Genomic DNA, 144,179 nt, shown 5'->3' with positions numbered 1-144,179 from the left:
CCTAAAAAAAACATGTTTGGTTTACAAACATTCTGCAGAACAGGTTATGTAATGACAGAACAGGGAAGGAGAAAAGAAAACAAATAATTCTGAAACGTTGAATTTTCCGCAGAATCTCAAAATCATTTATTAGAGGATAGCACCAGGCAGAGAGAAAATTCTGGTTCGGGTGCAATTTAAGAAGGAAAAAAAAACAGCAGGCCCGCTTAAACCTGCGGCATGTCAGTGATTCTCTTCTCCCATCGGGACGCAGAGTTTTGCATTGTATGTACAGTAAGATTGATCAAATGGCCCGATTTAGACCCATTCGCTAGGCTGCGTTCACACGTAGCCTGTCAATGTTTGAAATGCGTGCATGCGTACGCATCGCAGTGCATGTGCACGAAACTAGTCCATGCGATCGCGAAGCGATCGCCCCTTGTACACAGACGCCTGGCTAGTTTGAGTGACAGGATGAGCCGTTTGTGGGTGGTGACAGGGGTGGTCCATGGAAACAGGGGTGTGGTGGTGCGAATGCAGGTGTGTCTGAGCATCTTAACGCCGTTTTAGAGGTGTGCATAATTAAGACACAGCGTCATAGTACATGTCACATGGTTGATTTACACACTGAAGCACTCGCAGTGCTTGCGGTAGGGTACGGTCAGCCAGAAGTGCTGCGTACTCTTCCGATGGCACTCAATGTTACCGATTGTTGCATATACTTCCTGGAGACATACTTGCCTACTTTTTTTTTTCTCCTCCCGGGAAAAGCCCGGGTAAGAGAAGCAGGAGGGTGGCGTTGCGAATCGTCAGGCCCCGCCCCCTCATGGTAAATTGTCGCGATTGGCTCAAATTTAAATAAGGGGGTGGGGCCAAATTAGGTGATTCATGAATAATCAAGCAGACATCGGCCACAGGATCGGACTTCTGTGCAACTCTGTGGTTGTATTGTGTCCCAAGTAGTGCCCAGATAAAGGTCTACATGTACCTGGAGCTGAAATTTATGAAGGGCCTATTGTGTGCCATCAGAGGGGATGTTACCAGTGCCGTGCGTGTATGACTAGTGATGTAGGGAGTGTAGTGTGAGAATCTACAAATGAACAAAGGGAAACATGACCGTAAAATGTAAAAAAAAAAAAAAAAGGGCACTTAATGATAACATAATTGTGAATCCCCACTACTAAAGAGGCTACGGGTCACTAAGTGATGTCATGAATGTGAAATCTTTCCATATATAAAATATATATATATATATATATATATATATATATATATACGGTATACTGTATATGCCAGGGATCCAGTACTTTACAAATGTGGGGTCCTACAACACTATTTTTGGTCCCATTGGAATGTATGCTTCAGTGTAATATCTAAAATGGTTTGAGCCCTTAATGCACCTCAGACTGCCCCACATGGAATGAAACCTTCCCACCAAGCCCTTTAGTGCACCTCAGACTGCCCCACAAGGCATGAGACCTCTCCACCAAGACCATAATGCACCTCAGACTGCCCCACAAGGCATGAGACCTCTCCACCAAGACCATAAAGCACCTCAGACTGCCCCACAAGGCATGAGACCTCTCCACAAAGCCCTTAATGCACCTCAGACTGCCCCACATGGCATGAGACTTCCCCGCAAAGCCCTTAATGCACTTCAGAACACCCCACATGGCATGAGACCTCCCCACAAAGCCCTTAATGCACTTCAGAACTCCCCACATGACATGAGAACTCCCCGCAAAGAACTTAAATGCACCACCGAACGCCCCACATCCATGGCATCAGACCTCACATGGAATATGTACAGAAAACTGCTGGTAAGGCATACTTATATGGCTACAATGTCATAGTTAAAATTGAGATGTATAAAGAGCCTGATTCTGAGTCGGAAGCTATACCGATATATTCGCGCAAACGTCCATTGTTTTTAAACTGCGCATGTGTCTAAGTAGCTAAAAAGTTCCTTGTGTCCCACGTTGCTTGCATCCAGAGTCGTACGACCAATTCAGATGCATGCTCCCAGAAATGTATTGGGGTTTCCTGGGCAGTCACTGGGAGGTGGCAATTCGGACATACGGATGCATACTTTATGGGCGTGTTATGGAACTGTTGCTGAAGTGGTTGCGATTTTAGATTCTTAATCAATAATATTGGAGACCATAGTCTGTTGGAGATTATCCACCTATCATGATGCTGGTTTTGATGATTGCGTCTAAAGACATACAAAGTGGGATTAAAGTCTAAAGAATCTCAAAGTGAGCATCTCTGGCACATTCAGAAGCATAAGGGGGGCAGGGTACACGTGACAAAAATCTACTGCGCGGCATACAGCAGTATACTAGTATAAGCAGCAGTGCGTCATGGGAAGATGGTGATTGCCACCGCAGGTATCAATAGACTGTAGAGCGTGCCACCCGGGACCCACTCATTTTATAAAGGTGAGTCCTCAATACACACACACAAATATAAATATAAATATAAATATATATATATATATATATATATATATATATATATATATATATTAGGGGTGTGCACCGGCCACTTTTCGTGTTTTGTGTTTTGGTTTTGGATCTGGATCTTTCTTCGTGTTTTGGATCTGGAGTGGTTTTGCCAAAACCACCATTCCGTGTTTTGGGTTCTGGGTTTTGTGTTTTGGATCTGTATTTTTTTTTTAAAAAAAGCATAAAAACAGCTAAAATCACAGAATTTGTGGGTTTTTCTGCTCCTATGCTATTATTAACCTCAATAACCTTAATTTCCACTCATTTTCAGCCTATTCTGAACACCTCACACCTCACAATAGTGTTTTTATGTCCAAAATGTTGCACAGAGGTAGCTGGATGACTATGCTAAGCGATACGAGTGGGCGGCACAAACACGTGGCCCATCTAGGAGTGGCAATGCAGTGGCAGACAGGATAGCAGTTTGAAAAACTAGGCCCCAAACTGTACATAATGCAAATGCAAAGAAAAAAAAGAGGTGCAAGATGGAATTGTCCTTCGGCCCTCCCACCCTTATGTTGTATAAACAGGACATGCACACTTTAACAAACCAATCATTTCAGCGCCAGGGTCTGCCACACGACTGTGGCTGAAATGATTGGTTCGTTTGGGCCCCCACAAAACAAGCTGGCAATTAAGCTGTCCCTGCACAAACTGGCTCTACGGAGGCAAGTTGTCGTCCTCATCCTCCTCATCCACCGATACCTCACCCTCTTCAGTGTTGTGTACATCCTCATCCTCACAGAGTATTAACTCGTCCCCGCTGGAATCCACCACCACAGGTCTCTCTGTACGTTCTGGAGGCTGCTCTCCCTGGAAGAGTTGATCATTCATTTTTATGAACATCATCTTCTCCACATTTTGTGGAAGCAACCTCCTACGCCTTTCGCTGACAAGGTTCCCGGCTGCACTAAACACTCTTATGGAGTACACACTGGAGGGGGGGCAACTCAGGTAAAATAGAGCCAGTTTGTACAGGGGCCTCCAAATTGCCTCTTTTTCCTGCCAGTACAGGTACGGACTGTCTGACATGCCTACTTGGATGCTGTCACCGATGTAATCCTCCACCATTCTGTCAATGGTGACAGTATCATATGCAGTGACAGTAGACATGTCAGAAATTGTTGTCAAGTCCTTCAGTCCGGACCAGATGTCCAAACTTGGTCCTGCCTGCCCTGCATCACCGCCAGTGGGTTGCTTAGGATACCTAAGTTTTTCCCTGGCAGCCCCAGTTGCGGGAGAAAATGAAGAAGGAGCTGTTGACGTGTCACGTTCCAATTCAGCTGACAGTGTGTTCACCAGCAGGTCTTTGAACCTCTGCAGGCTTGTGTCGGCCGGAAAGAGAGACACCACATAGGCTTTAAACCTAGGATCGAGCACGGTGGCCAAAATGTAGTGGTCTGATTTCAACAGATTGACCACCCTGGAATCCTGGCAAAGCGAATGAAGGGCTTCACCCACAAGTCCCACATGCCGAGCGGAATTGCTCCGTTTTAGCTCCTCCTTCACTTTCTCCAGCTGCATCTGCAAAAGCCTGATGAGGGGAATGACCTGACTCAAGCTGGCACTGTCTGAACTGACTTCACGTGTGGCAAGTTCGAAGGGCTAGAGAACCGTGCACAACACGGAAATCATTCTCCACTGCCATTGAGTCAGGTGCATACCCCCTCCTTTGCCTATGTCATAGGTGGATGTATAGGCTTGAATGGCCTTTTGCTGCTCCTCCATCCTCTGAAGCATATAGAGGGTTGAGTTCCACCGCGTCACAACCTCTTGCTTCAGGTGATGGCGGGGCAGGTTCAAGAGTGTTTGCTGGCACTCCAGTCTTCGGCACGCAGTCGCTGAATGGCAAAAGTGGCCTGAAATTTTTCGGGCCACCCAAAGCGTCTCCTGCACGCCCCTGTCGCTTTTCAGAAAATTCTGCACCACCAAGTTTATTGTGTGAGCAAAACATGGGACGTGCTGGAATTTGCCCAGATGTAATGCCCGCACAATATTGGTGGCGTTGTCAGATATCACAAATCCCCAGCAGAGTCTAAGTGGGGTAAGCCACTGGGCGATGATTTCCCTCAGTTTCTCTAAGAGGTTGTCGGTGGTGTGCCTCTTACTGAAACCGGTGATACACAGCGTAGCCTGCCTTGGAACGAGCTGGCATTTCTGTGATGCTGCTACTGGTGACGCTGCTGCTATTGCTGCGTAAGGTGATACATCTACGCAGTGGGCTGTCACAGTCATATAGTCCTTAGTCTGCCCTGTTCCACTTGTCCACATGTCCGTGGTTAAGTGGACATTGGGTACAACGGCATTTTTCAGGACACTGAGGACACTTTTTCTGACGTTTCTGTACAGTCTCGGTATCGCCTGCTTAGTGAAGTGAAATCTAGATGGGATTTGGAACCAGGGACACACTACCTCTATCAATTGTCTATATCCCACTGCACTAATGGCGGATACTGGATGCACGTCTAACACCAACATAGCAGTCAAGGCCTCAGTTATACGTTTAGCTTCAGGATAACTGCTGTCGTACTTCATCCTCCTCGCTAAGGACTGTTGGAGGGTCAATTGTTTAGTAAAAGTAGTGGTGTTCCTACTTCCTCTCTGGGATGATGAACGACTCCCAGCCGAAGCAACAGCAGCAGCGGCAGCAGTAGGCGTAGCAATGCAGGATCCTCCGGAGGAATCCTGGATAGGAGAGTCAGTCATGCCAGTGACATGGCCTGCAGGACTACTTCCGATCCTGACTAAGGAGGAAATTGACGAGGAGGGAGTTGACAGTGTGGTTTGCAGGCGCTTGGATAGAACAGGACAATGGGATTTAGGTGTCCCTGGACTGCTTACGGTCTTAGCCAAAGTTTCTGAACTTGACAGTAACTTTTATTGAATTCGCTGTAGATGCCATATAAGGGAGGATGTTCCTAGGTGGTTAACGTCCCTACCCCTACTTATTTCACCTTTGCATATGGTACATATGGCAAGACAGTTGTTGTCCGAATTTGGATAGAAATATTGCCAGACCAAAGAGGTGGAATGTTTGGTCTTCTGCCCAGGCATGACCGTGATGGGCTTTTTCATCCCATGGACAACAACTGTCTCCCCCGGAGCCTGATTTAAACAAACCACATCACCATCAGAATCCTCCTCGCCAACTTCCTCCTCAGCGCCAGCTACACCAGTATCCTCATTCTGTTGTACTTCAACAGTGACATCTTCAAATTGCATATCAGCAAGTGGACTGTGGGTGCTCCTTTCAGCACTTGCAGGGGGCGTGCAAATGGTGGAAAGAGCCACTTCTTCCCGTCCAGTGCTGGGAAGGTCAGGCATCGCAACCACCACCACACTTGGACTCTCCTTGGGGATTTGTGATATCTTCTTAGAACGCACAGTTCTTAGCTGTGCCTTTGCCAGCTTAACTCGTTTGATTTTTTTAGTGGGAGGAGGGCTTCCATCGTCATGTGAAGCTGAACCACTAGTCATGAACATAGGGAAAGACCTTAGCCATTCCTTCCCACTCCGTGTCGTAAATGGCATTTTGGCAAGTTTACGTTTCTCTTCAGATGATTTAAATGTTTTTTTCAAGGTCATTTTCCTGAACTTTGTCATTTGGGATTGTATGTGCCCTCTACTATGACATTGGGCATCGGCCTTGACAGATGACGTTGATGGCATGTTATCGTCTATGTCATGACTAGTGACAGCAGCTTCAGCACTAGGAGGAAGTGGTTCTTGATCTTTCCCTATTTTATTTTTATCTGAGAAAGTTTGGTCCTCCATTTATGTTATATTGATATATACGTGCGGCTAAGGCGCACACAAACACAGAAAATATTTTTTTATTTTTGTTGGAGACTAGTGCACTTTGTGGGTTACACCACCCTTTAAGAAATGAGCCAGCCGGCCCTTTACTTTTGGGACACAGGCGCACGCTAGGCGCTGCTCCTTTGTTGATGCACGTGCAGCTACACCCACACAATCCACAAACACAGAAAATATTTTTTTATTTTGTTTGGAGTGCCCTTTGGGGGCTACAGCACCCTTTAGCAGTCAATCCAGCCGGCACTTTATTTATGGGACACAGGCGCACGCTTGGCACCACTTTGTTGATGTACGTGCAGCTACTGCGCACACAATTCACAAACACAAAAAAATATATATTTTTTATTTTATTAGGAGTGCCCTTTGGGGGTCACAGCACCCTTTAGCGGTCAATCCAGCTGGCCCTTTATTTATGGGACACAGGCGCACGCTTGGCACTACTTTGTTGATGCATGTGCGGCTACTGCGCACACAATTCACAAACACAAAAAAATATATTTTTTTATTTTGTTTGGAGTGCCCTTTGGGGGTTACAGCACCCTTTATTGGTCAATCCAGCTGGCCCTTTATTTATGGGACACAGGCGCACGCTTGGCACTACTTTGTTGATGCACGTGCGGTTACTGCGCACACAATTCACAAACACAAAAAAAATATTTTTTTATTTTGTTTGGAGTGCCCTTTGGGGGTTACAGCACCCTTTATTGGTCAATCCAGCCGGCCCTTTATTTATGGGACACAGGCGCACGCTTGGCACTACTTTGCTGATGCACGTGCGGCTACTGCGCACACAATTCACAAACACAAAAAAATATATATTTTTATTTTGTTTGGAGTGCCCTTTTGGGGTTACAGCACCCTTTATTGGTCAATCCAGCTGGCCCTTTATTTATGGGACACAGGCGCACGCTTGGCACTACTTTGTTGATGCACGTGCGGTTACTGCGCACACAATTCACAAACACAAAAAAAATATTTTTTTATTTTGTTTGGAGTGCCCTTTGGGGGTTACAGCACCCTTTATTGGTCAATCCAGCCGGCCCTTTATTTATGGGACACAGGCGCACGCTTGGCACTACTTTGTTGATGCACGTGCGGCTACTGCGCACACAATTCACAAACACAAAAAAATATATATTTTTATTTTGTTTGGAGTGCCCTTTTGGGGTTACAGCACCCTTTAGTGGTCAATCCAGCCGACCCTTTACTTATGGGACACAGGCGCACGCTTGGCGCTGCTCCTTTGTTGATGCACATGCAGCCACAGTGTACACAATTCACAAACACAGAAAAACTATTTTTTTTGTTTGCACTTGGGGGGAGCACCCTGATGGACAGAGCACCCCCTGGACAACACTACAGCACCCCTTTTGGACTGGGACACTGCACAGGACTTTGGAGTGGACACAGCCCCTATGGACAACTGACTGCACAACACAGTCCAGCCAGCCCCTATGGACTTTGTAGTAGTGGACACAGCCCCTATGGACAACAGCAGCACAGCGCAGCACAGCACAGCACAACACTACTCTACACTACACTACACTACACAGCCCAGCCAGCCCTAATTCCCACCCTCCATCTTCACTGTCCACAACCGAGTGAGAAAATGGTGCCGACGCGGGTACCTTATATAGGATCCAAAACCCGCAAGACCCGGAAGGTGGGATGATGACATTTTGCCTCGATTTCAGATCCGAGTCAGGCGGGAAAAGTCGAGCCTGACTCGGATCGGCCTCGGATCGGGTGGCTCGGGGGGGTTCGGATTTCAGAAATCCGATCCCGCTCACCCCTAATATATATATATATATATATATGGGCCACTGCTGGCAGGCTGGAAAACTGATTTTCCTGTATCCAGGAGCACGCAGCAGGATCTGTAGGTGGTGAACCTATTTTCATAGGAGGCCTGGAGCTGCAGCTCCACCCACCCCATTGTTAATCTGGCCCTGGTCCCAGGGGAGGGAATTACCCAAAGCACAGGAAGGATTAATGTAGGAGGGGGTAGGTCTTATCCAAAATGTATAAAAATTAGCACCTGATGCAGGTAAGATAATTCAATATTGGAGGTGCACCCATGATAGTTAAATAGTATGTAGAAAGAAGAGTACTCTGTTAGTTGGGGCAACTCTATGGTTGCTCAGAATGTCCAATGGTATTTGGCTGCATATGTGAATGGAGCTGCTTCTTCTGACACAGTCCCTGATATCTACATACCCCCAACACTCCCCCTGCCGTCATCCACTCCCCCTGCCACCACACACACAGTCCCTGACATATACATGCCCCCAACACACCCCCTGCATTGAGCCACTCCCCCTGCCACCATCCATGCAGTCCCTGACACATACACACCCCCACACACCCCTTGCCTTTAGCCACTTCCTCTGCCACCACCTAGTAACTCCTATCGGAATTGCTTGCCTTTCCGATCTGCGTCCAACGCAGTGTACCTTGGACACATGCACATACTGTAAGTAAAATATTGGGTGCTTTTGCCTGGGTCTAAACAAGGCCCTTTATCTCCACGCAAGCATCTTCAAATCAACGTACCACAGATTTTCTACCATCTCTGCCGTAACCTTAGAGTCTGTATCAAACAAGATCCTTCCATCACCAACTTCTCTCTGGCACACATGGAATGGAAAAACATCGAGGCCACAGACTGACAGTGGACCTCATTTAGACCCGGTCGCAAGCACTGCGCGCTTGTAACCGGGTTGATGTCTTGGTCTTGCGCACTCGCTTCTGCCGCACTCCGGAGCTCAGTACAAAAGGGCCAGCTGTTGATGTTGACCGCCTCTGAATGAGAGCCATGCATCATGGGAAGATGGTGATTGCCATGGCAGGTAGCAATTGACTGTAGAATGCGCCACCTGGTACCCACTCATTTTATAAAGGTGATTCCTCAATACACACACACAAATATATATATAGGCCGCTGCTGACAGGCTGGAAAACTAATTTTCCTGTCTCCAGCAGCACGCAGCAGGATCTGTAGGTGGTGAACCTATTTTCATAGGAGGCTTGGAGCTGCAGCTTCACCCACCCCATTGTTAATCTGGCCCTGATCCCAGGGGAGGGAATTACCCAAAGCACAGGAAGGATTAATGTAGGAGGGGGTAGGTCTTATCCAAAATGTATAAAAATTAGCACCTGATGCAGGTAAGATAATTCAATATTGGAGGTGCACCCATGATAGTTAAATAGTATGTAGAAATAAGAGTACTCTGTTAGTTGGGGTAACTCTATGGTTGCTCAGAATGTCCAACGGTATTTGGCTGCATGTGTGGGTGGAGCTGCTTCTTCTGACACAGTCCCTGATGCCTACATCCCCCAACACTCCCCCTGCCTTCATCCACTCCCCCCTGCCACCACCCACACAGTCCCTGACATATACATGCCCCCAACACACCCCCTGCCTTGAGCAACTCCCCCTGCCACCACCCACACAGTCCCTGACATATACATGCCCCCAACACACCCCCTGCCTTGAGCAACTCCCCCTGCCACCACCCACACAGTCCCTGACATATACACGCCCCCAACACACCCCCTGCCTTGAGCAACTCCCCCTGCCACCACCCACACATTCCCTGACACATACATGCCCCCAACACACCCCCTTGCCTTGAGCCACTCCCCGTGCCACCATCCATGCCAGTCCCTGACACATACACGCCCCCAACACACTCCCTTGCCTTGAGCCACTCCCCCTGCCACCATCCATGCCAGTCCCTGACACATATATGCCCCTAACATACCCCCTTGCCTTGAGCCACTCCCCCTGCCACCATCCATGCCAGTCCCTGACACTATACGCCCCGAACACACTCCTTTGCCTTGAGCCACTCCTCCTGCCACCACTCACGCAGTCCCTGACACATACACACCCCTAACACACCCCTTGCCTTTAGCCACTTCCTCTGTCACCACCTAGGAACTTCTATCGGAATTGCATGCTGTTCCAATCTGCGTCCAAAGTAGTGTACCTTGGACACATGCACATACTGTAAGTAAAATATTGGGCGCTTGTGCCTGGGTCTAAACCAGGCCCCTTTATCTCCACGCATGCATCTTCAAATCAACGTACCACAGATTTACTTCCATCTCTGCAGTAACATTAGAGTCTGTATTAACCAAGATCCTTCCATCACCAACTTCTCTCTGGGACACGTGGAATGGAAAAACATCGAGGCTACAGACAGACAGTGGACCTCATTTAGACCCGGTCGCAAGCGCTGCGCGTTTGTAACTGGGTTGATGTTTTGGTCTTGCGCACTCGCATCTGCCGCACTCCGGAGCTCAGTACAAAAGGGCCAGCTGTTGATGTTGACCGCTTCTGAATGAGGGCCAGAATTCGCTGCCAGGTGCATGAAAAAAAGATGTGCTTCTATTCATAGGCGCAAATATTTTTTTAAACTTAAAAACAGTAAAATATGTTATGTTTGCAATCAGATTTTTAAACTGTACAGTGTCGTCACAATCAGATTGCAATAAAAGAAAAATGCCAAAAAATGGTTCTCCCCTGGTTTTGGATCTAGATTGGTTTTGCCAAAACTTCACCGCCGTGTTTTTTTTTCGGGTTTTGGTTTTGGATCTGGATTTTTACATTAAAAAAAATAAAAAAACAGCTAAAATCACATAAAATTGTCCTTTTTGGTTCCTACAGTATTAATAACCCCATTAACATTTAATTCCACTCAATTGCAGTCAATTTTGACCACCTCACAGCTCACAACATTGATTTTTTCATCTAGTTAAAGGGCCAAAAGGTTGCATCATGCTTTCTGGCTCAAAACTGATTGATATAATTATTAATATATTTGAGGACTATGCAAATATGATGGTTGGGATACTCTTGAGGATTGAAGAATTGATAGTTGATAGTTGGTGTAGCCCCTGGCTGTAAAATTGATAATAAATTAATTAAAAAACAATTCATGGTGCAGCCTCTGGCTATAAAATTGACAGTAACTTAATTAAAAAAAACAATTCATTGGGTGCAGCCCATGGCTGAATAATTAATAAAAATAAATTAATTGGTGCTGCCCCTGCCTGTAAAATTGAAAATAAATTAATTTAAAAACAATTCATTGGTGCAGCCCCAGGTTGAATAATTAATAATAAAAAGAAATTCATTGGTGCAGCCCCTGGCTGTAAAATTGATAATTAATTAATTTATAAACAAATAATTGGTTCCTAAACCAACCATAACATTAATTTAAAATGTCAGGCAGTAATGCCCCAACCAGCACATAATAGAAAGGAAAAATGTGCAAGATGGAATTGTCCTTGGGACCTCCCACCCACCCTTATGTTATATACGAAACAGGACATTCACAGTTTAACAAACCAATCATTTCAGCAACAAGGACTGCCAATTGTGGCTGAAATGATTGGTTTGTTTGGAACCCCATAAAACAGGCTGCCAATGTGCATTGGATATGGAAATTAAAATAATCCCATACACAAACTGGCTTTACATTACAAGTTGTCGTCACCCTCATCCTCATCATCCCCATCAGTGTGTACATCCTTTTCTTCACACAATATTAATTCGTCCCCGCTGGAATTCACCATAGGTGCCTCTGTAATTTTTTGATGTAATTGTTGGTAGATGTCTTCCTCTTTGAATTTGTAATTCATTTTAATGAACATAATCTTTTCCACATTTTGAGGAAGTAACCTCCTATGCTGATCACTGACAAGGTTGCCAGCTACACTGAAAATTCTTTTGGAGTACACACTGGAGGGTGGGCAACTTAAGTAGTGCAAAGCCAGTTTGTGTATGTGACTCCAAATTGCATCTTTAGTCTGCCAGTACTGAAAGGGACTGCCTGATATGCCTATAAGGTTGTTATCTCTGAAATAGTCCTCCACCATTCTGTGAATGGAGACTGTGTCACACAAAGTCATGGTAGAAGACATGTCACTAGTAGACAGTTCTCTCAGGCCCGACCAGAAGTCATTTTTTGGTAAACGATCTGCATGACCAGCAGGCATTCTGTAAGGAAAATTGAGTTTTTCCTGGCAGCTGCAGAAACTGAAGGAGGAGATGATGGCGATTCACATGCGGCTGCAGCTGACAAATTTTTTACCAACAGCTCTTTGCATAGTTTTAGATTTCGGTCTGTTGGAGAAAAACTCACAAAGTAGGACTTAAACCTAGGATCTAGAATGGTCGCGAAAATTTCAGATTTCAATAGATTGACAGGTCTTGGATCCTGGTGAAGTGAATCAAGGGATTGATAGACCAATCTGATGTACCTTGCACAATCGCTCCATTTCACCTCCTCCTTCAGTTTCTCCAACTGTTTTTGCAATAGTCTGATGAGGGGAATGACCTGACTCAAGCTGGCAGTGTCTGAGCTAACTTCATGTGGGTAAGTTAAAAGGGTTTGAGAACCTTGCACAACATGGAAATTATTCTCCACTGCACTTGAGTAAGGTGCATTCCCCCTCCACGGCCCATGTCATCGGCTGTTGTATAGCCCTGGATGGCCTTTTGCTGTTCTTCCATCCACTGAAGCATATAGAGGGTAGAATTCCAACGAGTTACTACCTCTTGCTTCAGCTGATGGCAGGGCAAATTTAACAGTACCTGCTGGTCATGCAATTTTCAACAAACATTTGCCAAATGTCTAAAATGTGCAGATATTTTGCGGGCCACCGAGAGCATCTCCTGCATGCCGCCAAATTAATAATGTGAGCAAAACATGGGATGTGTTGGAATTTACCCACTTGTAATGCTCTTACAATATTGGTGGGATTGTCCAAAATCACAAATCCTGAGGAGAATCCAAGTGGGGTAAGCCATTTAGCAATGATTTCCTTAAGGTTTTCTAAGAGGTTCTCAGCAGTATGCCTCTTAGTGAAACCAGTTATACTAAGAGTAACCTGCCTCTGTATCAGCTGTCTTTTGGTAGATGTTGCTGCTTCTGTTGCTTCTGTAGGCAATACACCCAGCCAGTGGGCTGTCACAGTCATGTAATCCTTAGTTTGCCCTGCCCACTTGTCCACATATCAGTGGTCAAGTGGACAGTGGGTACAACGGCATTTCTGAGGACATTAATAATGTTTTTTTAATGTCCTTGTACAGATTTGGAATTGCTGTTCTAACGAAGTGGAATCTAGAAGGGATCTGGTAGCGAGGACACAGGACCTCAATTAACTTTTGAAAACCCACTGCAGTAATGGCAGATACTGGACACACATCTAATACCAGCATAGCTGTTATGGTGTCAGTAATTTGCTGTACAACTGGGTGATTGCTGTCATACTTGTTGCCCTTGCAAATTATTGTTTGACAGTTAATTTTTTTTGGAAGATATACTGCAAGCAGTCTTCCTTCTGGTCCCCTTCTGGGATGAAGATCCACTGACAGCAACAGTAGCAGCAACAGGCGTAATCATGAAGGATCCTTCTAAGGAATCACGGATAGGAGTCAATCATGCTTTAAATAACAACATTGGATGCAGCAGGACTACTCCCAATGATGAATGAGGATGTTGATGATACAGGTGTTGGTGGTGGAGATCGACAGCACTTGGATTCCACAGAGAGGGAGCAGGTAGGTGACACTGGACTTGTTACATTTTGAGTTTTGGTACTTGGCAACATATACTTTGATATTTGATGAATGCGCTCCAAGTGATGTAACAAGGAGGAGGTTCCTAGGTGGTTTAGGTCCCTCCCTCTACTCACTCTTGCTTGGCAATGCTTACATATGGCTTGACAACTGTTGTCCAAATTGGGGTGGAAATAATTCCACACATGAGAAGTGGATTTTTTTGTCTTTTGCCCTGGCATGACAACAATTGGCTTTGGCTTTTTCAATCCATGGGCAACAGCTGTTGCCTTACTTACACAAAGGACATCCTTAGCTTCAACATCCTCATCACCAACATCTTCAGCATCCACATCCTCATCATCCTTAGTGCCTTCAACTACCAAAATATCCTCCTCCTCCATGTGCAATTCCACAGAAGCATCCTCACTGACTACGTCTGCAAGATGTTGACTGCCCTTCCCAACATTTACAAAGGGCACACAAATGTTGGAACTTGGAGGATCCTCCAGTACACTAGTATTTAGGTCTGGCTCACACATGGCAACCATGGACACACTTGCACTCTCCTCGGAGAATTGTGATTTTGATTTCTCAGTGCACACAGTTGGTTTTTCTGGAGCTGTCTAAAGGTGCATACACACGTAACGATTTTTTTTAACAATTTAACTATAATGACGTCGTTATCATTCAATCGTTGAAAAAATCATTCAGTTTCTGAGTTATAATGATGAACGATTTTCGTTCATGCGCGTTCCCATTTGTACGAGGGTTGTTCAAAAAGTAATGCCTTAATGCTCATAATTCTGAAATAATACACAACATTTATTTGAAACTTTGTCAGTTTGTACTTTAATATGTTTGCTTACTATATATGTAGTTTTGTTTAGGTAGTCCAAGAAATACCATAGAATCCAAGATGAAACAAAGAGCCATCATTGAATTTCTGGAAAAAGAAAGCTGCAGTGCTACATAAATCCACAGAAGACTGAAAAAAGTGTATGGTGAGCGTACAATTAACTATAGCAATGTCAGAAGGTGGATGAAGCGTTTTCAGTTGGGAGAATCATCCGTGTGCAACAAAGCTCGTGGTGGCAAACCATCAACTGCAGTGACAGCAGAGAACCAACACAAAGTTGATGCCCTGATTCAGAAAGACCATTTTGTGACCATCAGAGATATCAGTGATGAACTGGAATGTAGCCATGGCAATGTAGAAACAATAGTCAATGATTTGGGATATTGTAAAGTGTGTGCTAAATGGGTTCCAAAGCAATTAACCAGGGATCATAAGGCCCAGAGGGTGGAAGTGTGCAATGACCTTTTGACCAACTTTGAAGCTAACCCTGAGATGTTTTTGGAAAATGTCATTACAGGAGATGAGACCTGGGTAATCCTTTATGACCCAGAAACAAAGGCCCAATTAAAGCAAAGGAAACACCCAAGTTCACCTAGGCCAAAAAAGTTTAAATCACAGCGATCCGTAAACAAAGTCATAGCCACATTCTTCTGGGATTGCCGAGGTGTTATTCTCATCGATTACTTGGAACCAAACCAATCAATTAACAGTGATTGATACATTATTACACTTAAGAAGCTGAAAGAAGCCATCTGAAAATAAAGGTCAACAATTCGACTGTCAAATGTCATCTTACACCAGGACAATGTCAGACATCACACTTCGATGGCAACATCTGCGGCCATTGCCAAAATGGGGTGGACAAAAATGCCACATCCACCATACAGTCCTGATTTGGCCCCTTCTGACTTTCATCTGTTTGGCCCTCTCAAATACTGTGTCCGTGGTCAACATTTTGAAGACATAAAGGTTGATAAAAACGTCATACGTTCCTGTGTCAAACACCAACCACTGTAATTTTTCCAAAGTGGATTCACAGCTTGGGTTGAGAGGTGGAGAAAATGTTTGAGGGTAGATGGTGAAGTTTTTGAGTAGAGTTATTCTGTTACTAAGACTTCAAAGTATTTTACTGCAAATTTTCAAATCTGTATCTATAATAAAATGTGAGTTGGGAGCATTTAGGCATTACTTTTTGAACAACCCTCGTAGTTTGTAGTTCACTCTGACTGACCAACTGAACAATTTTCATTAAGGAAAGTTACAAAAATCATTTGTAGCTCAAAAAATCATTCATTACAGAAAATCATTCAGAAAATCGTTGGTAACAAAATCGTTATGTGTGTATGCACCTTTACTCTTCTTAACAACTTAAATTTTTTTAATGGTACCATCACCACTACTTCTACAAGCAGAAGGGCTATCAGAACCAGCAGTCATCATAAATAAAGGCCAAAGCCTTATCCTTTCCTTGCCACTTTGTGTAGTGAATGGCATATTGGCAATTTATGTTTATCTAAATGCAACTTGCCGTTCGATTTTTTTTCTTTACTACAGTAAAAGTAGCTTTACCATATCCATGGCGTGACTTAAGCCCTGGGGCATGGGCCTTCATAGAGGACAAGGAAGTTGACAGCCTTGCATTATCATGATGACTGCTGGCAGCAGCTACAACATGTGGTTCTTGGCCTTGCTCTCCTGTCATGTGACAGCCCTCCATATTTTCTTGAAGCAGTGTCACAAGCACCAATAGTGTAACCAAGGTGCGGTTACAATATTCATACAGGTGCAGCCGTGCGCACACAGAAAAAAAATATACAAAAGACACTATTTATTTTTTCGGGTCCAGAACTTGTGCCCAGAGCACAGATTGATGACGACTGAGGTTGGGCAGCACTAGGTTTCAACTTACATTGCTGGCTGTATCTTGTTCTTGTGTGGCTAAGGCTAACACGCACACACACACACACAAAAAAAAATTAGACTAAAAAAGACAGCATTTGTTTTATTTTTTTTTTGGCCCAGAGCACAGATTGATAACGACTGGAGTCGGGCAGCACTAGGTTGCAACTTGCATTGCCGGCTGTATCTTGTACTTGTGCGGCTAAGCCTAACACGCACACACACAGAAAATAAATAGAAAAAAGACACTATTTTTTGGGGGGGTCCAAAACTTGGGCTCACAGCCAAGATTGATGATGACTGGAGTCAGACAGCACTAGGTTGCGTTTCTTTATCTTGTGCGGCTAAGCCTAACACACACACACACACACAGAAAATAAATAGGCAAAATACACTTTCTTTTTTTTGGGGGGGGGGAACAGAACTTGGGCCCAGAGCACAGACTGATGATGACTGGAGTCGGGCAGCACTAGGTTGCATTGTATCTGGTGCGGCTAAGCCTAACACGCACACACAGAAAAAAAATACTAAGACAATATTTTTTTTTTCTTCGGGTCCAGAACTTGGGTCCAGATGGATGCAGCAGATAGCACAGCACCAGCCCAGATGGATCAGCACCAGCCCAGATGGACGCAGCAGACAGCACAGCACCAACCCAGATGGAATGGTAAAAGAATTATATACATTATTATCTGGTCCCTCTAAGTGTGACAAAATATATTATACTACAGTACTGCACATCACAATCCAAAGCTACAGTATGTTGTGTATTGTATTTCTCACATCACAAACCTAATAAAAAACAGCTATTAAAACAGAGCAGCACATGAAATAACACTACTGGATTCAATGGCCCTTACAGTTACAGTACACTGACCATTGCAGTTACAGTACAAACCAAATGCCATAGCAGTAAAAAGGCCTTTGCAGTTACAGTACAATGGTCGTTGTAGTTACAATACAATAGCCACTGCAGTTACAGCACAATGACCATTGCAGTTACAGTACAATGACCATTACAGTTACAGTACAATGACCATTACAGTTACAGTACAATGACAATTGCAGTTACAGCACAATGACCATTACAGTTACAGTACAATGACCATTACAGTTACAGCACAATGACCATTCCAGTTACAGCACAATGACCATTACAGTTACAGTGCAATGACCATTGCAGTTACAGCACAATGACCATTACAGTTACAGTACAATGACCATTACAGTTACAGCACAATGACCATTACAGTTACAGCACAATGACCATTACAGTTACAGTACAATGACCATTACAGTTACAGCACAATGTCCATTACAGTTACAGTACAATGACCATTACAGTTACAGCACAATGTCCATTACAGTTACAGTACAATGACCATTACAGTTACAGTACAATGACCATTACAGTTACAGCACAATGACCATTACAGTTACAGTACAATGACCATTACAGTTACAGCACAATGTCCATTACAGTTACAGTACAATGACCATTACAGTTACAGCACAATGTCCATTACAGTTACAGTACAATGACCATTACAGTTACAGCACAATGACCATTGCCATTACAGTACAGTGACCATTGCAGTCCATTAAAGCAACAACTTACTGGTTTGGGACAAAAAATATTTTTTTGCCGACCCAAATCTCATCAATCTACATAGCTGCTTGTAATACTGAGAGCTGAAATAGAGGTTATGAGCCCCTATAAGCATGCTGCACCCTATAAACACAGCTTTCCTGTGAAATAACCCAGCTCACAAGAGACTCCAAGGGATAGATTTACTAAAGTGTCTAAAACAGACAAGTGGTGATGTTACCCATAGCAACCAATCAGATAATGTCTATTATTTTCTAAGATGCAATTGAGAAATGATAGCTAGAATTTATGACAACCCCAGTTTTCATTGTTAGAAGCTTTAGTAAATCTACCCTCAAGGACAGGTAGAGAAGAGCAGCACGAGCCTTTCCTGTGGAACAGTCCTGACCTTGACCTTACTGCAAGCCAGCTGGAATCTGTGTCTTCTTTCACTGTGTTAAAATAACAGGGCTGAACAAATTTCCTCTTCATGGTGTAGATGATTTCTGCATATGAAGCAGCAGTAGGAGCTGCTGTGTAGAAAACTATGGCTCTCGTCCATCAGAAACTGTAGCAGGTATGAATCTGTGTGTTGGGGATGGACAATGATGGTGCTATGGGTGCTTTGCATTCACAGCACAAAACGATCAATGGGTATTCCTACTGTGGGTGACGTGCGCAATTAGGGAAGATGAAGGGGTTAAATGGGCGTGGATCTAACTGACAGGCCAATAACAGAAAGCGGTGGAGCTAAGCTCTGTTCCCCTGTGCCTGAGAAAAATAAAAACAATTGCCAGCTTTTCTGCCATGATAATGGAGAACCATCACATATCCCATCAATGGCAAAACCATTGACCATTAGTAGCAAACTGTCAATAATTGTTAACCATTGATGGTCAACGGCGATCTCTAGTGTGTGTGAGTGTGTATCTGTGTGTGTGCACGTGTGAGCAATGCTGGTGGTAGTGGTAAGTAGGTCATACTGTATGTTACAATGGTAGAAGGGTGGGGGGCCATATATGACAATATATCCATCCACTCTTCCCCTGTCACTTACGCTGTCCTACCTCTCTCCTATTATAGCAAATGACCCAAATCCTCCCTATCACTCTTACATAGAGATGGAGCGATGGGAGGGAGAGTGTTAGTGATATGAAACAATTGTAGAAAGGGCTGGATCATCGGATGGTTGGGAGATAAATGTCTCACAGGAGAAGGGGGACATAATGTGACCCTGGACCGTGTGAGCCTTGATTACATGTCAAATAAAAATATATATTACTGTATATAATATGTAGTGTGTGGCATACTCAATAATGTATGTTTGAATGTGCTGTAGCTGCGTAAGGGCTCACATTGTATGTACAACCCAGGGCCACAGAACATATTAATGAATGGTGCAGGTCACAGCTGGGGATTGTCGGATGCTGGTCACAGCTGGGGATTGGTGGGTGCTGGTCACAGCTGGGGATTGGTTGGTGGTGGTCACAGTTGGGGATTGGCGGGTGCTGGTCACAGTTTGGGATTGGCCGATGCTGGTCACAGCTGGGATTAGTTGGTGCTGGTCACAGCTGGGGATTGGCGGGTGCTGGTCACAGCTGGGGATTGGTTGGTGCAGGTTATATCTGAAGATTGGTGGGTGCTGGTCACAGCTGGGGATTGGCGGGTGCTGGTCACAGCTGGGGATTGGTGAGTGCTGGTCACAGTTGGGGATTGGCAGGTGCTGGTCACAGCCAGGGATTTGTTGGTGCTGGTCACAGCTGGGAATTGGTGGGTGCTGGTCACAGCTGGGAAATGGTGGATGCTGGTCACAGCTGGGGATTGGAGGGTGATGGTCACATCTGGGGATTGGCCGGTGATGTTCACATCTATGGATTGGCGGGTGATGGTCACAACAGGGGATTGGCGGGTGCTGGTCACAGCTGGGGATTGTCGGTTGCTGGTCACAGCTGGGGATTGGTGGATACTGGTCACAGCTGGGGATTGGTTGGTGCTGGTCACAGCTGTGAATTGGTGGGTGTTGGTCACAGCTGGGGATTTGTTGGTGCTGGTCACAACGGGGAATTGGTGGGTGCTGGTCACAGCTGGGAATTGGTGGGTGCTGGTGACAGCTGGGGATTGTTGGGTGCTGGTCACAGCTGGGGATTGGCAGGAGATGGTCACATCTGGGGATTGGCGGGTGATGGTCACATCTGGGGTTTGGCGGGTGCTGGTCAAAGCTGGGGATTGTTGGGTGCTGGTCACAGCTGGGGATTGGCGGGTGATGGTCATATCACAGCTGGGGATTGGCATGTGCTGGTCACAGCTGGGGATTGGCTGGTGCTGGTCACAGCTGGGGGACTGGTGTCCTTCAGTATGGGTTCAGCACTGTATAAATAGTCTTGTGATCGATTGCAGCTAAAGAAGCCACAATGAACCACATATTATTAAATACAGTCGTATATGGTTCATTATTCATTTTAACTTAGGCCATGTGATAGCATCCCTGGGCAGTGACAAATATTGTACTTTTAAAGACTGGCAAACACTCCATATAAAATACAAAAATGAAATCCAGTGACTTATTAGACAACATATAGACTTTTATTAATATTAATCTATTACTAATCCGCAGTATTCTTTAAATTATCTTTTTTTTTTAGACAGTTATTTATATCCACACAACAGCAAAAACTCATCGGATCAAAGAGGCAGCTGGTCCATCCTCCAATCCAGGTTTGTCACATTCAACACCCTTTAAAAAACCCTTCACCACTCATTACCATAACACATTGCTGCTGTAAAAACGGACATTCTCCATCTGTACTGCAAAGTTCATTGTCGCAAGCCAACACAGAGAGGCCAAGTCTTCATTAGCAGATCAATTCTGTCACAAAAATGACATTGAAATATATTTCAAACAAGAAATGATGGCGAGTAAGATATGCGATGAATTAAGGTAGAAGATTGAAGCAATTAAAATAAAACTGTTAGCGTTAAATTGAAAATAAGATCCAAGCAATGTGCACTGTCATTTTTTTTTAATGTATAATTAAATATTATTGCATTTCTCAAACCATGTATCTAACAGACCCGCTACGTGTAGTCTGTATACAAATGTAGCATCTAGCTTATTATGTTCGAATGAGTGTTAGAAGTTAGGTCCCTATTTAAATGTCCAACAGTCGTTTTTACCACATAGATAGATAGACAAGGGGCAACATTTACTAAGCGGCGGGTTCTAAACCCCGGCAGTTTGGTGGTGGTTTGACAGCGGGTTTTAACCCCCGGGGTTTAGTGGTGGTTTGTCTGTGGTTTCTAAATGACGGCCCTGTTCTATTCTATTTTAAAATTTGTTTTGCAGCGGTTTTGGCCTTAGTAAATCTGCGGATAGCTAAACTAACGCCAAACCGCCACCATTTTGCCCAAGGTATTTTATATATATATATATATATATATATATATGTGTGTGTGTGTGTGTGTGTTTTGCAACAGTTGATCTTTTCAGTTTAACCTGCTGGTATTTATTTGTGATAGGTGTGAGGACTAATTAAAACCTGGTAAAGTATCAGTTTTTAATTCTCCCTGTTGCCCCTATTTACTACGAGCTTCTGTCCCTGCAAGTCTCCTCTGCACACATCTATCTGTATTTTTTTCCAAAAATACAGTGAGAAGGTGTCCGCACATGTGCTGCTGGCTCAACAATCCCCCTCCTGTGCCCCCTTCCTGATCATCTTACACTAACCTGTCCAGTGATTGGTGTGAGGCCCTCTAGGACTTTGGTCAGCTGGTCTCTGGGCTCCTGCACTGTGAACCCAGTCAGCTGTGGGTCACAGTGCAGGAGTCCAGAGATCAGCTGAGCGGAGCCCCAGAAGACCTCACCGGAGCACCGATCACCGGTCCCTGGATGCAGTTGGTTTTTTTTACTATTTTTTTTTTAAAGTGATCAACCTGTGGTCAGAGCAGCAGCAGGAGTCGGAGAAACATGTGAAAGCCTGGATCTGAAGATGGAGTTATTATCATGGGGCTTTCCCTGGAATTTCTTCACAATTTATTTTTTAGTAAATCTAAGTGGGTCTCATTTCCCATTACAAGAACTGGAAATGTGCTTACTAAAAATATGCCAATTGAAGGGCTTGGAGTAGTTTTTCATGAAAACTGCTCCAAAAGCCCTTAAATACATTAATGTAATACTAAAATAATGTGGTGTAAACAAACACCCTTATTCACATTTTTTTATTACAAATAATATTGATAAATAGGGCCCTATTGCCCCCATTTATCATTGAAGCATAACCCATTTTGCGCTCGCTGAAGGGGTTATGCCAGGTTTCTGTATTTAACAAACAGTGGTAATCTGAGATTACCGCTGTTTGTCAAGCATCGCTCTCGCCATCTTTTTGTGGGCCCCATTGCCAGCAATGGAGAGCCGATGGTGCCTTGCAGGCTTCAGCTAGAGAGGGGGGGGGAGCGGGTACAAATTACCCAGGCCCGGACTTGCTGCAGGGGCCTGGCACCGCTCCCACTCTTAAGTCACAGCAGCCCAGCACACGCTGCTCTGTGCTGGGCTGCACTGGGAGACTGCTCGTGGCTGCTAAAGCAGCAGGCGGAGCAGTCTCCTATGCCTATGGGGGGAGCGATCATGCTGATTGCACCCCACATTGGTTGTGAACCAGGCTGAGGGGCACACAGCACTGCCCTCCCCAGCGGGCAACGGCGCTGAAAATAATATTATCTTTAAAAACTATTTTCTAAGGGGGCGTGGTGACACCTCCCACTGTTATGCCACTCCCCCTGTCACCTGGGCCCGCCGCGGCTCTCATCAGCCCTGCATGCACATTCACAGACGGACCATATTGCATGCGCATAATACAGGTGCCCCATTGCTGGCAGCATTAGGCTACCAGCAGCCCAGTGGAGGACCCCACCAAGTACAAGTACTTCGCTGTACTTGGCAGGACCTCGCCGAAGGGGTAAGTTTTGATAAAAAACAGTAAATTTTTTATTTGTATCACATTTACACTAAACAAATAATTGTGCTGGTGTTTAATATTGATGATAAATGGGGGCCCATGGGCCTGATTCAGACTTGGGAATAGAGTGAGATATCTCTCTCAACTGTGAACCTGAACAAACCATGTTGAAATGCAAGGGGTGTAAATACATAATTTTTTTTACATGTGGGGTAAATAATGGCTGATTTTGCATGTAGCCCGCAAATACTTCACAGCTTTATTATTACTCTACAATTTAGATGTCAGTTTGGAAACACTCCTCCCAAATCTAAATCTCTCTACACATTTTAAATCTGCCCCCCCCTGCAGTGCAGCATGGTTTCACCAAGAAGATCAGTTGAGAGATATATCTCACTCTATTCCCAAGTCTGAATGAGGCCCTGTGGGGGTCATTCAGACCCGCTCGCAAGCGCAGGACGCTCGCAAGCCAGTCGATGTTGCCCCACTGCGCATGCGCATGACGCAGGGAGCTCTGTCGTGCGCATGCGCGTGACCCGGATAGCGACGGGCTCTCCGTTGCTCCGGGTCTCGCACCAAAGGGGGCGTGCTGTCGATGTTGATTGACAGCACGCCCCCTTTGGTGGGCGTGCCGGGGGCGTGACTGCCAGACAGAGGCGTTCCCATGGGAACGCCTACCATCTGAAGCCGGCCCCACTGACATCACTAGTGATGTCAGTGGGAGTGATTTTGGCTCTAATAGAGCCAAAATCACTCCAGGGCTTGCTGCAACAAGACCCTACCGCAGGGTCTCCGTCGCAAGCCCGATGGCGCAAGCCCATCATCATGGACGCTCGGTATAGCTGTAGGTGGTAACCCACAGCTTTGCGAGCGTCCATAAGGCCGCTCCATTTTCAGGGAGGAGGGCCCTGATTCAGAGCGAGCGCTCTGGTCAGAGCGTTCGGCTCTGAATCAGGCCCAGTGTCTAAAGCACATATGTTAAGGAATCCAACATTTCCCCTGTTTGTAACCAAACTCTGGTCTGTACAAATCAATGTATGTTCATTTCTTCTGCACAGAACTTCCTGAAAAGATACAGGTAAACAAAAGTGCCTGGTTTGAGTAGTGGTTAGCAATGGTGCCTCACATCTCTGAGATCAATTTCTCACACTCCAAAAACATAGTGGTACAGTGGTTCCAAAGCTGAGTTCTGTGGCACCCTGGGGTGCTGCCAGTTACTTGCCAGGAGTGCCATGGGTTGGTTGTCCTGCACCAAATCATATTATTTATGGCAAATGTGATAGGCAAAACCAAAGCCGGTGGCTGCCAATCATACATGGGCAAACAGACACACAGCCCTGTCCGCCACCGCATAACTGAATGTAAGGATGACAGGTCAGCACAGGTTACTTCATTTCATATTTTTTGTTGAATTGCTCAATAACAAACTTTAGGTTTAGGGGGCACCATGAAAATAATGATGATACTTTAGTGCGAGATTCAAGAAAGGTTTGGGAACCACTGTACCAGTAGGTTAATTGGCGCACTGCGGAGTATGTGTGCGCTGTATAAATAACTGGTAATAAAAAAAACACACTTTTTACTTTTTCCTCTGATTTTTATATTGATCAGTCACTTCAAATACTCGTCTTTCATCACACAACATATATCTTAACAATGAGTTATGGAGCCCAATCCAGAGACATACAATACTTAGGGCTCTATTTACTACAATCCGCATATTGGATGCGGATTGTATTGTGATATTACCGAGTGAATTCGCATTGCGAATTCAGGCAATATCACAGGGATTTACTATAAATCCCTTGCAGGGACAGAGCTTGCGGGGGAGACCCTCCAGGTGGCGTTATTATCACAGGGCTTCCCCCGGTATTTTTTTACAATTTATTTTTAGTAACTATGGTCGGATCACATTTCCCATTACAATTATGGGAAATGCGATCTGCTTTACTAAAAATAAGTGATACTTAGGGGTTGGAGTAGAATTTTACAAATTCTTCTCCAATTGCCCTGTAATAACTAAAGGTGAAACTAAAATAATGTGAAAAGGGTGTGAAAACACCCTTTTTCACTTTATTTTAGTATAAATAATGTTAATAAATAGAGTCCTTAAGGTGGGTACACATTAAGTGACCTTCCTGATGTGACACCCAATGGTGCCAATGAACAACATATCAGACGGGAGGTACACACTGTATGACTGACCAGCTGATCTGTCATTCACCGGCACAATTGAACTTGCCAGCATCGGCAGCTGGGTTGCAACCCCGATGTCAGCCAGTGGGGGCACGCATAGTAGGTACACACTAGACGATGTGCCCAATATGTCGGCCTGATACACAGGATCAGATTACATTTCGTCTAGTGTGTACCCGGCATAAATGTGAGCTAATGTTGTAGATATTGATATAGATATATATGGTAATTATATATTGATATGGGATTCTAATGGTTAAGGAATATTGTAGATTCAGAGGGAATAACTGACAATGATAAATGTATAGGCGTACACATGGGGTGTACAGGGTGTATGCCCCCAAACCCATAGGTAGTTCCAACCACATACCTAAAGTGTGTTCTGAAAGACGACTGATAGACCAAGTTTACATCTGCCATCTTGGATCCGAAATAAGGCTGCCTCTTCCCTGGGAACGGCTGAGATTTTTCATCTATATTTGGGGGCAGAGGAGGTGGATAGGCTACTCACCAATGTCTCATGGGGGCAGGATTTAGATTGGGTAGCTTACGTTCGGGGCAGGGGGGGAATTCAGAGCAGTGTGATGGGATTGTTATCAGAATACACAGAAGATATACAGGAACAGGCTGTTACATTGTAATACCAGGATATTGTTGCTACTAAGTACTGTACATGTGAAGGACGATGTGATATGGGGGATAATCTGATACATATGGGACAGTGTGATGCAAATGTGAAGTAATATGGAGTTGCATTTCTGTGCAGTTTAAAAGGAGTTGTAGTAATATGCATAATAATAGGCAATGTAGTACTGTGTGTAATAAGAACTGTAGTGTTGTGCATGACAGTAGGTGTAGTACCAGTAGCGTAACTTCATCCCAAGTGCCCGGAGGCAAGATAAATGTTGGTACCCCCAAATTAAAATTGACCACCCCCCAGCATCAGCTGCCGCACACCCCTATGCAGTTCCTCTAATACAGTGCCCCCAATAGTAAAACCCCTCTAAAACTCAGGTGAGATAGCAATCTCGAATCACCATCGGGCCAAATCGGAAGTATTTTTCACCAAAAACATACATCTCGCAAATTTACCAAAAATCAGGATGACAAGCTCAGGTGAGATAGGAGCAAGCTCTCTGTCAAACTCACTTTTCAAACTCTCAATCCCCTGAGCTGTGAGATGGTCAGAAACATACACAAATCATTGTGATTTGTGTATGTTTCTTTCTGTAAATGGTGAAAATAGGGATAATATGTAAAAAAATTACATGTGGTCACCCCACAAAAGACTAACCAGCCCCGGGCTCGCCAGCCTGTCCTGGTTCTTAATTTACACGGAAAAAAATGTGTAGGGTTCCACTGTAAATTACGAACCAGCAACAGGCAGCAGGGACAGAGCTGGTTTTAAATATACGGAGAAAAAAAATTGACGTGAGGTACCTCGTATATTTAAAACCAGCCCTGGACCCTTTCTAACGGGGGGCTGATGCCACAGCCAGGGGTGCCCTTTCACCGGGCCCCCCAGCTGCAGCATCAGCCCTGACCATTAGTCAGCCCAGGCCAGGGATCACTGGGGAGTTGGGTACCCCCCAATAAAGGGGTCACACTCTCCAGTGCACCCCTGGCATAGGCTGATAGCCCAGGGCTATCCCCGCCACCTCTGGGTGGTGGTTGGCGGGTTGATAGTGTTAGGTGTAGTTTAAAAATTAGATTTTTCATCATTGTCTTTACAGTGGAACTACAGGACCCAGCAAGCCTCCCCCGCATGCTGGTACTTGGAGAACCACAAGTACCAGCATGCAGGGAATTAAGGGCCCACTGGTACCTGTAGTTCACCTGTAAAGAAATAGTTAATAAAACGCACAACACACCATTAAAATAAAGCTTTATTGCATCCATAAACACACTTACACATTCTCACCTGTTTCCAGATGTTCATGTCCCCTTGTCAACGTAAAGTATCTGTACAAACTACCTGTAAAAAATGAACCAATACTCACCTTTATGTCCCTCGATGTTCTCCGCAGAAATCCAATATGTGCCCGGATACAGTGTAACAACATGTTTCTGCATGGTGTTACACTGCGCTAATGTCTGCTCATGGGAACGAGTTGATTTCAGTCCCGGGCCGCCGGCCAATCAGCGGCGGCTAACAATAGCAGCCGCTCATTGGCTAGGACCCACGTGGAGGAGCCACTCATTGGCTAAGCCCACATGCTAATATTACTGACACAGCAGCTTGAGGACGAGGTCCGAATGGATCTCAAAACGTTGCTGACATTGCTGTGTTCTGAAATTATGTACTGAATAGTACCAATATATGAAATTGTACTAGTAGTGCCGTATGTGTAATGGATTCTTTCGGGACCGACATAACAGTATTTTCAATATAACACGTGCACACAAAGTTGCATTATAACAAACGAGTGCCGGATTTTGGAAAATTGTTTGTATATATATATATATATATATATATATATATATATATATATATATATATGTATACACACATACATATAAATAACAGTTCATGTTTTCCAGACCACCTCTGGGTCTGTAGAATGTGTCGGTTAGAAATTAAGGCACCACATGTTTTAAAATGTGACAGTTAGTAATGACTACACCTGTGCACCAGCTAGGTGGTCTGGAAAATGTGAACTGTTAGGTGATTTCGAGGACCGGGTTGGCCACCCTTGGAATAAGCCATTCAGACAAGCAGTGGCGCCCCTCCCCGCAGGGTCACCTGGTGCGGGGAGGGATACTGTGCTTGCGTCGTCGGAAAGAAGGCGTGGCCTCTGGAAAGGGGGAATGGCCATGCGGGAAGGAGGCGTGGCCTCACGGCCCGAAACTTGTAGCCCCAACTCCTGTGCTTTTTACTGGGGGAGGCCGGGGGTGCTGGAGGTGCGGACTGCCCTGTGTGCAGTGCCGGTTCCCACAGTGTCAGGAGCCGAGTGCTGCACTTAATACTACAGTGCAGCACCCGTCTCCTGTCACTGAGGGGGAGTCTGCACCTTGGTGTCACCCCTTGGTGGGTGACACCCGGGTGCAGCCCGCACCCCCCGCTCCCCCCTTGTGACGCCACTGCAGACAAGCACCTATACAAGTTAATGTACCTACACACAGATTTTGTATCAGTAATTTTGAACTGTTATATGTTTAGTGTGTGAGAGTATTTTATTAAAGATTTGTTTATACATTATTAAGTAAAATATATTTTTTATAGAAGAGTTATGTCGTCAACACTTTTAAAATGTCAATAGGCAATGTGCCAACATTCTCAAAATGTCAACATGTGAAATGTTAACAATAGCGACATTACAGTTAGGGGTTATACTAGCGCACGCAGGGGGGTTTTCTGGGTACTCAGACCGACTGGAGAGCAGGCCCATCTCCTTAAGACCAGCCCCTTCACAGCAAAATGCCGCCATTTGTGGGTCAAGCGGGAGGAGGCCTAGCCAATATGCAGTTATTCCATTAGAATCACGTGGCATTTTGCTGCAAGGGGGTGGGGCTTAAAAAGATGGTGCCTGCAGTATTTTGTTGCTAGGGGGAGGCCTAATGACATGGTGCCAACCTGCCAAATCCCATCTTTATCAGGTCTACAACCTGCAGCTGCTGCAAGGTAAGTGCATGTGTACTGTAATTGCGAGACATAGCAGATGTGTGTGTGTGTGTGTGTGTGTAAGGTATATGTGACATATGTATGTGTGTCTATATATATATATATATATATATATATATTTATATATGTATGCCCGTGTATGTATTTTATAATTATATATATATATATATATATATATATATATAGGGGAAGCAGTCGGGAAGCTGATGGACACAATCCCGACCGCCGGCTTCCCGACTGTCTAATCCCGGCAAGGGTCTAATGATAGGTGTCGAAACCCCAACACCGGTCATTAGACCTACGCCAGGAGCCCAATGCCTGGCATCCCAATCGAAGGTAATCTGGGCTCCGGGCGCGGACAGCAGTGCGGGGGGGAGAGTTTGTTTAGGGCTCCGGGAGTACTTAGGTTAGGCAACCCCCCGGGAGGGTTAGGTTTAGGCTAGGGAAAGGAATGGTTAGGGTTAGGAACCCCTGGGGGGAGGTTAGGGTTAGGGAAGGCAGTGGGTAAGGAGGAGTTAGGTTTAGGCACTGGGGGGGAGGTTAGGGTTAAGCACCCCTAAGGGAGGGTCTGGTTTCATAATACTATTTGCTGTGAGCTTCAGCTGGAGGTCAGGCCACATGTCAAGATGGTGACTGTGGCACTGAGAAGGTTATTCCCTTGTGCTGCAATGACAATTTCATATGAGCTATCATATTACATGTACTGTAAAGGTATAATTATTAGAGATGTGCGCTGACCTCCGTGTTTTGGTTTTGGATTTGGATCTGGATCCCCCCTCGTTTTGGATCTGGACTGGTTTACCAAAAAAGACCTCCGTGTTTTGTTTTCGTGTGTTTGTTTTGGATCTGGATTTTTTTTTAAAACTCATAAAAACAGCTAAAATCACATAAAATGGGCCAGTTTTTGTTCCTACAGTATAATTAACCTCAATAACATTTATTTCCAGTAATTTCCAATCAATTTTGACACATTATTATTTGCTTCATCTAGTTAAGGTAAAAAGGTTGCATCCAGCTAGCTGGCTGACTAAGCTAAGTGACACAGTGGGCGGCACTAACATGTGGCAGTTCAGCTTCTAATTTCCAACACGGATACAGTGTGTTATACAGTGTGAGTTGGATACACCAATAGTGCACTTACAGTGACAGCAATGTCAGCAGTGTCCTCAGTACATGGAATGGCAGTGCATACGGTGCTGGCAGTGTCCTCAATGAAGGGTACCGGTGATGTTAGCAGTGCGGGTGTGCCAGCGGTGTATTAGTGCAGGTTTGCTGGCTGTGTCAGCAGTGTGGGGGTGCCAGCGGTGTCTTTAGTGCAGGTTTGCTGGCTATGTCGGCAGTGCGGGGTTGCCAGCGGTGTCTTTAGTGCAGGTTTGCTGGCTATGTCGGCAGTGTGGGGGTTGCTGGCGGTGTCCTCAGTACATGGAATGGCAGTGCTGTGGTGCTGCCAGTGTTCCCTGTGAAGGGTACCGGCAGTGTCGGTAGAGCCAGTGGTGTCCTCATTGCGGGTTTGCTGACTGTGTCGGCAGTGCAGGGGTGTTCTCAATGCAGGGTGCCAGCGGTGTTGGCAGAACGGGGGTGCCAGTGGTTTCCTCATTGCAGATTTGCTGACTGTGTCGGCAGTGCAGGGGTGTTCTCAATGCAGGGTGCCGACGGTGTTGGCAGAGTGGGGGTCCAGTGGCGTCCTCAGTGTGGGAGTGTCGACAGTGTCGGCAGTGTGGGGGTCGCTGATGGTGTCCTCAGTATGTTGGGCAGCAGTGCAGGAGTGTTGGCAGCGGTGGTGTTGGCAGCGGGGAATGCTGCCCATGGGGGTGCCGGCACTGTCGGCAGCAGGGGGTGCCGGCGGTGTCAGGTGGTGGGGGATGGCGGGCGCCATCTTCTTTTTCTCCTTTGTGCTATTTTCAATGGGCTTTACGTTGATTGGCTGGCTCTCTAAGCCAATCAGAGTTAAGCCCGCTGAAAACAAAACCTCGCGACTCGACAGAGGGGTCGCGAGGTTTTGCCTCGGGTGAGGGATTAGGGGCAGGCAGGGAGATCTGAGCTTTGCTCGGATCATCCCGGATCCCCGAAATTCGGGTGGGTTCGGATCTCTAAGATCCAAACCCGCTCATCTCTAATAGGAACCCATGTTTTAATGTATGGGCTATGCACTTACAGCAAGGTTTCAAAACTAATTTGTTTGACAAGGCATTGACACTTGGAAACCAACTGTTTATAGGACATTTGTCACGTAGTAAGTGATATTATAATTTTCCTAACTTAGGGCCTGATTCTGCACAAATCGCAACTGAATTTGCATTAATATGCTAATGTCCGCCACCGCTCAGCCAGCTTACATCGGTAACATTGGAGTACATCGGCCCCTCTGCACAATTACAGCAGGTCTGACTAAGTACTCAGGCTGCGCAGGCAATCGCAGTGGCTAATTTATGCACAACCATGCAACGGCGCCCAAACGGACAGGCGCGCCTGCATCTCTAAAAAAAAGTGACCGCACAAGAGCAGTTCAATTCTTTACATATTATTATATACTAAGTGATATGTAACATGTATGTAGTTTATATTGTCAGTTACAAGAGGTGTCTTTTTTTTAACTGACAATATAAACTATACATTTATTACATATAACTTCACATTCTGTTTTATAATTCACTTTTAATTAATGTAATTACATTTTAGGAGATACTGCTTATTTCAGTGCCCCACATTAGATTACTACCCCCTTTTTCTTACACCTGCGTTTCTGCATATACTCCCCCGTCACCACCCCCCCAAACGCTCACGGCCTGTAACTCACTCTGCGATGGATTTCCGTCTGTGTCCGTCATCGCAGTGCGCAGTGTGGTGCACATGCATGTGCGGTACGCTACATTTGGCGGTTGCTGAGTCAGCCCTTAGAGGGGTATTCAATATGGGAGCGAAAAGTCAGTGCTGGAATTTTCGCTCCACAACAGAGCTTTTCCTGGGATAAAGTATCGGGCGCGCGCCCGCTTTATCCCCGTATTCAATTTAAAATTAAAACGGGAGCCGGTGAAATAGGATCGGCGAAAAAAATGGGATTTACCTGGAATAAATTGTAGGACCCCCTAAGGCTGTCAAAATAAGGGGGATCACTATGGGTACCCCCGTTTTAGCTTGCAAATGAAAGTCGGGGTTTTAAATAGACGCAGCAGGTGTTTTTTCTCCGACATTGAAGAAGTGATGCAGAAGAGCACTTAGGTTATTTTTTTCATTTTTTGAAGTGGTCCCATCAAATTTAGGGTACATGAAAATGGGTACTAGCATATTTTTAAGTCCCTAAAGTTTTTTTTTTTTTTAATTCTGCAAAAATGCACCTGCCGCTAATAGCCTATTCTAGAAAACACCTGCCGCATACTTACAGAACAGCCCTGAACCTATTGCGCTATTTTTAAACACTTTTTTCCATTTTTTTTTCACCCCAATTTTTTAATACATTTTTTGGGTGTCCCTATTTTTTTTATTACTTTTTTTGACACAGTTATTCCCAGGGGTGCATACTATTTTTTTTAAGCCTGCATCCCTAAACCCCAATTCTGCACTTTTTTTTGCCACCTATACAGTGGTGAAAAGTTATCCCCATTTTTTTCAAAGACTTTTCGAACCTGCGAAAAGTCTTTTAAATTGAATACGGGGATAATTGAAATCGGCGTAAAAGACGTCATTGTCGATTATTTATCACAGATTCTGAAATTTTTGCTCCAAATTGAATACTCTATTAGTGTGAAATGGCTATACCTTTGTTTACAGTCAGTGCCCTTCAGTAGTGTGGACCTTTCCTAAGAAGGTGTTAGGATTGTGATTAAGCCAAACTAGTTTGAGTCACAGATATATGAAAGGAGGAATGCATTTGAAATGCGAGTTATATTTACATTGTGAGAGACCATTATATACTAAATCAGTTATGTTTTAGGACAGCAAACTGGTTTGGGTGGTATATGCATGAGATAAATGAGGAAATGTGCTACTACTTGCTTCAAAACACTTGATACCTGTGACCAACAGAACACGCCACCCGCTGTTTAGTGTCCTGGTTGTTCTGGATTGCAACCAGTGTCTCCAAGCTAAAGCCCTCTGACTGCAGAGACTGGTCCATGGTGAGGGACCAGTAGAAGTTAGCAAACACTATCCAGGAAATGTTGCAGCAACATGTCCACACAACTTCACTAGTAGATGTTTTCAGGTTCCAGCATAGGAGCCTGGGAGAAGTAGATTTAGGTGCCAGAGTTGAAGCTTGGGTGGAAGTCAGCAGTACCAAGTGCTGGTAGGAGAAGCTTGGTGGTGGCAGCAAAGTTCCATGCGCATTGCGTAGTGGCCAGAGTTAGCAACAGTTGGTTGCTGGCGGTAATATTCAAAGATCTACTGGGATAAAATATAATCACACTAGCGGAGTACAAGTCTGAGGCTGCCTTCCCAGCAAGTACCGGCAAGCCCAGACATTAAGGGCCCACTAACACCAGTAGTCCACCTGTAAAGAGCGTATTAAAATAAACACAGTGCTCATACGTCTGGCAGTGGTAATCTTTTATTGAAAAACAGAAAAAGAAATAAACTTCACACTTACCAAATCCTTGGATGAACTCCTTTTCAGATCATGTAGGCATCCATAGGTCTAAAATAAAAAAAATGCTCACTGAACTCCAAGGATAGTTTGTGTACACTTTGTTTATAGTGCTATCAAGAAAGGACAGGTCACTTTTAGACATTGTCATAGGATTGGTTTTAGGAAGCACTGATTTGCTCAGAGCGGGCACTTCACATTCAACCATTTGCTCTCAGACCACATGTGGTAAGATGCAGCTTCAGGTCATTAAAATGGCCTATTAGTCAATGTACGAGGGTGGTTCAATATGTAAGGCAACAAGACCTCTCACATGTGTAATATTCTATATTTCATTCTGATTTCACACCACGCCACTGAAGGTAAGCCACTGCTTCCCTTCACAGCCATTAGACTGCGCCTCATGTCAGTCATCCTATATCAGCATCGGTTATAAGATGGCGGGGCTGGCGGAAAGATGGTCACACATTAAGGTGTGTAGTGTGATCAGATTTTTGCGTCGGCAGCTGAAATTAATTGCCAATGTATCAAGGTGTACGGTTATAATGTCATGTCACGGAAACAGGTTTGGGTTTGGTTCACTGCCTTTAATAACGGTAGGACAGAAATTCAAGAGGAGCAGCGATCCGGCCGGCCAAGATCATCCACTACATATGACAATTTGTGTCGCATTGAAGGTCTGACTCAGGACAGACGCATGCGAGTTAGTGATATTGCTGATGAACTGAACATCTCAGTGGATACGGTGCTCATTCATAGACAACTGGAGTACAGGAAAAAGTGCTCATGCTGTGCACTTGACACTGATTTCTATGCCGACATAGATGCCTTGGTGTACCATTGGTAAACATTCTAAGACAAGTATGTGGAAAAATAACTTGTACCAAGGCCATACTATTGATTATATGTAAATGTACGAATTGAATACATTTACACAATGAGAGGTCTTGTTATTTTATTTATTGAACCACACTCGTATAAAGTAAGCAATTCCATGAAATATTTCCAGTAAAAAATAAAAACAAACAATGGACTGTAGTGGGAACTATGTGTTTTATCAATGCTGGTGTCTATTGCTTAATACCTGCTGGATGGTGAATTTATTTCTGTACAGTCTATACATGTCTCACCTATCCGTTCCATCCATATTTCATCTCTGGTCCGCAGAGCGCTATGTACTATTGATTAAAATAAAACTTCACTATTTATATGTATTTTATCTATACAGATAGTTTAGAGTGATTTGGAAGGTCATTTACCTAGTATTAAGAGAATTTGACTGGGCAGAGATCATACATGAACATTGGTAAAAATGATACATCATACATCATATCTTTCATTGATATGATAGATTTCAAATAGCTAAACTACAGGGACACTTTTACTTTTCGGTAAAGAATAAATCTTTTATAACTACTTTGATTCATACTATTTCAATCTTAAAATGCCTCCATTCTTTCTCAGCAAGACGCTCCATGTAAATCTTTAATGATCACAGTGGGGAAACTGAATTTATCGTAAGGTAGAAGGTAAAATGCACTGGAATCAAATTGCTTGAACATATTTGGCATTTTGATTTCACAGTTGAAAGTGTTTATTAATACAGTCTGACTGTTGTAGTTTTGTTTCATTTTTAACTCAATGGTAGGTCTTATAAGAGTCCCCTAAAACACATTTGTATTAACAAGAAAAATACACAAGAACAAGTTAGATTAAGTAACATGTTGCTAAACTTTTATGTACAGTATACAGTAGAGCTTTAGTCTATGGCCCTCATTCAGAGCCGGACGCTCTGAGCAGAGCGCTTGCTCTGAATGAGGGCCGTCCTCCATAAAAATGGAGCGTCCTCCTGGACGCTCGTATAGCTGTGGGTCACCACCCACAGCACATACGAGCGTGCAGGATGATGGTCGCGACGGTCTTGATCATAGCGACCATCGCCAGTGCGACCAGATGCCTGTGGTCGGGGTTTTCGACCACAAGCCCTGGAGTGATTTTGGCTCTATCAGAGCCAAAATCACTCCCACTGACATCACTAGTGATGTCAGTGGGGCCGGCTTCTGACGGTAGGCGTTTCCTTGGGAACGCCTCCGTCTGGGAGGCACGCCCCCGGCACGCCCACCAAAGGGGGCGTGCTGTCAATCAACATCGACAGCACTCCCCCTTTGATCAGACACAACGAGCGAAGGAAAGTCCTTCGCTCGTCGCGTCTGGCGCATGCGCACGACGGAGCTCCCTCCGTCGTGCGCATGCGCAGTGCACACCATCGACCCACTTGCGAGTGGAGAGCCGCTTGCGAGTGGGTCTGAATGAGGCCCTATGTGCAGTATTAATAACTACTGTATATAAAATACAAATGTTAATTACTTCTTCATTTCAATGGTTTTTTCAAATCCAAAAACAAGATTGACCATGATTGCTATGTTGATTATGAGATTTCTGCTATGGTAACTATTATATACTGGTAACATGAACACACACACATGTATGTATATATATATATATATATATATATATATATATATATATAGTCATAAAGGCAAAGGGAAAGTTACTGTGGGAGGTATATATGTCCCAGGTTGATTGCCAGAACACCTGTTAGACAAGGCTGATAATAGGTGTGTCAGTTTCACTGTTCAGGCTCTCACTGCCTGGAAGTAGCATTGGTTTTGTTTGATGTAAGTGCTGAGCTGAATGTTGTTTTGTATGTAAGTTGGACAATAGGACAATTTACTAAACGTTGATTTCAATAGATTTTGATGGATTTTAAATCAATAAAAATGTATCAACATTGATGTGTTTCTGAGGCTAAAACACACATTTACTACTACTTAAAAAAACAAATAAAAAATTGTCTGTTTGTAAATGTGTGATTTAGCCCCAGAAAACACAACATCAATGTTCATTGATTATAAATCAATCAAAATCTATTATAATCGACCTTTAGTTTATATATCCCTAGGTCTTTCCACCCAGAGAGAGGGAACCTTATGTAATTTAGAGCCAAACAAGTTAGGATATATTTTTGCTTTCTTTATTTTATGCTGCCAAATAAAACTGTGGTTACTTGTATTGAGGCACTGGACTGGTGTGCTAGTGCTTAGCTGCTCCATGAGAATTGCTGCCATTTTTTCCCAGGAGATGGCACCTGTAACCTGGTCTTGTGAATGTATGTATATATATATATATGATAAAAAAGTACTAATCCCAGCGCTTGACCTATCAGATGTTTCTGTATATCATTTTCAAAACAGTTCAAAGAAATATTCAGCTATGGTTCTGGTCTCCCAGTGGCAGCTCAGGTCCTCCCAAATGGATCCTCGTTGTATGGTCCTGGAGTATTATGAAAAACAAAATGTGGAAGACAAGTGCCTCATAGCGTATTATGTTTTACCACGAAATACCCACACCATACGTGGCCAATATGCGTACCGTTATATATATTTTCCTTCTGGCATTTATCTACGCTGGAGGAGCTAAAGTACCATCCTAAAGGTTCAGGCGTGATGTAAAGATCTCATATAAGCTATTGGATGAGCACTTAACGGTACGCATATTGGCCACGTATGGTGTGGGTATTCCGTGGTAAAACATAATACGCTATGAGGCGCTTGTCTTCCACATTTTGTTTTTCATATATATATATATATATATATATATATATATATATATATATATAGTGTACACTATAAAACCACTCTCAAGAGTTTTGGTTTTCCATCTGTTTTATTTTAATTGATTAAGTTTTAAAAACAGCTAAAATCATGTAATTTTTGCAATCCAAAACCTGAAATTTGGATTTAAAATCATAATTCCAAATTTTTTAAATAAAGTTTTTTTTATCAATGTGCCTCAATCTCAGTTTATCCAATTTTTGTGATTTGATAATATTACTAAACAAATTAGAGTCTAATGCCTTAATAGCTATTGGTGATTGGTAATTTTACAGAGCGAGAAAAAAAACTAAATTTTCTGCAACTCTTGTGTGTGCTTTATAACATATCTCATCAGAGAGAAACAAAAATAACAAAATATTTCATACACATAGTTTTGCTTCTCTGTTTCTTTTCTCTCTTACTACTGTACATTTTAGTTGCCTCAGCAAGAGATTATATTGCCCACAATAAATCAGGCCACATAACAAGTGCTAGCAGCATATGACAGGTAGATACTATAGAATCCCACACAAAACTGGCTTTCCCCACTGCCAAAAAAAGAGATTGCATAATTAAAAAAAAAAAAAAATGCCATGCACAACTAAATAAAATTCTAATAGACACACTAAAATTAGTGACATCTTTGTCAAAATAACATACTCAGTGGTGTAGCTATAATAGGTGCAGGGGCTGCAATTGCTATAGGACCCAAATCACCTCTGGAGCCCATCATCTCTCCTGCACCCATCTTGCCTCATGCTGCTGAGAGGGAGAGATGTTTACGCTCCCAGCTATTTTGGACTGGAGTAAATGGACAGAGGGCTTCAGTGTCCCCTTACATAGAAGCTGTCTAAAGGGGGAGTGCATCAGGGAAACGCCCCTTGACAAGAAGTTCCCATTCTCATCTGTTGAGCTGGACTGGTCTCTAACACCAGACCATGTGATACAGCTGCCCTCAGTCACTGATAGGCTGGGACACCACATCCAGTGACCATATAAATACAGATGGTTTATTTGTCATTAATAATAAGGCAAAACATGTTTAAAAATATATTAAACACCCTGACGGGCAAAGTTTTTGTGTGTCAACCTGGTACTTAAAACCTCTTAACTTCCTTAACCTTAAGTTATAACTAATTAACTTAAAACATGTAAAAAAAAAACTTAAATGAAGAGCCAGACACCAGTATTGCCATGAAAATAAAGCCACATTTATTAAATCAGGAAAATTATGAGGATGATAATTTATTTTGACAGAAAAAAATCGTGAAAATTTTGGGGAAAGGATGAGAAATGTATGATGGCAACCTATAAGATAGGACAGTGCCACTTTGCCTGTTCAGGGCCATCACCATCACCAAACTAAAGGAGGGTGCACCCAACAGACCTTATAGAACTACTACAACTTAACATAAGCCGTTCCACACCACAGCACACCAACCTACACCACCAAAACCAGACAAAACTAAGCTAACTATGGAGTTTGGGAGGCAAAAGTTTTGGGATACAAAGAGGCTGAACCAGGAAAGGCTGAATCTTACAAAGAAAAAGAATACTCCTCCCCAAACATATAACCAATCAAACAACCCTACTAATAATAAAATGAACATGGAACTTTTTTAACAAAACATATATTTTAACCCATTGTTTTCCCCAGGTTACACGTATACAAAAACCAGCCTTGGGATTTAATTTGCCTCATTCTTAATTAATCATTCATCTGTTCAAACATTTATTAATACTGACATATGAATAAGCATATGAAAAGGAGCGTGCTATACATACTGTACAGTCTTTTTGTAACATGATGAATATAATATGGACATAGTTGCTAAAAAAATAGTGAAATAACTAAAACATGAACAATTCTATATTTTGTTGATTAAATTACAAATGTAACTTTTGAAAAGGGACGGCAGAATAAATTTTAGGTTCGGAGCCTCGTTTCACCTGGAAATCATTTTTTTTAGTTTACAAATGTAAGTTTTACTCTAGATTGTTATTTTCTTAGGAGTTAGTTGTACACATACAATGAGAGAAAACACACCTTTTTGAAATAGTTGCTTTTTGTAACTCACTGCTCATCTGCTTCCTACATGTCTTTTGAGTGCCAGCATGGTGTGACAAATGCATGTACAGTAGACATCACTCTGGGAGCAGGGCCGCCATTACAGGGCATGTGGGGTACATTTGTAAGGGGAAATGGCTATCAATTGGGACCATCATTATTGATGATCCTGGCTACAAACTGCTGCTAGTGAATAAGAAGCATTTTGCGTCATTGGTGCCGGCAGTCAGTACAGTGCCCCATGTTTACTGTGCTGAAATAATTGAGGTTAATGGGAACATATGCCACTGGCCTTTCTTTCTGGACCAGGTGTGCATGCTTCCTTTTGTATATTTACCCCTCTCTATCACACCACCCAAAGTGTGCATCTGCTCCCCACACCATGTCCACCACTTCCCCCACCCATGTTTGTCTCTTCCCTTCTCCCATGTGTGCCTATGCCTCCACCCCATGTGTGTCTCTGTTCATCTACCATGTGTGCCTCTGACCCCTCCCCTTTTATGTCTCTGACCATTAAGTGTGCCTATGGATTAAACCGTATATGTTACTACTGGGCTCCACAAATTATGATGGCAGCCAAACCTCGGGATGAGTATGGAACAATATGTTGGGTGTCATCAAGTGCAGTAACCATGTTTGCACACAAGATAGATATATACATGTCCTCATACACTGTGGCTTTTGTTGTGCCAAACAACTCCTCTCAGTGTTCCAGCTCCCGAGCAACAAAACTATTTTTCTAGATTACACTGATCAATTTGATGTACACCTATATCTGAATGAGTCTGAATCTGTATAGGAAGGGATACCAGATTGCTCTGGTGTGTGTCTAATGGTTAACTGATGCTCAAAGCCATGTTTCATCAGAAAGACATCATTTTTTTCCGTATACTCTGTCATTGTCAGATCTCAATGTTATACATGTTTGACCTGTAGGAGTCTCCCCCAGACTTTTGTAATCTGCTTTTTGTTCATTAATTCACTTTGATAGATTAAATGTTTGTCATTCTTGTGAAGTAATTTATGAATGTCAAGAAATACTTGTATCCACTTATCGATTTTACATCCACCAGGCCACATACTTCTGTATTCACCAACGCTAAAGGTGCCTCAGTTCTGGTTGTGGATTTTGGGAAGGTACAGAGGGTCTGCTTACTCATTATGTAGCTCTCACACAAGGGTCTTTCTGTTGCTCATGGCTATTCCCATCAACTGAGTTATCATACCCCAGTGCACTAGCTGTCTGTAGGGGTGCCGAAAGGGGGGGGTGGGTACTAATTACCCGGGCTTGCTGGAGGGGCCCATTGGGGTCCCGGGTCTGGCACCACTCCCCCCGTCTGACATCACAGCAGCTCAGCACATGCTGCTGTGTGCTGGGCTGCACTGGGAGACTGCTCGTGGCTGCTAAGAAGCAGCCACAGCAGTCTCCTATGCCTGTGGGGGGGAGTGATCAAGCTGATAGCACCCCCCACTGGTTATACATCGGGCTCACAGTGCCCCCATCACCAGTGTGCAGCAGCACTACAAAACTGTTTTTTTTACCTAAGGGGGCATGGCCATGCCTCCCGTGATTGGGCTATACCCATTTACCCAGGCCTGGCACAGCTCTTGATGGGCCTGTCTGTCGGTGCCACTGTTCCATACACTGACTTATCTTAGAGGCCATCATTGCACAACATGTTTCTAAGTCTAGGACATATATTTGCTGGCACTGGGTTTCTGTTGCTATCACAGTCCCTCTTTTTTTTGCACAACACACTTGCCATCTGTGAACTTGACCTTGAATCCTTTGTCTTCGAGGATGCTTATGGCAATGAGGTTTGTCCCAAATCTGCTTCAAATAACACATCTTGGATGTCTGAGACTATGGTTTTACCATTTTTTGCAACTGAAATACCTTGTGGGTCACAAATCCATGTACCACCAAATCCTTCCTGTGACTGTCTGTGATATTTAAAACTAACTCACTCCTTTTATCACACTTCTATGGCATGCCACTTGAATGTTTCAGTGTGCATTCAGAGGCTTTATGTCCCATCTTCTGACCTATGAAACACTTGTTGATATTTGGGCCTAGTGTCTTTTGTGAGTAAAGAAGAACTTGTCTAAACTGGTATGTGTTCCTGTAACTGCAGCAGTTTAGCGCTGTTGATAGCCCAGTCACACATGACTTTAAAGCCACCAACAGGGAATCTAATTCAGGAGTTATATTCTGCTGCATTGTCATCACAACCTCCTTGTCATCCACCTGGACTCCTACAGATGTAATTTGTTGAGATATAGATAACATATTGATCATGTATTCATTCATGTCTCTGCATGCACTCAGTTTGGTACTGTACAGTTTACACCTCAGATTTATTCTCTTCATGATACCCTTGTTTTCATTCACTGCTTGTTGTGTTATTCACAGGTCATGTGCTGACACTTTCCCATTAATTATAGAACACACATGCTGTTCTACAGCTGGGCCTATGGTCCACTTGACCCTATACACTTCATCAGGATATGTATTATCACCTGGATTGCTGATCTTATGTCTTATGATATTTCAAAGCTTTAGCAGTATCTCCATAGAAAACTTCCACATAGCGTAACTCTTATAACCTTTCAGTTTGGTGAAAGTCATGAAATGGAGGTAACAACACAACGGTAACACAGGATTGGTCACAACAGTGGTAATTGCAGGTAATCACCTAGGAGCACAGTACTGTGACACTCGATACACATGTGTATGTGCCATGACATCACTAGGTCAAAGGTTGGACCTCCTGGTGACTCTGGGTCCTATTGCCCAGATGTATGCAGAAGACAGCGTCAGAGCATACTGCCCTCTAACTATATATATATATATATATATATATATATATATATATATTTATATATTTGCATGCCGGTGACAGATTTCCTTTACTGTGCTGAAAATTTCTATTTAGCTCTTTTCCTATCACATAATAATATATAGGAATATATATATAAATATTTTCCTAAGTCTATCCAACTCACCAGTCCCAAAGGTGCCAGACACTGATGTTGAATATTTTTAAGTGTACATTAGATTAAATTCTAACGAAAGCGCAAATGTATTTGCTGGAAAATCTGATATTCCTCCATAATAGCTAATTCCACCTTCTTTCAAAAGAGATTTATTAGTTTCGAGCTGTCATATTTAAATCCCAAGAGAAACAAAAAAAGTATTACCAGAAATGTGTTGTACTGTGATAATGTGGGTGTCAATATTTGATAATGTGACACCTTTAATGAAGCACATATGTGCAGTGTTATCACTAAATACAGCTATACCCAGCTGACTTGAATGAAAACTTTTAAACAAACTCAGCATTCTTTTGCTCATTACACTGACCTGTCAGAGATGACAGCTTAGCTGAGTTTTGTTATTTCTAACTGACAAGGAACTGTATATTCACAGCTTTTTAGAATAATGTCAGCTTTTACAGGTGCAATGTGCTGCACCAGAGCTAAGAAAGCACATTTCTATTTTACGTGGTCCAAATGAACACTTTCACCGACAGCTTGGAAAAAGAATGTTTAGTGCTTTCTTTGGCAATTATTAAGGGTAGAAAGAAAAGCGTTTTAACCATAGTTGAGAGGAATAGAGAATTTTGTATTTTTAAGGAGAAGCACAGTATTGTTTGTGATAACTAAATATAATAATAATAAATAATAATAATAGACTTCCGGTTCTGGGTTGATGGAATGAAACAGTTCCATCTTAGGGTTCCCGCACCTCACCCCAGATTTCCTCCTTACAAGGCTGTCTCAGCCTTTAGAACACCCCAACTTACCTCCTAAGCTGTCGGAAGAGTGCATGGACCGCTTAATGTACTCCTCGCAGCACCCGGTCCCACAGCCGTCCAGGCAGCAGAAGAGATGCCCTACAGCCAACATGGCGCCGGACGCCGAACTGGATGCATCCTCACTGGCATCTAAGAAAGCAGCTTCAGATGGTGAAGACACTTCCTCCTATAAGGTATCTTCTGCTCCGGATTCCCTGGCCACCTACAGTGATATTGTTTAGACAATAAAGTGCACAATGACTCCACTGTTACCCCAGGCTGTGGCTGACATCACAGGGTAGCTTAGCAGGCTCACTCAGCTTGTTTCTGACACAGAGCAGCAGCTTGCAGCTGCCAACCATGACATAGGCACCTTACAAAAGCTATCTCTGATTTACATAAAGATAACTACCAGTTGTGGAACAAGGTCGATGACCTTGAGAACAAGTCCCGCAGGAATATCAGACTTGTGGAACTTCCAGAATCCATCAAGGGGACCTCTCTTGATTACTTAGCACGCAATACCCTGCCATCCCTCCTAGACATTGAGTCTGAATACAATGATCTGGTAATTGAAAGAGTTCATAGAGTGGGACCTACTCTGACGCAATCTAAGTTGTGTCAGAGAGTTGTGCTGTTTAAGTGCCTCAATGACCTTCAAAATCTTCCAATATGGACTGCATTACAAAAGAAAAAAGATCTATCTTGGGACAATAATAAGCTGTAACTATTCCAAGATTATTCAGCTGAGCTCACCAGAGCTCGAAAAGCATTCTCACTCATATTTTCTCGTCTAATCTCTAAAGGTCGTAAATTTGGATAACTTTATCCGGCATGACTGCGCATCTATGATGGCAAAGATTTCAAGGAGTTCACAACCCCTGACAATGCAGATGAATTCCTCTGGGAACTCTCACACGCCTCAATCCCAGATGCTGATGACCCTGGGTGTAGCACATGAAGACATGCAAGTATACACATCGGATCCTCTCAGCTTCATTGAACCTTCTCCTTTACAAAGGCTTCCTGGGTTTACAATCCTTTCTGTTAGGTTTTTCTTGTGCAATCATGTGTTTCTCCCCTAAATAATCTCTTCCAAGGGGGAAAAAAGGGACAAATTGACATGATTGTAGTCATTTTGTTTCCATAATCTATTAGAATTGTCTAAACTAACTACTTCCTATTTTCTTATTGCCGTTAAATCTTCCCAATATACGGGTTACATAGAGTTATAGTACATAATCCTTTATCAATAATTAATCATTCCTCGATAATTGAGTATAGTATTCAATTAGGGGTTCCAGTTCAACCCGCATTTGTTTGTTATATGGACATAAATCTAGAGCTGAGTGGTGGGCTCCCTCCCACTCTTCCTGGTTATCTGGAAATATTTTGATGCTTTCTTTTTTCTTAAGAATATCGCTACATTCCCCGGAAGTCAAATGTCCATATATTTTCATTTACAATACAGTTTTAATATTATTTTCATGTATGGTATATTGTGCAACTTGTTTCCCCATTTCCTATATACTATACATTCTCTTTTATTTCCTTCCATCCTTTTTCACATCCTCCTTCTCTTCCTTCCCATTCCTGATTTACTCTCATGCAGATGCAGTATGACTCTGACCCTCACCATGTCAAAACTCCATGATCCCGGCTAAGCCATGCCAGATTTAAAAATAGGATCCTGGAACGTCGGGGGCTTCAACTCCCCAATAAAACAAAGAAAGATTATTCTCTATTTAAACAGACACAAAATTGATATAGCTTTCCTCCAGGAGACTCATTTGACACCAGCTGAGATTGTGAAACTCAACACACTTGGTTGGTTGGTCATAGTTTCGGCTCCTTAGTCCTCTAAAGCATGGGGCATGCTTATCCTAGCAAAGCAGCAACTTCAGGTACAAATACAATCCATGACTACAGATCCTGAGGGTCGCTTCATAATTGCCAAGGGTCCAGATTTCAGGTCACAGGTATGTCCTCTGCAGTGTATATGCACCTAATGTATATTCTTAAACATTATTCCAAAATCTATTAGCAATTCTATCACCTTTAACCAACGATTCCTTAATACTCTGTGGTGATTTTAATCTAGTTTACTCACTAATCTTAGATCGCACACCACATAATACTCGCCATCAATCCCTCCCTAAATTAGGCATTCCCCTCTTGGCTAAGAGGCTACAATTGATAGATGTCTGGCGAGCCTTGCACCCTACTGAAAGGGATTTTACTTGTGTCTCTGCCATGCATAGCTCACTCTCTCGAATCGACTATCTCCTTTTTTCACACACTCTTTTTCACAAAATTTTAGCCTCCTCAACTGAAACGATATCCATATCTGATCATGCATTGGTATCTGCCATAATACACATTCTGGATGAACCTGGATCTATAAAACTTTGGACATTTTCCACCTATCTAAATGGAATCGGTATGAAAGTTCGATTCCTGGCAGTACCTGGCCGACAAAAGCAGAGTTCCCGGCAGCGGAAGACAGCACTGGAAATACTGATCATCGCTAAGGTAAGTATAATCTAACCTAACCTAACCCCCTAACCCTAACCCTCCTTAGGGGTGCCTAACCCAAACCTCCCCCCAAGTGCCTAACCCTAATCCCCCCTCTAAGTGTCTAACCCTAACCCCCTCATCCCTGCTGCCTAAATCTAAGTCCCCCGGGGGAGGTGCCTAACTCTAAATCCCCCCCGGGGGTGCCTAACCCTTCCTCCCCCTAGCCTAACCATTACCCTTCCGTGGGGATGCCTAACCCTAAGTTCCCCCCGGGTGCCCTAAACCTAAACCCCCCCCCCCATGGCTGTAATCTTGCGGCGCCCGGCATCCCTTCGATCTGGATGCCGGGCGCCAGTTTCCCGTTGTCGGGGAAATGTCATGCATCTACATCTAGACGCCTGGCATTTCACCCTAGCCGGGATATGACAGTCGGGAAGCCGACTGTCGGTATTAAGGCAGCCGGTTTCCCGATTGTATACCATCTCAATCCCTCAAATTTAGAAACAGACTAATTTCCGCATGGGAAGACTATAAAAATAACAATCTTTCTCAGCTGGAAACAAACCCAACCCTGTTTTGGCAAGCAGCCAAAGCAGTCCTGAGAGGAGAAATAATTTCCTATACCTCTATTACTAAGAAAATACACAGCTCAATACCTTTTGGCTCAATCAGCATTGTCGGAGGTCTTTCAGCAATATAAACTATCCCAGAATAAAGATCTTTATCTGTATGCTAAGACTCATTATGAGGAGCTCTTGAAATCTATGGGAGATGGGTATCTGTTTTTAGTCCAACATAACCTCCACAAATTTGGCAATAAAACATTAAAAAATGTATAAAATGGTTCAAGACCTCCTATGGTCATTCATCCATTACGGACCACAGCTGGTACTCTGACCACGATCAATGCAGAAATAGCTGGGGAAATGCAGTTATTTTTTTAATCAACTTTATTCTAATCCTTCCCCACCTTCCACTCCCTTTACACACAACTTAACTGACCAGTCAGTATCTTTCAACCCTTATCCCTCCCTGGATTTCTGGAACTCCTTAAAATGTCCTACGATATCTTCAGAGATGGCTCAATCCTTATTATGTCCCATAAATTTAGATGATGTTAGTAAAGCTATTCAGCACCTACAGCCTAACAAAGCTCCTGGCCCAGATGGCCTGAGTGGTGATTTTTACAAAATCTTACAACCTAGGCTTGGTGAAACTCTAGTCTCTGTATTTAATTCCATGATTTCCTTGAATTCTCTCTTACATTTTGATTCTGCTATTTTAAAATTACTCCCTAAACCCGGCAAAGATCTTTCTTCCCAGGATCCTATTGTCCTATCTCATTACTGAACCTTGATTACAAATTGTTAGCAAAAATCCTTGCAGATCATCTAAAAACAATTTTACCCCATATCATACACCCAGACCAGACAGGCTTCATTTGGGGTTGCCACTCAATGGTGAATGTGTGCTGAGTCATATCGTCCATCTCTACTTCTTCCTCAGACTTTAACCCCCACAATAAACTAATTATTTCCAGAGATGCAGAAAAAGCCTTCGATCTTATTTCATGGCAACATCTATTTTCAACAATGCTAAAATTTGATTTTCCAGAACCTTTTATTAACTCATTAAAATTACTCTATTCCTTCCCACAAACACAGATCTCATGTAATGGCTTTCTTTCTCCCCCATTTTCAAAAGTCCCTTATCCCCTCTCCTGTTTGCTATAGCCCTGGAACCATTAGCAATTGCCTTACGCTCCTCTCCTCACTTCCGTGGCATTCGAGTTGGAGACATTGAACTCAAGGTCACATTATTCGCAGACATTATGCTCCTATTTATCACAGACCCAGCATCTTCTATTCCAGAAATAATGCAAATAATAAACTCTTTTGGGGAAACTTCAGGATATAAGATCAATGTCTCCAAATCCAAATTAATGCCAACAGGAATTCCTCTCCCTCCAATTTCCTCAATCTCTGCTGCATCTTCTTTCCACATAAATGCCTCTGTGATTACATATTTAGGTATTCATATTTCACCTGTCCTCACTAAATTATATGATCTTAACTTTTCTCCTGTAATTTCTAAACTCGCTTTAATGTTGGATTATTGGAAACGTCTCCCCCTTTCTATTTTTGGTCGAATAGCCGTTTTAGAAAGTGTCATCTTTCCAAAAATCTTTTACCCTATGCAAATGCTCTCCATTTCTCTAAACAAAAATGATTTAAAAAACATCAACAAATTTATGACACATTTTATTTGGCAATCAAAGAAACCAAAGATTGCTTTGGTTTGAATGCAAGCCACTCGAAAACTGGGAGGTCTTGGTTTTCCTAACCTCTCGGCTTATTCTTTATTCATTTTCCTAAGGTATATTGCTGATTGGCTTCTAGACTACTCATCTTTTACAGACTATCATCTTGATAAGGCACTTTCTTCTCCTTTCTCCCCTAGCGCACTCATACTTTCCAAACCCTCATCTATTCCCTCACATATTCTTAATCACATACTGTTCCATGACACTTACCAAGCATGGAGATCACTCAAAAAAAATTAAGAAACCCTCTAGCATCCCCCTACACCACCCTTTGGGGAAACCCGTCTTTTCCCCCTTCTCTATCTAACACTCATTTCAATACATGGAGAGACAAAGGACTCAATACTGCCAACAAAGTATTTGATCCAGGGGACATTATACATCAGTTTTCTTCCCTGTGAGAAAAATATGGACTTTTACAACAACACTTTTTTATGTACTTACAGGTTCGCCACTACATCTCTTCACTACCACTCACTAATGTCTTCCCCACTTCGCATGAGTCACTCGTCAACACCTTACACCTTTGCAGCATTCCAATATATAACAAATTTTATATATACTGAATTAGAACCACGGCCACCAAACATTGGGACATATTAGTCATGCGATGGCAGAGAGTACAGCAAACTAATGATCCTGGTGCTTATCAAGGAGATACTAAATAAGTTAAATACACAGATGTTTTCAATTATTAATTAAAATAAAGCAGCAAGTCTTGTACTATGGGGTTTGTGAATACCCATAAAGGAGAAAAAATTATTTAATCACAGACTTCGCTAATATGCCTTTTTAGTGTTTAGATCGCAGAATCCACATGCATCCATAAAACAGTCATGGCTCCAAACATTATGTAAATATACACATTTTTATCATAAAAATATATGTTTCGATTTGTAAAAAATCAGATTTTAATTGACAAATACGCTATCACTTAGATTGCAACAATAAGACTCTAATGAGCATAAATAACTGAATTAGAAACACCACTTGATTAAATAGTGCATAAGAGTATCATGAGCAAACTGAATTGAAATAGTTGATAGGTATCTAATAATGCAAAAAAAGTCCAGTTGAATGTTAAATTAATGTCCAGAAAAAAGATGAAGAAATGTAGAAAAAATGTGTCAAGTGCAATGGTCTGATCAGGTGAGTATGCCGCTGTGGGTCAATGGTACCTGTCCATAGCTAATCAGGATGTCCAGCGCTGCGGTGTTTGTGGGAGGACAGCAATCCCAGAGACTGTCGGCTGGTGCCCGAACAGGATTGATGTTGCCTCAGTAACCACTATGTCTCCCTTGGCAGCTGTGCAACCTGCTGGACTTGCCAGGTTAGAGCCAATATGAAGTGGCCTCCTTAAATTGCCTGGAATACCATTGAGCAGAGCAGGAAATGGCTTGTAAAGTATGGAGATGGCACATCCAAAGTAGATCCAAAGTAGATCGTCCATATGCAAATGACAACATGCAATATGGGGGAATCCTCTGACGCATTTTGCCCCTACCAACGGGGGCTTTTTCAATGGCAGAGAGACATCCCAACAATAACCTCCTCCAAACAAATATTGGATCATTATGCCTCCTCTTTAAAATTCTTAGGCTCTGCATATCTCCAAGAAGTTCAAGCGCACCCGCTGTAGAGGGCATATATACTGTATGTAGCACCAGCTCAACATAAACACGCATATACTACTGACTCTGGACATTGCCCCAAGTGCCGTCTTTGAAATGCATGTTTCTTTCATTGTCTTTGGACCTGTGGAAAAATAAGATGTTTCTGAAACAAGATCCTTATTTTCATACATAATATCCTCTCCTTCTCCCTGCCTCCTGGTCCATTAGCTTGCTTATTAGCTAATTTTGAAAATTGGGATTTAGACTCACTCAAAAAATTTTAGTCACTGTCTCAAAAAAAAGTCTTCTTAACACTTTGAAGCCCTGTTCATCTCCTTCTCTATCAGAAGTCAAACATAAACTTCTTTCGCTGACATCGAAAGAGACATTATCTGTTTCTACAGAAAATGGGGAATTTATATAGATTCACTGGACTCGAACGTCCAAAGCCAAATTTTCTAAATCTTTGAGAGCACAGACTGGTTCCTACACATAAATATCCTAACTTAGGCGAATGACCATACAACACATTAACTCTTCCAACAATTAATCCTCATGGATATGGTCGGATTTGTGCTGCATTACCACAACCCCCGCATCCTCCCCACCTCCCCTCCCTGCTCATTCTCTACTCTTCATCTTTCTCATCCCCCCAATTCATGATTTATATATTTTTTTTTTATCCTGATGTCTAAATCTTGTGATCAAGTCCTTTTCGGCATGCTCATATCCACTGACTGGTTTAAGTCTACTTTTTTTTTTCTTCTCAAATGACAATTATTCTAATTACTATAATTGCATGTATTCTGTGTGCTTGTCATCACACCATTATTGTAACACCCATTGTACTTTTCCTTGACTTTATTAGTACTCTTCCCTGATATTACCATACTCAAATTATATGGATTGCTTGCATAATTCTTTTGTTTTGCAAAAAATCTAATAAAAATAGATTTAAAAAATAAATAATTAAATAATAATAAAAAAATAAAATAAAAATATTATTAATTATTATTATTATTATTATTATTATTATTATTATTATTATTATTAACAATAACAATGTTATTGTGTTGACAATTGTGGATCTCAATCTTACAGATGTTTTTTTATTTTATAGCTGATATATACAGTAGATACTGCTGTTAATGTATATAACTCTGGGGTTTATGTATCAAGCAGTGAAAAGCGAGAGACGTGGACCAGTTGAGAAGTTGCCCATAGCAACCAATCAGCTCCTACCTATTATTATATAGACTGTACTTGATAAATGCTATTTCAAAGCTGATTGGTTGCTATGGGCAACTTCTCCACAAGTCCACTTCCCCACGCTTTTCACTGCTTGATACATAAACCCCTCTGTTGGGTCAATGTGTTTGATAAAAGTCCAATGTACCCCAGTGCTTATTCCACAATGTAACTAGTAACCCATAATAGAGGACTGAATACCCAATAGCCTTCAAACCAAAACATCTGTATTATCAACATGACCACAGATGAGACCCCACTAATTCTGTCAGCAAGCCCCCAGGCTGGCAATATCTTTATATACAAATGCATTGATGTCAGTAACTTTAACTGACTGTGTGTTAACGAATATTATAGGCGAAACAGATAATATTGGATTCAAATCCTAGCGCTGATTGGCTGCATTCCAGGCATTATTCTATCAGTAATGCCCCTGAAGTCTGCATTTAAAGTGTAGCAACTCTTACCATCATTATTTGATGAGAAGTACTGATACATACAGTATGACCTTTTTTCAATATTGTCTCTTGTCTCCAGCTATACTTCATGCAGTGTGTAGCTGTACTGCACTGTTATATGTAATTATTGTGTATAAATGTAACTCTCATATCTTGACATTCAGGTGTTTTATTCTATGAAAAATGTGCCAGTACTAACAGGGGCTGATTTAGGTCAGACCACAGCTAGGCACAATAATATTGGGCGTCCATTCCCCCCATCCCATTCTTGCAAGACTGTGTCCCCTCTAGCTACCTTTTTATTTTTGCCTTCTCCTGAGACTCTACTGATGCATCATGGGGAATAATGGGGGAGATGTTTTAAACTTTGGAGAGAGATAAGGTGGCAAGAGACAAATTACCAACCAATCAGCTTCTAACTGCCATGTTACACACTGTGTTTGAAAAATGACAGTTAGGAGATGAATGGTTGAAAATTCAACATTTGAATAGCTCTGTTGGACGCCCATTAGTTAAGGTGCCCGATAAAAGAATTTAACTGCCCCCATTGTGTAGAACAGTTTCTCACTTATTTAGATTTTTCTTTACAATAGAGAGTGACTATTTCCCTCAATAGTTGTTTAATATGTTCTAAACATTCTTTCTGCACCAGTAGGGAATTTTTATTGTTTTTCAAGCTTGAAATTGATTGGGATTCCCATGGTGAGCCAGGCATTATTTCTTGTTTGCTAACCTCATTATTTGAAGCTAAGCAAAACCATTTTCTATGACATCTGTTGTGCCAGTTGTGTTCTTTGTGCTTTTTTTATGAATATAACCACAAACATCTTATACAGTATACTTCTCTGATCTCCCTTCCTGTCCATTCCAACTTGCATTTGTCAATGGACTTTGGCATGAGTGAATCTCCTGATCCATGGCTTTCCATGTTGTTAAGCACTTTATTAGAATATACACTGAAGTGCCAAAAGTCATGAAATTCTAGTATTGTGTAGGACTCCATATAGCCCAGCGAAGTACAGTAACTCCACATGGCAATGATTCCACAAGTGGACAGAAGGCCTCTGGAGAGATGTCCACTATGCCACATGCATAAATTCTCATTTGAAACAATTTTTTATAAAATCCAAATACTAGTTTTGCTGCAGTTCTACTGTTCTAAAGCCTATATATTATACTGTACCACAGTCATTTACATTTCTGGTAATTGCACCATTAGTAGTCTATCCATTTGTGCATCTTGTAATGGTGGCTTATAAATTCTTCCTATTCAAATATACCTCTCTCATCAGTTTCCAGAGTTACCCAAATGCTCTCAATCCTGTATTAAAATTGCTTTTATCTCATTATGTACATATAAAGCTACTCCACATCCGTTTATGATTACTCTGGGCAGGACTGCCATTAGAAAGTTTGAGGCCCAGTACAGAAGAAACAGGCAGGCTCTGGCATCCAACCCAGAGGATAAAGGGATGTAGCATGGAGTCCATGTGCCTCACTGAGACATTCACACATCACACACACACACGTATGTGTTATGCAGTGTATGCACATATATATACATATATATATATATATATTTATATATTATATTTATATATCTATTTACATAATCTAGAAAAAAATAAGGTGCTAAATAAATTAAAAATATTTGGCAAATGCGATGAAAAAAGTAATAAAAAAAATCTTTACTGGCTAGCTCTTTATGCAAGGAATAAACCTTTTGTTCAAATGGTCAGGAATTGATTCCCATATAGAGTATAACCATCAGTGAATATTGCTGTTGATAGCACAGTTATAGATAATGATAGCCCTTTAAAGTGATAAAAAGACCAAAAGATTATTAAAGACAAAAAAAAATAATGAAACAATTAATTAAATAATTAATTAATTAAGAAAAAATCTTTATGTACAGTCATATATGGTGTTGAATAACAAAGAATTAAGGATCAAATAATTTTGAGGTTACCAAAAAGGAAAAACAAAATGGTCAGATGGGCCAAATGGTTATTTTCCACTGTTTTCTGATGTTTCTATGGTTCTATCATGATCTTGCCTGTGTTCATTCACGCAACTTGTGATCAGCAGCCACCAGCCACAGAGAGCAGAGTTAAAGTTTCAATGAGAATGGCGGCAGGGTCAGAGGCATGGGGATTGGTGGCTAGAGGAACACACGGTGAGTGGTTGTCAAATGAACATATAAATAGGGAATGTCAGAGGCACACTTTGGAAGGGATGGGACAAGAGCCACACTTGGGTAATGTAGATGGCAGAAGCAGACTTAAAAATAGAAGGGACAGAGGTGCACTTGGTTAAAGATGGCAGTGGCACACCTAGGGTTGGAGGGAGGCAAAGTCATTCTTTGGGATGGAGGAAGGCAGAGGTACACTTGGGAATGAAGGAAGGCAGAGGCACACATGGAGATGGAGGGAGGCAGAGGTACACTTGGGGATGGAGGGAGACAGAGGCACTCTCTGGGGATGGAGTAAGCCAGAGGTACAGTTGGGGATAAAGGGAGGCAGAGACACTCTTGGGGATGGAGGAAGGCAGAGGCACACTTGATTTGTGAAGGTGTTAGAGGCATACTTGGAGATATAGGGAGGCAGAGGCACATTTTGTGGATGAGGGAGGCAGAGACACACTTGAGGATGGAGGGAGGTGGAGGCACACTTGATTAGTGAAGGTGGCAGGTGTATACTTGGGAAACATCTTCCACGGTGCAACTTTATTACTGTGCAATATTATTGCAGGCACAGCAGACAGGTACAATGGATGCTGCAGCCATCAGGGGGAATAAAGGAGGAGAAGAGTTGGTGGGGAATAAGAGGAGCCAATGGTTATACTGGGGTCAACATGAGGCATGCAACTCCCATGCTCCTTTCCGATCACTTTAATGATCCTGGCAGAAAACTTACTAGTCACAGGCAGACAAATGATCTCCCTGTCACTAAGAAACAGTTAGCAGACAGAATCATTTGTATGTTGTGGACCCCTCTCTGAGCCCGGGCATGGTACCTTAGTGCTGGCTGTACCCCTCTTATGATGGCCAAGTAGCTGGGAACAACAGAGTACCAGTTAAGGCTATCATTCAATTATAAGTCAGTAAACCCTTGATTTTAAATTAGTAGAATTGAAAAAAAATATAAACAATTACATATATCAACTTTTTCAAAATAGTGCAGCTAAATCTGTTAAAATCAGACCCTGTTCTGCATGTAAAGTAAGTTACTGTTAATTTGTTAAAGCACTTTAAGGGGTTGGGCATGGGATGCTGGCATTCTGAATCCCGGCACTCATAATTCCGGCACCGGCATCCAAAGAGGGTTAGGGTACCACCTGTCGGTAGGTATCCTAACCCTTTTCCTACCCCTAACCATAACCCTCCCTCCCCGGTGCCTAAAACTAACCTCCCGCCTAGTGTCTAAACCTAATCTCCACCTCCCCACACCCTAAACCTTGTCCCCCTCGTGCAAAACCGTCCCCCCAGTGGCTAAACTTAACCCCTTACCCTAACCCTAACACTCCCCCTAACCCCGCTACTTCTTTTTGAGATGCCAGCATCGGGATTCTGACAGCAGACAGGATTCCGGTGCCAGCATCCCCTTTGCCAGGATTGTGACCGGATCACCTTTTAAAAACAGTTTTAAAAAAAACTATCTAAAGAAAATCATCACATTATTCCATTTATTTAAAATTTCTTTAAATTGAAGTTAAATTTCTATACTTCTTCTGTGAAACAGAATAATGCGTTATCAAAATAAAATACATAAAATCTTACTTAAATAGACATTTAATCATATATTTGAAAGTGACAAATGAAAATGTATATATATTTACTGTATTAAACTTCTGCTTTAGGGTGGTAACAGTTTCATAATGTGTTTTGTAATAAAGAAAAAAATTGTAATATGGACTTAAACTGCTTATTAATAGAATTTTACACAATCTCATAATTTTCAGTTTTAATTTTTAAAAAGATTTCAGGTCAGAAAGAAGGAATTACAGTTTTGATTATTCAGAGCAGAAAGACATATTCAGTGTATTTGCTTAGAACAATTGTAGGACAGTTAAAATATTTACTTTTAAATTAATTTCAACCTGATCATAGTGGATTAAAAAATCCATCTATAGTAAATGGATACAATTACTGATAAATTGGACCAAATAAAGAATAATTGATCCTTAACACACACACACTTTTGGGCTCAGGTCCGTAACCCTTGGGTGTGTCTAGATATTTCCATGTATTTTCGTATTTTTCAATATGTTTGCAACCAATGCTGTTAAGCGTATGGAATTATGTTATTTGTCTGAGTTTATGTCTCTACTGTTTGTGCGATGATATTATAAAAAAAAGTTTAAAAAATAAATTTGGATTGCATTATGTATAAACAGATTTGATGGTATTTGCTGATTCATTATAGTAGAAAGTAAGTTTCTGCAGGAAAAACAATGTTTTTCAAATCTGTCACTGTCTATGGTTCGCCAACTGCAAATGTATGTTTCAATTGAGTAAAGACTGCAATACTCTATTCATGATTAGGCATGATGAGTATTGCTTTCTAACATGTTTTATTATTCTGCACCACCATTGCACTCAGCTTACAATTGGCAGCTTTAATGCATTATTTTACTGTATTATGATTCATTAATCTACCCAGTTTACCAGACATAAGGGTCTATGTACTTTGTGAGTGAGATGTTATATAAATATTCTAAATAAAATTAATTGGTCTATTTGTTTGTTTGTCTGGTTATGCATTCAGACACCCCTGCACAGATTGGAATGACACCAGCATGAGGTGTTCCAAGTGGATCCTAGGCCAGGTTTTAGGGGGGTAGGGTCCCGGTCAGACCTCCCATTTGTGTATGCTGGGCAGAACTGGGGAGCCTGCTCTGAGTTTTCCACTGGATGGATTTGGACGAAAACTTCACAGAGTGGTAGATTAGATCCCAGAAGACATACTCGGGAGATGAGGTCCTGGTTGGATCTCCCGTTGGTGTATGCTGGGTAGAACTTTGACCCGGTGAGCCTTTTCTAGAACATAACAGACATAACAGTGTTTGAAAATAAAATAGGTTCGGATGATTGGCTCTACTTTCCTTATGTAGTCTTATAGATGAACCAAAAAGAGGTGCAGCCTGGAATGATCGGAACATTCAACAGAGATCTGGATGAAAATAGTTTTGTCTATAGAAATATTCTGGCGCTCCCAAGGATCAATGTTTTTTAGGGAAAAAAAGACAGAATGGAAAAAAATAGAAAAATATATAGTGTAAAACTGTATTAAAAAAACATCTTTTCATTTATGTATGAGGTCACCTGTTTACTGTTTCCATGGTAACCGATCGCACTGATGGTTTACAGACCACAGCGCTGATCGGAGTGTTTAAAACGGGTTCAGTTTCACACAATCAGGCGGTCTATCCACGTAGTTGTCTTCGAATATGCTTATGCATGGATCTCATCATGCTGATCGCTCACCTTGCTGCTATTTATTTAATTTGCTGGCTCAACTCCTCCCCTCTTCTTATAATTTTTGGGATTTCTTTCAAACATTGTTTTAATCACTTATGTGTTGTTCTTCAAATTGCAGTATGTCTTGTATTGGTTTTTCCATGTATTTTGATGTATATTATAAATTGTCTTACCATATGTCAATCATCATTTGTCTGAACCTCAGTCTCCTATTTAAGGGCTGGAAGGTTAATTTTCAAGTTGTCAGCCTAAGGAAGCAGATACAGGGTCTGTGAAACGCATTGCTGCTACTAGTATCTTCTTCACATTTTTTACATTATGGTCTGGCACTATTTATGTTTATTTTAGTTTTATAATCTATATACTATATTATATTTGTATTAATTTTCTTTTTTTTATGGCCATTTATGAAATTATTCTATTGGATATTAGAATAAAATTATTTTTAATATATATTTTTATATATATTTTTATTACCGATGGACATCGGGATTTTAAATGAATGTCTAAGGCACTTATGAAATTAAATAAGGTGAGCAGGATATCATTTACTATTATTCTGATTTGATGACAACCGATTTGCTCTATGGAGGCATGTTTAATTTTTTCCATATAACTACTACTGCCAGGATTTGAGATCCATCCAGATCGATTTATCATTGCTATTGCAACCACCATAGGACCACAGTGTTGATTTGTGTCCATTGTACTAATCTCACCTGTAAAGGGTGAGTATATGATTATATATTTTCTTTTTGTTTTTTAATACAGTTTTACACTATATATTTTTAATTTTTTTTTCCATTCTCTCTTTTTTTCCCTAAAAAACATTGATCCTTGGGTTTCCTGAATATTTCTATACACAAAAGTGTTTGAAAATGATAGTTAGGAGCTGCTTGGTTGGTACTTTATCTCCATCCACTTTATTTCTCTCCAAGGATTAGTACATACTGTAGACCCCATGATATAATATATTATATATGTTATGTTCTAGAAAAGACATATAATATTTACATAACATCTCACTATGGGGGAGATTTATCAATAGCTTGGAGAGTGGTAAAGTGAAGAGATATATAGTACCAACCAATCAGCTCCTGACAGTTTTCAAACACAGCCTATAAAACACAAGCTGATTGGTTATTAATATTATCTCTCTCCAAGCATTGATAAATCTCCCACTATTGGGGTACTGAGAGCAGGGATGGGTCCAACTACTTGGGGGGAAGCAAATCCAAGAGGTGTGGCCAGGATCCCCCCAAAAAAGGAGAATATACCGGGTATGATGCACTATTAGGAAAAATTTGATCAAACCTCAGAAAATGCCATTTTTGGAGGTTAAAATGCATATCCCATATGCAGCAAGCACAGAAAAAGCTTTCCAAAGCTTGGACCTGATAGGCAAAGCCAGTCTTAGTTGGCATTGTCTATAAGAAGCCTATGGGCTTCTTTTCTGAGTTTTCCCTGATAGGGATCCAATAGGATCCCTCCCAGGGCCCCCCGCAGCTTGTGCATGTGCTGGCAGTTGGCCAATCATGTGCAGAGGGACTTCTGGGTCATAAACTCGTAAGTCCCAACACAGTAAAGGACAACTCTTATTTGAAGAGCTGTTCTTTGCATAAATGATCATGCACATGGCGTTACTAAAAGTCGGTATGCATACAATCATTGGCAGGATGCATCACATCAAAAATGTGATGTTCGATGTTATCCATCCACTATGTACAAAGTGAAACCAGGTGCTCTTAAGGGAGGTGCTGCATGCTGGAAAGGGAGACCCACTCAGCAGCCCATGACACAGCACTGCAAAGTGGGAAAATGTCCCTTCCAACAAGCCTGTGTCTGGATAAACAGTACCCACTCCCCTCACTCTCAGTGCCACTGGTCCTTATAACTGCTTTGGAATGAAAATACATAAAAATAGATCTGTTAAAATACAGGTGAGCATACAGTCTTCTTGCACTCATAAAAATAAGACAATAAACTATCCCTGTGCTTGCTCAATTTGTATTTTTACTGGTGTCAATTTTATTGTAAGTCTCTGTGTATGCCCTGTCTGTGATCAGCAATATGCAGCTGCATCTGATTATCACTGATTGTTACCTTTTTTTCTGTGCCAGGTGATTCATTTTCCAGGAAACCTGACCTTTAATCTGATTTTGCAGACTTCTAGGTTTCCTAACCTCACCATCTGTGCAGACTCATGATAACAATGTACAAGTAAAGAGAAAGGGGCTATTCCAGCATTGTAAGGGCAACAGAAAACGAACAGTAATTTTTATAGAAAACATTACATACAAAAAAATACAAATATATATTTACTGGACGACCAATTTTTATGACGGTTACTTTTATAACCAATATCCGAATTTTTGTCCGTAGCCTAGAAATAATTCTTTGTTTTAATGTTATTGTCTTTTACATATATAATGAAATCTAACAAGCGTTCACTCTCCTTACTTATCTCAAACGTTATTTTGATATTCTTATTGAGTGTAATAAAATATGAACAGGAAGCATTGAGGGAGGCAATAACATCCTACCAAATAAAAATGATAATCTATATATTGTTACAAGACTCGCTTTCCACTGCTGGTCACTCAAAATATAGTTAGCCTCCCTGTCTGACATAAAAATATTAGTATAACTGGGAGTGAGCCTGGTGCCCATTGCAGTTCCCTTTAACGCATAAAAAAGTATTCTTGGAAATGAAAAAGTTATTATTAAAAATTAATGAAATACCTTCAAATATAAATTTCTTTCTTTCACTTTCTGTTTTCCCAATCTAAAAAGAATTGAATTGCCTCAAATCCCTGTGAATGAGTAATAATTGTATATATGACAAGACGTTTTCTATCACTAATGTGCATTCTGATTCTCATAGGACATCTTCCAATCCTTTTATAATGTCCACTGTGTCTTCTAAATATGATCTAGTCTTAATAATTATTGGTTTTAAGGAATTATAAAAAAATGAGAGAAGTTAGAAAGAATTGATTCAGTATTTGCCACAATCAGTGAAGTTATATGGATTTCATGGAGAGAATAGATAACAGAAATAGGAGGATGTTCTATTTTGATATACTTACATTCTATTTCCATAAAAACTCTTTTCTTTATTTATTTTTCTAATACTACATTAAGTTTATTTGTAATTATTTCCGATTAATGATTTCTAAGCTTCTTAAATTTCTCTCCTTCTGACATTTGTTCAATAATTTATTTTTTGTAGTCATCCATATTTTGAATGACTACTCCTGTCCCTTTGTCTGCTGGCTTAATCACTATACATTTATTATTCTTAATTGTTTACTGCAGCTCTTTCCTCCTTATTTAAATTAATATATTTATTGTTTTTAAAGCTAATATCTTCTATGTCTTCTTTGACTAACTTCTCAATGGTATCATTGAAACAGCCTTTTTATATTAAGTAAAAAATATTGATTTTGTTTTAAATGTGGAGAAACAAGAGGATCCACTCCTGTTCACGTTATTATTTTGGTCTGCACATATTTATTAAGTAATTTGTATAATACATGTTTGTGAGGTAACAAATACTTAAAACCGATCAATGTTGCTTGATTGTGCAAATTTAAGGCCCTTTTTCAGGACTTGTTCCTCAGTTTTCATTCATATATGATCACTGAGTTTGTAAATTTGTATAGTGTGCATACTGCATTTTTCTCTTTTAGTTGATCTACATTGTTTTCCAGATTTACCTCCTCTATGTCTAATGTTTTGTTTATTTGTATTGCATTTAACTTGCTGGTCAGGGTGTTTATCCCTATCAAAATTTAACACTGGTCTATTAAAATACATTGTTTTCCTCCTGGTTCAAAGTTTCAAAATAATTGGCTATTGGGACTTGATCCTAGTTATACCTAGAAAAATCCCTGCACCTAAAATGATCATCTCATGGTCTTCAATTCAATAGGATTGTCTATTATTACAGTAGGTGTCCTATATCCATATTTAGGGATATTCCACTTATACTTATAAGTATCACCTTTAGGGTCTCAATAATTGATATCCTTCTGTAATGATATATAGGGAATTACATAATATCTATGTAGAGGAGATGCAATTCTATTTCTGAGTCCAATATTGTGTGTGGACTCTTTTTTTGGATATCTCGTATGAAATTTCTTCCTTCATAATTTGTTGTTGTTTTCCCTCTTTACAATCAGTATTATCTATTATAAACTGTTTTTTTTTGTTTTTTAAGGATCATTTCTTTCTCTTTTTTATTGATCTTACTGATAATATCTTTGTCAAACTCTAATGTTCTTAGGACCTCAATTTCCTGTTCAGCTTTTATTATCTCACTTTCTCTTTCTCTGACTATCAAATTCGTCAGATAGAGTTTTAACAAAAATCTAGTAGCCTAAACCATTTGCTTTCAAAATCTTTGGATATATTATAAAAAATAAATAATATTATCAATAATTAGACCTTTGGGAATTATATTATTATATAAATATTGTTTCCAAAGATACTATATCCCACTAAGCCTGCTATCTATAGTGACTGCAGATCTATAGTGACTGCAGATCCCTCTCCAGGAGTTGAACCCACCCTTTGCATCCTTGGGTGGATGCAGGACTGGACTAACTGCTGAGCCACTGTCCTCTGCTCTGGATGTGCTCTGTGCCCCGTAAGCCTATTTACACCATTAAGGGTTTTCTTAATGTTTTTCTCACAGCCTGCCTCTCCAGGAGTATCTGCAACCTAGTGGCCATGGAGACCAAGGACTGCAGCTGGAGTCTTTCTCCTGTGGCTGAAAGGATTTTTCCTACTGCTTTTTCCCACTACTGGATGAACCTATCCTGATGCCTGCATCAAGCTGCAGTGTGGGGATCCAGAGCTTGAGATCTCCCCCTTTCTGTGTGGTTGGAGCTTGTAGTGCGGTAGCATCAGGACCCTGCTACCTTGTCTGTATTTCTCCCTCCCACTGGCTCCCTCATATATCTTCCCCCATAAATCCCTCAGCATTGCCTCCAACATATGGATCCCTCAGTGGCAGCATCTCTTCACTCCTCTACTGGCCGTTTGTAACAGCTGTTGGTTTTCTGCCTGCTAGGGCACCCAACATCAGGGTCCTCCTCCAAGCTGGCAGCATACTTCCTAAAAAAGGAAAACTGTTTACCCTTGCCCCTTCCCGTAATCTGGTTCACCACTAATAAATCACCAATCTGGTATCCTCCAAGCAGTCGGGGCAACCATGAAACACTGCCACCTTTCTAGGTACTATTTTCTACTTGTTCCACCTCCTGTCTCCTCCGGACCACCCAGATAAATCCTCTATCCAATTACAATGGGAGAAAAACCTCCTTCAGACTTTTTACCCCAAACAATTGGAATCTATACATCTTACATGTTTTGCTGTGTTGAGGTGCACTAACTACACATCAAACTATTGAATATATTTTACTTAACTCACACCAAACTTTATACAATGTAGCCCAAAGCTCTTCTGTAGACAATATGTTTGCATGTCTTTTGGGACTGCCCTGTCCTTCACCCCTTCTAAGGAGAGGTGTATGCTCTAATTGACGATGGTTTAGACCTTACTCTTCCTCCTGACCCAGTTCTGGCTGTACTTCATTGGTACAGTACCTCCTTGCAGTTCCAAAAATTGAACAGTATGACCTTGGGCACATTTTGATATCAGTCAGGACCACTCTTGCCCAGATTTGGAAGTTCCCTTCCCCCCTTTCATATTTCTAAGGTCATTTCAAAGACTCATTTTCACTTTGAAATGGAAATTCTGGAGGTCTCAAACCCTACTAAACTCTCATCCCCTATTATGAAGTGGCATCCTGGGCACCTATACATTATGGAGGGCAAAGTAGCCCCCTCATCATGTCCCAATGCAAGCTGCCTTCCTCCTCTCTGTAATTTTAATGAACATCCTGGTGGTGGGCCTGGGTCGTGATAAATTGTTGATGTTGATATCAATGTGCATATGTTTGTATTCTGGTTTGGGTATATACAGGTATCTTGTAATTGTTCCTTTTCTATTTTTGATACTTTGGAATATTTGGTCTCTCCCCTCCCCCACACATACACACCCCAGACCTCTACCCTCCTTTCCTTTTTACTTTTCTGTACCCCACATTTTGAATTTTCAATAAAAACTTAATATTGAAAAAATAGAATAAATGTTCATAATTAGATACAAGAGTTTGTTCAATAATCATATAAAAACAAGAGTAATAACTATGTAAGCAAACATTTAAAACTAACATCAAAAATAGAAATTTAGACCATTTAAACATTTTAAAATTAAAAGTTTTTGAATAACTAGAATAAATGAGATTGAAAGATAAAGCACTATGCTCTATAAATAGCTTGGAAGCTGTTTAGACACTTAACAAGTTATGTGATAGGTAAAATTAGTAAGTAAATGTTTTATTGTAGCCCAGCTTCCCAACTTTAGTTTTGCTCAGGGCCCATTAGACTAGATGAGAATTCAGAGACTTTACATGTTTTTGACATTTCTGTTAATAGATGGAACTTGATACAATAATCCAAATTATTATGAGTCAGCAAATGAGACTCTCTCTGACAGTAGCTAAGTTGTAGGAGAGAGGTTATGAGGCCCAGGGGCAATAGTTCAAGTTGTCAGCTCTTTGACATGTTGAAAATCGGGAAATGTGACAAAAATGATAGTGAGAAACAAAAAGCCAAAGCGTTACTTTTGTGCAAAAATTGCAGTTAGTAATGAAAGTATAACAGACGTGTCCTAATACACATTTTGCTATTTTTTATTAAAATTTTTATTTTAAAGTGCATCCTCTGATTGTCTCGACCTTGAAGAAAATAAAATGTAACACTCTTTTCTACAAAATGTCGGGAATAATTAATTCTACAATGGGAACCTAATTTATCAGCATGTTTATAGGTATCAACATGACTGGGAGGTTTTGTACTATTGAAATACACCTTTGAATGTGTGTTGATGCAAAATGTTTTTCCTTGCCGACTTTAGGATGGAAAGCGGCACAAGGTAATCAATAATCCCTGTGTTTCCAGTATTTTAGCAGTCTGGCTCACTGTGCTATATGGCATGCAAGACAATCGTGCGACAATGCTCATGTGAATGAACCATAAAACTGAAAATACAAGCAAACTGCATATCCATATTCTAGTACATTTGTGGGTGTCATTAATTTAAAAATATGTTATTGACAGTAGAGAGATAAAGGGATGGGGTTCTTCTAGAGCACAGGATCTCAAACTTTGTCCTCAGGACCCCAAACAGTGCATGTTTTCCAGGTCTCCTCACAAAATCACAAGTGAAATAATTAGCTCCACCTGTGGATCTTTTAAAATGTGTCAGTGAGTAATAATTACAACTGTGCACCTGCAAAATGTGAACTGTGTGGGGTCCTGAGTACTGAGTTTGAGAACCAATGTTCTAGACTGGTACTTGGTAGGTGTTTTACCATTTATTGTTTAAATTCCAGACCTGTAGTGGGTCCAGGGCCGGCAACAGAAGTCTCAGGGCCAGGTACACTGATGTCTCTGGGGGCCCCACCTTCTAGCCACCATCCCTTGATCCTGCACATCCCTCCCTTGCATGTGTGATATGTAAAGCATAAAGATAAGCCAGCCTTTAAATAAAGTAATAATACACTATGACTTACCACACTGTCTCTCTGTCACTAATGATGCAGGTTGCAGTTCTGGTCTGCCGCCTCATAAAAGGTCTTATTGATGTCAGTGCTGTGATGCCTCAGGGGTAGGAGGGATGGTGTCTGCAGCCTGCCATCCTCAGTCCTCAGCCTCTCATCAATATTCCTCAGCCCAGAAGCCCCCTATCACCTTTCTCCATCCCCAGCCCTAATCACCTTCCTCCATCCCAGCCTCTATCACCTTCCTCTGTCCCCAGACCCTATCACCTTCTGTCCCAACATCTATCACCTTCTGTCCCAGCCTCCATCAGCTTCCTATGCCCCCTTCATGTTCCTCTGTCCGTAGCCCCCATCACCTTCCTCTGTCCCAGACTGTGTAACCTTCTGCCCCAGCCACATCACCTTCCTCTGTCCCATCACCTTCCTGTGCCCCTTCACCTTCCTATGTCCCCATCACCTTCCTCTGCCCCCTTCACCTGCTTCTGTCCCCAGCACCCATCATCTTCCCCAGCCCCTATTCATCTACCATCCCCTATCCTCTCAACATCGTAGTGGCACAGCCTTCCTGATAGGCAGGGAAGATGTGTGGCGACATGACCTATGATGTCATGCCGCCATGTTGCTCACTTAAAGTAAGACCTGGCCTGGGCCACAGCTGAGCCACTTGGAGGTGCCCAGCGCTGCCTGGGCTAGGCTACAAGGGACTCTGAGCTGAGTCTGGGTGGCAGCTATGGGTCCCGGGAACTAATGCCCCATTTTGTGTTTCTTTGGTCCTTGGGGCCCCTGTGGACCTCAGGGCCTGGTACAGGCGTACCCTTAGTTTCCCCCTGTTGCTGGGCCTGAGTGGGTATTAAATTATTTTATACTATAAATCATTGGTTCCCAAACTTGTTCCACAAGGTACCCTAGTGGTTCAGGTATTCAAGTATATTCATGCTTGAGCACATTCACTTAGATTAACCCAGCTGGTTTTAACCATGGATATCCTTAATACCTGGACTGTTAGGGTACCTTGAGGACAGAGCTTAGGAACCACAGCTATACATCATAGAAGTTGTGGTAAAGATAGCAGCATATTGCAGTATTCCTTGATTTTCCTATCTTCCAAAGTTTTCTCATATTCACTGGGTAGTGTGGTGGAACAAACTAATAATAGAACAAGAATGTTGCTGATTAAATAACTTTTCTACCAAGGAGGTTTAGATGCAAAAACATTTACATTTTTTCTAAATTATTTTGGAATGTGCAATAAATGAAATATAATTCCTGCTGCTAAGTAAGCAAAGAGCCTGCAAACCCTTTATAGATTGCAAATGACAACTAACAAAATGAAATTGTCACTTGCAGATTTATAGTCAACTGTTCAGTGTTACCTATCACACTATTAAGCCAGATGCACACTATCCAATTATAAGACCGCTCAGCTGATATTTGGCTGATTGGCCCAATAATTGGACAGTGTGTATACAGTAGGGGTGTGCACTGGCCACTTTTCGTGTTTTGTGTTTTGGTTTTGGACCTGGATCTTTCTTCGTGTTTTGGATCTGGAGTGGTTTTGCCAAAACCACCCTTCCGTGTTTTGGGTTCTGGGTTTTGTGTTTTGGATCTGTATTTTTTTGAAAAAAAGCATAAAAACAGCTAAAATCACAGAATTTGTAGGTTTTTCTGCTCCTATGCAATTATTAACCTCAATAACCTTAATTTCCACTCATTTCCAGTCTATTCTGAACACCTCACATTGGTGTTTTTATGTCCAAACGGTTGCACCGAGGTAGCTGGATGACTATGCTAAGCGACACCAGTGGGCGGCACAAACACGTGACCCATCTAGGCGTGATACTGCAATGGCAGACAGGATGGCAGTTTGAAAAACTAGGCTCCAAACTGTACATAATGCAAAGAAAAAAAAGAGGTGCAAGATGGAATTGTCCTTGGGCCCTCCCACCCACCATTATGTTGTATAAATAGGACATGCACACTTTAACAAACCAATCATTTCAGCGCCAGGGTCTGCCACACAACTGTGGCTGAAATGATTGGTTCGTTTGGGCCCCCACAAAACAAGCTGGCAATTAATGTGTCCCTGCACAAACTGGCTCTACGGAGGCAAGATGTCATCCTCTTCCTCCTCATCCACCAATTCCTCACCCTCTTCAGTGTGTACATCCTCATCCTCACAAAGTATTAACTCGTCCCCACTTGAATCCACCACCACAGGTCCCTCTGTACGTTCTGGAGGCTGGTCTCCCTGGAAGAGCTGATAATTCATTTTGATGAACATCATCTTCTCCACATTCTGTGGAAGCAACCTCCTACGCCTTTCGCTGACAAGGTTCCCGGCTGCACTAAACACTCTTTCGGAGTACACACTGGAGGGGGGCAACTCAGGTAAAATAGAGCCAGTTTGTACCGGGGCCTCCAAATTGCCTCTTTTTCCTGCCAGTACAGGTATGGACTGTCTGACATGCCTAGTTGGATGCTGTCACCGATGTAATCCTCCACCATTCTGTCAATGGTGACAGTATCATATGCAGTGACAGTAGACATGTCAGAAATTGTTGCCAGGTACTTCAGTCCGGACCAGATGTCCAAACTTGGTCCTGCCTGCCCTGCATCACCGCCAGCGGGTTGCTTAGGATACCTAAGTTTTTTCCTGGCAGCCCCAGTTGCGGGAGAAAATGAAGAAGGAGCTGTTGACGTGTCACGTTCCGCTTCAGCTGACAGTGTGTTCACCAGCAGGTCTTTGCACCTCTGCAGGCTTGTGTCGGCCGGAAAGAGAGACACCACATAGGCTTTAAACCTAGGATCGAGCACGGTGGCCAAAATGTAGTGGTCTGATTTCAACAGATTGACCACCCTGGAATCCTGGTAAAGCGAATGAAGGGCTTCATCCACAAGTCCCACATGCCGAGCGAAATCGCTCTGTATTAGCTCCTCCTTCACTTTCCAGCTGCTTCTGCAAAAGCCTGATGAGGGGAATGACCTGACTCAAGCTGGCAGTGTCTGAACTGACTTCACGTGTGGCAAGTTCGAAGGGCTGGAGAACCTTGCACAACACGGAAATCATTCTCCACTGCACTTGAGTCAGGTGCATACCCCCTCCTTTGCCTATGTCATAGGTGGATGTATAGGCTTGAATGGCCTTTTGCTGCTCCTCCATCCTCTGAAGCATAAAGAGGGTTGAGTTCCACCGCATCACAACCTCTTGCTTCAGGTGATGGCGGGGCAGGTTCAAGAGTGTTTGCTGGCGCTCCAGTCTTCGGCACGCAGTCGCTGAATGGCGAAAGTGGCCTGAAATTTTTCGGGCCACCCAAAGCGTCTCCTGCACGCCCCTGTCGCTTTTCAGATTATTCTGCACCACCAAGTTTATTGTGTGAGCAAAACATGGGATGTGCTGGAATTTGCCCAGATGTAATGCCCGCACAATATTGGTGGCGTTGTCAGATATCACAAATCCCCAGGAGAGTCTAAGTGGGGTAAGCCACTGGGCGATGATTTCCCTCAGTTTCTCTAAGAGGTTGTCGGCGGTGTGCCTCTTACTGAAACCGGTGATACACAGTGTAGCCTGCCTTGGAACAAGCTGGCGTTTCTGAGATGCTGCGACTGGTGACGCTGCTGCTGTTGCTGCGTAAGGTGATACATCTACCCAGTGGGCTGTCACAGTCATATAGTCCTTAGTCTGCCCTGTTCCACTTGTCCACATGACGCGGTTAAGTGGACATTGGGTACAACGGCATTTTTCAGGACACTGAGGACACTTTTTCTGACGTTTCTGTACAGTCTCGGTATCGCCTGCCTAGTGAAGTGGAATCTAGACGGGATTTGGAACTGGGGACACACTACCTCCAGCAATTGTCTAAATCCCACTGCACTAATGGCGGATACCGGACGCACGTCTAACACCAACATAGCTGTCAAGGCCTCAGTTATACGTTTTACTTCAGGATGACTGCTGTCGTACTTCATCCTCCTCGCTAAGGACTGTTGGAGGGTCAATTGTTTAGTAAAAGTAGTGGTGTTCCTACTTCCTCTCTGGGATGATGAACGACTCCCAGCAGCAGCAACAGCAGCAGCGACAGCAGGAGGCGTAGCAATGCAGGATCCTCCAGAGGAATCCCGGATAGGAGAGTCAGTCATGCCAGTGACATGGCCTGCAGAACTACTTCCGATCCTGACTAAGGAGGAAATTGATGAGGAGAGAGTTGACGGTGTGGTTTGCAGGCGCTTGGATACAACAGGACAACGGGATTTAGGTGTCCCTGGACTGCTTACGGTCTTAGCCAAAGTTTCTGAACTTGACAGTAACTTATTATGAACGCGCTGCAGGTGCCGTATAAGGGAGGATGTTCCTAGGTGGTTAACGTCCCTACCCCTACTTATTCCACCTTTACATATGGTACATATGGCAAGACAGTTGTTGTCCGGATTTGGATAGAAATATTGCCAGACCAAAGAGGTGGAATGTTTGGTCTTCTGCCCAGGCATGACTGTGATGGGCTTTTTCATCCCACGGACAACAACTGTCTCCCCTGGAGCCTGATTTAAACAAACCACATCACCATCAGAATCCTCCTCACCAACTTCCTCCTCAGCGCCAGCTACACCAGTATCCTCATCCTGTTGTACTTTAACAGTGACATCTTCAATTTGCATATCAGCAAGTGGACTGTGGGTGCTCCTTTCAGCACTTGCAGGGGGCGTGCAAATGGTGGAAAGAGCCACCTCTTCCCATCCAGTGCTGGGAAGGTCAGGCATCGCAACCACCACCACACTTGGACTCTCCTTGGGGATTTGTGATATCTTCTTAGAAAGCACAGTTCTTCGCTGTGCTTTTGCCAGCTTAACTCTTTTGATTTTTTTAGTGGGAGGAGGGCTTCCATCGTCATGTGAAGCTGAACCACTAGTCATGAACATACTAGGGATCGACCTTAGCCGTTCCTTACCACTCCGTGTCGTAAATGGCATATTGGCAAGTTTACGTTTCTCTTCAGATGATTTAAATGTTTTTTTCAAGGTCATTTTCCTGAACTTTGTCATTTGGGATTGTATGTGCCCTCTATTATGACATTGGGCATCGGCCTTGGCAGACGACGTTGATGGCATGTTATCGTCTATGTCATGACTAGTGGCAACAGCTTCAGCACTAGGAGGAAGTGGTTCTTGATCTTTCTCTATTTTATTTTTATCGGAGAAAGTTTGGTCCTCCATTTATGTTATATCTATTTGATATATACGTGCGGCTAAACACAGAAAATATTTTTTTATTTTTGCTGGAGAGTAGTGCACTTTGTGGGTTACACCAGCCTTTAAGAAATGAGCCAGCTGGCTCTTTACTTATGGGACACAGGCGCACGCTTGGCGCTGCTCCTTTGTTGATGCACGTGCGGCTACTGCGCACACAATTCCCAAACACAGAAAATAATTTTTTTTTGGTTTGGACTGGAGTGTACTTTGGGGGTTACAGCACCCTTTAACGGTCAAGCCAGCCGGCCCTTTACTTATGACACAGGCGCACGCTTGGCACTACTTTGTTGATGCACGTGCGGCTACTGCGCACACAATTCACAAACACAGAAAATATTTTTTTTTTGGTTTGGACTGGAGTGTACTTTGGGGGTTACAGCACCCTTTAACAGTCAAGCCAGCCGGCCCATTACTTATGACACAGGCGCACGCTTGGCACTACTTTGTTGATGCACGTGCGGCTACTGCGCACACAATTCCCAAACACAGAAAATAATTTTTTTTTGGTTTGGACTGGAGTGTACTTTGGGGGTTACAGCACCCTTTAAAGGTCAAGCCAGCCGGCCCTTTACTTATGACACAGGCGCACGCTTGGCACTACTTTGTTGATGCACGTGCGGCTACTGCGCACACAATTCACAAATACAGAAAATTATTTTTTTTTTGGTTTGGACTGGAGTGTATTTAGGGGGTTACAGCACCCTTTAATGGTCAAGCCAGCCGGCCCATTACTTATGACACAGGCGCACGCTTGGCACTACTTTGTTGATGCACGTGCAGCTACTGCGCACACAATTCACAAACACACAAAAGATATAATTTTTTTGGTTTGAACTGGAGTGTACTTTGGGGGTTACAGCACCCTTTAATGGTCAAGCCAGCCGGCCCTTTACTTATGACACAGGCGCACGCTTGGCACTACTTTGTTGATGCACGTGCGGCTACTGCGCACACAATTCCCAAACACAGAAAATAATTTTTTTTTGGTTTGGACTGGAGTGTACTTTGGGGGTTACAGCACCCTTTAACGGTCAAGCCAGCCGGCCCTTTACTTATGACACAGGCGCACGCTTGGCACTACTTTGTTGATGCACGTGCGGCTACTGCGCACACAATTCACAAACACAGAAAAAAAAATTTTTTTTGGTTTGGACTGGAGTGTACTTTGGGGGTTATAGCACCCTTTAACGGTCAAGCCAGCCGGCCCTTTACTTATGACACAGGCGCACGCTTGGCATTACTTTGTTGATGCACGTGCGGCTACTGCGCACACAATTCACAAACACAGAAAATATATATTTTTTTGGTTTGGACTGGAGTGTACTTTGGGGGTTACAGCACCCTTTAATGGTCAAGCCAGCCGGCCCTTTACTTATGACACAGGCGCACGCTTGGCACTACTTTGTTGATGCACGTGCGTCTACTGCGCACACAATTCCCAAACACAGAAAATAATTTTTTTTGGGTTTGGACTGGAGTGTACTTTGGGGGTTATAGCACCCTTTAACGGTCAAGCCAGCCGGCCCTTTACTTATGACACAGGTGCACGCTTGGCACTTCTTTGTTGATGCACGTGCGGCTACTGCGCACACAATTCACAAACACACAAAAAATTTTTTAGCACTTGGGGGGAGCACCCCTGATGGACAGAGCACCCCCTGGACAACACTACACCATCCCTTTAGGACTGGGACACTGCACAGGACTTTGGAGTGGACACAGCCCCTATGGAGAACTGACCTCACAACACAGTCCAGCCAGCCCCTATGGACTTTGAAGTAGTGGACAACAGCAGCACAGCGCAGCACAGCACAGCACAACACTACTCTGCACTACACTACACTACACTACACAGCCCAGCCAGCCCTAACTCCCACCCTCCCTCTTCACTGTCCACAGCCGAGTGAGAAAATGGCGCTGACGTGGGTACCTTATATAGGTTCCAAAACCCGCGAGACCCGGAAGGCGGGATGATGACGTTTTGCCTCGATTTCAGATCCGAGTCAGGCGGGAAAAGTCGAGCCTGACTCGGATCTGCCTCGGATCGGGGGGGCTCGGGGGGGTTCGGATTTCAGAAATCTGAACCCGCTCACCCCTAGTATACAGTAGCACTAGCTGATAAATGGCTCCAAACACTCCTGCATTGCTCAGATCGTGAGCTCAGGATCTGGTCTGCTGCACATCTCATTCCCAACCTCCTGATCCCGTTAAATTGATCTAAAGAAAGTACACTCTGTCACTCAGTGTGTATGGGGCCACACCGCACCCAGAATCACTGTGTCAGATCAGAGCGTTTATCAGATTGGCGGCATTTATTGTAAAGTGTATACCCAGCTTTGCTACTGTACATGTATCTCTCTATATTAGTGTAAACAAGCAAATAAAGCAGCCCTTCTAACTCACATGTCCTTTACCCTGATAACTTACAGACAATTCAATATGTTTGGACAACAGCCCCTAAATATGAACTGCCTCCACCATATAGCAAATAGACGGAGCCACCCTTACCTGAAGCTGTCAGATGGACAACATCAAAGCTCATGGTACCACATTCAATCCATCAAGTATCTTCAATAAAACTCCATACAGCCCTATAAAGGACTCAACTAATTAACATACAAGGTGTGGGCTGGTTTTTGTATGGTTTAGCTTATTTGCTAATTTTATACAGTGGGACAGGATATATTATGAAAAGTTTTTCTAAAAGTGGGACAACCCTTTTTAATCATTTGCAGAACTATAGCTTTGGGCCAGGTCAAAATTGTACATTACATTGTGTCAGAGCAGAAGAAGTCTTTTGTCATCTAAGCTAATGAATCACTTGCGATGTTGGCTGCCAAACAGCATAGAGCTCGTTAAAATCTCTAATGTCTGCCAACACCAGACAGGTAATCAAGTCCCAGAGTACAGTAACATGGCTTGCAGCTACTTGTGCCTTGGCAGATGAGGACCCATAGTGTCCTATATTGTCACATGCAGTAGCAGCTCTTACAGTTCTATTTTCATGGCCAGTATTGTTATTAGTATTGTTACCAGTTATTTATATAGTGCACACATATTCTGCAGCACTTTTTCAGAAAATAATTTGGCCGTTCACATCATTCCCTGGCCCAGTGGAGCTTACAATCTACAATATATGCTGTACCAGATGTACACGCATACACATACACACTAGGGTTAATTTTTTTTTGGGGGGAGCCAATTAATCTACAGTATATTTATGGTTTGTGGGAGAAAAGCAGAGTACCAAGAGGAAACCCACACAAGCACAGGAAGAATATACAAAGTCCACACAGTTGGAGCCGCGGTAGGAATCAAACCCACAACCTTTGTGCTGTGAGGCAGTAATGATAAACATTACATTAACTGTGCTGCCATTACTAACCTTGATGAGCCCTAGGTGGCATCTCCTTACTATTAGAAGGTTCAACTCCCTCATGTTACACTTGTGCTGCGTACCTTAGCAGGTGGCAGTTGGGGGGACAGCATTGTCTCCTCCTGGCACTGGAAGTGTGGAGCTTTGCTGTGTCATCATAGCTAAGTGTCACACTCACAGAGTAAAACTGAAATGTGAGAGCAATATTCAGTAGATTTTCTTATAATGAGCTGTTGGCTTCTTTTCCTTTAAGTAAGTGGACAACAGTCAGTATTGGAGCATTAAAACAGTGGTGGAGTGATGTTTTGTTGCTCATCAAGATGAGATTTACTATGCCTTAGAAAGTGATAAAGTGGGTGGAGATAAAGTACAAACCAATCAACTCCTAACTAATTTTACAGGCTATGTTCAGAAAATGGCAGTTAGGAGCTGATTGGTTGGTATTTTATCTCTTTCCACATTATCACTCTTCAAGGCTTGGTACATATACCCCTCAGTGTTTTAGGTATCACCTAACCATTGGTGCACCTAATGGTAACACTAGCACTGTCTGCCCTAGTAATAAGTGACTTCAAGGTTACATTAATAAGTGACTTTTTGCAAATAATCAGCTTCTTTTTGGGATTGGTATGAAACAATGACAGTAAGGATCCTGGCGGTCAGAATCCCATTGCCGGGATCGCTACAGTGTTAACATATCGACACTTGATGGTCGGTATGCTAACCCTCTCCCTACCCTAACCCTCCCTGTTTGGTGCCTAACCCTAACCCCCCCCCTAGTGACTGAACCTAACTTCCCCCTCCCCGCACTCTAAACATTACCCTCCCCTCTTTGTGCCTAACCCTCCCCCTATTGCCTAACCCTAACCCCTAACCTAACCCTCCCCCCAACCCTGCTACTTACCTTCAGCATTCCAGCAGTGGGGATGCTGGCATCAGGAATCTAATTGGTATTCCGGCATTGGTAATGTAAGCGTCAGCAATCTGACCGCCGGGATGCCGAACACATCCCCTTATTTTTAACCTTCATTCTAGGTAACAAAAAGCTACAAATAAAAATGTACCAAAAAGATAACTGTGCAAATACTCCTTGAACTGCTTTGAATACATGAAAGAATATTTGTTAAAAAACATGAGAGGTTTCCATTAAACATTAGCTCATCTGCATAGTCTGGAACAGCAAAGTCATTCTTCAGTAGCACTTAAGAAAAACAATTCACATTTTGAAGCTTAATATTATTACAGAAAAAAAAGCCAAATTCAAAACCACTACGCAATCACATAGGCTAGTATGAATACAAAATGCATGTCTGTATGCTGAACTAAAGTACTGTTATAGTCAAAACTTGTAATAGCTTCATTGGGTGACATACAAAATTAACTGTGCTGAACTATGGAATATAATACTGGCACCATAATATATTGATATCATAAAGCACAGAGCCACAGATGGAGATTATCTCCAGACCTTCCAATGCCATTTTGTGTATAATCATAATCACATAACTGTTGGGAAAATGTTTAATTATTCACAAGACTACAAAAGCATTTTTTTAAGGTCTTGATGCTTGAAATCTAAGGATTTTATGATCGTAACGTTATTTTATTTTTAAGTAACAAAATTCAGCCAAGTTAGATCTAATGTAAATCTATTTAACTGTAATGGGTTTGTGCCTTGAATGTCACAAATATCCATAAACGTAATTATATTTATATAGTTACTAAACTTTCATTGGTAAAAAAAAAAGGAACACAAACATTTGCAATAAATTTCATCTTTTTATATTGAATTATTTCAGATTTTTTTGCATGGTGTTTTATGGTATTGTTGCTGTAACTTAATTATTTTCCAGGAGCAAAGGAAATGATGATTGCAGCATATATCAACAGGGCTTGAAGATGCCACTAATCTTGACTTATGCTATCCATGACAAAAGCTTCATAATATCTGATGTACTTGTGACTTGGTCCCACCACATGTATAAAATGGCTGTCACGACAGCACCACAAGGGTTAAATCATGGTACTTTGTGCAACTTTAAATATGTGCATCAAGTAAATACAGTATTTTATATCATTTGAGAAATTGTATATTAATGAAATAAATATATTTTACTTTTTCTAATGGTCTAGTGGGTATCAAGGTGACACCAGTCCTTTGGTGCTTTCATTCTGGTTCACAGTGCTGTTGTGCTCCAGTGGATTTCCCTGTCTCTGGTTGTATAGTGGAGCAGCTGCATTGGACCTTGGTGGCAGTAGCTCAGACTCAGTGGGATCTGCTGTAAATGATGAGAAGCCACCAGGGAAATGAACAGCTGAGATTTTCCCAGCATTGGGGCATTGTAGAGTTTTACATACAATTTAGAAAAAAAAGATGAAATGTATATACAGTATAGCATTTAAAATGATAATCTACCCATGTAAACTTATAATAAAATGTTTATTTAAATAATAAAACAAAATAATTAAACATACACACACTGTTCATCGATATTGTCTTTTTAGATATATATATTGCCAGTCCAGAACATTAGGCCACAAGACCAACTCCAAACAATATTACCTAACACTACTACTACCAGCATAGTAAATGAGAAAATACTTGTAATTAGCAAATAGTAATAGTGAACGTGAGCAAATTTACGTCACACAACCTCAAAGTGAAATGAAAAACATTTCATACTTTAATATATAATAAACTAGCTAAAGTATCCGGCATTAGCAAGGTTCAAATCTTCAAGTTATAAAGTTAGGCATCTCATGACAATTGCCACCCCTCTGTGAAGTTTTCATCTAAATCCGTCCAGTGGAAGATTCAGAACTGGCCGCTTGGGTCAAGTTCTGCCCAGCATACACCAACAGGAGGTCTGAAAGGGACCTCAACCACCTAGTATGTCTTCTGGGATCCAGTGTTACCTCTCTGAAGTTTTCATCGAAATCCATCCAGTGGAAGATTCAGAACAGGCTCCCCGGGTCAAAGTTGTGCCCAGCATACACCAACAGGAGGTCCGACTGGGACCCTTAACCCCTAAAACCTGGTCAAGATCCAACTGGACCACCTTGCATTGGTTTCAAACAACAATGAATTTTATATATAAAATAATATAAATCATATAAGATATACAAGCCATCGAGATGTAAAAACTCAGTAATGATTACCACTGTTCTTTGCTAAAACAAGCTGCCACTTAAGTAGAGATGACTGATGTTGCAATGAATATTACACAAATTAAATCTCACAGCAAATTGCAATTTTGACGGTAATATTTATTAGTGACACTTACATACACATTGTGCATAATTTATAATCTATGAATAGAGCTGGGAACAATGGTCCACAACTCTCCCCCCTTCCCCTGCTGCCAAGTCGGTTCACTCCTCTCTGGTTGGATGACCAGCTACTGGCCACACCCCTTAGTGGGCCTCTGTGGTTTAATTTCCCTGGTGGACCCTTCATTCCCCAGTCTGACACTGGTGAACCCAATCAGATGACTCCCTAACATCCCTAATACTAACACATTTTTTGACACATTAAGCATTTTTGACAAAAATGTCCTAAGAACCTCACTTATACTCCATACACTCCATGTTAATTGTAGAGTTTACCAAAATTATTTTGACTATGATTATCCTTAGTGCTTAGATTGTGCACCTGCAATGTACTACAAGTCTCAGCATGGTAGCATCTCTTATTATGTTTAAAAATAGGATGTGTAGACCAAGCCCCCTCCCCTTTAACCTTGAATTTACTTAGACTGCCTGTCACAGCTCACTAGTCAAGACCAGGAAGCCAGCATCGGAAGAGGCATATCCTAGCCTTAGCACTCCCTGAAAATGGGGGCAACAAACAGGCAATTTCTGGAATGAGGACCACCCCGCCTGCTCCCCACCCCCAGATGGCTTTGGGAAACTGCGTGAGATCTTACAGTAGAAGACCAGTGCATGCACAATACAGATCCCGTGCATGTGCTGATCTTCTGACCTCATTGTAATATGCAAACCATTGGGGTTACATACTACTGTGAACCAGGCCTATATATCCTATTGCTGTACCCTGTATTTGAGGATAATACTGGGCCTGTTCCATAGGTTCATGGTAACTGCATGGAATGCTGATAGGAACACAGTTGACCATTGCACATGCCTCTGATTCACAAAGTTCATGCATTACAATGGTTACCGCTGGGAGACGCACAACTTATTTGGATGTAACCTCTCAAGATTTCAATGGGCAGGCGGTTAGCCAGATGCAGGTGTGTCATGGGTGTGTCACTAACAGCAACTGCATCTAAAGATGCAGTAACGCTGACACAGGACGCCATTTTCATATGGTGAAATTGCACCTGCCTTACAGTTGGTGCAAGCTTCGATATTCGAAGCTTGAATCAAAGAAAGCAGCACAAGTGTAATGGTTAGCATTACTGCCTCACAGCCATGTGGTCTTAGGTTCAATTCCCTAAAAGTATGGAGTTTGTATGTTGCTTGTGTGGGTTTCCTACAGGTACTTCTGTTTCCTCCTTCACTGGTAGGTAAAATGTGTATGTGTGTGTACGTGTGACAGGGAACATAGATTGTAAGCTTCAGTGGGGCAGAGGGACTGATATAAATGGCTACATATTCTCTGTAAAGCAATGCACAATATGTTTGTGCTATATAAATAGCTGGTAATAAATAATAAATAAATTATATAGTGTAAAAATATAAAAAAAGGAAAGAGAATGGTGCCCGCTAGCGTAGTATCTCGCAGTACCACAGAAAGTGCGACCTTCCAAGTGCACACATCCCAAACAGTAAACACAGTGAGCAATTTACAGTATAACTTATCACTTGATATTTTTACGCTTCCACTTTTGAAATCCAATGATTCCCATGGAGCCACTAAATAAATAAAGAGTAATATCATGCATTTCTGATCAATAGTCATGTAGCAATAAACCTTTGAGCTCAGAGGGCACTGCTTTTGTAAGTGTTATTGCTGCATACTATTGAAGCCGGATGATTGGCTGAGACCATTTCTTAAAATTAATATCGAGTGATGCCATTTTAGGTTGCCTCTGATGACACCATCTTGCGTCGTCAGCATGAAACCATTGTGTGTGATGCTAATATGTTATTATTAGCATCGTACGATCGCATTGCCACCGCATACTGTTTAAAATCCTATCATACCTCATACACACGAATACACATATAAATATATATATTTAAAGACTTCATATTTTCAGTGATGACAGACATGTCTTGTGGACATGTTTGTGACAAATAATTAAGAATACACAAGGATACTGTGAGTATTTGCTCTGCATACAGATACAGTGTGTCTGTGACAATTAAAGTATAACACAGACACTGATATGCTCAGAAGGAGAGTTCTGAATGTGGATTTTCAAGCAATGGTCAGACGTTTAGCTATCGTTAACAATTGTAGGCCTTGTGTCCAATGCTGATGTGGTTAAGTAGAACTAACAGTTGTATTCTGGATAAACATAGGAAAACCTTTTGTTAAAATTATCAGACTGTTTGCCAAAGCTTGCTCCATCTATGAACAGGAAAAACACCATAGTCTGTAATTTTTTAGCTCAGACAGAAGTAATATTAATAGTAGCCAGTGACTGTTTGAAACTGTTTATATAAACTGTATATAAATATTAATATATATATATATATACACTTAAACGATTGCATGTGTATCCACAATGCGTGCACACATATATACAGTTGCAATTATAAATAGAAACACACACAGTGCATCTTTTACGCTGCATGAAGACACATTGCATACTTACATATAATCATAAATATACACGCACTCATAAAAGGTTCCTGCACATTATGATTTATATTAAAGTTATTAATTATGATGTAAAATGTATGTATTTGATATTAATGGTATACAACATGATATACATGGCATGTTTGGTAAACTGACACACTGTTTATTTCCAGATATCTGAACCTGTCAGCGAGGGAGTCGCATCTTGCGTTCGACAGTTATGGAATATAGGAAATTATTGGTTAGAATTTATACATCTGTAATTTAGTGTCTATATCTAGTTTAAATCCAGACAATGTAATCTGGAGAATTGGGACATACCCCTAGTGAACTGTCCAATGATCTACAGCATACTACAAACCAAGACCAAGAGCAAGAACCAATGTAATTATGTTTGTCTGTCTACATTGTTGTTATCATAATCTGTTAGGGTATATAGCCTGTGTCCCGGTCCCAGTTAGTAGCCATTCTCATGGATGACCACAGACCTCAGGATTGATGACTGTAACTGGGACCAGTGCTCTTGCGTATGTATCTACTGTACCTTATGTATTTAATAATCCTTTGTGCTCATTGTTTAGATCAAAGCGCGCAATACTCTTTTATTGTAATAATAACTTTTGTGCTTTGGAACCACACAAAGTCTGGAAAGCAATTATTTATTATGCAACTTGCAACGCTAATTAGCTATATTTGGGTATCAAGGTTATTAGGTATTCATAATATGTATCCATATTTACAGTATATATCGCTTGTATTACGTGTACTGCAATGTTTTCATGTTTTGTACTGTAAATCTGATGTCATTTTTTATTATCTTTCACTGTTTCTGTTTATGTACTTTGTAAGGCCCTGCAATCCTCTTATGGTACCACATAAGTATAGAAGGACTAAAACATGAGGGCATGCACTAAAACTGGAGGGAGGTAGATTCAAAGGAAATTTGAGGAAAAATTTCTTCACAGAAAGGGTAGTGGATAAGTGGAACAGCCTCCCATCAGAGGTGGCAGAGGCTAAGACAGTAGAACAATTTAAAAATGCATGGGATAGACATAAGGGTATTCTTACAAAAAACTGAGGATTACATAGGGTTGAGGTTACCAAAAGGTAAAAAATACCAAGTGGTTCTTATCTGCCATCAAATTCTATGTTTCTATGTAAAGGATAAAAATAATGTAAAATTGTTCTGGTAAATTACAGAAAACATGTTCATTCAAGTGAGTCTAAAAAGAGTCTCAGTGAAATGGAGAATAAAGGTTGTAAACAAGGTAAAATTCACAAATCAAGATGAAAAAATAATTAACTTCTGCAATGAACAAAGGATGAACAAGCTGATATAACCTATAATAATGTATTCCAAACCAGTATATTAATAATATATATCAGTTTATAAAATAAAAGTGCATAAAAATCCATTAAATAAAGATTATTATTATATATCCACTTTTCAAGTCATGTATAATTCTACTTCAATATAATCTGTCAGAGTAAATAAACTGTATTTAAATGTATCCATAAAGAATCCATAAAAGCAACATACAGGCAATTTATCAAAACCATTTCGAACAACATAGATACAATTTGAGTTCTGTAGAGCACAGACAATAATATATAGGATTGAAAAAAGGGAGTTTTTATATAACAGAACCCCAAAATATATCTATATATAATACAATGAAAGCAGTCAGTCATTACATGACCATTTGGGATAATAATAATAATAATAATAATAATAATAATAATAATAATAATAATAATAATAATAATAATAATATAATAGCAATGTTTATTGACAAATGAAACCCATGATATAAAAGTAAAAACCTATAAAAAAAATAATAGAATAAGGAAAAAATAAAGTATTGGGTATTATGACAATACTGAATGTGGCTCAGAAGTCAAATGCTTGAGGATTCTGGCAACTCTTGATTTCTTCAACTCTCTTTATTAGTTTTGGCTTGTCCTCTACTGTACTGTTACTACTCCATAAGATTTAAAGCCTGTGTCCTTGGTATTAATAACAGCTATGACATCCCTATTATAGCAAAGAACAAGGATCCTCATGGGCACCAAATATGTCAGAGAGCTCATGAATTTCTGTCAGATCCCATGGAATAACACCTTCATTGGATGACACCTGGTCATCTCATTGTACAAAGTCACATTTGGAGGGATTAGTTGAGGTGGAGGTCTGACCAAGCAACAGGCCAGGCCAGAGAATTCTAGTACAATCTGAAAAATCAGACCAGGCTTAATTACTTCTGTGCAAAGCAGAGGAAATAACTTGCATGAGGTCAAGGAGATTCATTTTGTGCTGAGAATATTTGTCACCGATGCCAGAAATTTGAGTTGAAAAGGTATTGACATCCACAAGATAATTTTTCCCTTAGGATATTGTATTGAGCCAGAGAGTATTAAATAATCCAGAGTACGTTTTTTATGGTGTTAGTGACACAAAGTCACATAAACTAGTCCATAACAAAGCAGGCCTGGGACGAGGTGCGAACGTCCTTTACTGTAGAAGAGGTGAGAGAATACTTTCAAGTGGACAATATTCAAAGTGTGAAGTCAATGTTGTCTTGTGGGAATCTGCTTGCTCCCTGTGTCTTTAAATGTACAGTGTCCTTATTTCAGTGATACTAAAAGTGGGAATACTGTGTATATGTTAATTTTAAACAGGAAAGTTACCTGCTAGTTACAGGACAGAACTGTCCTAGATGAGACAGTGATAACTTATTTATCACCTTCATTTTGGCATACTGTACTTTACAGCTCTAGAGCGTTCTTCTGTGAAAGCAAAGGTGGGGGTTATATACATATATATAATATATATATTTATATATTTATATGTATATATATATATATATATATATATATATTATATACATATATATATATATATATATATATATATTTATATATTTATATATATATATATATATACAGTATATAGATCCCTTGACCGGCACTCCCAGTACAGAGGCAGCTTGCCCGGGTGCCAAACTCCCAAGTTACTAGTACAAATAAGCGAACAGGAGGCACTCCTGGGACCTGATAAAATAGAGTCAAATGAGCAACACACAGCAAATAAATCTCCAACGTTTTGGGTTTATTCACCCTTTTTCAAGGAATAAAGTACAAAAATGAGCATAATCTTACCTTTATACACACCCAGTGTACTATGCATTGTTCATCGTCTGGAGCACGAGACACTCACTTCCTAAAGAGTGTACCGGAAGCGACCAGTCAGCCAGAACATCTTCGTATCACAGCAACAGAGATGCTGAATCAAGTGACATACCCTCCACCAATAGAAACAGTAATCTGCAGTGGAAACATAAATGAATAAACATCTAAGCAGAACCACAAAGGAAAGGGGCATAGTAACAAGAACAATATTGTATAAAATTACCTGCAGGCTCTGTGTGTATAAGGGGTATATAAAACATAAATGCATTCTGTGTATATATTTGGGTCCTATTCCAAGATATTTCATGATGATATGCAAATATTCCAAAATACGGAATATTCCATTATCCAAAATACCCTTGGTCCCAAGCATTTTGGATATGGGAGACTCAACCTGTATATACAATGTAGAAACAATCGCCAACAGGTAATATGATGTTGTAGTAATCACAGTGGACAAAAAAGATACATATCTACTAATACTATAAATACTCAAGGATAATTGATCGTTAAGTCCCCTCGTTTTGATGGTGTCTAAAGTAAATATCCACTTGGATTCTAACTGTAGGAGTCTCCTATGGTGGTCACCCCCACTGATATTTTCTGGAACATGATCAATGAGGATATGTTTTAAACTAGCAAGGCTATGCCTGGCTTCTGAAAAGTGTCTCACCACTGGCTGATCTGAGGTCTTCCCACTTAGGGCAGCTCTGACCTATGTAGTGCCATGCGTTCACGGAATGAATGCATGGTCTTGCCAACATAGCATAGTCCGCAAGGGAATTTAATGAGGTATACAACAAAGGACATGTGAGGAGATGATTAATAGTGTATTTATAGCCAGTATGGGGATGAAAAAATTATTTATTTCTAATCATGTGTCTGCAAGTAGTGCAGCCCACACATTAATAAAATCCTCCACCTTTTTATGGATCTGTAGATGATTTTTGTGATGATCAGTGATTTCCGAGTGTATCAAACTAATCCCAAAGATTAACTGACCTTTGATAGCAATGCAAAATTATTTTGTGTTTGAAACATCTCAGATTTTTGTCCTGTTGTAGGAGAGGCCATAAAGTATTAACTGACTTTTGTATATGTACATTCAAGTTGTTATATATATGTACCCAATTGATTGTATCTGGGCGAGAGTTTTTATTTTTAGATTCTTAAAGAGTCCCAGTCCGTGGAATCATATTCACCTTAAGACTGGCGCCCAAAAGAATGTCATCTGAATAGCCTTGATCTCTAAATCTGTCCAGCATCTTGTCCATATTTAGTTCTGATTCTATTGGGCTATTGGTTATCTACTTCACTCACAGCAATTGTGAAAATGGCAGCCCTGTTTTCAGCGCTGGTGGGTGATGGCTACTTGCCAGCAACAAAGTGTTGCTATTGGTTGATTTATTGTAAATAGTAACATTGATTTTGTTGTCGTTGATTGAAATGCGGACATCCAGAAAAAGTATGGACTTGAGGCTCATGGAGTATGTACATTTAATTGGACAGTTCAAATTGTTGATATCTGCCATAATTTGTGTGAAGTCTTCATAATTGCCTCCCCAAAATAACAATATATCATCGATATTTGTGGCAAATGTTCATTCTAAGCTATTTTTGTAGAAAGGTCCAGGAGCATACAGAAGGTAATGCTGTATATTGTATATAGCACATATGTATCCAATTGTGACATGACCTTGTGTGGAGATATTCTCAGGTTGCCTGAAATTCAATGGTTAATACAGCAGAACCTTTTCTGGACATTCTATTAGGACATTTAGATTGCAATCTCCAATGGTGTGAATGATCTCTTTCTCTGCGCATAATGTGATTGGTACTACTGTACATAAACAATAGTAATCATTGTATTAGAGATGTGGGCAGACCCCTGTGTTTTGATTTTAATTCTAAATCATCATCATGTTTTTGGCAAACTGGATTTTTTAAAACATTTTTAATAAGGCTAAAATCATGTAATGTGGACTTGTTTTTGTTGCTATGGTATTATTAATAACATTAATTTCCAGATATTTCCAGACAATTTTGACCACCTCACAGCTCACAATATTGTTTTCACCCATATTGGCCAAAGGCCGCAGTGAGATGACTGGCTAAACTAAGTGACAGAGGAGCGGCACACACACATGGCAGCTTAAAAGAAGATAGCACGTCTAGGAAACATAGTGACACTACAGTGGCAAAAAAGATGGCAGTGTAATATGAACTAGTTGATCCTATAGAATGTTTTCATTAATCAAAAACTAATAGCCTAAAAGTAAAAGCCTGGTAGAAGATATAATACATTACCAACACACTTCTTCAAAACAGCAAATCACAGGCCTCAGGTCAGCACAGGCGATTCAAGCCAGCAAGGCCAGATTAAGGGCAACATAGACCTGGGACTGAAAACTATCAAGGGCCTATTGTGAGAAGCAGAGGAGCTGCCACCAGTGCTGTTTGGGTGTGATCAGAGCCATCTGTGTGTGTACAGCCCCTACAGTGTCCCTAAATACATAAAAGTAGAAAAATTCCATTATTTGTGAGGGAAATAGAAATACAATTTTCATTTATGGCCAACCGTATGGCCAGCTGGTGGCTGATCATCATCGTGCTGCCATGATGATGGGCCTATTTTTATTTGGAGGCCTGGAGCTAGAGCTCCATCTGCCCCATTCTTATTCTGGCCCTGGTGCTATCCATCAGCCAGAGTTGTGCTCCTCTTCTGACTGTAAGGGATGCACAGGCCCAAGGAGGAAATGTCTACATGCCATCCTCACAAACCTCCCTCTGCACTTACAGAAGGCTATGAGGGTGAGATTTAATCTCTTTGAACTTGTTTGGGAAGAAACAGTCTATCATATTTTGCTTTTGGTCATTGCCGCAGCAACATTTCAGAGTAACACATTTTTTTAAAAAAAATTCAAAGCTTGTTTGAAAATTCTACTATTACAGTACTCTAACAAGCATCAACCAATGCCAATGACTATGGTAAGTTGCTATAGTACAGTGCATGTTTCTACAAATGAAAGTTTAACATCCAACATTTCATCTGCATTACATCCTTATCTTCCCATTTATCCTCAGCACCTTGTTCTAACAGGAGCCAGGGGAACTGGCAGAGTACAGTTCCAAGCCATAACATAAAAATGTAACTTTTTGCCTTTATGTGTATATAATCAAAATGAGGTATACCTCTTTGAGGAACATGGCTTAGCTTAGTTAATATATAGTGTATTCTTTAAGTGCTCAAATTGTAATATTTTCTGCCTGCAAGTACCACTTGAAGGTCAGGTACACACTTTAAATTTGTTCCTTCCGGTGAACTGCTAATGAATGTCTGTGTTGATAAAGACAGGATGTCTTCTGTACAACAAGGTCACAAATATATCTTGGCTTTATGAGATTTGTAAAACTCCGCTAAGGCAAACTCGGCTCAGCTCTTTATTTATGAGAACCTTTTAACCCAAGAAATATCTCATTTGTATATATCTCTGCAGATCCAGTATATTTAAGAGCCCTATAAAGTAAGCTGGGTAAGTCAAACCTAGGAGATAACAGAAAATAGCTCAGCAATATACGCTGTAAATATTAGTTGAACACAATGAAGCATTCTGGAAGAAGTCAGGAAATTGCAAACGTTTAAGAGAAACGACTTTTGCTTTAAATTTACTGTAATATAATAAGCCGCAGCAGCCTGCTTCACAATCTCATAAGTCGAATGCTTAGAGATAGATTTTATATGTTGGAAAGAATCTTCTCGGTACATCTCTAAATTATAAATGAAATGTTCATTGTTTAACTGAGATGCCTGGGATTGTACGGCGTGCAACATACCACAAGATGCTTATTTTTTTGGTTTCAGTCCTTCAGAAATTGCTTTCCGTTGGTCCGTGGAGAGACGCAATATGTTGCACTGAATCTCGGTTTATCCATCTGTAAAAATGGATTACAAAAATATTGACAAAGTAGTCCTATCACCCAAACTAAGTATGTTTCAACTAAAAAAGTAAAATAACTTTTTATGGTCGATGTTCAGTTTGAGAATGTCAAGCAGTGAATAATCTTGATTCTTTATTTGTTTTGTATTTTTTACATTTTTATTTTGCCTACTATATTTGAAATTCATTGTGTCCTCCTCCTGTAACTCACATTATCCTACCATTCATTTTTACCTGCCTCTCTAAACTTTGATCATTTATCTACCTGAGCCTTACCATACCTCATCAGTGATAATCCCAACTGTTATCACGAGTAATGTTTAATATTGCCATGGACCCAGACATATCTGCTACACCCAATGATAGTTGCCTCACCTTATCGGTTGACCTCACCCTTTAGTTCAGATAATCACACAGCAAGGCATTAGCACGCCCACTATGTCTTGGCGTGAGATCATTTTGTGTATGCAGACACCCACCAGCCTGTCTTAAGACGCCCACTTGCGCATGTTAGCTCCAGGAAGTGTATGCAACCATCGGTATATCAGGTACCATCGGATGCTATCGCAGCACTTGAGGCAGACCATACCCTACAGCAAGCACTGCGAGCACTTCAGTGTAAAATCCAGCCAGGTGACGTGTACTATGACGCTGTTTATAAATTATGTACACCTCTGAAATGACGTTGAGATGCTCAGGCATGCCTGCGTTTGTACCTCCACAGCCTCTGTCACCACTCACAAATGGCTTCTCCTGTCACTGACTCTGCCGGGCTGTCGATGCGCAGCAAGCGAATGCTTCCCGATCTCTCGCACTGGTTCGCGCATGTGCACTTCGATGCGTACGCACACGCACAGTGCAAAAATCGCCAGCTACGAGCATCCTAGCGAGCGGGTCTGAATCAGCTGCTCCTGAGTTAGGACAGTGTAAAATCTCCCATTTTATTAATCATTATGACTGTTGGCTTTTCATCCAATTAGTTAATAGCTGAGGGGTGGTCTCTGGCCTTATCTATGGGGTCTATGTACTAAGCCTTGGTACCAAATGTAATAGGGTGAGAGTTTATAAAATGTGAGAGTTTAGCAGTAAGCTCTCACATTGGTTGAGTTTTATCTTCAAAATGGAAAAACATCTGGATGAGAGATTAAATTGTGAGAATTTTTTTTGTCTGCGAGTTTCCATGTTCTCGGACTCTTTTGCATTGGCCGAGTTTAAAAAGTGTCAAAGTTTACTGCTAAACGCCCACATTTTCTAAACTCTCACCCTATTAGATTTGGCCTTAGAGAGAGATAAAGTGGATGGAGATAAAGGGCCTGATTCAGAGCCGGAGGCTCTTTAAGAGCCTCCGCTCTGAATCAGGGCTTTTTTTTTGTTGCGGCCCCCTGGCTGCTCGCTAAGCTGTGGGTGACCACCCACAGCATTTGCAGGCGGCCAGGGGATGGTAGTGATGGGCACAACCATCGTGACCATCAGGTGTTTGCGACGAGACCCTTGCGTTAGGGTCTCGTCCGTCGCAAGCCCCAGAGAGATTCCTGCTCTAATAGATTGCCAGCTGTCGATCAACATGGACAGCCGCCCCTTTTGTAGTGAGTCCTGGAGCGAGTGAACTTCTCTCTCGCTACGGGACTTTCGCATGCGCGCGGCGCGCCGTGCATGCGCAGTACCCCACCATTGACCTGCTTGCGAGCGCTATGCGCTTGCGAGAGGGTCTGGATCAGGCTCAAAGTACCAACCAATCAGCTCCTGTCATTTTTCAAACACAGCCTGTAACATAGCAGTGACGAAATATTTGGTTGGTACTTCATCTCTATCCACTTTATATCTCTCCAAGGCTTAGTACATAGGGCCTGATTCATCACAGATCGCTATTGCGATCGCGCATGCAGGTCTGCTGCAAAAATATGCTAATGAATGCAATCAAGAAGCCGTCGCACAGCCAGCATACAGAAGCCCACTACCTCTATCTCACATCTATAATACCTTGCAGCAGTGGCGGATTGGATCTGAAAACCAGCCCGGGAAATTTCTGGACGCAGCCCTAATGAGGGCGGGTCTGTTGAGGGGTGTGGTCTTTGAGGGGCGGGGTCTGGTGAGAGGGCAGGATGCTCTCTTCTCGGAAGCAAGTATGTATATATAAAGTAAATAAATATATATATATAAATATATATATATATAAAATTAAATATACATATATATTTTCTTATGTACTTGTATATATAAATATATCGCAGCTGTGTTGGCACTCCCAATCTCAATTAAGGTAAGTGTGCCGGTGCCCTCCAAGTGACTGCTGGATGCAGAAACAAATATAGCAACGTGGCTGGCGGCACTCGCGGCAACTCCTTAATAAAGTGAAACAACTCTCAGTTGTAGATCAACGTTTCATGAACATTTAATTAATTTCGTCCTGAATGCCGCAAGCCACGTTGCTATATATATATATATATATATTTATATATATATATATATATATAAAATATATACACATATATATATATATATATATATATATATACATATATACACACATCTATATATATATATATATATATATATATATACACACACACACATATATATATATATATATATATATATATATATATATATATATATATATATATATATATATATATATATATATATTAGGGGTGTGCACCGGCCACTTTTCGTGTTTTGTGTTTTTTGTGTTTTGGTTTTGGATTTGGATCTTTCTTCGTGTTTTGGATCTGAATTGGATTTGCCAAAACCACCCTTCCGTGTTTTGGGTTCTGGGTTTTGTGTTTTGGATCTGTATTTTTTTTTAAAAAAGCATAAAAACAGCTAAAATCACAGAATTTGTGGGTTTTTCTGCTCCTATGCAATTATTAACCTCAATAACCTTCATTTCCACTCATTTCCAGTCTATTCTGAACACCTCACACCTCACAATATTGTTTTTATGGGCAAAAGATTGCACCGCGGTAGCTGGATGACTATGCTAAGCGACACGAGTGGGCGGCACAAACACGTGGCCCATCTAGGAGTGACACTGCAGTGGCAGACAGGATGGCAGTTTGAAAAACTAGGCCCCAAACAGTACATACTGCAAAGAAAAAAAAGAGGTGCAAGATGGAATTGTCCTTGGGCCCTCCCACCCACCCTTATGTTGTATAAATAGGACATGCACACTTTAACAAACCAATCATTTCAGCGCCAGGGTCTGCCACATGACTGTGGCTGAAATGATTGGTTCGTTTGGGCCCCCACACAACAAGCTGGCAATTAATGTGTCCCTGCACAAACTGGCTCTACGGAGGCAAGATGTCGTCCTCATCCTCCTCATCCACCGATTCCTTGGATAAAACAGGAAAAAGGGATTTAGGTGTCCCTAGACTGCTTACGGTCTTAGCCAAAGATTCTGAACTTGACAGTAACTTTTTATGAAAGCGCTGCAGATGCCGTATAAGGGAGGATGTTCCTAGGTGGTTAACGTCCCTACCCCTACTTTTACATATGGTACATATGGCAAGACAGTTGTTTTCCGGATTTGGATAGAAATATTGCCAGACCAAAGAGGTGGAATGTTTGGTCTTCTGCCCAGGCATGACCGTGATGGACTTTTTCATCCCACGGACAACTACTGTCTCCCCCAGAGCCTGATTTAAACAAACCACATCACCATCAGAATCCTCCTCGCCAATTTCCTCCTCAGTGCCAGCTACACCAGTATCCTCATCCTGTTGTACTTCAACAGTGACATCTTCAATTTGCATATCAGCAAGTGGACTGTGGGTGCTCCTTTCAGCACTTGCAGGGGGCGTGCAAATGGTGGAAAGAGCCACCTCTTCCCGTCCAGTGCTGGGTAGGTCAAGCATCGCAACCGCCACCACACTTGGACTCTCCTTGGGGATTTGTGATATCTTTTTAGAACGCACAGTTCTTTGCTGTGCTTTTGCCAGCTTAACTCGTTTGATTTTTTTAGCGGGAGGAGGGCTTCCATCGTCATGTGAAGCTGAACAACTAGTCATGAACATAGGGAAAGACCTTAGCCGTTCCTTGCCACTCCGTGTCGTAAATGGCATATTGGCAAGTTTACGTTTCTCTTCAGATGATTTAAATGTTTTTTTCAAGGTCATTTTCCTGAACTTTGTCATTTGGGATTGTATGTGGCCTCTACTATGACATTGGGCATCGGCATTGGCAGACGACGTTGATGGCATGTTATCGTCTATGTCATGACTAGTGGCAGCAGCTTCAGCACTAGGAGGAAGTGGTTCTTGATCTTTCCCTATTTTATTTTTATCGGAGAAAGTTTGGTCCTCAATTTATGTTATATTGATATATACGTGCGGCTAAGGCGCACACAAACACAGAAAATAATTTTTTATTTTTGTTGGAGGGTTACACCACCCTTTAAGAAATGAGCCAGCCGGCCCGTTACTTATGGGACACAGGCGCACGCTTGGCGCTGCTCCTTTGTTGATGCACGTGCAGCTACACCCACACAATTCACAAACACAGAAAATATTTTTTTATTTTGTTTGGAGAGCCCTTTGGGGGTTACAGCACCCTTTAGCGGTCAATCCAGCCAGCCCTTTATTTATGGGACACAGGCGCACGCTTGGCACTACTTTGTTGATGCACGTGCGGCTACTGCGCACACAATTCACAAACACAAAAAAATATATATTTTTATTTTGTTTGGAGTGCCCTTTGGGGGTTACAGCACCCTTTAACAGACAAGCCAGCCGGCTTTTTACTTATGGAACACAGGCGCACGCTTGGCGCTGCTCCTTTGTTGATGCACGTGCAGCCACAGTGCACACAATTCACAAACACAGAAAAGATATATTTTTTTTGCACTTGGGGGGAGCACCCCTGATGGACAGAGCACCCCCTGGACAACACTACAGCACCCCTTTAGGACTGGGACACTGCACAGGACTTTGGGGTGGACACAGCCCCTATGGACAACTGACTGCACAACACAGTCCAGCCAGCCCCTATGGACTTTAAAGGAGTGGACAGAGCCCCTATGGACAACAGCAGCACAGCGCAGCACAGCGCAGCACAGCACAGCACAGCACAACACTACACTACACTACACAGCCCTGTCAGCCCTAACTCCCACCCTCCCTCTTCACTGTCCACAGCCGAGTGAGAAAATGGCGCCGAAGCGGGTACCTTATATAGGATCCAAAACCCACGAGACCCAGAAGGCGGGATGATGACATTTTGCCTCGATTTCAGATCCGAGTAAGGTGGGAAATGTCGAGCCTGACTCGGATCGGCCTCGGATCGGGGGGGCTAGGGTGGTTCGGATTTCAGAAATCCGAACCCGCTCACCCCTAATATATACACACACACATATATATATATATATATATATATATATATATTTATATATATATACACACACATCTATATATATATATATATATATATTTATATACACACACACATCTATATATATATATATATATATATATATATTTATATACACACACACATATATATATATATATATATATTTATATACACACACACATCTATATATATATATATATTTATATACACACACACATATATATATATATATATATATATATATATATTTATATATATATACACACACACATCTTGACAAAGGTCCACACTTGGGACCGAAACGTCGACATACTATGATACCTGCTGCTATGTAACATTTAAATAAAGGATTTTATTGGAAGACTGGTGAGTGCACCCCATTTTTTGCATATTTTTGTTCTTTATGGGTGGTTTTTGGACTTCCTTTTGGGTAAGCTACCCCAGCAATTTAACTATGAGGACGTGAGTGTGGACCAACCCGAACTGTATTATACACACACATATATATATATATTATCTAAATGATCCACAATATTGTAGACTTACTTTATAATAATGAATATTATTTTCAATTGCCCAGCCGCCACCTTGTCTGCTGTTGTCGTTTAGCAGCTGCCTCTGCCCTCTGCTGCCTGTGTTCCATGAGGCTGGAGGCGGGCCACGGAGGGGCTGGAGGCGGGGCCGTCAGTATTGACTGACAGCCCCGGGCTCTGCAAAGGCTTTTGGTAGGAGATGCTGCTGCTGGGCATGCGCAGCAGCTCCACCCGTCGGCCATAATTTTTCTTTTTTTTTAACCTAGCCCCAGTCACTCACTGGCTTCTGCACTTGCGCAGAAGCTGCACAGTCAGTGTGCACATTGCAGCTGCCCGATCGGAGCTAAGTTCCGATTGCGGCAGCGGGACTGCCGGGATCCAGACTCCAGGAAGAGGAGGCCGCGCGGGAGATGAGGTTATGAGGGGGGTCAGTCTGATTAATGGCCGGGTGGCCGCCATGCTGCTGCACTGTTCAGCTGCCCTCTCGGAGCTGATTGCTGCAGCGCGACGGGGAGAGCCGAAGAGAGACAATTGAAGGGTGTGGGGTGGGCTGAGCGGCCGCCGGCCACCAAGGAGACCAGCCCAGTGGGAACTAGCCCTGCGTCCCGGCGGCCCAATCCGCCCCTGCCTTGCAGTCCTGCATATACATCAGTAACATCGAGTAACATCGGCCCCTCACGCACAATTACAGCAGGTCTGACCTTACTAAGAAATTGCTAACCTCATCACATGCAGTGACTACACAAGCTGTGTATGCCATCGCAGTGGCTGATATATGCATGTCCATGCAATAGTGTTGAAATGGACAGGCACGCCTGTGTTTCTTTAACCACTTTCCTGTCACCATCCCCAAACACTGTCGTCACTTCCCTCGGACTGCGATGGCTTTGTGTCTATAAGTGATTGCAGTGTGATCGCAATGCTAACTCATGGATGCGCACTGCAGTTAATACGCATGCGCAGTATGCACCATCGGATGATCTGAGTATGCTGTTGTGATATGAATCAGGCTGATAGACCCCTATATTACTAGTCTTTTCTTTGCTTTGGTTTTAGGCAGGGAAGGGAGGGGGGGGTCTCACAGAACAGCATCATTTCTGGTGCATAGCTGGTAAACTGTTCTTTATAGCGGTGTTTTGTCCAGTGAGTCCATCTAGTCAGATGGGTCACCATTAGGAAAGGATATGGCAGAGAGGACTTTGCCTTTTGAGTTTTGAACCCAGAGTCTGTCCCCCTCTTACAGTCTGTAACCTTTTGACGCTGCTGCAGAAGCTGGGTCTGATAGTCAATGCTGACTTTCCTGCCCCCCTTTTCCTTGCTGCCATCCTCTATCCCATTTTAAAATTTTATCAAATAAATTGCTGACCAAATTTAACACCTTAACTGTTGTATTCTGCTGTTAATTAATATAATTAAGTTTGTTATTGTTGAGGGCATGACCTAGCTACTGGATGGAGAGGATGTGCATCCTGGGAGATCTGTCTTTAACATTTCTGCAGTCAAGATTTGGGGACCTATGGGTCCTCACTCCTGCTCCACCCTTCCGGTGGGCCTCCTGACGGTCCCAGCACCTGCCCGCAGCTGGGGACTAGCGGAGCTCCAGAAGCCGTGGCCAGGTCCGCTGCCGCCTGGCTGCTTGCTGTGCCTGCATCTCCTGCTCTGCCACTGACCCTGGAATCTGGCTGCTCTGTCTGGCTGGAGGAGGCTTTGTTCATCTGGGACCCCAGAGATTCTCACTGTAGTGGTGGCCATCTTGGATTGGGAGCCCTTCTTCTGTGGCTGCTGCAAATTCAAGGGAGGTTTGTTCCTGTTTTCTCGTGAGCCCCTCAATCCTTTTCCTGTTTGGGTACCTTACATCCAGGATTCCTCCTTACCACATTACTGGCCTGCACCTACACACATAATAGTATATTTTCTCACTACTAGCAGTGTATCTTTCAGGACTGCACAATAGGATCCTCTACTGTGGACTGCAATTCACTGGCTCTTTTCACATTACAGTACCAGATCTCACTCATTATTGCTCTTCCTGAACCCTCAATGTTGTGCCTTCTTCTGATGTAATAATTATCCTTTCCTCTACGCACTTGGGCCCTGAGTTCCAGCTTATAATGTTACAGTAAGGGCTGCATGTTACTCCTACTACCTTGCTCTGCCTAACTACCCTCTTCCAATGATATACTCTTACATGTCTTTCTCCACTATCTTGCCTTAGGGCGGCCAGAAGAAATAGTGGAATGAACTTGTCCCAAAGCCTTAAGAAGTTTTCATATTCTGATAAATAGGCAGCGGATCATTGTACACCTCCCCACAACACTCACTCTGATATGGAGGACTCTGACCACTCTCCTCTAAACCACAAAGATCTACAATCTCTCTTCCTTGAAATCCAGGACATTAGATGGTCTATCCAGGTAGTCCAAGCTGAGGTTCAAAAGGCGATTAATTATCTTCAAGCAGAATTGAACAACCTTGGTGACAGAACCGATCACCTGGAATCTAAGGTGGATGAGGTGGTGTCTTCCCAACAGACGAAGGATGCGGAGCACCATTGTTTGAGGCAGTTTGTGCTTCTTCTTCAAGATCAACTGGAGGACCAGGAAAACAGGGCTAGACATAATAACTTGTGCATTAGAGGCGTCCCTGAGGAAATTGAAGTGTCCGCTTTGGATGACTACCTAAAACAGCCTTTTTCCCACCTGTCTCCTGCAACCCCTGAAGACCATCTTCTCCTGGACAGGGCATAGAGGACCCTACATCCTTGATCACAGGACCAGCCTGAACCCAGAGATGTTACTGTATTCTCCAGAGCCACTACTATACCGCTAAAGAGGACATTCTGCTGAAGGCTAAAAAAAAACACCCCACTGTGTCATTCAAATGAGCTTCTCTACAAATGTATGAAGATATTGCTCCTGCTATGCTTCTAAAGAGGAAGGGCTTTAAGCCTATCACATCTCTACTCAGAGATAAAAACATTCACTATTGGTGGGGTTTTCCTTTCCATATTCTGATGTGGCACCAAAATAGATTTCACCCTGCCAGGACCCTGGAGGAGGCTCATTGTCTACTTGAGACCCTGGGTCTTTCTTTCATGGCCCCCTTGCCAAGCTATATGGCCTTGGATCATATTGCCCACCCTTTGAACCCCACCACTATGCATCGACGAGCCTTGGATCGTGACTGGACGATTGTGTCATCCGTGAAGAAACCTGCCACTCCTAGCCCTGTAACCTGATTCTTTACCAGCAATTTAAGCTTATTGTCTGCTCTACATTTGGATTTATTTGCTGGAACATGGTGACTATCTTTGTTGTCTTGCTCTACTAGTGGGTACCTCCATCTATTATGATGTAGTACCACATTATATGTTTAATATGTCTATATTAGCTAGGCAATTTTGGTGCTCCTAGTATATTTTATATGCTTCCCTATGTGACTTACTGTACAGGTTCACCATTTCTATGTTCTTTTTGAGATTTATGATGTAGTAGGAAGTAATTCCCTTTCTTTCCTGTATTACAATTTTATCTCCCATTTTCTGACTTGGGTCCTAGGTGGGGGAAACTTATTTTCTCCCCACAACTTCTGTAATGCTACTTAGTTCTGTTGGCTATGTCCCCCCTAAGGGGTGTATTTCCTCAGTCCAGCCTTTGTTACTATCCTTCTTTTCCCTCAGCCGGCGACTTAGACCAGTTCTTGTATTTTATTCTGGTCTTTAATTTGCCCTATTTCCCTTCCTTTTTTTATTTTTATTCCCCTTTCAGGTACTTAGTGTTGTTTGTATCATATATTGCATTCATTGTAATGTTTTGTCTTTGCTCTGTCTTTTTTTGGTTTCTGTATCCCTCGTAGGAGGACCCGAGGCAGCTTTTGTGAACATCTTCCATGGCTCTTAGGATCTACTTGCAGAACTTCAAAGGTTTTAACAGCCCCAAAAAATGCAACAAAGTATTCCTTACACTTAAACAACATAGGGTATACCTAGTATTCCACCAGGTAACCCATTTTGAAAAGCCTATTCACCCATAATTGAAATCTAGGTTATATCCCCTCACTTTCCATGCCTGCAATTCTAAACAGAAAAAAAGAGGGGTAGCTATTCTTGTAGCCTCTCATTTGACTTTTGAGCTACTGGGGTATTCATACTGATAAAGAGGGCAGGTGGCTGGTCCTGGTCTGTAAACTTAATAATACCCTATGCACACTAATGAATGTCTATCCTCCCAGCCAAAAAAACAATGGTATTTTTTTTCTAAACTGGACTCTCTTCTTTCACAAGTTCATAAGGGGGAAATAATTATGGCAGGTGATTTTAATGGAGTTGTGGATAGTTCTTTAGGTAGGTCTTCTCCCCAAGCTTCCTCTGTGCCCCAGTCAGAGCGCCTCACATCCGCGGCCTTATTGACACTTTTTAAACACCACCTTCTTTTTGACTCTTTCAGGATCATTGACCCTACCTCTAGGGATTACACATTTTATTCAGCCATTTATAAAACCTACTCTAGGACTGACATGATCCTCTTCAGCTATGATCTGACTCTTAAACTTCAAGGAGCCTGTATACATCTGATGATATGGTCAGACCACAGTCCGATCACTGCCAACCTTTGACCCTTGCATCTCGAACCCCTTCTTCTAGTTGGAAGATAAATGAGTCTCTCTTGCATAACCCAGAATGTCTCCAGCAAATTAGGACTCTCTTAACTGAATATTTTCAATTAAATTGACAACCTGATGTCTCTCTCATGACCCTGTGGGAAGCCTATAAGGTGGTTATATGGGGTCATCTTATAAGTTTGGCCTCCTGACATAAAAAGTTTAGTGAGTCCCAGTTTGACTCCTTAAATATTAAACTTCAGGTTCTGGAGTGGCAACACAAACTATATCCTGCTCAGGCCATTTTAGACCAACTTAACAAAGTCAAATCTGACTTGTCTCTACTCCTCTCTGAGCGTACGGCTAGGGCACTGCGACGTTATTATCAGATTGTAATGGGATAAAGTTCTGAGTGAGGACCTAGGATCCAGTGGCACAGTAATGTTGGATTTGGTGGCTAGATAGTCGTTGAGGAGGATAATATATTTAATTCTGAGTAAATTGTGTAGAGGAAATAATTGGGTGATAAGCTGCCTAATGGGGTGAAATTTTGGGGAACACCTGAAAGTTTGAAGGCTAGGGGTTAGTCTTGGCAAAGGAGGGTATTCCATTGGGAAGGTTAAAGTAAAACCCAAGAAAAGTTCTGTTCAGTATTTGAGAATGGGAGCAGGTAATGAATATGGTTTAGAGACACAGGTCTTGGACAGAGTGGAAGGGTTGAGTTGGGTATGATATTGAGAGAAGGGCACAGAGTTGGGTGGGTAAAGTTTTGCCAATGCCTTTGGAGAAATATGTTATATTGGATTTTGACAAATAGAAGCACCAATGTAGGGACAGATTGGAGCAGTAGTAAAATAACATTTTGCAAGGAAAGTTTATCCATTTTGGTGCAACTGATAGATCTGAAAACAGGTGTATTTGTGCTTATGTTCAACTCTCCATAGAACACAGTTACCTAGATACATCCTCAGTGGACTTTGCCTATGTGAGAGTACCCGCTATTACAGCATGGCTGTGCCTCCTCAGTCATAAGTGAAGATGTGATAAAAATGTGCATGACTGTGTATCTCTCATACTTGAGTCCAAACCATGAGCAATACGGACTCACATAACATACGCTCCTCATTTCACTTTACCTCAGGTCCATGGTGGGGTGAGGCTCATTTTTATGTGTAAAAAACACTTTTATTAGCTAAGCATGTGCATGAAAATTACATATTGCACCTGTTTAGGTCATGAGAGGCATAAGGGGGAGATAAGGGGTGTTTAAACATATGTACTGCCTGTGCTGTACTCAGAGGTAGACCTTTCCATTGCAGTGCTCTACAGTGCAAACGTCTGTACTGATGGTCATCAGCATAGAACTATGCAGTTAAAATAATGGTTTTAAATTAACTAGAAGTTAAAAACAATCTGAACTTCCTCAAAATACTCCCTGGATCAGCAATCATAGCCTATGCTGCTAGAAGCCATTGTGAGTGGGATGAATAAAGTAAGCACCTCCACCAAGGCTGATACTATCACTGTGGTGACATTACAGCATGGGAACCTTGTCAAAGTGTCAATATCTTAGCCTCTCCAGCCTAGTGCTGATAGATGTTTGTGTGCGTGCTGGGGAAACCCACCCAAAATGCTTTAATAGTCAGTGTGAGATCAAGGATGGAACTGTGTCTTAAAGACCTGAGAAATGTACAGTTTGCATGAGAGTAAATTTTCAGTAATATCTAATGCAGAAGAATAAGAAGTGAGTAGTACATTTTGGGAGTTTAGCAGTGATCAAATCACTGACCACCTTAAAAAGGAGCAGTCGCTGTGGTACCCTGAGAGAGAGCCAGACTAAAGAGAGTCCAATAGGCCATGGGAAGAGTGAAAGTAAGTTGAGTGCAGACAAGACTCTCAAGATGCTTTGAGGGACAAGGGATTTGAAAGATGGGACAGTAATCTCAGAGATATTGGGTTGGAATCAGTTTTATTGTAGGGTAGGAAAAATAATTGTAAGCTTGAAAAATAAAAGCAAAGATAACAGTGGAGCAAGAGGTGATTACAGATGCACATTAAAGCTGGAATATCAATCAAATGAGTTGTGAAGATTATGGTAAAATTGGTTGTAGGGTTAGAGGAGAAGAAGAGTGTAGACATATCCTCTTCATTTGTGTTATCAATTGAAGAGAATGTACCAGAGAGTGTCTGAAGACAATCAAACAGGCTTTTGCTCAGGGAAGAGAATAACATTGACCATTACATTGAGTAGAAGAGCCAGGAGCCAGTCCACTGGGAAAACCAGAGAGGTGAGGTTAGGGAGGCTAGTTTGGAAGCACAGGGAAAATGGTAATCATCCAGGTGTAGTATGACTTGTTGACATTCAAAAGGTCAGCATAGTCATTAGGTAAACAATCAAGGTTGACATGATTACAATGTCCTTAAATTCAGAATGTCAACATTTAACATGTCAACACCAAAATGTCAACATACAGCATGTTTTTTGTTATTTTAGCCTGACCCTAAATTTAACCTTAAACCTAACCCTGGATCTTACCTGAGCCTAACCCTAACCCTGAATATACTGTAACCCTAAACCAAACCTTAAAGCCGTGTACATAGGCAAAACTAGAGATCTGGTAATGGGTGGTCCCTGTTTTAGCACTGTCAGATATTGTGTTACTGTTTCGTGGAAAAAAAAATTCTATCACACACACATCAGTAGTGTCCTTCCCCACGGTGTCACCTGGTGTGGGGAGGGATGTTGTGCGCCAAAAAGGGGGATATAGCCTTGTGGGCATGGTGCATGATCACTTGGAAAGTGGGTATGGCCCGAACCCCAGTGGTCCAGTGTGTGGCGGGTGCCAGAGGTGCGGGTAAGCACTGTGCAGTGCCAGCTCTCTCACACTTTCAGGAGCCGAGGGCTGTACTAAATTCTACAGTGCAGCACCCGGCTCCTGTCACCTTGGTGTCACCCCTCGGCAGGATTTTGGGGCCCCAGTCAGTTTGAAAGTCTTTTCTTACCTATATGGTGGTTTTGCTGCAACAAGGAACCTCTGAGGAAGTTGAGCCTCACTGGGCAGCGTCTTCAGCCAGTATTCACTATTCATGTAGGAGATCACATTGTCTGGAAGATGCCTGTTTATGTAGAAATATAACCCATGTCATCATCATAACCAGATAATATATACTGTAGTAACAGAAGTTTTTTAGCAGGAAAAATGCGAATTTCCATGATCAAACTGTTGTGTCTCTCCAGGCTCCCTTGTGTTACTCCAGACCCACCCAATGTCTCCATCCCCAGGCCCCCTTGTGGTTCTCCAGCCTCTCTGTGTCTCTTTTTCTCCAAGCCTCCCTGTCTCTCCATTTTCAGGCCCCCTTATCTCTCACAAGGACCCCCTGCATCTCTCCATTCTCAGGACCACCTGTGGCTCTCAGCCTCATTCCCCCAGCCCCAGTGTGCATCTCTCTGACCCATTCCTCCGACCCCAGTGTGTGTCTCTCTGCCCCAGTGCGTCTCTCAGCCCCATACCTCCGGCACCATTGTGGACAAAAAGCCCTGTCACCCACCACATAACTGACCATAAGGGTGACATTTAAGCACAATTTATTTCATTTAATTATTGCTGAATTTCTCAATAAGAAACTTGGCCCAGAGGTGCCGTGGAAAAAATGCTAATAGTCTAGGGTGAAGTTTTTGAACGACACATTCTAGGCATTAGATTATACAAGAAAGATTAATGACATGTTTACAGGTTATTTCTGAGTAGACAAGTGACTACAGATATAATCATTGGAAATGTCTTTCTTATTGGGCTATTTTTTTTAAATCAAATTTAGCCCTTATAACCCTAAAAAAATAACTATTTATTAAGCATGCTAATAAATGTACTATACATTCAGGTACCCTAAGAAATAAATAAATTAAATGATAATTTAAGCAGCACATACTATACCAAAAAAGCAAAACTGGGTCTAGCCATGAAGCTGCAAAGTAACCCATGTGTCAGGTTGCTGCCATGGATACCATTATTCACCTCAGCGCTGGCTTCCCCTGACCTCCCGAGCGGTCAGACGCCAGGTGCGGCTGTGGGTGATGCGCTGAGGATTTTACCTGTGGTTTGCTAGGACACCCATGTGCTTGCTCCGAGATGTGGTTTCTGCAGTTACCGCCATGGACACAGCCATGTCAGTCTATATCCTGATTAGCCCTTTACCCAATGGTAGCATTGGTTGCTGTCAGCTGACACTATCCTCCAATGGACTGCTACCTTAGACTATTTAACCGTACACTGGACAACAGGAATTTGTGTGTACAATGTTGTTACTTCCAGTGAAGACTTTCTGTTGCAGAGTTCCAGGTCCCAAGTTCCATTGCTTCTAGTGACATGTTCCTAGTTTTTATCCATGGTGTGTGTACTTAGTACGTCTACTGAGTACAATCTCCTAGAGTCATCTCCTGTGCCAGTTCTGCATCTGAAACCACAGTGAGTGTACTTACGGCCTGATTCAGCTTTGGGAATAGAGTAAGATATATAACAAGTAACTGTGAACCAAGACAAACCATTTTGCAATGCAAGGGGTGCAAATACATACATTTAATTTTACATGTAGTGTAAATACTGGCTGCTTTTGCATGGAGCCCACAAATACTGCACAGCTTTATTTTTACACTACACACTCCTCCCAAATGTAAATCTCTCTGCACATTTTAAATCTGCCACACCTGCAGTGCAGCATAGTTTTACCAAGATGATCAGTTGCGTGCTATATCTTGCTCTAATCCCAAAGCTGAATCAAGCCCTTATTACATTATCCAAGTACCATCTCATCATACCATTCTCCTGTGCCAGTTCTGTATCTGAAGCCACAGTGTGTGTACTTAGGGGCTGATTCAGACCCGCTCACAAGTGCTATGCGCTCGCAAGTGGGTCGATGTTTGCCCCCTGCGCATGCGCCACCTCTGGCGTGCGCATGCGCGAGACCCGGCCAGCGACGGGTACTCCGTCGCTACGGGTCTCGCACCAAAACAGGGAGGCTGTTGATTGTGATTGACAGATTGCACTGTTTTGGAGGAGGGCAGGGGGGGTGGCTACACAAATGGAGGCATTCCCGAAGGAACGTCTGCTATTTAGAGCAGGAAGCTCACTGGGGCTTGCGGGAATGAAACCCTACCACAAGGGTCTCGCCGCAAGCCGCGATGGTCGTGACCATCACCTGGCCGCTCGCAAAAGCTGTGGGTGGTCACCCACAGCTTAGCGAGCGGCCAGGAGACTGGCTTCCTAAAAAAAAACACCCTGATTCAGAGCGAGCGCTCTGAAAAAGCATCCGGCTCTGAATCAGGGCCTTAGTACGTTATCCAAGTACCATCTCATCATACCTTTCTCCTGTGCCAGTTCTGAGTCTGAAGCCACAGTGTGTGTACTTAGTACATCATCCCGGTACCATCTCATAATATCATTCTCCTGTGCCAGTTCTGCTTCTGAAGCTGTAGCATATGTACTTAGTACATCATCCAAGTACAATCTCCTAGTGCCATTCTCCTGTGTCAGCCTTGTGTCTGGATAAACAGAATGTGTACTCATTACATAACCCCAGTACAACCTTCCAGTATCTTTTTCCTTTGCTTTCCCTGTGATAGTGTTCTTCCATTTCCCACTTGTGCCGGATACCTGACAAAAGGGCAGCGACCTGCTTGCTGGGTGCAGCTTAAGCCCAAATCCCACTTGGAGGGGTCACTGGTGAATACCTCCCAGTAAATTAGACTCTGTGCTTTTGGTCAGGTCTAGCCAACATCCGGTACTAGTGGATGATGAAGTCATTTAAGCCTTCGGTTCCTTTCCCAACCTGGACCCATGTCTTACCAATAAAAAAGTAGAAAATATTCTCCGCTTGTAGATATTAAGTAGCTCAGTATAGTAAATTACAGATATGATCTTGAGAAACGAGCGCTTTCAGCTATATATTTAAAAATAATATAAAATTGTAGTAATAATAACTGTATACCTAAATGTATCAACAATGAATGTATAAAATATTATTAAACAGTAACTATGTATCATTAAAAATATGGGCTCTGCAAGACTGTATCTAAAAATGTGAATAATTGTGTCAAAAAATATCAGTAGCACCTGTGTGTAATGACTAATGTAGCAGTGAGTTATGTGTAAGAAGAGATCACTTAAAAACAATATTGGAACATAAGGATAAAAAAATGAAATGCCCTTTACTTAAAGTACAGAAATGTTTATAGCTCTTTTGAGATATTATTAAGAGAGTCCGTCAATCTGTGTGCGGTCTGCGTGCCGCCGATGGATGCCACACCTCGCAGTGAGGCCAGAACAATGGAGGTAGCGTGGCACACTAAAACTGTCCCTACCTTACCTTAGGTTGGAGAAGGTGGATAGAAAACCGGAGTCCAGTGAACAACTATTAGAGGAGCCGCACTGTGCACGGAAGCGGGTGACGTCATACCGCCCGTCCCTGCTAACGAACATCGTAAGCCGCTCTCTTCCTGCACCTGGTCACGGCAGCAGCAAGAAGAAGACCTGCCGCACCATGGAAGAAGCCTAGGAGGTAAGGTAGGGACAGTTTTAGTGTGCCACGCTATCTCCACGTCTTCCAATACCTCGGCAGAGGGTCAGCATAGCCTGAGCGTGACACCACACCATCACTGTGCTAAAATGAGAATTTGTTTTTGAAACTCATTTTTAATAACGTCATAAATAATAAACGTGTGCAGCCAACCAGATCACTGCAGTGGAAGTTAGTCAGATGAGAACTAAAAGCTGATTGGCTCTTATGGGTTACAGAATCTTTGTGCCATTTGCACAATGTTACTAATTAAGCATTCAAGTGTTTGGATGAGATAAATAGATTTTTTTTACTACAGCCATCTGAGCCTACTTGAAATGTTAATCACTTTATTACCTCTATCTAATGTGCTAGCATTTTGGAAAGTGCAGGGATATTTGAGTAGTATTTTTGTAAGACCTCATTATGTTACTGCTGCTGTGACACAGCTTGGGGTTTGTTCAAAGTCACGTAGCGGGAATATTGTGTGGACAAAAAAACATTTCTTAATCTGCACTAGATCAATTTGCCCTTTAAAGTCCTATGATCTATTTTCCCATTGTATCTCTGCCTCGCTAATTATGATTTTTATTTTAAATGTTGAACAAATTATTATTATTAGTAGGATAGGAGATGGTTTAGTTCACGGTCAAATGTTTTCATCTCTCTTTTTGTATCTATCTCTTTGTCTTATGCACATGCAAATTATCTCTCCATATAAATCACTGGCAAGTACATTAAAAGTACCTTGGCCATTGATAGCTGTGATCACTGCTAATGAATTGCAAGTATGAATTGTGACTTATCTCCTTGATGTGGTCAAGTGTTCAATTAGAAATTGCTCAGAAAGGACATTTGGATAATAAATCACTTAACGAAAAAATGAGTCAGACTACATAATACTAGGGCATGGAGACATTAATATTCTCAGATTACATGTTAATAGAAGTTCTTTTTTTACTGTATTTATAACATTTCTATCTTGCACTGTGTAAGTGGCTTTTCCAGAGTTGCCCGGAAGTCAAATCCAGTTGCAATCAAATTGCGTGTACATCTATTTAGGAAGACAGACAGGTCGCTGTTTATGTGCAACTATGCATACAAGCAATTCTGTATACACACATCCCCAGAGAACTTAGCCTTTGTGCAAGCGCCCTGTAAGCGCCAAGCAGGGCTGGTGCTAGATGTTTCGGTGCCCAGTGCTGTCCCATGCTTCCCATCCACCCCTTCACTGCGCCCTCCCCCTGAGCATGAAATAATAACGGTAGCAGGATGGTGGAGGGTGGGGATCTTCTGCAGCTGGACCCCAGTGCCCCTGTGTGGCTGCACACATGGAGCGCGCCTGGAGCCAGCCCTGGTGCCTACCAGTCTTCAGCTGCAAGTCTATATGCTACTGATCTGTATATAATTCTGACTTGCCTGTAGATACATGCACTCGGCTATAAAGCAAGCCCAGTGTGAAAACATATAAGATCTGTGCGCAAAATGGTCCTGCATGTAGCCCTGCATCAGCACCAAGGAGTCTATTCTTGAAGTATTGAAAAGCCCTGTTTATCTGAAAACAGGGCTTTTCACTGCTTCTTTCTATTTATGATAGGGTTACCGTGAGAAGTTCATGAATTCTCCAGCTGTGCCCCCACTAAGTGACTGGTTCAGTGCCCCATACAGTAGTATGGGGAAAGCGATTCATAGAAAACTACACTGCTCCCTGTCTGTCACTCGGCACTTTCTCTGCCCCTTTTAGACCAGCATGCTTTGCAGCAGATCTGATGTGACCTGCTAGTCTCAGACGACATCGCATGCGCAGCAGGGAAAAGACATATCGGACTCCAGATATATTATTATTATTATTATTATTATTATTATTATTATTATTATCATCATTTATTTTTATGATGCCACAAGTGTTCCGCAGCGCCTTACAAAGTACATACACAATTACGTGACCAAAGACTTACAGTACAATACAATAGAATGTAGGACAAGGACATGGATAATATACATTGTTACATTAGCAACCATAACACACATATAAGCAGCAGAGTTTAAGCAACCAAGTGTTAGGTGCCCTAGTGGGGAGTAAGAAGTAGATGAAAGTAAAGTAAGGAGCAGCACAAGAGGGTAGAGGGTTCTGCTCATCAGAGCTTACATTCTAAAGGGGAAGGTTAGACAAACAGGTGAGACACAGATAGACAGGGAGGAAGGAACATATAGCAGCAAGTTAGGATGAGAGCTAGAAGGCTTTAATGAATATATCGATATCAGATAAATCTGTCTTTGTGCAGCTTCCCGAGGATTGAGAGGGGTCATTTACTGGAGGATGTTGCCGGAGAGGTAAGTTTACATGAATGGCTACAATACATTACTATACTGCATATTGCAATAATATGATATGATATATAGTGATATTTTTAGGTAGCCAGTTCATGTTCAACTATGTCAGATGAATCTAAGTTTTAGAGGGAGAAATGAAAGGTAAGATGAGGCTCTATAAAACTGATGTTTAAACTAGAGATGTGCATGGACCCCCATATTTTGCTTTAGAATTTCTTAAAGAAAATAATAAAAACAGCTAAAATCATGTAACTTGGACCTGTTTTTGTTCCTATAGTATTACTAACATTAATTTTTATAATTTCCATTCAATTTTTTTTACCAATTTTGTTAGGGAGGGATTCACCTGTAGAGGTGGTTTGGTTTTAGCTCAGGTCCTCCTGCCAAATTTGGATCTCAAAATGAGGCAGAATGAGCCAGAAACATCTCATATGGACAAAATGTTATCTTTCTCTGACAACTGTGCCAAGATGTCCATGAAAGATACTGTTTTGCCTCATTAAGAGATCCGAACTTGGCGGGATGAACAGAGCCAAAACCAAACCACTCATCTCTACTTACATGCTATCAAAAGCACACAAGATCTGGGCCCTCATTCAGAGCAGTTCGCTATTTGCGGTCGTTCGTTCAAAAACAAGGGGTGGCTATTCAAATGATCTGTTCGCACATTGCGGTCTGTTCACACCTCTAAGTCTAAATGAGCGAGCAAAACATACGCTCATTTATTTGATAAAAACGCCCCCTGGCCGCTCGCACCATACGTCATGTCCGCTATTTATTAGATTAATCGAGTACATCGTACAGCGTATGAACTGCTCGCTATTCTTGTGGTTGGTTTTTTCAACCGCTATTTTGCGAGCAGTTCTGAGTTAAAAAAAACCAAGTGACGTGGTCAATGACGCTGCTGTATTAATTATGCACTCCCTTAAAACGCCCGTTTTGACCTTTAAGCACGCCTGCGTTCGAATTCCACACCCCCGTTTTCAAGCACCTTCCCCTGTTACCACCCACATACGCCTCATTCTGTCACTCAAAATAGCAGGCACTCGCTATATAGCGTACAAACGATATTCGGCCGCACTGACTGGTTCGCGCATGCGTACAAAAAACCATACGCATGCGCAGATGTGCGAACATCGCTCGGAACGAACGTACTGCCGCTAATGAGCGGCTCTGAATCAGGGCCCTGGTTTTTAGATCCAAGATTTGACTTGTGGGAAGATCCGAGCTGGGACTTTAGTGGGAACCCCAAAAGTGATCCTATCTGAGTTAGGACTTGATTAAACTCAGAACTGCTCATCTTTACTGCACCAAGGCTGAGGGCTGGCCTATGTGCTGGTAATGATAGGTATTTAGCAATTTAGTATATTAGGGAGAGTATTTGGTTAGGCTATTTATTCCTATGACTTTATGGCCTAAGCCTCTTTGCATGGTAAAGCTCTCCTCCCCTCCCCTCTTTGTGCTAGGTTTGTCTCTTAGATGTATTTGATAGAAATTTTTGAGGGTAAAGAAGATCACTAGACCACTGTAGGTATACTGTTTTATGTTCCACTAACTTTTGTTGATCAGCTTTGGGCTCACCACCCTACTGTAGCAGCAACACAGCCGTCATGATCTTGAACCTGAGCAGTCTTCTTCCCAGTTTCCAGTGCTTGGTGTTGCTTTTGTCACCAATACTTCTGCTGCGGTATGTCAAATCCTGTTAAGAATTTCCCCTGGGGAGCCATGATCCTCCATCCAGTAGGGCCTAAATAAGGCTCCAACTTCCATCTGTGTTGGTGCCTTGTTGAAATGGCTGGATTTGTAGCCGTAGCGCCAGGAGGCAGAGTGATGTGCAGTGAGTTTATGCAGGTTTTCTGCTCCTGATTTCCAGTGAGGTTGCTCCTAATTTTCAGTGAGATTCCAGTGAGGTTGCATTTACTTTTGGAACTCTTTTCCATTATCTTTGCTGTGGAGCTCTGGTGCAAGCATCTTAGTGGCTAGTGTATTTTGTTTGTGTTCCATCTGCTCGCTCAGCATGGTCTGGGTTGCTTACTTGCAGTAGATAATTTAAGTAGCTCCACAACCCAAATATTAAGAACTCCATAGCCTTTCTTAGTTATAGTGGGCTAAGTTTAGGTTCCGTTGGCTGCTGTGGTGAGTGTTGTGTGTTCCTCTAATTCGTGGCAGGTGATCAGCTAGATTGGAGGGACTAGGGATATGTTCAGTGGCTGCCTCAATGTTCAGGGCCTATCAGTCTGTGTGGACCCATTTGGGTGAGGTTTTATTTTTGTGCAAGCAAATTGTAAGTAAGACTATTAATCGCTTGCTTTTTTCTTTAATTTCGGGCCTGTATGTTGATGCATTGTTGTGGTCGGTGGTTATAAGATGTTTGCTGGCATATCCTTTTTTCTGCAGGTGAATTTTAAGTCAGGATATCACTAAGAGCAGTCTTAAGGGCTGAGCCAGGAAACCCCCCTATGCACGATGATTTTAGGTGCCCAGTTTGAGTTGAGCTGCTGGTTTGTTGTCCTTGATTGGATCTATTTGTTCTTCCACCTATGACACCCTCTACTTCAGGTCTGCTTTTTCTGATGGCCTTTCATGGTTTTTTTTGCATTAGCGAGCTTGTTTCACCTTCCCATCTGGATGTCCTTTTTTGCATTCACACATATTGTTTGATTTTAATTTTGCACTGAATCTGGCATTCAATGACGGACCATCTGGGTCATGGTCACTGGGTCGCTCTGTCTCTCTGCCCAGATCATGGTGTATGTCTGGTGGGAATGGATTACTTACTTTATTGGCCTTCATTGGAAGGCATCAGGATGGTTCCCCAGTGACCGCGTTGCAGTTTTTGTGGGTCTTTCAGCACTGTATTCTGGCTCTTGGGTTGGATCCTCAAGAGTATGGCATTCATTCTTTTAGAATTGGTGCTGTCAATACTACTACCTCCATAGTATTTTTGATGTTGCAGATTGAAGCTCTTGGAAATCCAATGCCTATAAATGCTACATTTGTTAGCCAACCTTATATTTACTTGCCTTTCCTCCAGCAAGTTTTCTTATTTTAGTTTATTGCTTTATTTTTGCCTTAACTTGAAAGTGCAGATGTTAGTCATCATCCACTGCGGGGTCCTCAAGGGATTTTGACCTGCTTTTCCCTGAACCATGGAACCTAATTGGCTATGGCACTCTGTGCAGGTTTTCATGTTTTACAGGCCAAGTTTCCTCTTCCCTCCTCCTCTCTTCCTATGTGTATGCAATCCCTTCCTCTTGTTATTCTGCTGTTTGAATTTTTACTGACTTGTTTACTTTTCTGTTAAAGACCAAAGATAAAATGTGTGCTCTCAAATAAAACAAAGGGGATTTTGTCATGATTTCATCAAAGCACTTAAGCCTGCAGCCCAGCATCAAGGGACCCCATTTTTCTGCAGGTCCCTAACACTAGCTTATATGCCTAGCACATCATTACATTGCAGTTAGCCACACCCAACTAGGCCTTTTATCCCCTTTGTTTTATTTGCTGCACACACATAAATTTGCAGTATATTATTGTTAGCGCCGATAGCAAAAGTTTTTCTGTTTTGTATACATATATTGCATTAATATTGCCATGCTGCTGGTACCATGTATGATATGGGTAAAACCGAGCGCGGGCATATTTCTTTTCTGTTTTGTTTCAAAATTTTGCCTTGTGCTATCATGGCAGCTTTCAATTAAGGCTATAAAAGGCCTAGTTGGGTGTGGCTAACAGCCAGCCCTGTATAGATGTGTCCCTCTGTATCTAGGAGGTGAGTAAATTTAACTGCAATGTAATGATGTGCTAGGCATATATGCTAGTGTTAGGGACCTGCAGAAAAATGGGGTCCCTTGATGATGGGCTGCAGGCTTAAGTGCTTTGATCAAAATGTGTGCTCTATTTGGGTGGTTGATCACTCATATGTGTGCTGGGTTTCTCAGTCCTATATGGCATATGACCCTGCTCTGTGTGCTACCGTTAGTTGAGTTCGGTGGTTGGGTTATAGAGGGATGAAATGAGATGCTCTTGTCCCTTGTCTTTTGCACTTGGCTGCCTCCTTTTGTCCTCAAGGGGTTATGATAGTTCATCTGTTGAGGGTAATGATCTATGTTCTAAATAGTTTCTTGACCTTAGAGTCTCCATTGTGCAAAATATTCAGTACCTGGTTCAATTGTGGCCACATTTTTCTTTTCTCTGCTCCGGTATTATCCCCCAACATTCCTGGCATAGCTGTGACGGTAGTCCAGTTATTGAGTGATCTCATAGGAAGGTGAATGCTCTGGTAGCTCGGAGAGTCTTGGCCTTAAGAGGTATGGTGGTGTCTCATCCACTGATTTGTTTCTAGTATGCTCATTTTTTCCAGTCATATGGTGTACAAGTCATAGAGGAGGGACATTTTCTTTTCTCATTATGCAATTTTAGAGTGTCTATTTTAGGTTTGTATGGTGGCGATGCTTTGCAAACTGATTCCTCTAACCTGAAATTCAAAGAAATAGACCTTATCTATTTACATGCTGTTTATCTCTAACCAGCTCAGCTGAACCAAACACGTGTAAGTAGATATACTGAAATTTGGTCATCAGAGATTTATAAGGATTGCTGTTACAAAATTTATAAAATCTAAAATTTAATTGTAAAATAAAAAAAATTGGTTTGTTAGTGTTATTAATAGTTAGAAAATACTTAACTCCCTGTTTTTTTAAATGTGATTGAATCTATTACGATCGAGTTTAATGGGGTTGATTTAGAACTGTGTGTAAAATAGGCATAAATTACTGTCAAAAAATTGCCTGCAAAAGTTAAGTATTTACACCCATACACAGAGCACGAGATGTGTTCTGATTGGCAACAGTAGGATATGTGCCTGGTTTATGCAAATGCGGAAAACTTGGTGCCTCTAAACATTGTCCCGGCACACACAGACTGGTAGAGGAGAGGCAGTGGATCCCGGCAATACCCTGGTGAGTCAGTCTGATTCCGGCCCCTGACAACTAATACAGATTTCTTAGGCCTATGTACATATTTACCCTGTCTAAATGTGTTTTTGCAATTGATCTGTACGTTAGCAAACACATCCTACACCATTCTGTCCATCCAGGTGTATTGTGGCCACTTTACATGCAAATCTGAAACAGACCCAATATATATAAAAATGGCTTATTGTATTGAAAATCATTGTAAGCTTTCAAAGCCCCACTGGCATATAAAAATGTGATATATACGCAACTGTAACTGTTATGTAAAACAAGCATTTAGTGGAGATAATAAGTGTCAGGTTGTCTGCTGATCCAGGTAAAAGATATGAGTTATAATAAATATGTAAATTCAGACTTTATGACTCGCAATTGGCCATAAATCTTGGGCTTCAATTCAAACCTGTTATAAAGTTTTGAACTTTCCATAAGTTTAAATGCTCAGATTTTTCTTTCATTTCCAGAACTGAATTCACTTTTAAAACTACAACAATGTACTCCTCAAACTAAAGGGCCACAATAATGATGGAGGTTTTGTTTTTTACTCTGTTCCACTGTGAAAGGGTTAAAATATACATAGGTTCCCCATTTTGGAATCACATGTGGTTTGTTGGGTACGTTACATGCCAGATGCACAGGTACAAGCCATGAATGTTATATTCCTCTGAAGCAGGGATGGACTGGGGCCGTAATTCAACCGCGGCATCCTTTAATGTGACATGCATGCACAATAAATGGGCATGTATGCAAAAAGGATGTAGGATGTATATTTTCCAGGTGTGCAGTTTGGTGGGATTCTTTAAATATTTGAGGGAACTGGTCTTGTACACTACAACAGTGGCATCACAAGGGGGTTGCGGGGGGGGGGGTGTCACCAAAGTGCAGAATCCTCCTCGGTGACAGGAGCCGGGTGCTGCACTGTAGCATTATGTTCAGTACTCGGCTCCTGACACAGTGAGGGAGCCGGCACTTTGAAACAGACTTGACCCTGGGGGCAGCCAGCATCTCCTGGACCCACATAGTGACTAAAACGGGGGTTCGGGCCGCAAGGCCATGCCCCCTGCTTGCAAAGTCACGCCTCTGTCCCACAAGGCCACGCTCCCTTTTGACGGTACGCTGCACAACATACCTCCCCGGCCCTACCCGCACCGGGTGTCACCTTAGTGATGGACACCACGGCAATACAAGTCCAAATTATCAGTATATAATGTACATGGTATTGGTATATTAGGAATATGTGTATTGGTTGGCAATAATCTGCCCTTTAGCATTGCCAATATTTAGCCTTTATTTCTATAGCAATGTATTATATTGTGGTTTATAGACAATTTTTAATTGTTCACATCAGTCTTTGCCCCAGTGGAGCTCACCATCTAAATCATCTTTGACACACACCAGAGGTTCCCAAACGCAGTCCTCAAGGCTCCCCAAAAGTTCAGGTTATAGAGATATCCATGGTTGAGCACAGTTAAATCAAATTGACTGAGGTATAAATTGAGTCACCTGTGCTCAAGCATGTGTATCCTTAAAATCTGTACTGTTAGGGTGCCTTGAGGACTAAGGTTAGGACACGTATACTAAGGTTTATTTTACAAGAAGCCAAATGAAGTTACCATTATGTTTTTGTGGTGAGGCAACTAGAGCACCTAGAGTAAATCCACAAACGCCAAGCTGCCTACCATGAAGAGATTGAACATGGTGAAAAACCAGTTCCCATTTAGGTCCCCATCTGCTGTGAATATATTCCCTGGTAGTATATACCATCCCCCTGATAGTTGGACTATATTAGCCAGCTTGTTCAACAAGTCTGTGGTGTCTTGCACATAGTACACTGTAAATCATACTAGGGATTTGCAAGAAATATATTGGTTTATGGTGCCTATACCAGGATCAAAGGGTCACCTTGACTATCCAGCCTTGTCTATTTGGGGTAGCAGGTAGATCTTAGGTTTTTGGTAAATAAATCTAGAAGGTATATCAGGGCAGATGAAGGTCTTGTAATTGATTTATCAATTGTTAAATTTTCTGTAATGTAAGCCCAAATGTAATAACTTGCATTTTGCCATGACCAATGCAATTTTGGCAATGTGCTGTAGCAGCTAGATTTATAGCAGCAATTTGTTTTAAGGCAAAATCGCGCTGATACCCGCAAATCACAGCCTGCTACATTCCAGCCAAAGACTTTGAAGTAGTCTGAAGTATTTCTCATAAATGATTGTCCATTATTTACATACTGGAGAACTGATTTATTAACTCTGTACTCTCCATATATTTGTTCCTGAAGGTAGGGTTCCGTGAGATTTATTTCTCAGGACCCTGTGATAATTTAGGGGTTATTTAGTTCCATGTTTATATTATCTTTGAAATATGAATTGAGGTATAACCTATATCTCCTCTCTGTGTCAGAAGACGAATGGATATTTGAAATGTGTGTGCGTGTGTGTGTATTTATAGATGAAGAGACCTTGAAGCTTTGCAAGTTTGCATTGATTTACTATATAGTTAACCTTCTAAGATAGGGTATAACCTTTAAATTACCTTTGTTATTTTTATTTGAAGATTTATTCCAATCTGTCATCTATTTTATGGATAAAACAGTACCACCATCTACAAACCATGTCAACAAAAAAAAAGTGTTCTTCAGACAAAGATATGAGAGTGGTGCCGGCCCTCCCAGGACACATGGCTTAGGGGACAGCACCATTTGGCCTGTAGGGTGCCTTGTATGGGTCTTGTATGGACACTCCAGGCATCTCTGCAGCAGCTCTACAGGTTGCAGGATGCTGTTCATAGGATGCACTGGAGCACGGTTCTACTTCCTGGTCCCAGCAGCCCCAGTGACTTGGTGTTATTTTATGATGTCAAATGTTCCAGGGGTGGAGCCAACATATGGAGGAAAATTGCCCTCCTATAGGACTTGCCTTGGCTTCAATGTAGTGAGATGTTCCAGGATATACTATATCGAGCCTTCTAAACAGTGGAGAGGTGGACAGGTAGATATTGTGTCCATAGCAACTAGTCAACTCCTAGCTAGCCTTTATCAAGTACATTATATAAAATGATAAGTACAGTAGCAACTGATTGGTTGCTATATGCAACTTTTCCAATTGTCTACTCCTCCACTCGTTCAAAGACATGATACATCTCCCTCATAGGGGGTTATGTAATAGGTGGCGATATCATGAAACTGGCGGGCATTCGGTGAGATTGTTGCGAAATTTAAAGTGGAACTTAGTTATAAAGCTGGTGCAGTCATATTTCATAACCCCTATAGTCTTCTCTACTGTATTCCTCTATTCCTCTACAGGAACAATTTTTCACATTTTCTTTAAAAAAAAAAGTCAATAATTTGGCAGGAGAATCAAAACAGAAATTTCCTTATTAGGGTGCAAATTCAAGTCCAGGTCCACTTGACAGTTTCATGGACCGAACATTCTGTAAGAACATCTTCAATTATTTCTTCATATACACTAAAGTTTATAGCACTAGGGACAGATTTCTCAAAACAGTTTGTCCTGAGTGCAGCCCATGAAAGGACAATGATCCCAAACATTCAGCAGCTGGAACTGGAACTGTCTGGAACTGGCAATAACCAAACCAAAATCTATTCAATTACTGTATATGCCACTGTTCTAGTATTCAAATTTCAGATGAAGTAGACTTAGGTCTGTGAAACATGTTGCGGCAGTTGAAGTGAGACATTTTATCCATTTATTTTATGGTTTATTTTTGTGCTCAGTTTTTGTGGTCTCACATTTAAACAGCTGACTATCCATAATATGTTCCAATGCTTTCTGATTGCCTTTGGTACAAATATTTCCCTGAGTATTGTACATGAAGTTTGCATTTGGAAATGAACATTGAGATAATAGGCCTTGCTGTAGAAACTTTTTTTTATAATAAACTTTTTTTGAACCTAAAGAAACTGGATTTTATGTAAATATTGTTTTAGGTTGGATTTGCTTTTTAAATGAATGCCCCTTTAACACATCGGACAGACTAATGCCTTACATTTATCCCATGGACTCTGTCAACTCTGCAAAATTCAAGTACTTGTACAGATTGTGAATGGCTAGACTGCCTACTTATGGATTTTTAAGAGAAGAAACACAATTTATTTCAAAATTTTTTATAGCATTAAAATTTGCAAGTCACAATCATTGACATGTAAACTTGCACCAGACTTATGGATATGCAAAAGGGCTCATCATAAAAGGAAGGAAATCTAAAGAAGCTTACTTGCTAATATAACATTTATAGTAGCTTCCATATTCTGGAAAAAAATTTGCTTATTTTATTGTTTTCTGAAATTATTTAACTGACTTCTTTCTGTAATTATAAAAAAATACAAAAAAGAAGGTTCCACTGCTGCATACTATTAAGTACCATCAGATAAAGGCACTGGTTGTGAGGATGTATTAGTGTGGGTAGTATACATGGGAGCAGGATAAACTCTTATAAAGAGATGTGTACTGTTCTTAGAAAGTAATTGGTGAAAGTTTTAGAGGCTGATCGGGAATGTTATGAAATTTCCATAAGTGGGTAATGTTAAGGAGATAAGTGTTGTAAGTGGTGGTTACCAGAGACCAGGGGTGGTGCTGGTCATTGGCGGATCAGAGGAGGGCAAGAGGGAGAGAATTTTGAAATGTATAAATGGGTGATGTTGTTGAACTGAAATTGTGAAAATCATGGACATTCAGGAATCGTTTCAGTAATCTCTACTATTGATGACATTTTAGGAAATGTAATAAAAAAAAATATCTAGAGCACAGAGCCTACATGGAGTGATTCTTCACTCAGACAATCACTAGATAATATACGCTATAATATATTTTATATAATGATACAATGAAATGTGAGCCACTGAGACACAAGTAAGTGAGGGATAAGAATATCTGAATAGATAGGAGAAAGAAAAAGGTGTGCACTATCATCAACAAGGTTGTAGGTTGTGTATATTTGGGGCTCATTATGATACTAAGTTCATTTATCAACTTGCTTTTGCTGTTATTTATTATATATTTACTCCATAGAATGATAATTTTACGACTCGAGCCTTCTTAGCAAAGTGAAAGGACAAAATCAATCAGGCTTAGTGAGCATCATTAATTGTTTAGACATATCTTACACTTCAGTTTATTCACTTCATTCTGTACCAAGTGCAAGTATTGATTACAGGAGAAACATTAATGTGTATTGACAAAGTGAAATATGCTGTCAATTTCTCCTTGTTGGGATTAACTAAAAACGGGTCAGTTGAAAATATTTAGTCACATAATTATGTGTCTGTCTATTATGTAGCATGATGGGAGAAAGTGATGTCCAATATTTACTGTCATTTTGTCACATCTGGTTGTGTGCCATTTGCTAGATGCTCACCTCGGCTTTCACCATGTTATATTATTCCACAAGACATAAAATCTGGAGCATGTTGTTTACAAGAGGATTTCCAGTGAGGTATGTAACCTGGTGACTAGAAACTAAGGAGTCTATTTACTAAGCAGTGTTAGGAGACAGAGTGAAAAAGTGATAAGAAAGTGATAAGGTGCCAGCCAATCAGCTCCCAACTGTCATCTCACTGGCTGTGTTTGAAAAATGACAGTTGGGAGCTGATTGGCTGGCACCTTATCACTTTCTTAACACTTTTCACTCTGTCTCCTAACACTGTTTAGTAAATAGACCCCTGACTCAGAAAGAAAACTCTCTGGTGGCTGCAGATTCAAGAATAGTGTAAGTTGATAGAGGATAGAGGGGTCTACCCATTATCAATGTGTGCTCCAGGGACCGAACCACCAAGTCACAACATAATATGTGAAAACAAATGAATTTAGGCATCAGCAATGGACAAAAGATAGAAAACACACAGGTACAGTACAGAAGTGTCCTGACACACCTTTGTTCTAGGTTCGCCAAATAGCCAAGCTTGGGACACCATGGTTCTTGCAATGTAGCCGCGCCAAACGTCTTTTTTCTCAAATTTTGCAACTTATTCGCACCACTAAAATGACAAAAGTAAATTGCTAGTGCACACTGAACCCCCCGGCCTACGATACTTGTATATCTGTGTGTGAATAGTTTGCAAATCCTTGTAAAAAGAAAAGTTTCTGATACAAAGCTATTTCTCCCAACACTTCTGTTAGGCATAATCTGCAACTTTGTACATGTGTTACACCAATCCTATGCAGCAAAAGTTAATACCTAACGTTCCTGGTACACTGTGAATGGCTTTGTGTGTGGCTGTGATGGAACTGATAGAGAATATTTAGGAAGAACTATGCTGTGCTCTCATGCCGGAGCATCTAAGTCACGCCATATTGCACAAGGACGCTAGGCGTATGAGGACACATCTGTACTGACAAAGTTTAAGCAATGGAATCAGTTCAACTTAAAAACTGTCGATGCAATATCCACCAGGAAACATGTAACAAGGAACAAAGTCAGAAAGATACAAAAGTGACAAAATAAGGAGAAATGTACACTCTACTGTAGGTCACACAGCTTTTTTATCTCATGGCCACAAAGCTTGTGATTCAATTAGGAAATGTCTCAGGGCCTGGTTTAGAGATGGACAGTATTGCACAGCCATTTCCTTGCAGCTGCACAATACCAACCAACTAAATGCAAATGCAACAGAGGGTGACTGTAGGAAATAGACATCTCCTCCATGCATCAGCGATCCGAGTGCAGCATACCTTGATGCTGCCTCAGGTCACCATTGCAACAATAAGGGGCATCTGCAAGTGAGCGTGCAGGACTAGTTCTGCAAAGACCCAGAACCATCTGATATGTGTGCAAACCATTGGGTGAATCAGACCCTTAATGAGGCCCTGAAATTGAGAAGTTGCATCTTTGACTTTGTAATACAAATAATTATAATAATAATAATAATAATAATAATAATAATAATAATAATAATGTTATTTATATAGCGTTTTCTCCTCACAGTGCATTACATTTGCCTTTACAGCGCAAAATACAAAACATGCATAACAACGGACATTAGTGAAATGCTTGGGTGAATAGGTAAGTCTTGAGTCTATTTTTGAAGGACTCTACAATGGAGGTATCTCGAACTGAGCGGGGAAGTGAGTTCCTTAGATTCGGAGCCACAAAGCTGAAAGCTCGACCCCCAGACGAATTCCGGGAGATTCTAGGTACTGTTATTAGTCCTTCATCAATGGATCACAGAAATTGAGTGGTACAGTAAGGGATCAGAAGCTGCTTCAGGTTCCTTGGGCCCTGGTAATGTAGGGCTTTGAAAGTTAGTAAGCCAATCTTGAAAACAATTTGCCATCTGACAGTGAAGGGAGTAGAGAGTGGGTGTTATGTGGCTGGAACGGGGCTGGCTGGTTAATAGCCTGGCAGCTGCATTTTTGTACCCAGCTGCTAGTGGTGCAATTCTTTTGCTGGGAGACCAAGGTAGAGGGCGTTGCAGTAGTCTAGATGGGATGATATAAAGGCATGTATGACTTTAGGCAGATCTTCTGAGGGAATTAAGTGCTTGATTTTGGCGATGTTCATCAGATGAAAGAATGAGGATTTGATTATGGCTGATACCTGATGTTTAAGTGTCAGATGCCACTATCCAGGACAACACCAAGATTCCGCACATGTTCAGTGTTTTGTAACTTTGAGCCCCCAAGCTCAGTTTCAAAGCTGGTATTAATTCTAAAAGAGATCATCACTAGTGCACTGGACTGATTCTTATGAGAGAGTCAAACCACCATGTATATTCAAAACTAATAAATATATAGACACGGCTTCTGCCAGGTCACCGCAGCTACCCCATCCCTTCAGCAGCTCCACCTGTCTGCACCCCCTCTCTTCCCCACCCTCACACTGTTATACCTATCCCCAGCCCCCCTGTTCCCGATCCTTCTCTTACCTGTCGCTGTGGCACATGCATGACAGGTCACAACTAATGTGCATGGCATTGTACTTGATGGCCATGTTTATATGAAGGTTCAATTTTGTACTAATAAATTATACAATAAACTTACTGAAATAAGAACATACAATAAATTTGATAGAATATCAAATAGACAAAAACACACTGAGACAAAAGTTGCATAAGTATACAACATTTTATTACATTTTCTGGGTATATATGACTCCAAACTTGCAATGTACCCCTGGAAAAGGTGTAGAGGTATAGAATAATTATTGTTCTGCTATATAAAAATTATCCTGTGTTATTAATATGGATGAGTCCATAACAGTAGAAGATCCTGCAACTTTGTACTGTATGATTAGACACCAGAATGTGAGCTGTTATTATAATACTGCCATATACTTTTCCCCAGAGGACTGTAGACATAATATAATATATAATAATTTTCATGATTGCTAGTGGCATTCTAAAATCCAGAATCAATAGATCAATTGGATCTATTGCTATCAATGGTAAAATGTCCCATATAATGTACAATATTAATACGTAGCAATTAACCTTGTCAATATCAGTGATATATCTAGCAGCACTGCCAGGGTGGTACAGCCAGTAACAAATACAATCATGTGACCATAATAAGGTACTTGGAATAGAAACGCAGTGTCCAGTAGGTCAAATTATTAAGATGTTTAAATGTATTGTGTGGACATTATGCAGTGATCAAAGCTGTCACAACAATTAGTTACAATGCATGCACCCATCCTACATGTAACCAAAAATTCTAGCTCCAAACAAAAATTCACATCCTTTATTCATTATGTTTTACATTATCTCTAATACAATCTTGCTTCTCATTGGTTTGGAGCAGTGGCCATCAACTTTAATTGAGGTGTGAGCTACTTTAGTAAAATGAAACCCCCTGAAGAGCTACTAAAATTATAGAAAAAAAATCTGGCTAATAACCGAACAATTGAAGGGCATTTAATGAAAATGTAAAAAAAAAAATGTTTCAACAGAAAACAACAATGCATTTAATTAATACAGTGATATTGTTGTAGTCTGTAAATAACATTTAAGCACAGGCACATTTCACTGTTAATTACCGGCTCCAAGGAGGTACCTGCCATGTGATTTTCCGACAGAGCTGGGAGGGAGTCACTCGCTCCGCCATAGTGTAGACCCCATGGGTGGAACCACAGGGCTGCGGCAATCACCTGACATGTTTCCCTGTGACTCGACACATAGTTTACTTGTCAGTACTGCAACCAGGTGACCTACCAAAATGAAGACCGCAAGCAACCGGTAGCTCACAAGCTACAAGTTGGCGACCACTGGTTTGGACTTTGGAGTGATAACCCCAGGACTTCTCAGGCACCTGATGTGATGGTACATCTTGCCATCTGTTTAAGAACAACAATGATATGTTATGACACTTTATGTTTGTATCAGTTGAAATTAAATGATACAGACAAAAAAATGGCTAATAAATTACCATGTTTAATTTATTCAATATCTTATTTTCCTACAGAAATGAGACTGAACAAAAATAACATTAATATTTATCTTAACATAATGTTCTTAGCCTAATAACTCATTATTGTTATTCATGTCAAGTACAGATAAGCACAAGGCTGGTTACAAGACATAAATTTCTCCTCATCCAACATTTGCAATTTGAAACACAATATAATTCAGTTAATTTGAATCTGTATGCCATAGTAACTAGCAAAATAGTAAGACAAAATGGATTACAAATAGAGAGTAGACACCTGTGTTTTGGTTTTAATTCTAAATTATCATCGTGTTTTGGTTTTGACAAAACCAACCTCAAGCATTTTGTTTCAGATTAAATTTTGGAATCCTTAAAAATCTATGAAAATTTATTTCAAAAATCTATAAATACTGCTAAAAGAAATTGTTGCTGCTATTTTGGACCGATTTAAATGTAATCCAAAACCCGAGTTTTGTTTTTAAATCAGAGATCTGAACTGACTGCAGAGCTGAACCGGGACTAGGTACAACTTGGAACCCCAAAGTGATTCTGAAATAGGACTCAATTCGCCTTGGAACCTCTAAGTTTAAGTGATTCTTACTTCTATTTGAACAACACATCATGTCTGCGCACAAAACGCAAGCTCAATATAACGACTGTGATATGTATTATAGCAATCATAGCTTTATTTAAAGAAGTTAGTGCTTAAATGTAAGAAGCTATCATTAAAAATTTGCAGGATATTCACCCAAAACAACAGTTTTTGGGGTGTACCCGCCAGTATTAAGGAAACGCCAGATGTATAGTACTATGAACGATCATAGCAGATATCTCTGATAAATATGCCCCTAAGTATGATAAACTACCTTATCAACCAACCCAGCAGTTTGCTGATTAGGTAGGGTGCTCTTAGAGATAGCACCTTCTGCAGCAGTGCGGCGGTTCACTGGTCCGGAGCAATTCTGCCAGTGATGGTGTAACGTAACCTGCTGGTGGATGGTAATTCCTGTAGCTAGACTCCAGTCAGGTATAATAGTGCTGTTAGTGTTATTACACAGGTCTCTTTGCTGCTAATGGTTCTTCTAGTGGTAAAAGAAAAAATTGTGTTCACAAATATCATTCCAGATGCATTTCTCCAGGATCTGTTGCAGTTTATTATTATTATTATTATTATTATTATTATTATTATCGTTTATTTATATGGCGCCACAAGTGTTCCGGAGCACCTTACAAAGTACATAAACAAATAGATTGATTTACAGTGACTTACAGTACAGTACAGTACAATACAATACAATACAATACAGGACAATGATAATGTACATTGCTACATTCACGACCATAACACCCAGATAAGCAACAATGCAAAGCACCCAAGTGTTAGGTGCCCTGGTAGAGAGTAAGAAGTAGATGAAGGTAAAGTAAGGAGAAGCACAAGAGGGTAGAGGGCCCTGCTCATAGGAGCTTACATTCTAAGGGAATGTTTCATCAAAGGCAAGTTATTACAGAGACAAGATTAGCGCTACAGTCGATCTGACCTGCAGAATGCATTGTTACACTCAGGGGAAATTCTGCTCATATAATCACAACACTGCAATGTTACAGAATCAATTAATAAGTACTGTATTCATCATGAAGTTGTTCATTTTGTTCACTGATGTAGAACTGAACATATGTTGGACTCAACTAGTTCTGCATCACTTGTATCGAAATAAATGCTTATTTTCACCAATATGCGGAGTTGCAGGGACATTAAAAGGGGATCTGCCCCGATGCATATGTTTAGTTTAACAGCTGTCATCAACATCATTAGGGTGCACTTGCACCAGTCTATACAGTACTTGGTGCAATTGCTAAGCATGGAAATATGTGTATTTATAAACTTATTCAACATTGCCTAGCTCACAAAGGGTTAACACTCCCTCTCTGAAGTTATCCTATGTGAGAATGCCACATTACTGCCCCGCTATGGCCATTCAGACTGAAATGCATATGACTTTGCATCACCCATATTTGCATATGGTTTCTAAGCACGCAAAGTACAAACCAATGCAATATATACGGTCTGCATGAGAGTATACATCTAACAATGCAATAGATCCCTTGAGTGCTGATACTAGTCCATAGCCATTTCCATTCAAAGTGATCATTGACAGCCAGTTTTCAGAGAAAGGCTCGCACAGAGCCACCATAATAAGGTCATGTTAATTAATTCCGGGTTGGGTATCCCAGCCCACAGAGGCCCTGATTCAGAGCCGGACGCTCTGACAGAGCGCTCGCTCTGAATCAGGGCCGTCCTTCTTCATTTTTAGAGCGGCCTCCTGGCCGTTCGTATAGCTGTGGGTGACCACCCACAGCTATAGCGAGCGGCCAGGAAGATGGTCGCGATGGTCAAGACCATCACGACCATCGGGCTTGCAACGAGACCCTTGTGGTAGGGTCTCATTGCCGGAAGCCCTGGAGTGCTTTTGGCTCTTTCAGAGCCGAGAGCACTCCCACTGACATCACTTGTGATGTCAGTGGGGCCGGCCCCAGATGGTAGGTGTTCCCATGGGAACGCCTCCATCTGGGCAGCCACGCCCCCGGCACCCCCACCAAAGGGGGCGTGCTGTCACTCACCATCGACAGCACGCCACCTTTGTAGCGAGACCCATAGCGACGGCTTGCCCATCGCTCTCTGGGTCTTGCGCATGTGCACGGCAGAGCCGGGTCCATCGCGCATGCGCAGTGGGCCAACATCGACCTGCTTGCGAGCACTCAGCGCTCGCAAGCGGGTCTCAATTAGGCCCAGAATTCTAACTGTACAATTAATCTTATAGTATAGTATTAGTGTCTCATACACCTAAATACTCATCCAAGATCACATTCAGCAGTTACCAATTATAACCAAATTCAACCATAGGTCTCCAGCAAGTCTCTAATGTAAATAGTATATATAACTGACATAACAATTGATCTATAGTATGCATCCTTTTACTGTATGTACATAGTGTTGTACTTGCTATTACAGTGAGACTAGATCTCTTGTTTAAAACATAAACTCATCTGGTTCAGAAGTGCACACAGTGTCTCGATGATTGCACAGTTGAGCAATTATTTGCTACTATGCAAAAAGTCCAGGAAACCCTTATCATACATGAGTACCACTGATTGTGCGCAGTGACCTCCAATTTGTATGGGATCGCTCCCTTTTGAGTTGGAGGTAGAAAACCATGGGTGTTCCTGGGAGGTAGCCTGAAGTGGCTAGGTGCTCTCATTTGCATGTTATAGAAGTGTCATCGGTGCTGAACTGCAGCCACAGTGGCCATGTTTAGAGTAATTTTATTAGGAGACACTGCACCAGCCATGTGCTGTCTTAACAACCCTGCGTCAGGTGCAGCTGGCCTGACAGGTGCCACAAAGCTGTTCTTGCTCACCTCTCCGCTGCTTAAGCTTCATCGCTGTTATACATCCAAGGTTTCAGCTCTCTGGCTAACTGTCTACCCTCTGGGAATCCCCAAGTTCCCACCTCCTCATGAGAATATTGTTTATGCAGACGAGGACTCGGACACAAGGGATTCTGTAATCAGCCCAATAGGAGCTGCATTTCCTGCATTCCTTCTTCAAACAGACTCACCTTCTATCTGTCATGATTCTTGTGACAATACTAAGAATCTCGATCTAGGAAAATTTATTTGATTGGGTATTCCGAGGAGAAACGTATATTTCAAGTCTAGATGTGAGTAAGAATATCATATTTCCACTTTTATAAACCAGACCCAATGATTAGTTGATTCTCGCCTTTTCTTTTGGAGGAAAAAGTGGAAGATATACGTTTTCAATGGATTGAAGAAGTTGGATACATATGGACGGTGTGACGTTATTATAGTCACTTATTCATATATAAGTACCCTAGAGCACAGGTTCTCAAACTCGGTCCTCAGGACCCCAAAGAGTGCATGTTTTCCATGTCTCCACACTGAATCAAGTGAAATAATAAGCTCCACTTGTGGACCTTTTTAAATGTGTTATTAGGTAATGATTACACCTGTGCACCTGCTGGGTGACCTGCAAAACGTGAACTGTGTGGGGTCCTGAGGACCGAGTTTGAGAACCACTGCCCTAGAGGATTCTGCGCTTGGTACTTTTTGTATATTTTATGTTTGTATTATTGTGGGGAGGACCACATTTGTGACTTAGCAGCATTTTCCATAGTTTGGAGCGTAGTTTTTTAATATTTATTTTCACATAAGTGATTTTTTTACTATTGTACAAGAACCAAAATATAGTGCAGGTTGTTTAAAAAAATTAAAAACTAAGGGGGGAATTCAATTCAGCTCATTAGTTTGCATTAGTGAAAAAGGGAGGTAGCCTCCAGCTTTATCATCTGAGGCTATTCAATTTGGCTCCCTTTTTCACCTGAACCCCTTTTTATCAGTGTTAAAAAGGGACAGTAAATGCAGTTAATGGGTGTTAACTGCATAGTTATTGGGAATTTCTGTTTGGGTCTCGTGAGAAGAAAGTCTTGTACAGTCGGGCTAATTTAATAGCTGTTGGTAATCAATTAGCACCCATTAGCTTAACAGGGCTATAGCCACAAAATACAAAGGTTTTTTTCATTTATTTATCTCTCAGTGAAAGGACCTTATAGAGAACATGTGAAAAATGGTCTGGCCATATGAGGCAAAACGCGTGGTTCTGAAAGGGTTAATACATGCAATTATGAATTATTCATTTTCTAGCTCAATATAATTTTACATGTGGTTTTAGATTTTTTTATTTAAATTCACAAAGTTAAATACATTTAAAGCTGTTAAGCTATTTTCATGAATTAATTAAATCCACAAACTTACAACAACTGAATTACGGTCTAGTAAAATAGTATTTGTTGGTTTGATTTTGGCAGAAGGGCTCAGGGGAAGCCGGAACGCAATGATCAGGGTGGAGAAAGATGCTCTTAGCGCAGTTCGCAGATTCATATAGCAGTTTTTTCATTTTTACATATTTTAATGTTTAATTAAAAATAGCTAATTAGCAGATACATGTTGAAATATTTTCTTAATTTGTGCAAATTTGAGTCTTCGAAATAACCTTGGGCATTTTATTTTCTGAGATGATATAAAGACAGTTTTTTTTCTTGAAATTTAAATAGCCTCCCCATGTGATTCTCTTCAGTAAATCATTGACTAATCTATTATCATAGCCAAAAAGTTCAGCAATAGCAAGCCCCAAGTGCATCATGTTATTTCAACTTCCTAACAAATGACCACATTCATATTAGCTGACAGATTGCAGACCTTTATGTTAATGTACAATGGGTTTTGGAAAGTGTACTTCTGGGAGGCGTAAGAAAAGTTTCAGCTCCATGCTAGACTATTAAACGACTTCCAGCATCTCACTTGTTACAGGAACACATTTCTTATTAAAATTGAATGTACCTAAAATATTATCAGACATTATATTTTATCAAGAGCCTCAGAATAATAGTCAAGAGCTTAATGTAGCTATTAATAACATCACAGATTTGGATTATTTATATTTCAATTTTAGTAAACTTTTAACATCATAGTCCTGCAAAAAAACACTAGTGCATTCAGTCAGATTTGAAACTGGAACCTTCTGCACTACGGCAGAGGTTCACAAATGCGGTAATTTATCGGTCTAAGATTCAAGGATAACCATGCTTGGGCATAAGTGATTTAATTAGTACCTCACTCAGTTTGATTTAACCATCTGTGATCAACCATGGATATCCTTAAAACCTGGACCTTTAGGGTGCTTGAGGACCAAGTTTGGGAACCTCTGGTTCAAGCTGATTGAACCATAGCAGTGGCTGTTGTCCGACCAATGTTTAGGAGATGCTTAAACTTCCTGATAAAGATGAGCAATTCAGATTTGGAGACATCCGACAGAACCGAATTTCAGGGTATCGAGTCATGTCTTGGTTCCCCCAGCCAAATTCAGATCACAAAACCCGATAAAATATGTCATAATCATGGATCTTGCGTTTTTGGATTACATCAGTCCCTTCCTGCCATATTACCTTCAGGCTGTGTGTATAAGGTGTATATAACACATAAATGCATTCTGTGTGTATTTGGGTCCCATTCCAAAGATATTTCATTATGATATGCAAATGTTCCAAAATATGGAATATTCCATTATACAAAATATCCCTGGTTCCAAACATTTTGGATATCAGAGACTCAACCTGTATTGTGAGCTGTGAGGTGGACAAAATTGACTTGAATGACTGGAAATAAATGTTATTGATGTTAATAATACAGTAGGAACAAAAATGGTCCAAATTACATGATTTTAGCTGTTTTTATAATTTTTTTAAGAATTCCAGGGTGGTTTTGCCAAAACGAAAAACACGATGATGATTTTGAACCAAAAACACGGGGGTCTGTGCTCACTTCCTGAGCTGTCCCTATTCTCCAACGACTTCTTGGCTACAGCCAATCCCCTGTAGGCTGCGTTTATAAAAGGCAGGGAAGTAAAGTCATTCAGTGTTGAATATATTACATACAACCTGCTACTTTCTGACCTGTCTTATATTCTTTGCCGGGCTGTTTTTATGGACCTTTATTGTCCTGACATTGTCAACCCTTTGTTTCCGTCACCTTGGTCTGATTTCTGGATTACTCTCTGTCTGCTGCATCCCACAAACTTGGACTGTGCTATCAGTTATTCACCATTCTCCAACACTTGACCATTCACCATTTGCCATTCGCCATTCTCCAACACTTGATGAAATCTCAATACACTTGCTTACTGCCTGCCCAGATTTTGGTCTGTCTCGACCTTCTTCTGCCAGCTGTCTACTGACATCCTGGTGTCTCACCAACTCCACTGTCACATCCACTGTGTTCCTATGGTGCCATGACCAGAAACCATATCCCCTTACGAGGGTCACTGGTGACCACCTTTGCTACATTAGATTCTGCATCTTGGAGTAAGTGGTGCCAAACCATAATAAATATATTTGGCTATTGGTAGAGATAATCATACTTACAGACAAATGTCAGATGTTAATTCAATTAAATTATTTATTGATACTGATTCACCAAAATGTGTTTACAATATTAGTCACTGACTAAAGAATCTGGCCACGCAGTTTACAAAGCAGAAGCTAACAGTTATAGTGTTTCAGTGAAATGCTATGGAAGTAGTCCCACAGCGATTACATGACCTGCTACTATTTCTCCACAGACCTCTCTGTCAATTCCACCTAATTGGAGGGGCATGGAAAGCTGTGCACAGCCAATGAAGTAGCAGGAATAAGGATTTCCTTTTGGAGGAGGACATTGCATCTGGATCTTTCCTGGTTGCTACATTTTTTTGTTTTTTAAATCATGAACAAGGCTTTGGAGAGGCTGAACTGTCTGACTTTAAATGATGTTTTTTTCTACACTTTTGTTATAATGATTGTGTAGAGATTACCCACATTTTTAAAACTGCTTCACAGAGTTTTCACCTTTTCACAAACCAGAAAGATTAACTCAGGCTTGCCTACCCTCCCGATTTGGCCGGGAGCCTCCCGATTTTCGGGTGCCACTCCCGGCCCCCCGGAAAGGCAGGCAAGCCTCCCGGAAGTCTACGACCCTCCCTGCCTCCCCCCTGAAAAAACGAAAAAACCCTGCAGCGGTGGGGCCGGTGATGCGATTCGCGCTGAATCGCTTCATCGTGGCCCAGCCCCCTGCTTCACAACGCTGAAAATAACGGCATTGTGAAGAGGGGGTGGAGCCACGATGACGCGATTGTGCGGTCCCGCCCCGGCTCCGCCCCCAATGTGAACCAGAATGGCCGACCCCGCCCCCAGCTCCGCCCACAATGGCCGGCCCCACCCCCTGCTGTTAGCCGACAATCAGCTCCCTCCCGGAAGGCTGGAGCTGATTGTCGGCAAGTATGGATTAACTGTCATCTTCCCCGCTGAATGATGGGTGCAGTTTATGCTGTAAACACATATGCATGAAAATAGCATATTTTCTGCCACTATGCTGAATTGTACACAATCTCAAGATGTTTGGAGCTATTCATCGGCTAGATATGCACCAACAGTAGTTTATGTCTGGTATATGTCACATACACTTATGTTCATGCTTATAATCATTTGTATTGCTCACAAAATATGCATTAGCTGGGAGGCAACAATACAACTGAAAAACTCTCCCTAATAGAGCAGAACCAATATTCTGACTGTTGGAAAACAAAAATACTAAAACATGTATCCAAAGTATAACATATTAATAATAATAACAAATTGTAGAATAAGTCAGAGGGAACATACAGTAAGCGTCCAGGTTTGGGCCTGAAGAATGGCATCATTCTGAGTATACTGTATACTGGGACTGATTCACTACCAAACTGCGAATGTAATAGTGATTACACGCGCAGTTCAACTGCGATAGTATGCTAATTCATTGTGATCGCTGCACTACATAAGGATGTCTACTTTACCTTACGCACATCCGTAATGTTTAGCAAGACTGCAAACCATCGATATAATTGAGTACCTTTGCAGCCTCATGCACACTTGCACAAATTCTGACCTTACCCAGAAATTGCTAACTTCAGCGCAAGCTATGAGGCCTCAGGCTGCATAGGTCATCGTAGTGGCTAATTTATGCACGCCCATGCAACGCCGTTCAAATGCATCGGCACGCCTGCGTTTCGCTGACCAGCCCCCCATCCCCACCCACAAATGGCACTTCCTGTCAATCACTCTGCGATGGGTCTGCATAGTTACTGCGATCGCAGATCCAATCGCAGTGGCTAACTCGCGCAAGTGACTGGGATGCATTCACATGCGCAGAACGCAACAATCGGCCGGTTGCAAGCGTATTAGCAACAGTGATCCAAGCTGAATCAGGCCCACTGTGCTTGGATGGGTTTATGGAGAGCTGACTTGTTGGACAGAAGAACATTGAGGGAGTAGCCTATGATATAGGTCATGTGTGTTTAAAGTTTGACAGGCTAGCTGACCAAGGTCCCTTCCTCTTTGCAGTTTTTAATTCACTCCTCGCCCTTCCCCTATATATTTTCTTCCTTCAAGGGTGTGTTTACTGCTTTTTCATACTCAGCTGTTTGTTATGTGATGTTATGTTCTGTTCTAATGTCACTTTTCTTTTTGCAGAGCAGGCAGCTAGATGGGAAAGCATTGCTCTTCAGTGGCAACAGATGGCACAATACTGTATGTGGTTGTAGATCACTTCCTCTTTGAAGAGAAGCAATATGTCCTCCTAATAAGGAGGGACCTGGAGTTGTCCAGCAGAATAATTTTCTTTCTTTTAATGAAGGCTGTAATCTTATACTGCCAATCATGTGCTTATGTTTTATTTTACTTGGGTTACTTGGGTAACAGTTTTTATGCCTAGCAGGACGTCATCAACCACAAGATGCCTAAAGCACCTGTCAGCATCTGCACTGTATTCACAATCAGCCAATCACAGCTTGCTTGTGAATATTATCACCAAATTATATGGCTTTCGCATATAGATATGCATTTGGTTGCCATTATTGTGCATATGTTTCTAATTGTCCTGACAACATTAGTCAAGGTACTGTACCATTTGCAAGGCCAAAGTAAGTAGAGGTAGGCACATTAACCATCTATGCACCTCCTCCCTGTTACATAATTTGTTGCGAGTTCATGCAAAATATTTAGCACATTTTCAAAAATCCTGTAAAATAATAATAAGCAATTCAGCATGACCTAGCAGCATCATGGATAGGTCCCAGCACATGCAATCTGCACGACCAACACCTTCATTATAAACCTCCTCAGTAGAGATTGGAGGTAGTCCTCCTCCATCCAAATTGCCAAAGCTAACTAACTTCTCCCCTATCCTGGATTCTCATGAAAAATCTTTGAATGCTAAGGCTTCTGCTGCTGGTTGTGAATCTTCATCACAGAATGCAATTATTCCAAAATACGGAATATTCCGTTATCCAAAATACCCCTGGTCCCAAGCATTTTGGATATGGGAGACTCAACCTGTATCCAGACACTCACTCTCCCCCATGCATTCACTGCCAACACCCCAGCAGAACTTATACTCCTTTGCTGCATTCACTGCTAATACTCCAGCAACAGTACCAAGATGCACACCTCTCCCCCAATTAACTACCAACACCCCAGCACACAAAAACTATTTATTGTTGTCTAGGGTTTATAATACTCAGCTTGTCACATGCCACCGCACCTGGCATCTGACCGCACAGCTAGTCAGGGGAAGCAGGTGCCGCGGTGAGTAACGGCCGATCCCAAGCTGAATTCTGACAAGATCCCATATGCATAAAGTAAAAGAACCTTTAAATGAAGAAAGGCCAAACAATCCAGCCTCTGCCCTACCCAGTTATGTACACTGGTGCAGTTTTCTTGCTGGAGATCTATCCCTAGAGACCAGGCTCTGGGGTAAGGGCACTGGGAAAGGGGAATCCCTGCACATGTCCCCTGGGTTCCATGCTTATTCCTGCTCTGGGTGCATAAAGCAGAACCTGGAGCAATGGAGGAGTTCAGTGAGCCTCCTTCAGGGCTGGTGCATAGATTCAACTGTCTTCCATTGTCTCCTGTATTTCAGTCCCTCTTGACAACCCACCGGGTGGGTGTATCGCCTTCAGCTACAGTATCTAACACACAACACCAGCTCATTCACTGGCAGGCTAGTATTTGAATCACTGGCTTCACTAAGGGACAAGCCAGGGTCAATCTGTTGGAAAAACTCAGGGATAGGATAGCAAAATGGCTTACTCCACTATGACTATCCACAGGATTTGCCATGTCTGATAATGCTTGTAACAATATATTGCGCATGCATTAAAACTGGGTGATTTTGAATACTTACCATGTTTTGCGCACACAATAAACTTGTTGCTTTAGAATTTCTAAAGAAATTACAGGAATGTGCAGGAGTGTCTGTGGGCCGTAAAATATCTGGGCATTTTTGGCAATGCATAACCACATATAGAACATATACTGTTGTTGCAGCAACAGTATAATTTGCCATGCTACCACTTGAAGCTAGAGGTAATAACCAGGTGAAATTCTACCCTTTATATGTTTCAGTGACTGGAGGAACAGCAAGGGAGAGGGATGGACATGTTACATTAGTCCAACACAGTGAAGAATACTGTCAGTTTTATACAAGCTACTGAAACCACTTGAAATTGTAACCATGGAAGTGAGTTTAGATACTGCCAGCCTGAATCAGGTCAAACCCTTAATTAAACTATTGGAATACCATGTAGAGAAGCTGGAGGAGGAGATAAAATTGGGCAATTCCGCTAAGTATGTTGGACTTGAAGATCAAATTCTTTTTTGCTTCACCAGTACAACAGGGTTTGCAACGTCTTGCAATTGGATCATTAAATTTTGGCAACCATGCTCAAGCCTACAGTAGGTTTAGGTAAATTGTAATGTCTTTCTTTCCAACTGACACAGATCTTAAGAGATCCTTGCAAGCAAGTTGTCAGCTCAAGTGGCACATGACATGGCAATGTCTCCTGCAGGAAACACTGATTTTTTCCAAGAGACCCACTGGGAATTATGATGAGTCAATTTAGCAAACTAGGCTTAAACTTTATGACATTTGGTTAGGCTTAAATATTTGCTCACATACTATATATTGACACCTCTACAATGACTCAATCTTATTCTATAAACATCAATAGAACGGAGGACTACAGTACTTTAATGAAAATGTACAAATTATCATCTCACACAGTCACTTTCACTATATCAATACTCCACCTCTATTTACCTGTGCTTCTGATCTAGTTCTTGATTATTGAAAATATTCTTTAGGGTCATATTGTTTATTAAACTGCCATCTTTAAGTGCCACTATGTTTCATAGATGTGATACAGTATATTGTTTTAAACTGCCATGTGTTTGTGCCACAGCTCTGTCGCTTAGTTGAGCCAGCCAGATTGCGACAGCCTTTGTCCAATATTTGTGAAAACATTATTGTGAGATGTGAGGTAGTAAAAACTAATGATAGTTATGATACTGTAGGAACAAAAACAGATCCAAATGACATGATTTTAAAGAAATCCTGATACAAAACCAAAACACTTGAGGGTATTTTTGCCAAAACTTGATGAAGATTAGGACCAAAACCACAACATGGGGGTCTTTAGTAGGAATTAATGACAATGTATTTAGCATCTTATAACATACAGTATGTGACAAATTATTTTGGTATATCAGTAAAGATTCACACCCCCTGTCTATAATTCCATGCCCATTCCAGCTACAGTCTCAGCCCCCTAGTTACAGCAAGTCTCAAATCAAAACTGAGATGAAAAAAAGATGCAGATTCCAAATAGTCACGTATACGCAGTGCAAAAAAAATTCGCAATTTTAGACTAAAACTAGTTTCTTATTGTGTTTAAAAATTACTCTGAATAAGTCCCATTGTCTTCATGTTCTTAAAATATATGTTTCAAATATAATTTTTGTTTTTCAAAAAGAAAACACCTCCCCTGACTGACAGAGCAGTGATTACTGCAAAATAAATATTTATAAAAAAAAAATTAGATCATTTAATTACTTATTTCATCATCATCTTTAAATACAGGTCGCTGCTTTTCAACAGCAAACAACAGGAGGTTGAGATGATAATGGGAATGTTTGGTGCTGGAGAGGGCAGCATCTTATTGGTTGTGAGAGGAAGGTGGTGGCTTGTGATTGGTAAATTTTCACAAAATCTCTTTCTGCTCCACCCTCTTTATCATCTCCTAGCCACTCACTGCTGCAGGCAACAATCTTTATTTCACACAGAGGTGTCTGCAATCTTAAATTATGGAGCTAATCTGGTTTAATGTGTAAAGCCCTGAAACCAAAAGATGTTCCAGAAACAAAATCACATGAGTAAATAAATATAGGTATAAAAACATCTAAAAGAAGAAGAGATTAAAGCTTGATGCCATTTTATGCAATATATATATATATATATATATATATATATATACATATATATACACAGTATATATATATATATATATATATATATATATATATATATATATATATATATATATATAGGTAATGTTGTGTTTTGTCATCTTTCATGTTCTTACAATTAACAGCAATCAAAAACCAAAGCACTAAAACCTCTAAAATGGTTAATGCATTACAGATTGTCACTTGAAGTGTAAAAGTGTTTTCAAAGTGCATGCCTGCCTTCATCCTCAGCAAATTATTCCTGTTGCATAAGCTTTTATGTTTATGCGATCTTTATTCAGTCCCAAAGGTATTTTTAAGGGAGGAAGCCATTGTATTAATTTCTTCATTTTCTTTTACCATATGATTTTGTCATTCATAATAACAGTTAATTGAGCAATGAGGCACAACAGGATGCTGATTTGTTGTGCCCTAAATGTATCCCTCAGGTGTATTGTCAGAGTACAGGATGCTGCCATTGCATCTTAAATCACTTGAGAGATGCAATTATTGCAAAAACACAGCCAGCCCTGGAGTGTCTTATTATGATTAGAAAATGTGTCAAGTAACAATTTGTTGCTGAAAGTAAGTTCTCAATTTCCATATTGTTTATTGCATTTATGGAAGACATTAAAGTAAACAGCTTTTAATGTCCTATTCACCGACGTCCCCTTTCTCATAGAGGTACTTAAGCTTCAGTTTCAAACTTTATTTTTAAATTTTTTTCCATTTTTTAATTGCCGTACAGACCTCAGCAAATTAAACACTTTGAACATAAGTTTAATACTGGGCGTATAATTTTATTTACAATGCCCAGGAGAGACACACACAAAAATGATGGCATGAAAATAGAAATTTGCCAACCTACGGTAAATTTTCGACAAACTTGCTTTGAAACCTCTTACGCCCATAGGGTTCTCATCACTATAAAATCCCAAAAGTCATTAAATGTGCAATACCTTATGCGAGACTAGTAATATAGTGAGTTATTATTAAATAGACTATAGAAACATAAAATAATATAATTTCTTCTGTGTTTTATTTTTCAACAGCAATCTAAATATTAAGTTAAATATTAAATATAGATACATATGAGTTCCATATTCTCACTTCTACTATTTGTAAGTGAAGCTATTACAGGGCTAGGGGAATATTTACTAAAATGAGAGTTTTTAGAAATGGAGTTGTTGCCCATAGCAACCAATCAGATTCTAGCTATTAACTTCTAGAAGGTGCTAGTTAAGTAGAATCTGATTGGTTACTACGGGCAACATCTCCATTTCTAAAAACTCTCACTTTAGTAAATATACCCCATAATGTTGTCCCAATAAGTCAAAACCAGGAATAGACCTTCCAGTGGATTCCCTGTGTACTATACAGGAAGGGATTTTGCATTGTTCTATTGCCAAATTGAGAGATTGAAGGATAGCTACTGTCTCCTCCATTCCTGTCAATCTGGGACTATGTAAAGAAATACATTAAGAGGTAAATGCTCAGACTGTTTCTGGATAGTGTATTCTGTCTTTTCATGATGCACATGTTCCAGAACCAAGAACACACAAGTGCAAGATATGTCAAACACTGTTTCAGTGGCATCTCCACTGGTAACCAGGCTGTGAGTAGACATTCTTATATTTAGAAACTTAGGGATATATTTACTAAAGTGCTGGTTTTTAGTAGAGAATCCGAACCTACCCGAACTAAGGGGATCCGAGTCAGCTCAGGTTTTCCTGTCAGACTTGGATCTCAAAACGAGGCAAAATGCCATTTTTCATTTTGGCTGTGAAGAGTAAAGAGGGATGGAGCTGGGAGCTGTGCTGCTGTGCAAAGGGGCTGGCTACAGTTGTGTTGTCACTCAGGGGCTGGCTGCTTAATGTCCATAGGGGTTGGCTGTTGTCCATATAGGGGCTGGCTGGCTGTTGTGAGGTTGTCCTGTCCATAGGGGCTGGCTGTTGTCCATAGGAGCTGGCTGGCTGTTGTCCATAAACCATATAAGGGCTGGCAGTTGTCCTGTCCATAGGGGCTGGCTGGCTGAAGTCCATAGGGGCTGGCTGGCTGTTCTGTTGTGTTGTCCAGGGATTGCTCTGTCCATCAGGGGTGCTCTTCACTCCCAGTGTGAAAAAAAATCAAAATATAATTTTTATTTCTGTGTGTGCGTTAGCCACACTTATTATCAGCAATGTGTTTGTGTGTGTGCGTGTTACCACACCCCCAGTGTGAAAAAATAAAAACAATTTTTTGTGTATGTGGTTGGTTGTGTGCAATAGCCATAACTTAACTGCACTATAATTGCTTGGTGACACTGCTGTAAGATTGCAGTGAGTATGGAGGACAGTCACATGACAGGAGAGCAGGATCCACATACCAGTCTTGTAGCTGCCGGCAACAGTCATGATAACGATGCAAGGCCGTCAACATCATCTATGAAGGCCGATGCACCAGGGCTTAAGTCAGGCCATGTAAAAAAATCAACGTTTACCCTGTTAAATAAAAAAAAATCTACAGCTACTGTAAGTTAGCTTTAGAGAAACAAAAAAATGGCAATATGGCATTCACTACAGAAAGTGGCAAGGAAAGGATAAGGTCTTGGCATGTACTTATGACTGGTGGTTCCAGTGATAATTTAAGCTCCTCTGCTTGTAGGAGAGGTACAAAAAGAATAAAAATTGTTAAGATGAGTAAGACACTGAAACCAACTGTGTGCTCAGAAAAATCACAAATCCCCGAGGAAAGTCCAAGTGTGACCGCGGTTGCCATGTGTGAGCCTGACCTTTCTAATATTGTACTTGAAGAGGATCATCCTTCCACCATTTGTGTGCCCTCTGCAAATGTGGGGATCAGCAGCACATGTCAACATGCTGACGTAGAAATCGAGGATGCTTCTGTAGAATTGCACGAGGAGGATGATGAGGATGTTGATGCCGAGGATGTAAAATCTGTAAATCAGGCAACAGTTGTTGCTCATTGTGAGGACATGAGATGTGTGTTACAAATGTACTGGCAGCATCTCAGTCCTTGCAGAGATCAATTTACTTTTTAGTCCTTTTGTGTTCAACTTCCCGTCTCCTAGTGTATGTGTGATCATTCTCAGGACACACATTTTCATTAGCATGTCTATTATGTACTGTAATAATGCAAGTTATTGAAATGTTTAATACTGATTAAGCCTTGATGTTAGCCTGGTCCATATGTCTGTGTTAGAGCAAGGTGACACCTCCCAAAACAAAAGACCCTCTAAGTTAATTCCCACCTCCCCAGGGGACGCTCAGGATTTACTCCTCCTTCCATTTGCCTGTTTTGTGCTTCACGTGAACCTGGTAGACTGAACGGAACCATCCCAGCAGGTGTTCGTCAGGGAAGTAATACCCAGAGGAGGTAGGAGAAAGTGACAGCATAAGGGACTCGCACCAATCAGGAAACGGTGCAACCCCCCCTGGGAGGTCACAATATCATGGGAAATTGGAAGATTTTAAAACAGGTCACTGAAGGCAACTCCACATGTTAGTCGCTGACTTTGGCTAAGAGGCCTCGCTCTGCCATGGTACTAGTGGAACGCATCACCAGTTCTGTGGATTTATACTTTGGAAATTCTGCAAGGACCTATACGCTATTCATTGCTGTGTGTTCTGTGATTAGCTTCTACTGTATGGGATCCTGGAATCAATTGTTTGGACCCAGGGACTATCACTGCTGTGTGATCTGATAGTTTCTACGTGTGGGGTCCTGGAAGCGATTGAGTGGACATACGCTATTCACTGCTGTGTGATCAGTGATAGTTTCTACTGTGGGGACTGTGGGTCTCTAGCTATTTTGTGGAATTGTTCTGGGACATTATACTCTACTGGGACTGCCTCTGTCTGGACTGCTACCTGTTTATTGCCCGTTCACTGGAGTTACTGCTTGTCCTGACATATTATCTATTTCTGTGTGCTGTGGAAAAATAAACCATCACGTTGGTTTCATCTGCTCGGTGTCTGGGTGATTGAGAGAACCCCGTATCCTCACATTTGGCGGCAGCGACAGTGGGATCATTCAGACATCAATCAAGGAGCAGTGAAAGCGTGAAGTCACTCACAATAGAGAAGAGAGGATCAGGCCAACTGAGTGGTCGTCAGTCCTGTAAAAGGTAAAATGGTGCTAAGGAAAGAAAGTCAGTGCCTCAAGTCTCCCAGGGCAGTGAAGCTCGTGGATGGAGGTACGTCGGTATGTCGGCAGGCTAGGAAGCCGGATATATTATTTATTATAAGGATGCAGTACATATGGGCATACTGGAATGATGCTCGGAGGATGATTAGCGGGTGGAGAGTATCCAGTTTAACAGACAAATTGTGTTATCTGGGAGATGCTTTCATGCCCTGCAGAAGTGAAGCAGTCACATGGAAGATGCTGGATGAACCAGAGTTTGAAGAATTCGCAGAGGAAGTGAAGGCTACAATGGCCCAAATGATACAAGGAAGCCACTGTACAAAGACAGAAGGGCAGGTGCAGGATAAGTGGTCCTCCTGGACAGACCCAGAGGAAAGATCCGAAATAGAACTACTGCAACCCGGCCAGACAACCGAGGGGGTTGCCCCAAAATTAACTGTTACCAGTGGAGCGGGGTCATTGTCAGGGGGGCCCCTAAGCCCTCTGGACAAAATGAGCATGGAGGAGTTGGTAGCAGAATGCCAGCTGTGGGGCATCCCTGGCCAATTCGGCACGCGCAGGGAAATCCTTCAGTGTATACTCCAGGACGAGGGGGACCCCACCAAAGCGTTCACTGACACTGATTATCGGACATTTATCCTCCATCTCGGCCCACGGATGAGTGTGGGGGAACAGCTGGAGTGTCTGGAGTCGTGCTTTGTTGTGGCAGAAGAAGAGGCCTCAGATCGTGGTCTCCTGGATACCCCAGGCTGGTGGGACCAGTGTTGCAGGGTGAATGCAGAAAGGCACCGCCTGCAACAGCTTCTCCCACTCCCAAAGGACACAGCTGCCCAGTGTACTATACTGGGAGAGGCTAGCGCCCAAGTGAAGGAAGCAATGCCCATAATACAGGCACCCCAGGAGGAGTCGCACTACACCTTCCCTTTTGCTGAGGTGGAAGATGGAGACCTATTAACCAGCTGCCAGGGGATCTATGAGGACGGTGTCCGAGAGGAGATCACCAAGGTTGGGGGAGTATCATCTCACTTCCCAACCACAAGCATACCAGTCGCAGATGGCATCGTGGTCCAGGCGGTTCAGCATACTCAGCTGGGAGAGGCCCATCATGATGAACTGGCAATGGCAGACTCTTTTATTTCATCAGGGGAGGCTGAGGAGAAAATGCCCTGTGTATGTCCTGCTATCCTAACTCCCCCTGAAGGATATGAAGGATTGTACCCGATCCCCTATTTGGAAACTGAGGAATTGCAGGCAAAATGTTGGTACGTACCCTGTGATTTAAATGGAACATGGGTAGCAAAGACTGTTAACCTAACATCAGATCATAAATCAGAAGAGGATTTGTTATCACCCTGTAATAACTCGGACAGTGGTGTGGACTGTAACTATGTGCCAGGGGATTTGCCTGCCCTTAGTAAGATTCCAGCAAATACAGACCAGGTGGATGTCAGGAGACAGCGCTTGCAATCCCTTCTCCCACCCCAGGGAGAAGGCACTGCACCACCCGGCCCCCTGCATCTCACAGAACACGAGGCATTTGTGGAGATAATTTTGGAGTGTTCAGCGGTTAAAACCTGGTGTGGTACCCAACCAGTTATCCAGCCGACCGGGCTAGAAGAGGGAGTTACCAAGGAGGAGGACAGTCCAGAAGAAGTTCCAGGTGAGACTCTGGCTTTTGAGGGGGGAGGGCTGGGACAGGACCAGCCTGTCCTGGTGGCTCCCCTGCAGCCACTAACTGCATTGTTCCATATACAAGGTTCATCCTGGGGCCCGAGCCGTGGGGAGCCCACATGTTGCACTGAAAGTTGTCAGCCCCCCAGTTGGTGTTTTGGGGAGGAAGGAATGGACACTGCCACAGAAGTGCCATGTAAAGAGACCCAATATTTGCCTGCCCCTGGGCAACCGTTACTTGTACAAGGTGGTGAGGGGGAAGGTACCCACTGCCCCTGTGTTCCAGAAGTGAGGGTGTTAGGATGCCCGATTAGTATGATTTGGGGAAAGGGGTGTGATAATGTGAAGGGGGAACACCGAACGTCTGACTTTGGGGAATTGCTAAATCCTCTGGTGGAAAAAGGGGACATGTTATATTGTAATTTTGTACTTGCGGATTGTCTAACTAGGCTGCTTCTTACATCCTGGGTCTTATGTTACATTACTCTGTGGGACACTGGTGGCACACTCACCCACAAGATGCTTTACCCTGCACCCCACTTCGCCCAGTCAGTAGTGGCTCTGGATCCCCCCAGGGAACAAGGCCTAAAAAGTGGGAGAGGAATGTGAGGACATGAGATGTGTGTTACAAATGTACTGGCAGCATCTCAGTCCTTGCAGAGATCAATTTACTTTTTAGTCCTTTTGTGTTCAACTTCCCGTCTCCTAGTGTATGTGTGATCATTCTCAGGACACACATTTTCATTAGCATGTCTATTATGTACTGTAATAATGTAAGTTATTGAAATGTTTAATACTGATTAAGCCTTGATGTTAGCCTGGTCCATATGTCTGTGTTAGAGCAAGGTGACACCTCCCAAAACAAAAGACCCTCTAAGTTAATTCCCACCTCCCCAGGGGACGCTCAGGATTTACTCCTCCTTCCATTTGCCTGTTTTGTGCTTCACGTGAACCTGGTAGACTGAACGGAACCATCCCAGCAGGTGTTCGTCAGGGAAGTAATACCCAGAGGAGGTAGGAGAAAGTGACAGCATAAGGGACTCGCACCAATCAGGAAACGGTGCAACCCCCCCTGGGAGGTCACAATATCGTGGGAAATTGGAAGATTTTAAAACAGGTCACTGAAGGCAACTCCACATGTTAGTCGCTGACTTTGGCTAAGAGGCCTCGCTCTGCCATGGTACTAGTGGAACGCATCACCAGTTCTGTGGATTTATACTTTGGAAATTCTGCAAGGACCTATACGCTATTCATTGCTGTGTGTTCTGTGATTAGCTTCTACTGTATGGGATCCTGGAATCAATTGTTTGGACCCAGGGACTATCACTGCTGTGTGATCTCTGATAGTTTCTACGTGTGGGGTCCTGGAAGCGATTGAGTGGACATACGCTATTCACTGCTGTGTGATCAGTGATAGTTTCTACTGTGGGGACTGTGGGTCTCTAGCTATTTTGTGGAATTGTTCTGGGACATTATACTCTACTGGGACTGCCTCTGTCTGGACTGCTACCTGTTTATTGCCCGTTCACTGGATTTTCTGCTTGTCCTGACATATTATCTATTTCTGTGTTCTGTGGAAAAATAAACCATCACGTTGGTTTCATCTGCTCGGTGTCTGGGTGATTGAGAGAACCCCGTATCCTCACACTCATGGTGGGAAAAATCCAATTGTTCGCATGCCTGGACAAGGGACCAAAAAATCCACTTCTCATGTGTGAATACTTTCCACCCAAATCCGGACAACCTTTGCCTAGCCATTTATAACCGTTGCCATGTAACAGTGAGTAGAGGTAAGGGCCTTAACCATCTTGGAACCTCCTCTCTGTTACGTCATTTGCAGAACATTCATCAAATTGGAAAGAGTATTGAAACTTTGGGGACAAAAAAACAAACAAAAATCAGTCCAGTGTCACTCAGCTGCTTCCTTCTATCTGGATCCAAGCGCCCGCGATATCCACCACCAACACCTGCATCATCATCAACATCCTCATTCGTGATCGGAAGTAGTCCTGCATCCAAAATCATAATGACCTACTTCTCTCCTATCCGTTGTTCCTCAGAAGGTCGCCTGCTGCTGCTTCTTTTGCTATGAGTGGATCTTCAACCAGGAAGAAGACCACTGTTAGTAGTTCAACCAAACAATTGACTGTCACACAATCCTTTGCATTGGCGAACAAGTATGACAGCAAACACCCAGTTGCACAGTGGGTTACTAACGCCATAACAGCTATGCTGGTATTTGATGTGTGTCCAGTATCTGCCATTAATGCAGTGGAGTGCCATTTACACAGTTAATGGAGGTCCTGTGTCCCCACTACCATGTCCCTTCTAGATTCCACTTCTCTAGAATAGCAATTCCCATCTGTACAAAGGACATTAAAAAAAACCTTATTAATGTCCTCCAAAATACCATTGTGCCTAATGTCCACTTAACCACAGATATGTGGAGAAGTGGGACAGGGCAAACTAAAGATTACATGACTGTGACAGCCCACTGGGTAGTTGTATTTCCTCCAACAGTGCAAACAGCAGCAACAGCATCTAACAAATGCCAGCTCATTCAAAGGCAGGCTACTCTGTGTATCAATGGTTTCACTAAGAGGCATGCAGCTGAGAACCTCTTAGAAAAACTCAGGGAAATCATTGCAAAATGGCTTACTCCGCTTGAACTCTCCTCGGGATTTGTGATTTCTGACAATGCCAGTGATATTGGCCCTGATTCAGACCCACTCACGAGCGGCTGTCCGCTCGCAAGTGGGTCGATGTTCTGGACTGAGCATGCGCACGAAGGAGGGAGCTCCGTCGTGCGCATGCGCCAGACGCGACGAGCGAAGGAAAGTCCTTCGCTCGTTGTGTCTGATCAAAGGGGGCGTGCTGTCGATGTTGATTGACAGCACGCCCCCTTTGGTAGGCGTGCCGGGGGCGTGCCTCCCTGATGGGGGCGTTCCCACGGGAACGCCTCCCATCAGAAGCCGGCCCACTGACATCACTAGTGATGTCAGTGGGAGTGATTTTGGCTCTGATAGAGCCAAAATCACTCCGGAGCTTGCGGTTGAAAACCTCAACCGCAGGCTCCGGCTCGCAATTTTCGATGGTCGCGATGGTCTCGACCATCGCGGCCATCAAAATGCACGCTCGTATAGCCTGTGGGTGGTGACCCACAGTTATACGAGCGTCGAGAAGGATGCTCCATTTTCATGGAGGCCGGCCCTCATTCAGAGCGTGCGCTCTGCTCAGAGCGTACGGCTCTGAATGAGGGCCATTGTGCGAGCATTACATGTGGGTGAATTTGAACACATCTCATTTTTTGCTCACACAATTAATTTGGTGGTGCAACATCTTTTAAAAAATGACAGGTGCATGCAGGAGATGCTCTTAGTGGCTTGAAAGATTTCATTTTTTTAAAGAAAATTCTGAACAAACTGCTGCTTGTTGTGTCACTGTCAACCCGGAGGCACAAGTCGCACAACAGTGACAATCAGCCAGGGGTTCTCAGCCCTCAAGGCTGCTTCATGGCCCAAAGGCCCCCTGTCGTCACTCCTCATCAGCCCTCAAGGCTGCCATGGCCACAACTTTGCAGGAGTTCCAGCCCTCAAGGCTGTTGCAGGACTGGTTTCTTCTTAATCATAGCTCTGAATTCCACTACTGCTCAGCCCAGAGACTGCATCAACAATTAACTATCAATTTTTCAGCCAGTGGCTGCACCAATTATCTAGTATCAACTCTTCTTACTTCATCCAGTGTCTGCGCCTATTATCAATGCTTCAGCCAGTTTGCTGCACCAATTATCAAGTATCAACTCTTCTTACTTCAGCCAGTGGCTGCGCCAACTATCAACTACCAATTCTTCAATCCTCAAGGGGTACCCTAACCATCATCTTTGCACAGTCCTCAACTCTATTTATCAATCAGTTTTGAGTCAGCTAGCTGGATGCAACCTTTTGGCCCGTAACTAGATGAAAACAATCTATATTGTGAGCTGTGATGTGGTCAAAATTGACTGGAAATGAGTAGAAATAAATGTTATTGAGGTTAATAATACTGTAGGAACAAATACAGGTCAATTTTATGTGATTATAACTGTTTTTTATGATTTTTTAAGAAAAAAATCCAGATCCAAAACCAAAAAACAAAACAAGGAGGTGAAGTTCTGTCAAAACCAACCCAGATCCAAAACCAATGGAGATCCAGATCCAAAACAAAAACACGGGGGTTGGCGCACATCTCTAGTTTTTAGAAGGGTTTTATCAACCAATTAGAGTCTACTTATCATTTCTCTAGCAACTCCTAGAAGATAATAGCTAGAATCTGATTGGTTGCTATGGACAACAACTCCACTTCTAAAAACCCACACTTTTTAGCAAATATAGCCCTTATAGTGTGGTGTGCACTTAGTATAGATGCATGAATTATCATGGATAAACTGTTGTACATTAGACCTCATGTAGTTGTTTCCCACTACTTAATATTTTTTCACTTGCAGTATCTTGAGTATGTTGGTAATTCTACAGCTCCCCCCCTCCCCAATAAAACCCACAACCCCCAGTAATAACCTTGCAGTGGCTTCCCATTGAAAGTACTTTTGGTGGGGGAGATGTTTTCTCCAGAATGAGAAAGCATAAAGTCCTCCCTATAAAAAGCAAATAGCCAGCTATTATGGCAGCCCTACCTGACCTCTAGAGGCTGCAGCCGATGCAGAACCAAGAAGCCGGCTTATTGATTCATGTGCCTGCATGGTATATCAAATCTACACATGCACAATCTACAGACCAGACCCCTCCCCAATGATTCCACTGAATTCTATCACCAGCAACGAACCAGACTCTAAAACCATTCAGTCACTTTATCCACCTTTTATGTTTTTTGATTAGTTTTATCTTGCCTAGTGATCCTTAGTGATATGAATTCTTGTCATTTATATTATTAAGCACATGGGGCTTTGTGTAATACTGTAAGTCACATGGGGCTGTATGTCATACTATAATGCTGTCCATACACAGTACAATTTTTTTACCCAATATGGACAGTTTCGACAGGTTATACAGACCAATCATATGAAAACAGGTGTTTTTTGTGTGTTCTGCTCCCCCGATGCGCGTCCCAGCCGTGCTCTAGTTAGATCGCAGATCAGATGGTTTTGCAGAGAGATCTCAACCAATTGTATGTACTTTTATTCATCTGCGATCCGATGTAGGATCTGTGATGTCCCTGGCCACTCCCCACCGCCATTTTAAATCATGTACAATAGATCATATCATATGTTCTTAGGTGGAATCGTTGCATTTTAAACACAAATCGTACAGAATCTGAAGGGAAGAATTTTCAAGGGAAATCGTATGCAACATCAGACACAAATTGTGTGTAATACCGTAAGTAACTGGGACTGTGTGTAATTTCGTAAGTTACTGGGGCTGTGCGTAATACTGTAAGTTACTGGGGCTGTGCGTAATACTGTAAGTCATGTGAGTGATGTGTGTAACACTGTAAGTAATGTGGGGCTTTGTGTAATATGTAAGTCATGTGGTGTTGTGTGTAATAATGTAAATAACGTGGGAGCTGTGTGTAATACTGTAAGTCAAGTGGGAGCTGTGTGTAATATTGTAAGTCACATGTTACTGTGTGCAATATGTAAGTCATGTCTGTCTGTGTGTAATACTGTAAGTCACAAGGGGCTGTGTGTAAAACTGTTAGTCATATGAGGATGTGTCTAATCATGTAAGTTGCTGGGGTTCTGTGTAATTCCGTAAGTTACTGGGACTGTGTGTAATACTGTAATTCATGTGGGGCTGTGTGTAATACTGTAAGTAATGTGGGACTGTGTGTAATAT

General features: G+C 41.8%; 1 protein-coding gene across 1 annotated transcript; it reads right to left on the bottom strand.

Moving 5' to 3' along the window:
• Positions 1–19,605: 19,605 nt before the first annotated feature.
• On the bottom strand, positions 19,606–20,489 carry LOC148519562 (uncharacterized). Its single transcript, XM_088476520.1, has 3 exons — positions 20,126–20,489; positions 19,896–20,059; positions 19,606–19,806 (listed from the first exon to the last, which is right to left on the bottom strand). Exons 1-3 carry the CDS (start codon positions 20,487–20,489, stop codon positions 19,606–19,608), a joined length of 729 nt encoding a protein of 242 aa, XP_088332646.1.
• Positions 20,490–144,179: the final 123,690 nt, after the last annotated feature.

Source organism: Taudactylus pleione, unplaced genomic scaffold, assembly GCF_031769625.1.
Source record: "Taudactylus pleione unplaced genomic scaffold, aTauple2 ptg000189l, whole genome shotgun sequence".
NCBI classification, from domain to species: domain Eukaryota; kingdom Metazoa; phylum Chordata; class Amphibia; order Anura; family Myobatrachidae; genus Taudactylus; species Taudactylus pleione.
The sequence above is the reverse complement of the archived record's forward strand: the minus strand, read 5'-3'. Positions and strand labels throughout refer to the sequence as shown.

What these genes read in the sequence shown, in the direction of transcription:
- LOC148519562 (XM_088476520.1), bottom strand. Translation starts at nt 20,489, where the DNA reads ATGACCATCACCCGCCAATCCCCAGCTGTGACCAGCACCCAACAATCC. An exon ending in CCCAGCTGTGACCAGCACCC is followed by an intron (nt 20,060 to 20,125) that starts GCCAATCCCCTG and finishes GCCAATCCCCAG; the next exon opens with ATGTGACCATCACCCTCCAA. An exon ending in GCACTCACCAATCCCCAGCT is followed by an intron (nt 19,807 to 19,895) that starts GTGACCAGCACC and finishes AGCTGTGACCAG; the next exon opens with CACCCGCCAATCCCCAGCTG.